At 45.6% G+C, this 144,179-nt stretch overlaps 1 protein-coding gene across 1 annotated transcript; it reads left to right on the forward strand.

Annotated features, from left to right (window-relative positions):
* Positions 1 to 23,303: 23,303 nt before the first annotated feature.
* Positions 23,304 to 109,374, forward strand: BRINP1 (BMP/retinoic acid inducible neural specific 1). Its single transcript, XM_020811503.3, has 8 exons — positions 23,304 to 24,040; positions 46,703 to 46,970; positions 75,750 to 75,940; positions 87,393 to 87,562; positions 90,956 to 91,061; positions 98,081 to 98,317; positions 99,015 to 99,237; positions 107,668 to 109,374. The coding sequence occupies exons 2-8, from the start codon at positions 46,753 to 46,755 to the stop codon at positions 108,806 to 108,808; spliced, it is 2,286 nt and encodes a 761-aa protein (XP_020667162.3). The 5' UTR covers positions 23,304 to 24,040; positions 46,703 to 46,752; the 3' UTR covers positions 108,809 to 109,374.
* The last annotated feature ends 34,805 nt before the right edge of the window (positions 109,375 to 144,179 follow it).

Genomic DNA, 144,179 nt, shown 5'->3' on the forward strand with positions numbered 1-144,179 from the left:
AGAGAGAGAGAGAGAGCGACACACACACACACAGACACACACAGACACACACAGACACACACAGACACACAGACACAGACACAGACACAGACACACACACACACACACACGACAACTAATCCAATAGCCCGGATCAGACGGGTTCTGCATTTTGGGGGGGAATATATATTCAGCTCCTTAGGTATTCTGGCCGACACTGACTTATTTAAAAATCTAATAATGCAATTTTTATGGGCAACGGGGAATGCGGTACGGCCCCCGATATCTGAACTTTCCAGATGGAGCAGAAGGAGCCGAGGTCATGCCTTCCCTTGGCATCGGAGGGTCTGAAAAAGTGCCAGGTTTAACAAGCGGTGACCCCCGAAGCAGATGTCTGCGGTGCTGTGACAGCAAACTTCCTCGACTGGTCCTGTGGAGTTTCGGCTTCCTTGAGTGGCCTCAGTTTTGGTGCCTCCCATTCTAGACCCCACCGCCGATAAGCCGTCAAACACCACTCTCTGCCTCTCTCCTAACCTGGTCAAAGAGGGACAAATATTGGGCATGGAACCAATGTTATGCCGATTGAGTAGAAGCACAGAGAAGCAAGCAGTGGGATAAAAGCCGACAAGGAGAATATGAAGGTTTCTGTCCTCCGCTGAACCTAGAATCATAGAATCATGGAGTTGGAAGGGGCCTACAAGGCCATCAAGTCCAACCCCCTGCTCAAGGCAGGAATCCAAATCAAAGCAGATCTGCTGGGTGATTATTTACCGTATTTTTCGCACCATAAGACACACTTTTTCCCCACAAAACAGGGGGGTGGAAAGTCTGTGCGTCTTATGGAGCGATGAAAACAGATTATATTTTCCTGTTTTCTTCTCCTAAAAAATTGGTGCGTCTTATGGAAAGGTGCGTCTTATGGAGCGAAAAATGTAAGTTTTCTTGGATGCCTCACCAACTAAGTTCACTGTTTCCACTGTTGTACTGCTCTAACAGTCAGGAAGTTTTTCCTGATTTTCAACCGAAATCTGGCTTCCCATAACTTGAGCCCATGGTTGCGTGTCCTGCACTCTGGGATGATCGAGAACGGATCCTGCCCCTCCTCTGGATGACAGCCTTTCAAGTATTTGAAAAGGGCTATCATATCTAGCTGGAGGTAGCCCTATAGACAACATGGTAAGCTGGTAAGAGAGAGATATCTCATCAAATGGGTCTCTTAAGCTATTCTCTTGATTTTCATGATGATTTGCTTTGATCATAGTGAATTTTCATGCTTTTATTGTTTGATCTTCTTTTCCTCCGCTCCTTAGCGCTTCGCACTTTCTTTCCAGCCTGTTTTGCTGAAATGTGTTAGACAACTTGAATTTTATTTTTAATAGAATAGTGAGACGATGATGATGATGTCATTGTTGTTGATGAAGATGATATTATGGCCAGACAGAATAACAGAGCTCAGCTTATAAAAGCAATGACTTCTTGTTCCACTTCTCCTCAGGTGTAAAGACAACTGGGAAACTGTTTTCGTGGACTATGAGTCCCATAATCCCCAACTGGCATGCCAACAGGCCATCTTTAATAGTTCTGGCGCCATTCTCCTTATGCTGAGATTGGCTGCCTACACTGAATCAGTCAAATACAAATCAATAGAAATGGATCCTCCCCTCCCTCCAATTCGTAATTTCGCCAGGAATCAATTTTTTCAAATAAAAATATTATGTTGGAGAAAGTGAAATGGACAGGTGCATAAACCCAAAACATTACGTTAGAGAAAGTGAAATGGACAGATCCATCACCTCTAATCCCTGTTTCTTTTATAGGGTTTTCTCTCTCTCTAAGTTCACTGTTTCCGATGGTCAGGTCAGCCTCAGTTGCATCAAAAGCTCTAGCAAAGTGTTACTGGTGAAGCTGCTCCTTAAAACCACCCAAGACTTCTCTCTCCCGGTCCTGATTAACCTGGGACTGTGGGACTGTCTGCGTACAAAGGGCCAGAGGACTCCCAGATCCCGCTGCTAACCAGATCATTAAAACAAACACAGCAATTACACAAACCTTTTGCATCCAAGAGACTGAGGTGGAGTTTTAATTAAGGTAATTATGCTCAGCAGGAAAGGCAATTTGTAGAGACATTTAATGGCTCAATGCTGACACGCTACCTTTTATGAAAGGTGAGCACCAACATAGCCTGTGAAGAGATACCCAGGATCGGAGAAGGTTTCCTGATTCCCTTAGTCTGAGGACCACGCCACATTTTAGAGATGCTGGTGGGCCTCCAGAAGGTCATCGTGGATATGAACCTATATACGATACAGTGGAGGAAAAAAATGTCATTCTGTTCTTGTTTTGTAGGAGCGGCTAGACAGATGGAAGCGTCTGAAGCTCCAGTAGTTGATGTTTGGGATGTTAGGAAAGGACAGGAAACGGTTAATGATCAAATTAGATGTCCATGATTGATATCTCAGCATTGAACAATGTAAAATGGTGGATGTATAAAAAATGTAGGTAAAATGAAAAAAAAATTGAAATGTGAAGATAACTAGAGGGTTTTTTATATATTAATTGGATGTGATTGTTTCTTTATCACCAGGAATAGGAAACAGATGATGTGGGGTTTTTACAGAGCTTGGGTGTTTTGAGCTGTTGCTCACGGCCAACATGGCCATTTGTTGCAATGGAATAAAATGAAAGGAAATTGAACGGCTGGGAGTTCGATTCCCCACTAGGCTTCATTGGCAGGGGCTGGTCTCAATGATCTACAGGGTCCCTTCTAGCTCTGCAGTTCTAAGATGATGATTTATTCCACCCCATGGATCTGTTCTCCAGAAACCTCTCTCTCTCTCTCTCTCTCTCTTATTAAGACATCCCAAGGCATTGAGTTATAGGGCTTCCCGAAGATGCAACTCTGACACCTCAGGGTGATGCTGCAACAGCTTGCTCCCTTTAGCAAATCGATGTGTCCAAGGACGGAGGGGCATGAGATGGAGGAGCATCAGGGAGCCGCAAACTCTGCAATCAGGGTTGGAAACAAGAGTGGGGAAGGCAAGGGGAGGGTCCCTTCCTGGGTTACCAGGAAGGCTCAAGTTACAGGAAGCCAGATTGTGGTTGAATAACAGAAAAAAACTTCCTAACTGTTAGAGGAGTACGACAACGGAACCCATGACATGGAGGGATGGGGAGGGTTCCAACACTGGAGGCCTTCAAGAGAAACTTAGACAGCCACCTGGCAGGTACCCTTCGATTTGTCTTCCTGCCTTGAGCAGGGGGTTGGACTCGATGGCCTTGTAGGCCCCTTCCAACTTCATGATTCTATGATTCTGTCACTCGCACTGTAAGGCCATGAATGGACTGCTGGGGAAACTCAGTGGTTGAGGTCTCTGGCTGTGGAGCCAGAGGTTGGGAGCTTGATCCCCCCCCCCGCCTCCTTGATATGGGCTGGACTTGATGACCTCTAGGGTCCCTACCAGCTCTCCACTTCTAAGGTTACTGTATTTTTCCATCTATAAGACTATATTTTTTGTCTAAAATCTTTAGACTAAAAATTGAGGGTCGTCTTATACATGGAAGTAAGCTGAGGAGACAGAAAAAATCAAGTGCAGGGGAAAGCTGGGATCAAAGTGATCCTGTAGGGCTTTGATCCCTTTCCCCCTACACTTGCTAAGCCCCACTTAGATTTTTGGGTTGGAAAAGTGGGGGTGGTGTCTTATACATGGGGGCGTCTTATACACAGAAAAATACAGTATATTACAAAATAAAATACAGATTCTAAAAAACCAACAACACGCTACCTAGTCATCTCACTCCCCAGCCCTTTGTGCATGTAGGCAATGGACTCAGCTGAGATTTTTCTCAGCACCACTACATGCTTCCAGGCAGCTGATCCTTTATCCCCACTGTTAATATTGCTTCTTCTTTATGATGGTTTTCTGATGATAGTTGCCTATTTACAGTTGTCACTAGTGGATGCTTTAATTGTGATTGGGTGGCTCTGGGCCCATCAGTCGCTTTCTTTAACCTCTTTTTTTTCCCCAGGCTCATGTTCTTATAAGTTACTCATGTACATGGAGAAGAAAAGACAGAGGGACTGTCATTTCCCCCCTCCTTGTTCACCCACATAAAAGACATCACGCCCCATACATTGATGGTTCCAAGAGCATTTGAGAGGGTCATAGGAGAGGGAGGACTGTGTGAAATTTAATTAGAAGGATACTAAAGAGGTTTTCTGAATTTTCCTACCAATTAGTGTTTCATTAAGGCGGTGAAATTGCGTTTACCAGAGTGCTGGGCACATCTTTCTCATAAGCGTCTTTATTTTGAGATCTTCTCTTGGCTACCATTGCATGAGCGCAGCTATCACATGTAAAATCATGGGATGAATGATTCATTTCTCCCTGGGGTTTGAGAAGCATGTTTGGTGGGACAAGACGCTCCTTCTCATAACAATAATCATAACAACAACAACGGGATTTCTATACACTCCATCTCATGATGGTTGGCGTGGGAATATGTGACTCTTCCCATTTCACTCCCACCACTGCTCAGCTGTTCTAAATTGCAGGGAGTTTTTTTTTTTAAATGCTTCCTTGAAACTAAAATTACAAATTTGATTATGTTCTAGCTGGCTGGATAGCTCAGCGGTTCAGATCTCTGGCTGTGGAGCCAGAGTGTGGGACTTGATTCCCCCCACAGGACCTCCTGGGAGAAGAGCCAGCCTGGGTGGCCTTGGGCCAGCTGGATTCAGCTATCTCCAGAAGAAGGGAATGGTCAACCACTTCTGAGTTCTCTCTACCGGGAAAACCCTTAAAAGGGGTCAACAGAAGTCAGAATTGACTTGAGGGCACAAAATGATTATTATTAGAAAAAAAAGCTGGAATGGAGCAGAACTGAATTAGCCAGAACAGGCTCGCGGTAATGAAAACTGGTGTCAAAACTAGTGGGACATGGCGGACAGCCATTGAAAGGGTATTTTAGAAATGAAACGGAGCACCCCACCATGCACCCCTTCGTCATGATATTCGGTATCCACAGGGACCACCAAATTGGTATGTTGGTTCAGAAAAAGCAAATTGCTTAAAACGTGGCCTGAAATGTCATATGATTCTTGATGAATGCAGCCATGTGAGCTGCCCATTGAAGTGAGAAAATAATCAGGAGCCCATCCTTAAAATATTTTTAAAATAAGGCTTTCAATTCCTCTTCCCCACCCCCCAGTTGCTTTTGTTCCCGGGACAAATGATGCTGGCAGCTATACATTTTTTTTTTTGGCTAGGGACATTTTTACCTAGGCTTTTTTACTTATGCATTTTTACCTATGCTTTTTCCCTTCCCTGATCGCCCATCATCATCATCATTATCATCACTGGACGGTTCCTTAGCAAAAATCAGAAGATTTTACAAGGATGTGCCGGCTTTCCACCCTGTTTTGCGTGCCTCTTCGGTTTGACATGAGCAAAACCGGGGAGGGAAATTACTAAATCTTCTTTCCCCCCAGCTTGATCCCCTCGTCGCTTCCTTGTTTTCAAGGTCATCATTGATCAGTTTTCCGAGAGAGCTTTACGGCAGCAGCCTTGGATGGGCAGAAAGGAAAATTGATTGCTTTCATTTTGCGAGCACATTGAACTGCATCGACTCTTCCTCTGTCCATGCAGAGTAGGTTGACTACCCTCTAATTATGGGGGCTACTCAGTCCTTTACTAAGTAAATCTAAGATGCAAGGCAGCCATTCAAGGAGCGCTTGTGGATGCTGCGGAGACTGGAAGATTTCATTGTATCCGTTATCCCCACAATACGCCAGCCTGGTACCGCAAAATTTGGGTGTTCTTCTGGACCCTTTTAAAAATCTGAGGCAGATGGCACACCTCCATCCCTTTCTCGACAGGAGATCCAAATAACTCTGGCTCATGCATTGATAATCTCAAGGATTGACTATTGCAATCCTCTCTACATGGGGCGGCCCTTGAAGGTGGTTCAGAAGCTGCAGCAAGTACAAAATGCAGCAGCCAGACTGTTCACGGGTACGTCTAAATGTGACCGTCTTTCACCTGTCCTGGCTCGCTTGCAGCGGCTGCCGGGATGCTTCTGGGCCAAATTCAAGGTATGGATGCTAAATTATATAGCCTTTTACAGTTTAGGACTTTGCTGCCTGTCAGAGCACCTCTCCCTCCGGTCCTCCTCCCATCCCACCCACCCCTTGTGGTCTTTAATGTCGCCACTCCAAAAGAGGCCCGGAAGGCATCATCCAGAAACCGCACCTTTTCAGGAGTGGCCGCTCTGCTCTGGAACTCTCTTCCTGTTGAGGTGCGACTGGCCCCCCACCCTACCCTCCTGAGCTTCCGCAAGCAAATTAAAACCTGGCTTTTTACACAGACCTTCCCAAAATTCACAAAATTATGCTGGCCTGTTGCCTGCCATCCGATGTCCCAGACGGGTGATTTTTTGGGTGGTGTAGAGTTTTGTTTGCTTTCTTTTAATGTTTTCTATGGTTTTAATATTTTCGGCTGTATGTTTTATAATATTTTGTAAGCCACCCAGAGTAGTGGCATGCTCACTAAATGGGTGGGGTATAGATAGATAGATAGATAGATAGATAGATAGATAGATAGATAGATAGATAGATAGATAGATAGATAGATAGATAGATAGATAGATAGATAGATAGATAGATAGATAGATAGATAGATAGATAGATAGATAGATAGATAGATAGATAGAGGAAGGAAGGAAGGAAGGAAGGAAGGAAGGAAGGAAGGAAGGAAGGAAGGAAGGAAGGAAGGAAGGAAGGAAGGAAGGAAGGAAGGAAGGAAGGAAGGAAGGAAGGAAGGAAGGAAGGGAGGGAGGGAGGGAGGCAGGCAGGCAGGCAGGCAGGCAGGCAGGCAGGCAGGCAGGCAGGCAGGCAGGCAGAGATAGATAGATAGATAGATAGATAGATAGATAGATAGATAGATAGATAGATAGATAGATAGATAGATAGATAGATAGATAGATAGATAGATAGATAGATAGATAGATAGATAGATGAAGGAAGGAAGGAAGGAAGGAAGGAAGGAAGGAAGGAAGGAAGGAAGGAAGGAAGGGAGGGAGGGAGGGAGGGAGGGAGGGAGGAAGGAAGGCAGGCAGGAAGAGATAGATAGATAGATAGATAGATAGATAGATAGATAGATAGATAGACAGACAGACAGACAGACAGACAGACAGACAGACAGACAGACAGACGCACGCACGCACGCACGTACGCACGCACGTACGCACGTACGTACGTACATACATACATACAGTATCAGATTAGGGCTCAGGAGACCTGGGTTCAAATCCCTGCTTGCCCGCAGAAATTCACCATGCCTTGAACATTTCACCAACCTCAAAAACGCCATTAGTGTTGCTGTAAGCCAGAAGGGACTTAACAGCTGAAATGAAATCTCAGCATTTTCTGGACTACAGATGCCATAATTCTCCATCTTGAAAGTTCTGCCTACATTTTAGAGACCCTGAATGTGGCCCATGTGAGAAAAAGGCCTAGCTGTGAGGCTGAGCTGGGCCTAGCACAGCCCGACTTCCTGTTCCTGCCCCAGTGCTACCTGGGAGCTTTCTTTCTAAACAGGAAGCTGGGGTGGAGCTCAGCCGAGCTGGGCCTCAGAGCCTTCCAGCTGAGGCCTGACACCTAGGCGAGCCACAGTTAAGTGTCACCCCCCAGAATGGAACCTGATGGTATTTGTAGTCCAGAAAAATCTGAAAATCTCACCCTTACCAAACAGTATTTAATAACAAGGTCACACACACATGTGAAAGTAAAAGCAGACAAACATACATCCATGCCTACGTTAAAAGGCAGGCAAGAGAGAGTGAAAGACAAAAAGAAATGTATTTATTCATTTAGAGGTTTCTGTGTTGCCCTTCAGCTGTATATGCCAAACTCAAAACCATCTGAGACCCCCAACAAGAGGCCCCAGAATGATGATAATCCTGTACAGTCTGGTATGGCAAAAACTGAACAAAGAAAACCAGCATGTTTTCTCCGGTGGGAGTGAAAGCTGGCTGCAAGCAGAAAATTAGTTCGATTTCTCTCTAAAGAATGAGCCACTGTAAGAACCATATCCCCTGCCCAGTGGCATGGTTTAGTTGGGGTGAGGGGTCTGAGGATGATGGGAATTGTAGTTAAATACAGCTGGGGAGGGCGCCCAATTGTGGAGAGTGATCTGGAACGTTCAAAGTGGATGAAAGCCTACGGTGAGTCATGACGTTAGTAGGAAGCTCCATCTTCATCTGAAAACGAGCTTCTGGGTGCGAAGGAGACCACCAATAGGCACGCTGGCGTCTCCTCCTGCTTGCCAGCTTCACAAAAACCAGGATGTACCTCAACTCCCATTGTCTTATTATCTTATTTGTTTTATTCAGCACGAGAGGAGAAGGTAACCCATCTGATGATATTAAGGAAGGTGAGACGCCTGCTGAGTTCTTCTGCTCTTCCCTTCGTTCCTCGCTATTAAAAATGGCATTCTTCCCGGGCTACATAAAGAGCTCCAGGCTGCTGGAGAACAGGTGCTCACTTGACCCCAGCATCACCTGCGTTTAATATATCACGTCAGCCCCGGAGGTTTTCAGAGGCAGCCAACGGGAGCTTTCTAACCCCTGTTAGAAGCAGCCGAACGAGAAGTTCCTGGCTCTCTGTGGAAACACATGAAACAACACAGCGGGCTTCGGTGCCTGGCAAGATCCTGTTTCATCATAGCAAGATTTTTCACCCTTTGCCCACCTGGTAGAGCCTCCAGCGATAGGATTTGCTACTGTTCAGCTGCTTTGGGAAAGCACAGTCTTCTTCTAGCATGAGCTGATATCAGAGATTTGTGGGGCTGAGCGTTCAATCTTCCAGCCCCCGTTCTCCAGGAAAATATTCACGCCCTGGGAATCCCATTCAGTTTGAACTTCCTTGAGATTGCCATCTCTGCAGGAACGTGGGGCACTGTATGCTGGAGAATCTGGTCTCCTTGTGAAAGATGAGCAACCATGTCATTGTGGAAGATGGACCTCCGTGGCGATCCCCAGGCATATCATGCAGAACCTCTGGGGGACCTCAGGGGGAAGGAAGAAAGCCTCTTGGAGGTACTCTCAGAGAAGCAGGATGGTGGAATGGAGCGAGTGATGGGCTAGGACACAGGAGTCCTGGGTTCGAATCTCCATTTTGCGATGGAAACCCATGGCAGGGATGACGGCCATGGGGAACCACCCCTTGAACTTCTTACATACCTTCACTTGACAGTGTACAACAACCACTACAGGGGTTGTGTCTGTGAAAGAGGGCAATAGGAACATCATTTGAAATAAAAAAAAAAATAAAATATAGTGGCTGTTATAGTTATAAATGGACGTTGCTGTTGTACACGGGGGGAAATATCCTTTTGTTATTGGCCGTGGTCATTCTCTATGCTGAGAGACTTTCCGCTGAGCAGAAATTCATAGTTGTTAATGTTGTTGTTTAATCAGCTCCTGTACCGTCTCCCGCATCTAACAATATCTCAATGCGATGGAGTGCTAACCATGGAGTCTGTGGACAGAAGGGAGCCCCTCAAAAATGGGCATGGCTGGGAGTATTCCACATTAAAACACTTTTTAGCGGGCATGATATGCTCCTACGGTTTGTGTGGAACCATACTGACTGAATAGCTCAGTGGTTTAAGTCTCTGGTGGTGGAGCCAGAGGTCGTGAGTTCAATTCCCCACTTGGGCTTCCGGGGAGAAGAGCCAGCCTGGGTGGCCTTGGGCAAGCTGTAAAGTCCCAGGGCTCCCCCTAGAGGATGAGAAGGGGAAACCCCTTTAGAGAACTTTCTACCCAGAGATCCTTAGAAAGGATCACCCACTTCGGAGTACTCACTATCTGGAAAACCAATAAAAAGCAGCATCAAAATCAGCATTGATTTGACAACATATTATTATTGTTGTTGTTATCATGAGATAAAGACAATTTCTATGACAAAGCTTTGTTTCTTTTCATTGTTGAGGGATCTCTGAAGCTTGAGGCCCTCCTCTGTCACAGTCCTGAGCTCCCCCTAATTGTGGTCCTTAGGCACTACCCTAACGTCTTATGAATGCTTTCTTCCTCGTGCTGTTGTAGCAGGGACCGAAGAAATGATAAATGTCTATATTATTTATTTCCCTAGCCAATTAAGTGCCAGTCAGCTCCATCTGTAAATAACAATTCTTGCAGATAGCATGGGGTAGGAAGCCAGCCACGAGGGGGTGGGGGAAGAAGACACACACCAATGGAGAGAAGAGGCTTTTGACTTATGCTTTGGGGGTGGGAGAAAGAAGAATGGGGTGAAGGTCAGTGGAGGCACATCACATTGTACTGATTAAAATGTTGACAGCCATTCATTTAGTTTTATGAAATCGTCGATTGATCCACAAATGCAGACTCTAATCAATGCCCTGAGAATAAATGACTCGGAAAATCAGACAGCCTTAGAAAACGCTAGGGAAAGATGAAGAAGACATCGGGGAAGCCATTCATCCCTCAATGGCAGTGGTTCCCAACCTTGGGCTATCAGACATTCCTGGACCACAACTCCCAGAAGCTTTATTCATGAGCTGTGCTGGCCAGGATTTCTGGGAGCCACAGCCCAAGAATATTTGGGGACCCAAGGTTGGGGACCACTGCTCTACGGTAAAGCAACAGCACCTTCTGTTGCACTCACTGGTGGCCCAACAGTAGATGCTTGGGAAGGCTTCTGTGTTGTCTAAAGTATGTCAGAAAAGATGCTTCATTTCCTGTTGTTTAACAATGAGCATGAAATGACCCTCGAAAAGGCCCTGATGTTGGGAAAGAGTGAAGGCAAGAGGAGAAGGGGATGACAGAGGATGAGATGGTTGGACAGTGTCATTGAAGCAACCAACATGAATTTGACCCAACTCCGGCAGTGAAGAGACAGGAGGACCTGGCGTGCTCTGGTCCATGGGGTCACGAAGAGTCGGACACGACTTAACGACTCAAAACAACAACAAATGACCTCCTAGAAAAGTAACAATGCAATATATATATATATATATATTGTTTTGAATGAACATGTTTTTAAATGAAGCCTACAAGATATCAACAAGCAGAAAGCCACTTTTGTTGACTCCCTATTTATTTATTTGTTCCATTTTTACCCAGTCCCTCTAGATCCGGGACATGGAGCCTCTTTATGGGGTCAAGAAACCTGATGTGGTGTGGATGGACTCCACCCATAGCAGAAGCTTTTATCTTCCAACAGCCCCTTGGTAACTCACACTCCCTTTCTTCTTGTACTTTCAAAGGGCTTCATTGAATGCCTTCTGTGCAGATCTTTGGCACCTGGTGAATCCCAATGTTCTAGCAAAAAAGAGAGAGAAAGAGTTCTTACAACTTCATGCTCTTCTCCTCTTCTTCATCTTGCCAGCAGAGGACAACCAGGATGATCAGGGGACTGGAAATCAAGCCAAAGGAGGAAAAACTGGAAGAACTGGGCATGTTTAGCCTTGAACAAAGAAGACGGAGGGGAGATAGGATAGGACTTTTCAAAGACTTGGAAGACAGTCCCAGAGAGGAGGGGGAGGATCTGTTCTCGATCACCCCAGAGTGCAGGGCATGCAACAATAGGCTCATGCTACAGAAAAACAGATTTAGGCTGAATATCAGGAAAAATATTTTAACTGTTAGAGCAGTATAGCAATGGAACTAATTACCTCAGGAGGTGGTGAGCGCTCTGACACTGGGGGCATTGAAGAGAAAATTGGACAACCATCTGTCAGATCTGCTTTGATCTGGATTCTTGCCTTGAGCAGGGGGTTGGACTCCATGCTCATATAGACCCCTTCTAACTCAAATATTCGAGCCCATGTGGACCAAACCAAAGGACACAATGGCCAACTGGTTGCATTGGGGCCAACCCAAAGCATTGTGTTGACACCTGGACCAATCACTTGCCTATGGGAAATCCCCCAGAATCACATGAGCGCAACTATACTCGTTGCTTTATGTTTCTGTTTGATCAATATGGAGAGAAACACCGTGTTTCTGATACAGAACGTTTCAACTAGGGATCTTGACCCACAACCACTGAAGGGCTCAATGCTTTGGGTTTTTTAAAGACCCTCTAGAAAGCTTTGGGTTGCTGACCGCCGAAGAATTGATGCTTTTGAATTGTGGTGCTGGAGGAGGCTCTTGAGAGTCCCCTGGACTGCAAGGAGAACAAACCTATCCAGTCTGAAGGAAATCAACCCGGAGTGCTCCCTGGAAGGACAGATTCTGAAGCTGAGGCTCCAATCCTTTGGCCATCTCATGAGAAGAGAAGACTCCCTGGAAAAGACCCTGATGTTGGGAAAGTGAGAAGGCAAGAGGAGAAGGGGACAACAGAGGATGAGAGGGTTGGACAGCGTCTGCGAAGCGACCAACATGAAATTGACAGAACTCCAGGAGGCAGTGGAAGACAGGAGGGCCTGGCATGCTCTGGTCCATGGGGTCACGAAGAGTCGGACACGACTAAATGACTAAACAACAAAAAACAATTGTGTTTTTTAGAGGTCCCATAGACCTGAAAAAGGCACGTGATTCAAAACAGTGACATTTGAGACAGGATTACAAAACACAAAGGACAAAGGGTCTTCCATGTGTTCACGCTTGTTCTCAGGGAGAAGGTTTTAGCCTGTCCTGACAATAGAGGGGAGAGATTTCGTTTTGGATCATTTTGAGAAGAAAGTTCCCAACTTTCTCCATGGCCAGGATGGAAAGATCATGCGATTCAAACAAACAAACAACCTTGAATGTGGGAGATCCTGTTACTTCTCTGAAGCAGAGAGTGAATGGCCGTTGAACCTCGGGGTCCGTTCCCAAGTGTACTATTTCTTGAATTTACCCCGAGATGCTCCCACAGATCCAAACCTCATCAGCTTTCATGCTACAAATTAAACACTGCTGGCTGGTCACCTCTGACTCCTTCGGTCCTCCTCCCCGCAGGCCTGTTTATAAAGGTTAATGGTCCTTAGAAGATAGATGAGTATGCATTCATACATTCCCCGAAGAGATAAGCAACTCTGGAAGAGCTGACATCATAAGAATGAAGAGACGGGGGCTGGTGTGTGAGGAACGCTGTCCTCAGTCGTTCAAAGCGCTGCTGCGGAGAGCCGGGGAGCGACCCCCACGAGGAGGGACTAAGCAGTCGTTTATCAAACGGCCCAACCCTCTCATTTTCAAGCGAGATCGGACAAGCTTGTTGTCCCCGCAGGGGATGATGTGGGCTTCCCTCTCTCTGTCTGCTCCTGAGCCAGCCAACACAGGGAACATGTGGAGGTGAGGGAAAGCCGAAGCCCTCCGGGTCCAACACCTGCAGCATGTTCTTCTCCACCTGGGACCCATCAGCCATCTGGAAAATAAACCACCACCATCAGCAGCAACAATCTGCCTCTCTCTCTCTCTCTCTCAAAAAATGGTTTCTTTCCAATGTGACTTCCATAATATTGGGCTAGGATTTCAGCCTGGCCTCCTGAAAAGAGTAAATCCTCGGATTGTGTCCTAGGATCACATCCTTTTGGTCCAGCTATCCAGAGAGTTTTCGTGGACACACGACATCAGTAGGTCACCAGATGTTCTCGGACTGCAACTCCCAGAAGCCTTCACCACTAGCTGTGCTGTGATTTCTGGGATTTGCAGTCCAAGAACAGACTGTTACAGATGTGGGATACCGCATTAGCTGGTAGGACTCCCATCGAATGACTGGGATTTTTTAGTTTCTCTGCCACATCAGGAGGATGCTTGTGCCCTCCTTCTGAACCCCAGCTCAGGATCCTTAAGGATCTCTCCAAACCACAGATCCAATCTGTATAATGGAGCCATGGCAGTTAAACAGGACGGATTATGCATGCTCTCCCATCTTCCTTAGAGCATTGGTCCCCAACCTTGGGCCTCCAATGTTCTTTGACTACAACTCCCAGAAGCCTTCACCACCATCTCTGATGGCCAAGATTTCTGGGAGTTGAAGTCCAAGAACATCTGGAGGCCCCAGGTTGGGGACCATTGCTTTAGAGGACAATTCTGGGATTTTTGGATGTACCTTTATTCAATCCGGAGTTGTCTCTGCCCCATTTAATTTGATTTCTGAAAAAAAGGAGAGGAGTTTAGCCTATAACTGAAATCTACGCAGCGAGAGCGATCCTGGTGGTTGGGTTGGCACAGAAAATTCAGGGCTGGTCAAATTGGAAGCCAAGCTAGAAAACCTGGTTCCATAATCATATTTATTTATATATTTAAAATATGTTGACCTTCTCCTTGTCTCTAAGGCGGCTTACAACACTGAAAGACAATATTTAGAGCTGGAAACAAAAAACAATATTTAAAGCTAAGAACAATGAGTATAAAGATGCAGTTTGCATCATTAAAAGGCAATAGCACACATGAACACTCAAAGACATACACACTTGGCAAAATTAGTGTGATTATTCTTTTATCCTTCTCTTCCCTCTGAGTGGAAGATAAAGTTGAATAGAGATCCTTTAGCATGCAGGTTTTCTACTTTCATAGCCGAAATGAATTCCGGGGTAAGAATAACACCCTCTCTACTTTATTCTTTCTTAAGAAAAAAAACAGTACAATTAGGTGTTCGCCTGCGCTATGGAGGTCTCTTTCCACCACTGAGAGAGGAATTTAAGCTTCCTTGAGGAAGGCAGAAGCTCATTAAAAGGAGTTATCACAAATCGGTTATCAGACGTTTAAAAGAATAACCTTTTTTCAAATAAACCTGTTAAATAAATCCACAGTAAAGATAATTAGGTCAGTATTACACTGGTACAACATGTGCTTATCCGTCCAGGAAGCTTTAATGGCGGAGTAAGCCTGTTAAAAACACAACAGGCAGCGTACACAGGAAGAAAGGGGCTTGTCATTTCCCCCCAAGTATGGCCAGACGGTGGCCATTTGAAGTGGGAGAGAGTCAATAGGTTTATATGGCTTTTCTGGGGTTGTCGTATATGGCTCACTTAATGTACTCTTCCCCAGCCATTAAAAGCCAGGTTTTCCTTATCCAAAGAGATGGGGTCTCCATGGCCATGGGTCTCTGGCAAAGGGTTCAGACAATGGGGTCCTTTCAATACTGGCTTGATGGACTCCATTGTCAAATGAAAAGGGAAATACAACCTAGAGAGAATGGCTCTCCATAGGGTACATTTGGCAGTTCAAGCACTCAACATGACAGGTCTCATAATTTGTAGTTGTTTAATCATTAAGTCACGTCCGACTCTTCGTGACCCCGTGGACCAGATCACGCCTCCTATCTTCCACTGCCTCCCGGAGTTGGGTCAAAGTCATGTTGGTCACTTCGATGACCCTGTCCAGCCTTCTCATCCTCTGTTGTCCCCCTTCTCCTCCTGCCTTCACACTTTCCCAACATCAGGGTCTTTTCCAAGGAGTCTTCTCTTCTCATGAGATGGACAAAGTATTGGAGGCTCAGCTTCAGGATCTGTCCTTCCAGTGAACACTCAGCGTTAATTTCCTTCAGAATGGATAGGTTTGTTCTCCTTGCAGTCCAGGGGACTCTCAAGAGCCTCCTCCAGCACCACAATTCAAAAGCATCAATTCTTCGGCGGTCAGCCTTCTTTATGGACCAGCTCTCACTTCCGTACATCGCTACTGGAGAAACTATAGCTTTGACTATGCGGACCTTTGTCGACAAGGTAATGTCTCTGCTTTTTAAGAGGCTGTCTAGGTTTGTCATCGCTTTCCTCCCAAGAAGAAGACGTCTTTTAATTTCGTGGTTGCTGTCACCATCTGCACTGATCATGGAGCCCAAGAAAGTAAAATCTGTCATTGCTTCTATATCTTCCCCTTCTATTTCCCAGGAGGTGATGGGACCAGTGGCCATGATCTTAGTTTTTTTGATGTTGACTTTCAGACCGTTTTTTGAGCTCTCCTCTTTCACCCTCATTAAGAGGCTCTTTAATTCCTCCTCACTTTCCGCCATCAGAGTGGTATCATCTGCATATCAGAGGTTGTTGATATTTCTTCTGGCATTCTTAATTCTGACTTGGGATTCCTCCAGTCCAGCCTTTTGCATGATGTATTCTGCACATAAGTTAAATAAACAGGGAGACGATATACAGCCTTGCCGTACTCCTTTCCCAATTTTGAACCAATCAGTTGTTCCTTATCCAATTCTAACTGTTGCTTCCTGTCCCACATATAGATTTCTCAGGAGATAGATAAGGTGGTCAGGCACTCCCATTTCTTTAAGGACATGCCATAGTTTGCTATGGTCCACATTGTCAAAGGCTTTTGCGTAGTCAATGAAGTAGATGTTTTTCTGGAACTTTCTGGCTTTCTCCATAATCCAGCGCATGTTAGCAATTTGGTCTCGAGTTCCTCTGCCCTTTCGGAATCCAGCTTGTAACTTCTGGGAGTTCTTGGTCCACATACTCCTGAAGCCTGCCTTGTATGATTTTGAGCATAACCTTGCTAGCGTGTGAATGCAATTGTACGGTAGCTGGAGCATTCTTTGGCACTGCCTTTCTTGGGGATTGGGATGTAGACTGATCTTTTCCAATCCTCTGGCTACTGCTGAGTTTTCCAAACTTGCTGGCATTTTGAATGTAGCACCTTAACAGCGTCATCTTTTAAGATTTTAAGTAGTTCCACTGGAATGCCATCACCTCCTCTGGCCTTGTTGTTAGCCAAGCTTTCTAAGGCCCACTTGACTTCACTCTCTAAGATGTCTGGCTCAAGGTCAGCAACCACACTATCTGGGTTAGTTCATAATTACTGCTCCTAAAAGGAGAGTCTAGAAATGCAAGGAGCTGGATGGATCTTTATCAACAAATGAGGAGCAGAGCAGGCCTTTTGTCAGGCTAATGGCTCCTCACTGCCAAGTCAAGACCAAACTGTTCTTAAGCATTTCATGTTACAGAAAAGTTTGCTTGTAATGGTAGCATGTCCCTGGGAATATCATAATCTCTGCCAGGTGCTCTGAGGATTGCATCTAAACTCAGAGGGAACCAATAATGCAAAAAATTGGCACAAATATTCTTAATTGAATGGGAGATACAGACATTTGGAAGGTCCAGATCCAAATTATATCCTGCTTTAATACGCCATGACCTGCACTTCGAATTGGGCCAGTTCTGCATCAGTATTTAGTGGAGCTGGACAGACTCCTTCCCATCGCGAAGTCATGGAGAAAATGAAACAAAGATTCTGAGACACAAACAAAATGAAAATACACAGTTTCTTACATCTCTAGCTTAACGTGGCACTGAGGGCAGACTTTGTGAACAATACCTCTTTTACATACAGTTTATTGCTGTTGATCTTTGCCATCAAGTGGCCTCCGACTCACAGCAACCCCCATGAATGAGCCACCTCCAAAAAGTCCCGTCTTCTGCCGCCCTGCTGAGCTCTTGTAAACTCAACCTTGTGGCTTCCTTGAGGGAGTCTGTCCATCTCACATCGGGTCTTCCTCTTTTCCTGCTGCCTCCAGCCTTTCCCTGCCTGATGGTCTTTTCCAGAGAATCCTGCCTTCTCAGGATGTGCCCAAAGCAGGACAGCCTCAGTTTCAACTTTTTTTGCCTCCAGAAAAATTTCAGGCTTGATTTGATCTAGGACCCATTTGTTTGTCTTTCTGGCAGTGCAAATTAGTGATTTCCCAAATGTCCTGTCCTCAAGAGGCCTTCTCAGGCCTTGGAGACTTGGAGTCAGCCCATCTCATATTTGGTCTTCCTGTTTTCTCACTGCTTTCCACATTTGCAAGCATTATTGTCTCCTGGGTATAAATCTCATTACATATACATAAGAGTATGCTGCGTAAGATTCCCATAGACTCTGAATATCAGTTTACTCACAAGTAACACTGGCACCCCCCTCCCCTTTTCACCTTGCCAGTCATTTTTTCCTCTGCTGTCCTCCGGCAGTAACTCACATCCGAGCCAAATATATCAAGGCTGCACAGAAAGCTGACACTGGCATAATAAACCCTGTATTGGGGCCAGATAAGGTCTCCTCATGACACTGTTTTTCTAAAACAAAAGTCGGGGAAGAAAATTACGAGAGGGCGCCTGCACCAGAATATCAATGTGGTATTTGAAAAAGCAGTTCAATCCATGTTTTTAAAAAAGCTTGCAATAAATGACAGACGCTTGAGATATTCCCCATTCCCCAAGAAAGAGGCCATGGGTGCACGCCCCCATATCCTAAGTTAAGGAAGTCTGTGGGATTCTGGAAAGGCTCTGCTTTCGTGACCCTTTCCAGCATATTAGAGGTTAAATGGAGCCAAAAGGGAATATTTGACTTCTAAAGCTGTGCTTTTGAACTCCTCTCTGGCAATAATGTCCTTCAGATCCAGGCCAGTCCCAAATCTAGACTGAACGGTGTTGGTTCAAAAGTGTACGGGATGATCCCAAACCACGTGGACTCCTTTCAAGATGGAGGAGACCTGGAATGTCAGCATTCCTTCAGGTCCATGACCAGTTTTGATTTGAAGGGACAGGGATGCAGGGACATCTAATGCACTGGTTCTTAACCTTGGGTTACTCAAGAGTTTTGGACTGCAACTCCCAGAAGCCTTCACCACCAGCTGTCCTGGCTGGGGTTTCTGGGAGTTGCAGTTCAAAAACATCCGAGTAACAAAGGTTAAGAACCACTGAAATGCATCAACTTAAGCATCTTAGACCTGGCAGGCTGGAAGGAACCCCATGGGTCATCGGGTCCAGCCCCTGTGAGGGAGGCAGAAGTGGGGAATCAAACTCCCAACTTCTGGATCTGTAGCCAGGGACTCTCAACCGCTGAGCTATCCAGCTCTTCTTCATAGTCAATGCAACAAGGCAGCAATTATCATAGCTTTGTGTGTGTATGCCCTTAGAACGATGGTCCTGAACCTTGAATCCCCCACTGTCCTTGGACTGCGACACCCAGAAATCCTGGCCAGCACAGCTAGTGGTGAAGGCTTCTGGGAGTTGTAGTCCAAGAACATCTGGGGGACCCAAGGTTGGGAACCACTAATTTGCAGCAAAAAGCAATTTTGTGAATGCAGCCATTCTGGGTCAGATGTGGGGAGGAAACACTATCTCCTCCTTAGAAAAAGAAGAGAAAGTTGCTTTCTCACTTAGCATCTGAGGCTGAACTAGGTCATGTTTTATAATCTTACCTGTTACCAGCTGGCTGCTGTATTTTCCTTGATGATGTGATTTTACATTGGTTTAAATAGGCCTTTAATTCTGTTTTAATCTTTGTGTTTTCTGGTTTTAATTGCACTGTTTAGTCAATATTACCATAACCCTCTTTGAACCCCAGTTGTGTGTTGTTGTATTTTTTTTTCAGAGGAAAGCAAGGCATAAATCCAACTGATGAATAAATAATACGAAGACACATTAGCAACGTGTACAGCAGATCTGTCTCTCGCTCTCAGGTGTGTATGCCTTTGTGTCTGTCTTTCTGTGAAGGCGGTGCAAAAATATCACATTGCAGGGGTGATCATTAATTAAATGTGTGCTTTAAAAAAAGAACACCTCTCAGCCTCTAAAGTCAAGGGGAAACATTTCCAGCACATCTTGAATTTTTGGTATCTCCCCCTCCCCACTTTGTCTTGTTATTTATCAATGAAGGATGCTGTTATACACTTTCTCAGTCGTACATCCAGGACATTTCATCAGCTGATGCTACCTAGAGCCTGTCGTTTTAACCAGAAGCAAGGGAATTTTGCTCACATTGGGGAAATATCAAGGAAACAAACTAGATGTGCTTCAGGTGCTTACGGCGGGCTAGATTTACTTTTTTTTTTTTTTGCACTGCTGCTCCAAATCAACTTTCCAGTTTTGGATTATTGATTGATAGATTCATTTTTTAACTTTACATAGCACCCTGGTTAGTGCCATATGTGACTCCGGGCTGTTTACAGCCGGCTAAAAACACAAGAAAGATAAGTCAAATAAAAACAACAGAAACAACACTCACCCAACAGCACCAAGAGGCAGAATCTGCAAAATAAAATGCAGTATGGGCCAATAAACAAGCACAGAACAGCTTAGATAGGATGGTCAAAAAGGTCTCTCTTTAAAACAGTGTTTAAGGTTGGTAGGGAGGGGGCCAGACACAGCTCCACCAACAGTGGGTTTCATAGTGTTGGTGTCACAGCAAAGAAGGCCCTGCTTCTAGTGGATAATTTCCTGGCCTCTTTTGGAGTGGCAACCTAGAGGATCGTGGCCTGGGAGGACTAAGGGGAGCAAGCAGATGGCCTTGGGAAAGGACACTCCGATAGGTAACATGGTCCCAAACCATGAAGGGCTTTATAGGTGATCATCAAAACCTTGAATCTGACTGTGGATGTGACAGGTAACCAGCATGGGTGAATCACGACTGGAGAAATATGAATAACTGGAATGTCAAGATGCCATGTGCATCATCCGTCAGATTCTGACAAGACAGCAGTGGTTGACTCAATGGTTGATAACACCACTGTTGGCTCATTAGGTAGAGACAGATAACAGCAATCAGACGGCAACATGCAAGTTCCGGTAAGTCTCCACCCCTAACCAGGCAGCTGTTTCTTACCAAGAGGCAGTGGTGCTGGAGGAGACTCTTGAGAGTCCCCTGGACTGCAAGAAGAACAAACCTATCCATTCTAAAGCTGGGAGCTTTCTTTCCAAAAATTTTTTTCAATAAAGGAATACAAGGAGACATTTTCTCCTAGGTAAGGCATATCCATTCTAAAGGAAATCAACCCTGAGTGCTCACTGGAAGGACAGATCCTGAAGCTGAGGCTCCAGTCCTTTGGCCATCTCATAAGAAGAGAAGACTCCCTGGAAAAGACCCTGATGTTGGGAAAGTGTGAAGGCAAGAGGAGAAGGGGACGATAGAGGACGAGATGGATGGACAGGGTCACCGAAGCTACCAACATGAATTTGACCCACCCCAGGAGGCAGTGGAAGACAGGAGGGCCTGCCGTGCTCTGGTCCATGGGGTCATGAAGAGTCGGACATGACTTAATGACTAAACAACAACAACATGAGGCAGGAATAAACTGGCCAAGAAGTGGTATCACCAGATACAGACAGGGAGTTGGGGAAAGGACAAGAGCGCCAGAGAAGCAGGGAGACACATTTCTTAAGTGGATATCCATCATGTTCAATTGGGGGAGTGGAGGACGTAAGGGAGACTTCCAGAAAGCCAGTTGTCCAAACTTCAAGAATGGAGAAGGTTTACTGTAACAGTGGTTCCCAACCATGGGTCCCCAGATGTTCCTGCAAAAAATCCTGGCCAGCACAACTGAAGGTGACGGCTTCTGGGAATTGCAGTCCAATAGGGATACCAAGGTTGGAAACCACTGTAAATTGCTTTCCTCTCATTCTGTCCCCTAGGCTAGCAAATATGGTCGAAGCCATAGTCTCAAGCCAGCCTTCTAGAGCTGTCCATAGTGCTGAAATGTGCCAACTTTATGTAGAGCTTCTTCCACCCACAGCTTTTATGGGAAAGATGGGTAAAAATCCTTCCCTGTGAGTCACATGGAGTTCTATTTAAGGGATGAGTACCTCCCATTGTGGCTAATCATGGCACAAAGGAAGCCACTGAAAAAGAATAAAGCAACAGCAGAACATTTGTGTAAGACAATAAGCAATAAACAACAAAGCTGTAAATAACAGAATGCCACCACAAGAGATAGCAGAACAAGCAGCAGAAATATGGAAATGAGTGGATTTCCCCCCATTCCATTCATTTATTTATTGCTCCCCTTGTTCTGTTGGTCTTGTGTTTGAGTCATTGTGAATGCTGGTTTTAGCAAAGGAAATGGCGAGCATTGATTCCTGCACTGGGCCATGTACAGTCAGAGCTTCTGATAGATCTCCCACCTACCTTTCACAAAACATTCTAGAACAGGAATGGGGAAATGTGCGGTTCTCCAAACATCTGGAATTCATCTCCTACCAGATGTAACTGGAACAGCCAACGGGGAGGATGTTTACCAACTCTGGAAGGCTACTCGGTCTTATTCTTCCTCTCGGAGGCCATCTTGATAGGCACCATCTGGATCCTCGTTGCCTCGTGTTCCTTCTGCACATGAGAATGTGAAACTGAGACCAGGCAGCTGTTTGTCCAATGGAGATTGTCTTTCGCCCCAGGCGTCTACCATGGAGCAGCGTGTTGTCCTAGACAGACTGCCAATATCCTCCCCGCTCTCATCATAAAATACTACCCTGGACAAAAAAGTGGGTCCTTGACCAGATCGAGCCTGAACTCTTTCAGGAGGCCAAAATGTTGACATTTCAGGCTGTCCTGCTTTGGGCACCTCCTGAGCAGGTAAGATTCTCTGGAGAAGACCCATCAGGCTGGGAAAGGCTGGAGGCAGCAGGAAAAGAGGAAGACCCGATGTGAGATGGACGGACTCCCTCAAAGGAGCCACAGCCATGAGTTTACAAGAGTTGGACTGTCGAGGACAGTATTTTGGAGACCACTGCTCCATGGGGTCACCGTAAGTTGGAGGCGACTTGGTAGCAGGAACCAAAGACAGCATGAGAATGGGAGGCGATATGACCATGCCCAACTTTCTTTATCTATTCATCTGAAATGGTAAATCCCATTCCTCTTGCTTTAGAATAGGTATAATTTTTTTTGGGTGGGGGAGGGTGGACTAAAAGAGACAGAGATGTGGGGGGGGGGAGAGAGAGATAGACCGAAGGAGCGAGCGAGCGAGGCTTGCTTTCAGCCAGCTGATGAGCTGCGTTCGTGGCCAGAAATGCGTCTAAAGGGCTGAACTTTCGGAAGGGAACATTTGGGGGGGGGGAAGCGTGCAGTGGAGAGAGAGAGAGAGAGCGAGAGAGCGAGAGAGCGAGAGAGCGAGAGAGCGAGAGAGAGCGAGAGCGAGAGAGAGAGAGAGACCACCTCTCAGCCACATGTCTTGTAGTGCTGCTATACCACCTCCCAGTTCCCTCCCCCTAAGTGGTTTTATTTCTGCCCCCCACCAAAATCAACCTGCCCCCTTCACAAATCCCCCCCCCAGGTATCCGAGCCCAAGCGCATCCTTCCCATGCCATCTTCCCGCAGCACTCCCTCCGTCCTTCAGCCTGGGCTCTCGCTTCTTTCCTTCTATACCACCCCCCCATCATCCTCCTGCTCCCCTCCCCTTCCGCCCCGCCCCCTTCCCCCCAAGCCCCGCCCCCGTTCTCTTCTCAGCCCCTCCCCTTGCTTGGGGACCCCCCCTCCCTTTCAGCCCTTCGCCCGGTCCGTTCCCATTCATTTTCTCCATCCCGGGTTTGACTCTCCCCCCCCTCCACTTTGGCTCCCCCCCCAGGGGCCCCGCCTCCAAGGCTCCCAAGCTCCTCCCAGGGGCGGGGCTTCTCCTCCAGCCTTCTCTCATTGCCGGTCCTGCCTCTCTCTCTCTGTATCTTTTCCCTCTTCTCTCTCTCTCTCTCGCCCCCCCCCACTGCGCTCTCTCTCTCTCTCTCTCTCTCTCTCTCTTCTTCTCTCTCTCTTTTCCCCCCCTTTTCTCCATCCTCTCTCCAGCTCCTGCCTAGGCGCTTCCTTGAGGCTCCGGAGAGAGAGAGAGAGGGACACATACACACACACACACATACAGGGGGAGCAGAGAAAAAGGAGCCCCCCCCGCGGACCCGGCTCCCATCGGCGGAGTCTGGAGGCCAGCCCCGCATCGCCCGGAGGGAAGGCAAGGCAGCGGGAGGCGAGCCCTCCGGAACGCCGGCCGAAGGAAGGAATAACCTCCGGATCGATCTCCCGCTTGCCTTTGATTTTGGGGTGCGGAGGGGGGAGGCCTTGAGGAGGAGGGGGCCCCCTGCGCTGCCCCGTGAAGGAACGCCTGCGAGCCGGATCGGGGCCAGGGATTTTCCAGCTGAGCATGAAAAAGACTGGTCCAGCCCCAGACGCTGCTTCCTCCGGCGCCTCCTCCTCCTCCTCCTCGTCTTCTTCTTCCTCCTCCTCCTCCTCCTCCTCCTCCCTGCGCCTGCAGCCGCCGCCGCCAAGCGCCCACTATGCGCCCGGGAGCCCGCGGAACCCCCCGCCCCGTTGCCTGCTGCCCAGCCGACTGAGAAGCGGCGCCCGCCGCCCGCTCGCCGCCCGAGAGGAGCGCTAACAGCCGGTAAGGAGAGAGGCATGCCCGCTTGGGAAGCCGTCCTTCCCCCCCTCCCCTGGTCTCTCTCTCTCTCTCTTTCCTTTCTCTCTCTCTCTCCGCCCTCGGACTCTGGCTTGCCCTCCCGGATCGTCCTCGGAACAGCCCGCGGGGATTGCGCCGCCGGCGACCTTCGTGGTCTCCTATTTGGGGCTAGCTTGGCCATCCGTGGGGTTGACCCAGAAGGGCTGGGCTGGCTGGTCTGCCTGCCTGCTGGTCTCTTCAAACCCCCCCGCCCCCCAGAAATCCCACCGCTTACTCCCCAAACCATCATCCCCTTGGGTGCCTGCTCAGATCCCTCTCCTCCGGTCTGTCTCTCCATGCCCATCTAGTCTGTGTCTTTCCCTGTCTCTCTCCTTCAATCGCTCTCTCTCTCTCTCTCTCTCTCTCTCTCTCACACACACACACACACACACACTTTTCCCTCTATCTAATCTTTAATCAAATATCATCTCTCTCTTTTTTTTTCTGGTGATTCAGCCCCCATCCACGTTGCTTTGCAGTCCGCCACCCCATTCCCTTCAGCAAGCAATGGGTTAAGTCCTAGGGGTGGGTTGTGTGTGTGTGTGTGTGTGTGTGAGAGAGAGAGAGAGAGAGAAAAAGAAAACACTATTTAGTGCTAATGCTTTAACTGCAGCACTGCTGAGCTTCTGGGGTCCTGGGGCTATGGGGGGGGGAAATGAAGGCTCTTCCACCCTGGAGGGACCGGTGTGTGCCATGCAGAGATGAGACACACACACACACACACACACACAGAGGCTGTGGAGGGGTGCTGTACGTGTGTGTGCCTTGCACACAAACTGTGTGGAACTGCAGCTCTCCCCCCCCCCACTAGCTCTCTGGCTGGCTGGACACACTGATGTATCAGCATGCAGAGTGGGTATGTGAGGATGCAGTGCAGACACACTCCGTGGCATGTGTGTGTGTGTGTGTAAGTTCCCCCCCCGCTTGTTTTCCGTGTCTCACGCATGCACAGGCATGCCCGACTTCCCTGCACACGCCTTGTGCGGTGAAGTCGGGCGGGGGGGTGGCGATCCCGACGTGCTCGGCTGGGGCCATGTTTGCAAAGGGTGTGTTTGATGGAGGGGAGGTGTGCGTGTGTGTGTGAACATGTGTGCATGGGGGTCGCGGAGCAGCGCTTCTGGTACAGCACCGTCAGGTGCCCACAGCAGAGCAAGAGGGCTGCAGTCTCTCCCCCCCTCCCTTGACCCAGACACAGAGCCCCCCCACCCCCTCGCCTGAGAGAGGATGCTTATGCCAGGCTGCCTATTGATCTGATAAGGTCCAGGCAGGGGGAGAGAGCAAACCCCGCTGAGATTTACTTAATGGACTGCCTGCTCTGTTTCTGGAGGGACAACCCAGAAGGATGTGACATATGATCCTCTCAGGCTTGGTGGGATCTCTCTTTCCTCCCCCACCCCCCACCGGAGGTGTGTGGGAAGATGGAGAGTATAGCTCTGGAAAGTCCTGTAGCTACCATGTTATTCCCCCCCTCAATCCATTTATCTATTTGGAGGCGACTTGGGGTTGAGTCAAGGCATCATCAGAGAAGAAGCCAGATCTGGAGTGAGCTTCAAGGAGGGTCGATGGGGCTTCCCTCCAGAGAGAGAGGGAGGAAGGAAAAACTTTATTTAGCACCTATTTTGGTGTCTTGCATGGACACAGAGAGGAGAGGCGCCCGTCTGTCATTTGCTGAAGGGACCAGATAAAAACCAGTGTGTAGGACAGGGTTCAGGGAATGAATGGGAATGATGATCTAGGACGATGGTGGAGGTGAATGCATGTTTGCGTGGAAGCCGGCTGGGCTTGGCGCTCCATCTCAGATACCTGCCCTGCTGGGTCAGGAAGGGGGTTGCTGTTTCAACACCTGGATGTCGGGACGTTTGGGTCCCTGGTTGGTAGCCAGAGGTGAGAAGGGCAGGCAAGGGTGTCCCATCTGGAGGAGCGGTTCTCTTTTGGTGTGAGAGTTAGGGAGGCGCACCGTGGGTGCAAAAGCAGAGGGGATAAGCATAAGCGTGGGCAAGAAGACAGTAGGCGGATAGAAGCCTCCAGTTTTTGATAATCCTGGTTCAGCAAGGGAAAGCATGGCCTCGTACACACCGAAATGCACACATCTGCAGCCGACACATTTGCCTTCCTCTCTCACACACATCTGTTTCTCTCCGATGCGCCTACACACACATGCATGCGCTCAAGCGGAGGTACCCACATCCCCACTGCTTTGCAAATTCACTCTGGCATTCCCCTATTGGAGACTACACACACACAAGCACACACACAGATCTTATTCACATAGTTCCTTCCTCTTCCAGTCTTGTACAATGTAGCGTTTGTCTCCGTCGTACAACATAGCGCTCCCTCACTCCCTCTCGCTCTGTCTCTCTCCGTGACTTCCAGGGACACACACACACACAGTTGCGACCGGACTCTGTTGTGCATGCGCCTACAGGCACCGCACACACATAAACCCTTGCTTGTTTCACTCTGACCCATGTGCTCCTTCACATTTTATTTGATAAGGTCTTTCATGCATTGGGCAATTCCTTCATGATAAGCAGCCTGGCGTCCTTGCTTATTCAGAAACAAGCTACGGTGTCTGGTAGTGTTTCAGTTGGAAAAAAAAAACTCACATCCTCTCTCTGTTTCCCAGTCACACATGCGATGCTACACTCCAACACACCACCCTCTGTTTTTAACAAGCCACTGTTGCTTGGGCACACCGCCAAACTCACATGGCTTCTTTCCACACACATACAAATACATGAGTTCGCCTGAGTTTTTCCTTGGCTTTCCTTGAAGGTTATACGACGGTTTTCTTCACCCTTCGTCTACGATTTTCCTCCCAGGTCTCTCTCCGTCTCAATTCCCCCTCCCTCCAGAAACACACACAACTGCCTCCATGCTTGTTGTTTTCTCTGTGCAACAACACACACCCTGACCTCCATCGCCCCCCCCATTGCAAGCCTTAGCATGCTAAACACAACAAAGTGGTTAAAACATATATAATTTCTTAATTTTTTAGGAGGGTAGGTACTCTGTGGATGTAATCCTTCTGCTAGTCTTGTTCAAACACATCCACTGCAGGTATTCGCCTATATACGTGCACACCGTGGGGACCAAATCATTCTGTATAAATGAGATCTTCAGATACTCCCAGGTTCACTTCCACCTTTCCTTGCATCTCAAACCCTGCATCCTTTAGGGTGTTTTTCTCTTGTCATTGATCTGGGGTGGGAGGTTTGTCGGCTTTCTGGAGATCTGTTCCACTCAGCAAAAAAATGCTCTCCACGCACCTCCCGCCTCTATTATCTCCCTTCTCCCCTTTTTACAGGTTTTTTTTTTTTGATCGATGGAATGGCAGAGTCTGGGATCAGCTGGAAAGAAGGGGGCAGGATAAATCAAAGTGTGGTGGGTCTACTGGGGGGGGGGGGAGAAGCCTGAGGTTTATTTTCAGGGGTAGAGAAAGACATGGAGGTATCCTTGGCTATATCTTGGGATTGTAGCATGTGCGAGAAAGTGTCTCTCATGGGAGCGAGAACTGGGTGGGTCTCTCTCTCTCGGCCGTGGGCTTCCGTGTCCATGCAGTGGACCCCAGTCGGTCCATCTGGGGCATCCACCTGTATTTCTCAGACACTGTGGCTCTTTCTCTTTTTGCTGGTCCCGTTGGATGTGTGGGAGCGAGGCGGTGTTTATCGTGAAAGGGACACAAGGAAACCTTCCGTGGGAGATCTGGAGGGGCCTGCTGAGGTGTTTCTGTGAGGAACACGACATCAGTACATCTAGAAGTGTGTTAGAGGCTGAGAAAAAACAGCAGCTGAAATGTTGAACGTCTGGCGCGTCTACGAAGGGAGTTCTGCTTTTTCTATGAGAGCCTCGGGGGAAAAGCGGATGAGGTGGTACATCCATGCGCTCGGACTTGGCTTGTGCATAGATGTGTGTGCATGAATCCCAATACTCAGTGAGCGTACCTACAACTCATCCAGAAACATCCACTGGTCTGTGTGGGGGGCTGTGATGGGCTCAGAACCGGAATACTCTGCCCCGGTCCATGCTCCTCGTGTTGCCTTCCCCTGGGCCCGGTGTGGAGACCACAGTCTCTCCTTAGGCAAGAATTTGGTGGAGCCAGATGGCAGCTCTGGTGAAATGTCTTCTTTGGAACAATAGCTGAAGGCAAGCAAGCTGGTCCCCCTAATCGAAGAGGGTGTAGGTGGCCGTTCTGTCCTTTTCTCCTACAGCCTTCTCGAGCGTTTAGTTTTCCCCTCCCATCTCTTCCCTGTTTCATACCATAGATGTGTGGGATCAGGAAAGGCAAGAACTAGGGTGTCTTTCTGGATGACCGTGGAGCACGTCTGCAGGCATCCAGAATCATCCTTCGGGGCTGAGTGGAGAAGCTGCAAAACCTTCCGCTTGGAATAAGGGAGATGTAGGTGAAGCACCGCCATCTGTGAGGACAGATTCTCTCTCTCTCTTTCTCTCTCTGTCTTTCTCTGTGTGTCTGTCCAGACTTTCACCCATAGCAGCTTGAAATATGTACTGCCTGCAGCCCGGATGGTTCAGCTACATCAGCGCTATTGCCAAGACATTGAGATCAAGGGAAGTAATATTGGGACATACAGATAGATGGAGAGCAAGGTCTTGCACAGATGTAGAATGGATGCAGTGAGCTTTCTTCTACTAGATGAGATCTTTGGCCCATCTAGACTAGCATTATCCACTCTTGACAGCTGTCCAAGGTTCTGAATCTATCTTGGTCCTATCTGGTGGTCTTCTCTATTCATTAGGCCTGAACTTGCTTTGTTTGCAAGCGGAATCAAACAATATCAGTGCATTCAGGTTGGTAGGATGGTCTAGAACATGGGTTCCCAACCTTGGGTCTCCAGATGTTCCTGGGCTAAAACTCCCAGAGGCCTTCACCATTAGTTGTACTGGCCAGGGCTTCTGGGAGTCGTAGTCCAAGGACAGCTTGGGGACCCAAGGTTGGGAAGGACTGGATGACTTCAAAAAAGGATGGAACACAGGGAGAGTTTGTGAAAAACAATGAGGGATGAAATTAGTATGAATTTTCAGTAGCTTTGGGGGGGTCCATGACACCCAATAGCTCCTGGTGGCTCTTTTCATCTCCCAATGAGCATATCCTAAGAAGTCACACGGACTCCCAGAAGGGGGAGCTCCGACTCTATTGTTGGCTTTGGAGAAAGATTTTTGCCAAGGTAAGCCAAAGCAATTGAAATTTGCATTTGGTTTCGACCTGCGCTTTTTGGGGTGGGTGGGGAGAAGGTTTTGTGGGCGACATGCTATCAGTTTCCTTAAACTGCCCTCCCTTTCAGAGGAGAAGGAGGATGACGCCATCAGCCTGGGCGAGAAAAATCAACAGAAATCAGCAAGGCACATATCAGCCAGTTGTAGCCAAGAGCTATTTATATTTCGTTGTCTCTCCTCCTGTCTCTCAGCCTTCCCTCTCTCCTGCAGGAACAAGGGTATAGGATAAAAGCAACTTTTTTTCCCTCGGAACTCTTTTTTTTTCTCAGCTGGAATGGAGATGATGGAGGTCAGGGCCGGCCCTGCTGTTGGGCAAGAGGAAGTAGCCTTTTGAACCCCTGCACTTGCAGAGCTTTAGATGGTTGTCCAGAGACCTCTATGGCCGAGGTGTTGTTCTTCCTGCCTGAACAGTAACCCTTCTTTGTCCTCACTACTATCATCCTATCTGTGGGATGGAATTACTTCCAACTTTACAGTTCTGTGATCTTTTACAGTGAAACCGTAGGCAAGTGGGCTAGAAGCTGAGTTAAACAGAGGTCAACATCTGAGGACCTTCTCTCTGATCTGTTTATGAGAGATCAGACAACTGCTGAGTGTCCTCAATGGTCAATAAGCCTAACCCTCTGCTCATGGAAGAATCCACAATTGAACACCCCCTCCCCAAGATGGCTATCCAGCTTCTATTTACAACCCTCCATAGAAGATGTACGAGAGTCCACCAGGGTCTGAGGTTGTATGTTCCTCTGTCAGCTCTTATTGTCAGGAAGTTCTTAATAATGTTGGGTTGCAAGATGCCTTCTTGTCATTTGAAGATGTGGGTTCTAATTCTGCCTTCTGGAGCTACAGGGATGAAGCTCATTTCCCTCTTCCACATGGCAGCCATTCTGATCTCTGAAGGTACTGTAGTCTTCTCCAAAGGACAACACATACCCCCAGATCTTTCCATGATTCCTCGTCATGTTCTTTGTCTTCTTGGCCTGTTTTCTCCATAGATGTTCCAGCTACCAGTCTGGATGCTGGATTGTTGGATATTAACGAGAAGATCATTTTTTTAGTGGTGGCTCCACACGGGTGGAATTTGCACCCCTAACCCACAGAGCTTTTTACAGCGGCATCGTCATAAATTACTTCTACTTCCTTTTCAAAATTTCCATTTGCTCTTATCAAGTGCTTCCCTGTGGATTTTTTTTGGAAGCGTTTGGGTTTTTAGACCAGCGATTGCTGTATTATTACAATTTATTTTTTGCTTATGCAGACCTGCGGGGACAGTGTGAAATCCACAGAAGTGACAGATGTATGCATATTGATATCAGGATCCCCAGTGTGGCGTGGTGGATAGTGTGATGGACTAAGATTCAGGAGGCCTGGGTTCAAATCCCCATTCAACTATATAAGCTGATTGGTGGTCCTAAAACTGCTCCTTAAATATCTCATGTACCTTGACAGCCATATTAGGATCTCTGTATGTCAGTTACAACTTAACAGCACATAGCAATACTTATGTATGTACATCCATAGGTCAACTGAACCAGCCTTTGCTGGGGAGACTAAATCAGGGGTAGGAGAAAATATCGTTGGCTTTTTTAAAATGATTTTAAAAAAAAATAAGGGATTCTTAGTATAGGTAATTCCTTTCTAAATTTAAACACCTTTCAGATTAAAGAGGGGGAAATAGGTGTGGAAGAGAGCAAAGTGGACAGATCTTCCCACCGATAGCTTTGACTGCTTAGCTAATCTAGCTTTGAATCCCTCTGTGGCGTATGCATGTCTAGTCTCCCCTTGCTTCCTCTTTACAACAACTTTGTGAAGTAGGTCAGAGAGAGAAAGAGATTGAGACAGAGAGAGAGAGAGAGAGAGAGACTGACCTAAATTTACTTTGTGAGTTTTATGGTTTAGTGAGACTTGAGGGGGAATTTGTCAGGGCATAACTGTGTTTCCCAAACTTGGGTGCCCGGATGTTCTTAGACTGCAATTCCCAGAAATCCAAGCTAGCACAGCTGGCAAGTGAGGGCCTCTGGGCATTTTAGTCCAAGAACATCTGGCATATAATAACCACTCCACCACATTGTTTGTCTGTCCCTAGCTAAGGTCCAGGGTGTTAGGAGCGCTTCTCGATCTAAGGCCTCCTGCCTGGCGATTCCATTCAGTGTCTCCTCAGCACTTCTTCCATGATGGGAATGCAATCTAAAGAGAAACGGTGACTGCAAGACGGTTCTGTTCTTCTAGAATCAATCTCATTCCAGTTGACTAGAGTCAACCTCGCACTGATCCCTCCTCCCAGCTCTTGAAGGTCAACCAAATCAATTTGCCCGTGCAGTGGGGGATGGGCATGTGTTTGGGGAGAAGGAGGCGGTAACAGCTGTTCAACAGCATCTGGAACCCAGGAGTGAAGTTGAGTTTGATCCCAGAGTCACACCGTCTTGGTGGGAAATGGAGAGAATGGAAGGAGGAGCGTTATCAGCACATTAGGACATTATTTGTGCCTCTCATAAAACTAAGGTACCGGGATGGGACTTCTCGGTCCCTGAAATCCTATTTTGTTGTAGTGACTCCAAATCACCAGAGGCATATTTAGGAAACCGCGCTGTCTATATGTTCTTTAAAAATCCACATCTGGGCTGTGCAGGAAGGCCTCTGCATCAAATTGTGTCTGGGCCTAATGAGAAAGCATTTGTTTCCACAGTGGAGCCAACTTCTGAGATAACCAGAGACTGGAAATATGAAGTTTTGGGATTGTGACTTTCCAAATAACCACTGGCTATGCTGGCTAGGGTGTTTTGGTGTGTTGCGGTCCAAAAATTAATGGCTTCCATCTGTGTTTCTCAAACAGATGGCTTCGTAGCCTCTAGTTGAGGACACCAGGGTTGGAGAGCCAACCAGCCCAATAAGATCTGTTAATGTCATTGATGGAGTCCTGCTGTTTCCCATAAAGATGTGTCTACTTGTCCTGGAACAGAATGTACCGTCCTGTTAATCACTCTCAGGTAAAGTTCAGTAGACATCTTCCAGAAGCTAGGGAGCTTTCCTGGGGGGTCTCTCCAAACTCATGAAAGTGTCTACCCAGGGAGGACTTTGAAGACCAGGCCTTCATGTGGGTTTGGGTCCCAGAATAAAGCCTGAAACCAATTGTAGATGAAGGTCTGGATCTAGAATAAGATCTAAATGTAACTAAATGCTAATTTGCCTGCCAGTAGACCTGTTGAAACAGTGGTAATCAATCCTTTGAATCAATGGCGATAGATCTATTCAATCATTGTAAAATTGGTTCAACACATAGGTAGATCGCATTGATTTACTTATTATCTACTGAATTTGGGTACCGTAATGAGATTTAGATACCCAGCGTGGTGTAATGGACAAAGTGGTGGGCAAAGACTCAGGAAATGTGGGTTCAAATCCCTGCTCAGTCAGGGAAGCTCACTGGGTTGGTTGAATCTGGTAAAAACCACTCTTTAAACATCTCATTTACTTTGAAAGCTCCGTTAGGATTGTTATAAGTCCATTCCAACCTAATGATCGCAAGAACAACAAGGTTTCGGCTTACGTCTTCATGCTTCCAAGAAGCTTTGGGGCTAAGCTGAAAATGTGGATTTTTCAATCAGATGTTGTTTTCTGACTTCACTATTGGGTGTTTTGAATAGCTGCTCCGGTTTTTATGAGTTGTGCATTTCTCGTTGCTTTCCCTTGATCCTTTATATTTGCTTTTCTAGGGTTTTTTTGGGGGAAGGTAGGTGACTTTCTCAAGCAGAGAATTTGAGATTTTCAGAGTTTTTTAGACCAAAATCAAGAACCAGGAGATGATTCCTTGTGGTGTCGCAGGGGCTGGATGTTGTGTTGTCACTGAATGAGTCCCAGCAGTGTAATGGCATGTTTGGAAGCATAAGTGTGTATCAATAGGGTTTTCACAACCAGTTACCCCCAAATGAAAAGAGATGATCCATATCATTGAATGAGGAACAGGTCTTTTGTTAAGTTAATGGCTCTTAATTGCCCGTTCAATACTAAACTACTTTCGAATACTATTATCACAAGGGTTGGTTGCAACCATTTACTGTTCCTGGGAGAACTTGTTTCTCTCTTAGCTACTATGGAGATGGCAGCTAAGCTTGAAAGGAAGTCGGAAACCTAGGAGGCAATGTGGGTGGGGTCACCATCCCTGTTACTCAGAAAGTCCCTGGTCTTTGATCCTGCAAGCCCTAGTTCTACTGCACCGTTGCAAGAAATCTGAAAATCCAGCCCCTAGTACCTTCCCTTCTAGTTTCTTCATGCCCAACATACAAACTCCTTCATGCCCAACATCAGTGAGGAATGGCTACAGATGGATTCCCCAGCTTTAAAGCTCCAAACACACCGGAATTTAACTTTCCTCTTCTTCCACCTTACTCGTCCTGAGATAGGTTTCTTTTTCTGAGGCTCCAGTCAGCGTCTGGAGGCCTGGCACGCATACAGTTGCCAAAAAATCTGTGTATGCCACACAGCATGCTCTATTCCCCCCCCCCGACATGCTAGCTTGCTGCCGTTGGGTGCAGCTGTAGTGGTCGCAACTCAATGGGCTTTTGTGCATGAGATGGAAGCTTCGGTGCCATTTTGTTTTTCACCTCAAGCAGTGCAGGGTCTTGGGGTGAGACTCTTGTCTGTCTTGATTAACTTGCAACTGAGGTCGAGCTGGCTGGATAGCTCAGTAGCTTAGGTATCTGGCTGTAGGTGGGGAGTTCAATTCTCCACTGGGTCTCCTGGGAGAACAGTCAGCCTGGGTAGCCTGGGTAAGCTGCGTGGTCCCAGGACACCCTCAGAAGAAGGGAAGGGTCAACTGCTTCTGATTATTCCCTACCTGAAAGGTTTTACACAGTCAGAATTGGTTTGATGCCATGCCATTATTTATTAAAGGTGGCCAGATTAGTTGCTGGGAGCATGTATTTATTTATTTTTTTTAAAGAAGAGCTAAAGGAAAGACATCATAATTACATTCTAATCATGTCCTGCCGAGTGGCTCGCTGAGCAGAAATTAAAGAAGTTTGAAATAAGGAAAGAACGGGAAGGAGACGATGTGCCTTTTTGCCTAGAGGGTTTGGCGGTGGGGAGGGGGGGGCGAGAGATGAGAAGAGGGATGATTTTGATGAGAGCGGCAGAAATCTTTGAGGGCAAGATGGAAAGACACCAAGCGCATTCAAAATGGAACTCCAAAAAGCTCTTTAAAGGGAAGCTGGAAAGGAGCCGAATTCCCAGCCCTGGGAGGTCATAAAAGCACCATGAGAGTGAAGCCCATCAAGGTGCCGAGACTCCGTGTCACTTATTTCTGCTTGCTGCTCCATAATTAAGGAGAACGGTTGTTCGTGCCTGATGCCGGAGAGCAGAAGTGGCTTCCTTTCTGGGAGCGACTGGGGAAGGGGGCGCTTAGCGATGGAACGTAGAAAAAAAGTTGGCTCGGTTTTTCTCGCTGATGTTCTCGTTTTTCGAATGGGCATGGGGGAAGGAAGGTTGACGTCGGCTTCCGCCGATGGAGCCGGCTCTGCTGTCAGGCAGAGTGAAGAAGATGCTCCAGGCAGGAGATACTGGAAGGTGGTATTCGAGGGCTGGAGGAGAGAGGCTTCTGTTGTCCTGTTATGGAGGACATGATCCTATCTGCAATGTTGCCAAAAAAAAAAAAAAAATCCCGAGGTCATTACAGCTGCCTTTTGCAGACAAGATGGGAAGCAATGGCGTCTTATAGGTAGAGGCACTCAAGCCGGGGGGGGGGGCAGGTCATACCTAAACTGAAGTTTCAGGGAAAGAGAGAAATGAAGAGCAGGAGGAAAGATTGCTAAACTTAGTTACAGAAGCCCCTCATGCTGGCTTTTCTACAGGTAGGAAAGACAGGGTAAGCTGAAAGCCATTACAGAGAAGAACTCAAGTGCCATGGAGTCTGGTAGATCTGAGGGTGCCGGAGCAATAAATCTGGATTTTGAGCTCGACTTTACAAGGACCAGGCTGCTGGTTTATCTTCTTAAGGTCTTTCACCTTTCCTGTGAGCTTATACCAGACTGCCCTACCCTTTAAAGAGCTTAGGGATGTTACCTTTTTCACTACAGGTCCCAGAATCCTCCACTCCTGCCCTTGCTCTCTGGGGCACCTTGTGGGTAGCTGTCCAAGAAATTCTGGAGCAGGGAGAGATTGTGGTGGCCTCTGAAGATGACCTAACTGTGAACTTCGGCCAGTCCTAATCAGCATAGCCGGTGTTAATGGATTCTGGCAGATGTGCTTGGACTACAATTCCCAGAAGCCATCACCACTCACTGTGCTGGCCGGGATTTCTGGACTTGGAGCCTGAGAACATCTGGGAACCACTGGATTGTGGGAACTGTGATGCAAAAACGGGACTTCCCGAGTCTTTAAATAGAAGATTGTTCCTGCAAAGTAGGACAGCGTGGCAGTCCTAGAGAAATCAGCCACTGCAGCAAACGTGCTGAAGCTAAGAAGGTTTCTGGCTGGTCAGTTCCTGACTGGGAAATGCCCTATTTTCTTTTCTGGTCCTGCTACATAACACAGCGCCCCTCCTTTCCCTAGAGAAGGGAAAAGATTAGCAAAAGACAAAAAGATATTTTGCTTCGCAGGATGGGGATGTGCCAATGAGCTCCAGGACATGAGTCATGTTGGTCCTGCCTCGTTTTAGGTCCAGATAACGACAGGGCGTCTGCTTCAGTTTGCAAAATTAGCCAAAGGCGGTATCGTGGGCCGGACATAGCGAGGATCAAAGCTAAGGGGTCAACCAGTGTTGTGTTTGGAGAAGATGAGCAGGACAGGGAACTGATGAGGAGCAGACGGTCGCTGATGGAGGAATAATCAGACAGTAGGAGAAGCAAGAGTGGGGCGGAGAGGAAGCAAAAGGAGGCACTGTCAGGTAGGAATGCCACGAGACAGGTGTACATGCAGAGATAAGGTGTCGTTGGAGAAGGAGCCACCCCCTAGCTTACAGGTCAAGGGAGGGATGTGATGGGCAGGTGAGAGCTTGTGATAAGGGACAATACAGGTGGGACTTGCCAGTCCTTTAGAGGATCAGACAGCGGAGCGATCCCTAGGGGGGAAATGCTACCGTTCCATATCTGTAATTTAGCCACAGAGTGGAACTGACAAGGAAGCACGGAGAGAACGGGGAGAATCCGATGCATCCTGGATGCACAGAGGTATCAACAAGGGGATTTGAAGAACAGTTGCTTCGGTTTTACACATTGCTCATGGGTTGAAGGGGAACGTAGGGATCTGCTGCACACATGGGGACCCTCTGGGCAGGGTTAGAGACGCCAGTCAACTTCAGCTCAAAGGTCTTCCTGCAAGTCGCTACTCCAGACTACTTTAGAATCTAGGAGGGGAGGAAGGGAGGTTGGGAAGTCTTCGAATGGTGTGACCATGGGGCTGGAAGCGTGGTTGCCTGGCCAGCCCCAGAGGGCTCTTCAAGAGGGATCTATCTGGGCTACTTCAGCTGCTGATTTGCTCCTTCAGCATGGGCTGGGACGCAATGCCCCATTCGGGTTGACCACGGTATGATTTCGTGGCTGATAACTCATATGTAGCACTGGACCATCGGATCCTTCACAAAGTGCAGGAATCCCAAACAGAAGAAGAGATTGGAGCCAGAGGTGTGAAATATAGGGGTTTGGGGGCTGGCCAACCTATAAAGTCCTAAACAGTTGGGGTCCTTGGTATAGGAAGGAACATCTTTTTCTGAGACCAGTAGCCCATCCTTCCCATTCATTTCCAACCAGGCAGTTGAGGGTGCTTACCTGGAGGAAAAGAGTAAAGAAGGACCCCTGTCTTCTCAGTGGTAGCCCCATTGCTTTGGAATGAACGCCCATTTGTCTTGTTCCCTCCCCGGGGACCTTTAGGACATCTTTAAAATCTTTTCTTTTCCAACAGGCTTTTAAAATAATATCTCACCTTTAAATGCTCTACTTTTGAGCTCAACATCAGCAGCCATCAGATCAGCTTTAATTTTAGTCCATAGAATATATTGTACGCTATGTTTTTAGCGGGTGTGCGATGTCGGTTTATTGTCTTAGTCTTGTACACTGTCTGGAGTGACTGTTTGGTCAGAGGAGAGGTATAGAACTGTACAAACACACACACACACACACACACAAAACCAACATGGTTGCTACCCTACCAGTTGTGGGCATCTGGGGACTGTCATGGGAGCATTGTGTCTCACCTTTTGGGTCCTCCGCCACGTTGCACATCTGGGTAATGGGTGCGGATTAGACGTTGCAGGCTGTAAAGGAAGACACCGTCGATGTCACAGCAAGAACGGACCCATTAGCTTCCAGGGAACTGCAGCTCCTTCTTCCGTGGACTGGAAGATGAACGGAGCTGATGTTTCTTGACAATTTCTTGTCAGGGATCTTGCTGCCGTACAAGCCTAAATTGTCTGGGGGTTTTCATTCATCTGGATAGGTTTCCGCATTAGGACATCTCCCGTACAATCAGACGCTGTTATGAATATTCAACAAGACAGGGGTTTCAGGTGCTCACAGCAAAAAAAGCGCTCACATGTTAGTGGGGAATGCTCTGTACCATCTGGCTGGTTGCACAGGGTACTTCGGAGAATTAGTACTTGAGTCCAAGATGCCACTGGACGTCCCCGTCCAAGAAAAGATGTAACTTGGGCCAAAGCTGCCTGAGACTATTCTCACATCAAGGTTTGCCATATCAGGCTCTGCCCACCTTCACTGCTGGGCATCTGCAGTGCCACCCACCTCAGTACCACTGGATATAATCCCACAGGTCTGCTGGCTGGTTCCGGGTTCCTCATTCCTGTTCTAGATGATCCTTAAGTAAATCAGAGATGGGGGAGAGTTCCAAGGTCATGCAGAATCATAGAAGAGCTGAGTTGGAAGTGGTCCGTAAGGCCATTGGGTCCAACCCCTTGCTCAAGGCAGGAATACAAATTAAAGGATATCTGCCAGGTGCTTGGCTAAATGTGTCTTGAATGCCTCCAGCGTTGGAGCAATCTCCACCTCCCAAGGTCATTGGTTCCCTTGTTGTACTGCTCTAACAGTTAGGAAGTTCCTCCTGATAATAAGGCTTCCTATAGCTTGAGCCCATTATTACATGCCCTGTACTCTGGGATGATTGAGAACAGATCCTGCTCCTCCTCTATATGGCAGTCCTTCAAGTATTTGAAAATCGCTATCCTATCTTCCCTCCGTTGTCTTTTCTCAAGGCTAAATATGTCCCGTTCTTTCAGCCTTTCCTCCCAGGGCTTGGTTTCCAGTTTCCATACAAACGTGACCTTAGAAGGCTCTCTTGTCATCCTAAAGCAGGGGTGAAACACTGTTGGCCTTTGTGATGTCTTGACCTGCCACTCCCATTAGCCTCGCCTGGCGTGGTCAGTGGAAAAGGGTAATGGGGAATATAGTCAAGTCATCGGAAGCAGCGGTGGTCCCTGCTACGTCTCCTTCTCTTTCATGCAATCCTGTGCATGCCTACTCTGAAGTAAGACCCATCCAATATGGTGGTTTCTTCACTGCATTGTGCACGTGGGTGTAGATGGTGGCCCCAGGCTACCTTTCCACCTGTGCTGAACATCTAAAAACAGTGTGTTGTGGTTGTCTAGTGTGAGTTAATCAGACCCATTTTGCCCAGCCCGACAACAACGAAGCCAATATTATCAAACCCGTTGTGTTTCATTGACTGTGTCCCCACCCCCACCCTTTCTGGACGGTGTACATTGTGCAACAGACTTTAATTTAAAGCAGGCTTCTGCCTCCCTGCGATTTTGAGCTGTGCTTGCAGTTTCCAGCAGGGGTAAGGAACATTGATTGCTGCTGAGTTGACCCTAACACCCTCAATCTTTCACTGAATGGGAAAGGACCTGTCCTGGCTCTTGGAGGGTTGCATTTGCTGGTGAAGGCTGCAAATCGATACGGCTTGTATCTTTTCCACCTTTGCAGTCTTATTCCTGTTCCATTTCACACAGGCCAAAGGGGGAGACGCCATGTTTTTTTTTTTCGCTTGTCATGGAGAGAGAAAGAACACAGTGACATCTAAATTAAACCAGGAGAAAGAGAAAAATAAGTTTGATTGATGAGAAAGACTTGGTCCTGTCTTAAGGATTCATTGCGTTTTCACAATCTAGGTAGAAATCTGCTGCAGCAGAGTCTGAAGCCCGATTTCTCCCTTCTGGATTTCACAATGCATATTTTAAGGAGTGCTTATGTTCTTTAAGAGCCAGCGTGATGTAGTAGCTAAGAGTGTTGCACTAAGATTTAGGAGATCTGGATTCAAAAGGTCCACCCAAAGAGCGTGGAAGCTCAAGGTGGTGGCCAAGGTAAATCACTCTTCCAACATTTCCCATGCCTTGAACACCCTGGTGAGGTTGCCATAATTCAGAAACAATGATAGCACATAATAACAAAGTCTGTTCCCCCCATCAGATAACATTTCTTCAAACAGATATATGACTTTTCTATGTACAATATGTTGCTTAACTAATCCTAGAATGTAAAAGCGGAGAACATCTCATGGTAACTTTGTAGAGCCGTGGTTCCCAACCATGGGTCCCCAGATGTTCTTGGACTGCAGCTTCTAGAAATCCTGGCTAGCACAGCTAGAGGCGAAGGCTTCTGGGAGTTGTAGTCCAAGAACCTCAGTGGTTTCAGTCTCTGTCGGAGGGTCCAGAGGTTGGGCGTTTGATTCCCCACTGTGCCTCCTTGATGGGCTGGGCTCTATCATCAATAGGGTCCCTTCCAGCTCTGCAGCTCTAAAATGATGATGATAATGAGCATCTGGGGGCCAAGGTTGGGAACCACCATTATAGAGGACAATGTGCATTTCTTCTAGAGTCTTCAAGTCTTAGACCACTGTTGAATTTCTCAAGAATGTCTTATTTCTAGAGAATTGATCAGGCTACTGTAGAGATTGCCACATGTCCAGAGTTCCATAGGTCTCAAGGGAAGCTGTACTAGATGAGAAGCCAAATTGATCTTGTTGGGTTTTGAGTCTTTAATAACTGGGCGTCCATTTCTTCTCTGCTCCTAACCAACATCCATGCTCACCAGCTCAGCATCAGGACATTCGACTCCCTGTCACACTCATAGGGCAGCAACCCATTATTAGTCTGAACTAGAGTAGAACCACTGGTTCATTGGAACTTATATTGACTTACCATTCAGTAGGTGATTCAGTGGATCTACTGTCTTCTTGGGACTTGCAATATGATGCTGTCCATGATCTTCAGTTCTTTGGTAGTGGACTATCCAACTGATTGCCTACACAAAATGGTCGGCAGTTGTTCCTCAAGGTTCCACTTCCCTTGACATCATAAGGTCTCCCTCCCTGGTTTTGCCCTCAAAGATCGAAGAAATGGGGACCTATTGCCCTGGTCACCCTGATTAGCTGCTTTGAAACATGATAATCAAGATATTCTGCATGGGGTAGGGTAGGGTGTCTCCTCTACTGCAGAGAGATTGAGACACATCAGAGCCTAGTAGCTTCAGTGTTGGGCCAGGGCAGCTAATCTGCTGCATGCTTTTTGCCCAAGGAACTATCCAAGGTGCTGGAGGTGTTTCTGGGGTGGCAAGAGGGTGCAGTTCTGAGGAAGTGCCTGCTGGAATTCACCTCAGTGATGCTAGCCCCCACTTCCCAAGGTCCTCTCTTATGGATCCCAGTTCTGCAAGCAGGAATTTAAGAAGGCTTGATGTCATAGAATCCTGGAATCATGCAGTTAGAAAGGACCTTGTAAGGCCATCAAGTCCAATCCCCTGCTCAAGGGAGGAATCCAAATCAAAGCAGATCAGACAGAGGGTGGTTGTCCAATTGCTTCTTAAATGCCTCCAAGATTGGCATTCTTCTCCTTTCAGACCACCTCATGTTTTCCAAATGCCAATACTTCAATTGATCCATCAATTTCTTTACCCTTCAGAATACTTTGCACTCTCTCTGGAAGCAAGTTGTACAGATTTAGCAAAGTGGTGCAACAACAGCAATGGCTGTTCAAAAATGGTATTTTCAGTCTTGGAAATGAAATATGGGGCCTGGAAATGGTCATGATGAAACACACCAATTGATTGAGTGGGAACATCACATACAGGTCATTTCATTATCAAGTTGAATGATTCCTATTTTCCCCTGTAATCTTCACAAGAACATGTTGCTTGAAGTCAAGAAAACAGGAGAACGTTGTTTTTAGATGGGGACAGACATTGGGCCATTGTGTATTAGAAGGAAATGGGGAGATGTTGGAATGGTGGATGAGATCTTTGTAAGAGCCTTGAAGGAAGACAGATTTGTTTAGGGGTGCATGGTGCATTAAAGGTAGGATTATGCACCATCAAGCTGCAGTTGATTTATTGAGACCTTAAGAGGGCTTTCAAGGTAACAGAGATATTTAAGCAGTGGTTTTACCATTGCTATTCCCTGGTCAATTTCCATGGTGAGGCAGGGATCCCAACTCAAGTCTTCTGAATCCTAGTTTATTACTTTGTCCACTAAACCACAGTGGGTACCCCTTGGCAGCTTAATGTTAGAGGAATACAAGGAACACCTTGGTGGAGAAGACCACAAACTCATGTCTATAGAATCCTTCTTCCTGCAAGAAGTAGCATTTGACGCATCCTTCCTATAAACATGAGGTTGTCTGTGTTTGTCTTTGATAAAAGGTAGATTGGGTGTAAAGCCTTAGGAATAGGTTTCAAGCCTTAGGAACAGCAGTGGCCTAAATCCATTTTCTTCTTCCATCAAATCAGTGGCTGAATAGACTCATTGAATCAATGGAATTTGCACACTTGTCAAAATGTCCCTAAATTCTATTGATTCAGTGGTTCTAGTCTTGGTGGGACCAGCGGGTGAATTTAGTTCCAAATTAGTTCCAAATTGGAAATATCTCCATCATATTTCTACTTCTACCCCTAGGTAAGATAGGGTATGCGTATGTGATCTGGCTAATCATAGAATCATACTCATAGAATCATTGAGTTGGAAGGGGGCTAGAAGACCATTGAACACAACTCCCTACTCAGTGCAGAATCCTAATCAAAGCAGATGTGATAGACTGTTGTCCAGCTTTTTCTTGAACATCTCCAGCAGTGGAACACTCACAACTTCCCAAGATCAAGGGTTCTGTTGTCCTACTGCTCTAACAGTTAAGAGGTTTCTCCTGATATTCAGTTTAAATCTGCCTTCCTGTAGCTTGAGCCCATTAACCCTTTCTCCCATGCCTTTTTTGCAATAAAGAGGAATAAACAGAAACAACCAGAACCTCTTGCTATTGCCAAAGATGCTATTCATCCTATAAGGATATAACAAACATACATGTGCATGTATGCTTGTATATAGCGCCTTCTATGTGCCCTGTTTGCATGGCTGCTGAACGGTTAATTGACTGAGAGCGTACAGAAAAATCTGATAATTGTTACGTTCCTTGCTCAAGGTCCTCACCAAATCTGACAATGGAACCTCTGACATCAAAAACTTGTGCACAACATTTAACACACAACACAGCCAGTATTCTACTGAGTTGCCATCCTTGGTGCATTCTGTACGACGGTTCTTTTATGACAACATCCATTTCTGTGGTTGATACAACCCGCAAATCACATGCTTAATTACTTGACGTGTTTACCTAATCATTTCTGACGATGCTTAATTGCCTTTTGTCTCTTAATTGCCTAACGTGGGGCTAGCTTACAGTTAGCTTGTGGACTTGCCTTGCAGAATCAATTGAAGTCCCTTACCAGCTCCAGCTGTAAGATGTGAGATTCACAATTTGGATTCCGCTCCTCGTGTGCTTGTCGGTTCTTATATGGCTTCGGTTGTGTTCATTTTGGGTGTCCTGGTTTTGATTCCTCAAGCTATGTTTTCTTAAAGGTTGAATGCTTCACCACAGATCTAAGTGCACTTCCATGTTCTGATCAAAACTTCAAGATGGGACTCTGGGACTCATAGTAAAGGCATAATGGCCTCCACAATGAGGCATTAATAGACAAGTAAACAAAGCACCAGAGTTCCTGAAAAGATACAGCCTAGGCTGCTGGATGTTAGGAACTTTAGAAGCTACCTTGTTAGTCTCTTTCCCGAAAACATCCGCCTGTGCCACCCATTCCTCTCAGGCCTGTTCCTCATGGTTGCCATACCAAGGGAGGCCAGGAGGTCATCAGTCAGAAACAGGGCCTTCTTGATTGTGACTACTTCTTTTTGGGATGTGCTCCTGACGGAGCTACGCCTGGCCTCCTCCCTCACAGCCTTCAAGAGGATGCTCAAAACAAGTCTGTTGAAGGACGCCTTTGAGAGCATCCTCTCCTAATGTGGCATGATTGCTCATCTTTAGATTGCAATAATATTAATTGTGTGCTGACATTGTTTCAGTTTGATTGGTTGATTTGATAGTTAGTCTTGACTATATATAGTGTTTCCTTTTATTGAATTTTATTTGTTTAATTTGATGATTGTCTCACTCTGGGTGTCAACCATGCAGAGTAAAGCAAAGTGTGCTTTTTATATATGACCCCACAGTGTTTAAAGCACTCGCTGGGTGCTTTACAAATTAATCATGCAGGCCACACATTCCCCTCCCCATTTCCAGCAATTTAGGTACTCATTTTGCCGACCTCGGAAGGAGAGAAGGCTGAGTCAACCTTGAGCCGGCTACCTGGGATTGAACCCTGGGTCATGAGCACAGTTTTGGCAGCAGTACAGCAGAATAGTATTTATCACTAATCAGTAGGGTATGCAACAAACATAAATCAATCAGCCAATCAACCAACCAACCAAACAGCCAGCCAGCCAGCCAGCCAGCCAGCCAGCCAGCCAGCCAGCCAACCAACCAACCAACCAACCAACCAACCAACCAACCAACCAACCAACCAACCAACCAACCAACCAACCAACCAACCAACCAACCTACTTAGACCCATAGTCCACCTTGCTCAGTTTTGCTAAAACTAGAGATGGAAGGCTGATAGCCATCCAGATGTCACAGTTCACCTCCTGTTGTTCCTAGGACATCTCGTCCTGCCCTTTCTGGGTGGATGATATTTTCCACCTCTCTAGTCATCAATTGCTTATGGATGCTGTTGTTGACCTACGGAAGCCCTTGATGAGTTAGAATCTTGGTGTCTACCTACTTATTTTTTTGCCATCAAGTGTTGACATGAAATAAGGATACCTTCTTGGATTACCCAAACTTAGGAATGTTCTCTGTCAAGAAGTGTGCCCAATTCTATTGCACCAAATTTAGCATCTATTGGCACCATTGTTGACAGGTTGGATAAAATGAGTCGGATTAGTGCCATCTATTTATCTAGGCATTTATGAATGCCTACCTGCAGTTTTGTTATTTTGCTTTAATACTGTTGCTATCCATCCAAGGGTTTAATAATCCCCCTCTCCTTTCCCTCCCTCCCTCCCTCTCTCTGTATTTCTGTGGGTGTTTTTAATCTACCCTATATTTACAACTCTCAGTAATAGTAATAATTGTGTGTTGTCAATCATTCTCTTCTCCTAAGGGCATCTCAGGAATGTGCAGCTTGCCCAAGGCTACATAGGTTGGTTCTATTAACAGGATGCACAGTGGCCCTGCAGCCAGATATACCACTCGCTAAGCTTTCCAGCCAGCTGACAGATCTCAGGGAGGGTTTAAAAAAAACAAATCTAGAACTATGTAAATCATTTTAGACATTCGAATTTAAGACAATTCATCAATCTGAGCAAAATGGGACCCAGCGAACTGAAGGATAGGAAAGCAAGCCAAATTGGGTGAAGAGCCAGATTTTACCGCGGCGTGAAAATAAAGGAAATGTCAGTGCCAGTTGAGTTTTCAAGAGAAGCTATAAATCAATAAACGGAATGGAATGAAGAATAAATAGTCATAAGTAAATAGAAATGAATGAAGAAGTGAGTAGATCAATAAAGGCCACTGTTGTCTGTCTTGTTCAAGGTGGATGACTCCAATATTTTGAGCGGGGGTAAATCCACTCCAGGTGTTATCAGACCTGCCTGAGAGTCTTCATCCTACCCACAAAATAGGTTCAGCAGTCTAGGTAGCTCCTGTACCTCTTAGAGTAAAACCTGGAGTGCATTCACTGCCCCCATGGAACTGGTTGAACTGATGCTGGCTCTATTAATGCTGAACAATCTACAACCAGTCTAGGAGGCTTCTATAGATGGACAACGCCATCTTGCCCTTCACGTCAGGCATCAAAATGCCTTTGGCCATCCCTGTCTCATGCTCACATGATTTGTCTTCTTCCCAGATACTTGTGTAGCTGTCCCAGAGGTTTTGATTGTGTTGTTGTAGCCCCTCTTTCCTTAATTTTGTCCTTATTTTCCTCTGTGTCTCCCTATTGAACTTTCTGTCTCTTCTCATGACCTACCAGCCTTTCAAATGGCCATTTCATTTTCATTTCATTAAACCTCGTGCCCATTTCGATCAACCCAAACATACCATTTCCTTCCACCTGAGTCGCCACGAGTGATTACATTTTTCACTCTTGATGGGCTTTCTGGCTGTCAAGCTGGGATGTTGAACTTTACGGAGAGGTCAGCTTGGGCTGTACTGAAAATGTAACATGTTGTCGCTATATCTCCACTGCAGGTTTAGCACATTAAATGTAGCTCTTGCAGGGCTGTATTTTGGAGAGGAGAGAAATGTGAAGGAAACAACTGACTGCAAATGGAAAAACCTTGTAGGCTTGGACCTCTTAGGCTAAAACCCAGCATGGATTCATTGCCTCCCTGGAACTGGCTTAACTGACTTCCATTAAGGTTGGGCTAAATCTCTACTGTCAACCCAGGAGGCTTCTGATACATGCAGAACACCATCAGAGGAAATAGCCTTTGCCCTCCAGATATTTTGGGACTATGACTTCCCAAATATTCCAGTATAATTGGACATGTTGTGGGCATTGATGGAATTTGTAGGCCATGATGTGTGTATGGGGAGAGGCAAAGGCTCCCCACCTCGAACATGGTAGAAGTATAGGCTTTAGTTGCTTTAGCTTACTAAGGAAAGTCTCTGTTTGTCCATTTCTCAAGGTTAACCAGAATGAATTATTGTTTTGGGGGGCTCCCTCCTGAGTTAAATGATCAGCTACTTTGAAATCGACTTCCACGAAGTCTCTGAATGGGGGGGGCATCTTTTGTAAGTTTGATCCCAATTGAGTGGGGTACCAACCAACAGAACTGTCACTTGGGCCAACTTGTGAATGCCTAAGGCAAGCTGATCTAGGTAACTCTTCTTGGCACTTTTGATTGCAGCCAGAAGTTTTGTCTTCAGTTTTAACCCTTGAAATCTTTCTCTTTTCCTTCCTTCCTTCCTTCCTTCCTTCCTTCCTTCCTTCCTTCCTTCCTTCCTTCCTTCCTTCCTTCCTTCCTTCCTTCCTTCCTTCCTTCCTTCCTCCCACACAGGACTCCACAGAATGGAGCAAGAATGAGAGGAAAAAGGCAGACAGAAAAGCATGAACTGGAGGCTTGTTGAGTTCCTCTACTTCCTCTTTATATGGGACCATATAACAGTACGGCCTTCCCAACAAGAACCCGCTGCGACCAACCAACATGTCTCCAAGGAATTTGATTGGCTTATTTCAGACAGGGGGCCTTTCCACCACTCGAGGAGCTACTTATCCTTTGTGGAAAGACATCGTCAAGGATTTACAACCCGATATAAAATATACAGGTAGGATGAGCCATTTTTGCTTCTTCCTTGTTTCGTTGCCCGATGCCTAACTCATCTCTCGTAGCATGGAAAAGATTAGACCTTGATGATCTGTAGAATGCAGATACTTGGCTGAGCCGTTGTCCGCGCATCTCGAGATTTGCAGTTGACCATAAACTGAGCATGAATCAGTGACTGGAGGACAACTGGAAGATCCATGTAGACCTGGATTGTCTTAAAATATGATTAATGAGATACAAAAATAATTTAAGAGATGCCCCAGTTCTCTGTTACTTTGAGCCCAGAAGGGTGTGCATTTCTGGTAGGATTTTAGGAAGATCTTTAACTATCCTCCATCATGTGTTGAACTGATTTGCCCAAGGACACTGCTACAGTCCATGGAATCTTGGGAATGGTTATTTGACCTAGAACGGTGCTGTAAAGTTCTCTGGTAGGGAAGTCCCAAATTCTCACCAAACCACCTCTCTCCTGATTCTGGGCAGTGGAACAGTGGTAGTTTAGATCGGTGGTGGAAGACAGCTTCTACCACCAAAAAGATGCTGCTTAGCAGCCAATCAGCCAACAGTTTGTGAGAGCATTAGGTAGAGGCCTTCTAAAACCATCTAAGTAGGTCTACCAAGAAAGGAACTATCAAGTGTGAAACATTCCTCCAGTCCTGACACTGGCTTGGAGATCCACCTGGAACCCACCCACTTTTTTTTTGAAGGCCTTCCAAAGTTGCCCTTTTGATGAGAGAAGAGTAGCAGAGAGCCTTTCCTGTTCTGAAGACAAAGACTCTCTGGGATGATCTTGGAGTGGCCATCCAAAAGAGGACCTTTGCTCCCTCTCATGTAACAGATGCCCCCCCTTGACAATTTTTGTCCAGTCGTGTTCGACTCTAGGGGGGGTGCTCATCCCTGTTTCCAAGCCATAGAGCCAGCGTTTTGTCCGAAGACAATCTTCCGTGGTCACATGGCCAGTGCAACTTAGACACGGAACGCTGTTACCTTCCCACCGAGGTGGTCCCTATTTATCTACTTGCATTTGCATGCTTTCGAACCGCTAGGTTGGTGGGAGCTGGGACAAGTGACGGGCGCTCACTCTGTTGCGTGGATTCGATCTTACGACTGCTTGGTCTTCTGACCCTGCAGCACAGGCCCCAAAGCAGTTTATTTACCCAGCCAGCCAGCAACCTCAGTTTTTCTACCACAGGTAGTATTCTAGCCAGCTGGGCAAAAGACAGATGAACAAGCATATTTTCTGATGGTATCTATTCCTCTTGCTGATGAAGATTTGGGTTTTTTTATATACTATTTTACGACTACATTTTATTTTTGTTTTTACTGCTGTTTATGCTTCCTGCTGTTTCATCCTCAGGATTGCTTTTAATTTTGTAGGGAGAGAACATTATATGCATATATAAATGCGGAGATGGGCAATGAATATCGGTGTATGTATTTATTTTGAAGCCACCCTGAGATGGCTAGAGACAAAATGAGCTGTCCGTTCCACCAGGAGAGTGGAAAAGTTTCTTTTCTGCAGAGTAACGGCCAAGCTAACCCTGCTAGCGTAGCAAATTACAGGCCCCAAAGGTAGCTTTTTACCAATAACTGTTTATAGTATTAGCAAATTTCTTTTCCATGCGGGACTTTGTTCTGTCCTGTTTCTGCACCAAACTGATAGATTTTTTAAAACCTCAGACCCCCAATTTTTGCTTTTGCATCTGTGCTTTGCGTATAGAAAGATTCGTATCCATTTTCACATATTGTTTCACATATTGGTGAGCTTTTTGCTTTTTAAAGCATAAGTTCTTTTTTTAAAAAAAGACTTGAGAAATCATAGTGTTTCAAAAATGGCTCAACGCAAAATAGGGTGGTGTTCTGGTGGTATATTCGTTCAGGAGTTGTGATTTAGCCCAAATTGAGTTGAAATGTGAAACTAATTTCTCCCTTGTGACTTGAGTGTCAACCAATGCATGTCCGAGTCTCTTAGTTAAGCAACTCCTTGGCTTTAACTCAAATGACAGATATCCTCTAACTGGACATTGTGGATGGATAAAACAATGTAGGGTATACCTCACCTCAATGTGGTGTCTTAAGAGGAGCAATATTGGAATGGGAACTCTGGGCTGTGATGTGACAGTGTTATGGACTGTCTTCAAAATACATGGAAGTTCTTAAGTGCTGGGTGTTTCTTCTTTTGATAGCAGAATGTGTTTTGTGTCAACTAAAATGCTGAGCTCCGAATTGTTAAGCCTCTGCCTTCCTTTACAAAGAGGATGCCGTGAGCTCCTTAATGGTCGGCCAAAGAGATATCTGATGGATTAGCCATGGTTGAAGTCTTTATACCAGATAATCATCTTGATTCTGCTTAGCTGAGACTATCTGAGCTGTAAACTACAGACGTTTAAGTCAGAACTGAGCGTTTGCCCTAATTAGAGTGCATCCACTCGATCAATGGGACTTAGGTTATTGTTGACTTACCACGTTTCATTGATCCCAAGTCTACTGTACTTGGGAGTAGCTACTTGGATTTCCCTGAAGGCATTCGGTGGCATAGACAAGCTCTGGTATGACTGGAGACAATCTGGGGAGGTCACCCATTGCTCCTCCCTGTTCTGTATGGTGGTTCCAGTAATCTTACTCATTCCTCTCTTACTGCTTGAAGTGACACGCCTTGAAAATGAAAAGTCCAAAGAATGATTTACACATGGGATCAATAGAGGGCTCTGTTTTCAACTCCAAAGCTCATCAGCTTAAACTAACCTGACTGACCGTTCCCGATGAGTGGATCATTGGCCTAGAATAGTGGTTCCCAAACTTGGGTCTCCAGATGTTCTTGGCCTACAACTCCCAGAAACCCTGGCCAGCACAGCTAAGGGTGAAGGTGTCTGGGAGTTTTAGTCCAAGAAGATTTGGAGATCCAAGTTTGGGAACCACTGGACTAAGGATCAAGATGGCAAAAATTGATTAGTTATTCCAGTTAGAGCAGTGGATCCCAACATTGGGTCCCAAACCAAGAGACTGCAACTCCCAGAAATCCTGGCCAGCACAGTTAAGGGTGAAGGCTTCTGGGAGATTTAGTCCAGGAACATCTGGGGACCTTAGGTTGGGAACCAATTGTTTAGAACACTGGTTCTTAACCTTGGGTTACTCAGGAGTTTTGGACTGCAACTCCCAGAAGCCTTCACCACCAACTGTGCTGGCTGGGGTTTCTGGGAGTTGCAGTTCAAAAACATCCAAGTAACAAAGGTTAAGAACCACTGGTTTAGAATGTCTGGAGGACTGTGGGTAGCTAGACTAAGATGTTTCTGTGTCTTCTCCAGTACTGGGAGACCATGCCATATTAATGAACATCTGTCTTGGAGAACAAGTTGCTGGACATACAGTTATTTGAAATAAACAGAACAGCAAATATGATATTTGCTTGTTTTTTTTAAAAATGAAATAACAATGTGCAGTGAAGCTACAAAACTCTAAATACAGATTCTCTTCCTTCCAACCCTGGCTATAATGAGCTAGCAAAATAACCGTTCAGTGATCGGGCTGATTTAATTATAATTATAACAAGGGGGAAAATATAAAAGGGAAATCTCAGTTTTCTCCCCCCTTCACGGTGTAAAACTGATTATTTCACAGGGTTATTATATATATATAATTTTTATATATATATGAAAAAAAAACCCAGCAGTATCAGGGCACATTGATGAAAGAAAAAAAGTTATTTATGTTTTGTGTATAAACAGGGAACATTTATTAATATCAGAAAATAGGCCTGCCATTTTGAGGCCTATATCTTCCTGTATTTATATGGTAAGTTGGCACAGAAATTATGAATAGGACAAGAATGAATGCTCAAGCCAAGATCCGAGGGTCATATAAATACTACTGGTTCATTATTTTTCATTTCTTCACTCTGTAATGGAGCATAATTTAATCTTTCCTCAAGGATGATAAGCCCTCCTGTTTCTCAGGGTTCCCCATTTTGTTTTTCAAACTAGTTAAAAAATACAGCTCCATCCTCCCATTTTTCTTCCAAAGGCCCCATCAAAATAAATTTAGTCGTGGGAACCAATTAGTTTAAACTAATTAAAACCAGTGGCATTTACCTCAGTAAATCACTGATCCCATGGATCTACTCTAGCTCGGGAAAATAATTGGACTTTGTCCCAAATGTTAAAATAAAAAAAGGGAAATGTTACTCATTACTTTTTTTAAAAAATTGGGACACTAATTTCATTATTGTTGAAAAGTAGTGACACTGGCAGAATTAAAAAAGAATAATGAGCAATATAGGTTGGTTGGTTGGTTGGTTGGTTGGTTGGTTGGTTGGTTGGTTGGTTGGTTGGTTGGTTGGTTGGTTGGTTGGTTGGTTGGTTGGTTGGTTGGTTGGTTGGTTGGTTGGTTGACTGATTACATTTATATGCTGAACCATTAGTGCATAGCAAATTAAGGAAAGAGGTTAACAGCATAATAATAAAATATATAGAACAGAAATTAACATTAAACTCAACTCATGAATCAAATAAAAACAAGTACCACTGATAATAGAAGAGGCGTAATATTGTTATTTCTACCCCATTATTTCCAAGCCCAGCATTTCTAGCCTTGACTGCTGTTCTGAATGAGAACATTCCATTCAGGTAATATACGTGGCTCATAATAATGATATTCCCAATGGAATTTGACAGGTTGAATTTTAAGTGTTGCTAAAATTACACACCTTAAGACTCCTTGGGTTACATCTGGTTATTCGTTCCAGATAGAGTAGAACGAATAAATGGGACACAGTGAGCCAGTGCTTGTGTATGTTGACAAATGTGCAAATCTACTGATTCAGTGGGTCTACTCTACCTGGGACTCACCATTTGGTTGAGCCCCCTGCTAGTTAAAAAAAAAAGAGAGAAACCCAAATGTATTAAAAACAGAGCAGAGAACAACAAACAGCCTATGAGAGCTGCGTAGCATACATAGATACAGCAAATTATTTGAACGCATATGTAGATGCAGCAAATAAACTATTTGAACGCTTATGTAGATGCAGCAAATAAACTGTTTGAAATGCGTCACCCCTGGTTCATCAAGCAAAATCTGTTTGGCAGGCTTTGTGATCTCCCTTCATACTTCCTCACACAGTTTCACAGAAACAGAGAATCAATACAGATATGGCACATTTTCTGATCTATTTTACTCCCATCGGCTGTGCTTCTAAATCTGCCCATGTTGTCTCCATGGTTTACATTCTGCCTCCCTTGCTCTCTCATTTCTGTTCTCTGTGTTGGTTTGAAACCAAGCAGTCTCCAAATTCGCACACTGTCCCTCTGGATCTGGTAACTAATTGCCGTCCCATACCTTGTTTAGTGGTGATTTCCCTTGAGCATCTTGTGAAGGAACATGGACACAGCGCATTAGAAAAGTGTCCTGTACACTAGAAACCCTCCGAGATCAATGTCATTGTTGTGATTACGTGACAAACATAAAGCAGGCGAGCCGCGTTGCAATGCTTTAGCGGTCTCCTTTGCAAAACGAGGAGGTAGTTTCTTTAGAATTGGCAGTTGTATCTAAAATAGATTTGCAAGAGGATTCTTAGAAGCTACAGAGGGCCTGATATTCCTTTTCTCCAAATTATCACAGAATCATAGACTAATGGCGTTGCAGAGCGTCCTACAAGACCATCAAGTCCAACCCCCTGATTGAGGCAGGAGGCCAAGTCAAAGGAGATCTGGTTGATGATTGTCCACTTTTCCCTTGAACGCTTCCAGCATTGGAGCGCTCACCACCTCCCGAGGTCATAGGTTCCATTGTTGTACTGCTTTAACAGTTAAGAAGTATTTTCCTGATATTCAACCAAAATCTGGCTTCCTGTAACTTGAGCCCGTTCTTACGTATCCTGTACTCTGTGATGATCAAGCACAGGTCCTGCCCCTCCTCTGGATGACGGTCTTTCAAGTATTAGAATTATTCCAGAGGTGGAACTGAAGCATTTGGAATTATTCTGTTTTAAAAATCTATATTTTGCACAGAGCACTGCACATGGACTATATCCTACCGCTTCTTCTATTTCTTCAAATGTTGAGCTATCGTGGTTGACATCCTCCATTCCTGGTTAGTTTGGACTGCTTCTCGCAATACAGCCTCCTCTTCAAGAAAGTCCCTGAGCCAGGAGTTGGGAAGATGTGGCTGGATAACAACTCCCATCACCCTTCTTCATAGGGTTGTTGGGAATTGGAACCCAATAACATCTGGGAAAATCAAGGTTCCCCATAACTGGCTTCTACCATGGTTTGATCAAGTTGAGAAGGGTGTGCCTAATAAGGAAAGGGTAGACACGGATTCACAAAGATTTTCACGGCCAGGATCTAGTGGTTGTTGTGGGTTTTTCGAGCCCGAAAAACCCACAACAACTGGTAGAGACGGACATCAGGAGAAGGAATTATGTGTTTGGCTCAAAAGGGAATGAGAACTGAGCTATGAATCAGGACCAGGAAAGAAGCCAAGGGTCAGAATCAAAGCCAAAAATTCGGGAACAAAGGAAGCACATGCTATAGGTCAAGATGACCTTAGTGTTCAAGGTGTTTCAGGAGACAAGAGGCCCTCTTTTCCTTTCTTGGAGTAAGAAAAAACAGTTCAAATCAATTCAAGAAGGAAACGTCTTACTCATCATTATGAATACATCTAAAGCCATTGCTCTGCCTTTTTCTTTTTCTTTTAAATGAAACTTGCCAAGACCTAGTTCTGTTTTTCTTTCCTTTGTTTATTTTCTGGAAGGTTTCTGTCTTTAGGTTTTGTGTTGACTGTTGCCAAAAAAGCCCACATTCTGGGACTGAACGCACGCCAGCATACTAAATCATGTAGCCACAGATTCTGTTCCTTCTGATGTTCAGGGAGCGACCTCGTTGGGTGCCCTGCATAATACATCAATAGGCATAGGGGATGTTCTTTCATGTATGTGCATCTCAAGAACAAAGGGGGACGACAGGTGGGAAAGCGTGACTGAAGTAGGACAGTTGGAAATGGTGGTGGTTTGGGCAACAGGGGCTGCAGGTTGCCAACCATAATTTTCCAGACCTCTTCAAGAGGTTGAGCTTCTCATTCATCAAGTCAAAAGAGAGAAGGCAACCACTGGCAGAAGTTCTCCAAAGGAATGGGGTTATCAAACAATGTTCTGCTTTCCTTCATTCTCTCTTTCTCGGTTCTACTCTACAATGTGGACGTTAACACAGACTACTAGAAAATATACAAGCATTTGAAAATGTGGATTTATGGCAGGCTGCTAGGAATGTTTATCTAGACCAATGGTTCCCAAACATGGGTCTCCAGATGTTCTTGGACTACAACTCCCGGAAATCCTGAACGACACAGCTAGTATGAAGGGATGGCTGAAAGAGAAGAGAGAAGAAGGTAGAAGAGATGGGAGAGAGAGGGGGTGGAGGATGAAAGATAGCAATGGAGTGATTCACCTATTCTTTAGCTTGGATCCCATCTACCATTGACTTCAGCCCATCAGTAACCAAGAGCTAATGTCCTCCCATGTCACTAGCCCCACTGCTGCCACCGTCCTCTGTAATAGAAAGGTCACCCACCTAGATTTGACCCGACGTCATCTGTAAGGGGGCAGAAAAGGCTCTTCCCCCTCTTTTGCACTTCTCTCCTTTTCAGTGGGGGGACGTTGAAGTCTTAGCTTGCCTGCTTTGACATTCAAAGCATGCACTTTGTGCCTGAGCTATGGCCTCTTCTTGATAGAAGAATGATTTGTCCTAGGGGCTGCTTAAATGCCTTGACTGATGATGATACCGAGGTTAATGGCTCTTTAGTCTGAATGAGCTGTTTTGCAGAATGAAATTGGATGAGCAGCTTTTGTGGCAGGTAGAAACTCAACCGATGCATCAGCCTTCTCTCGCAGCTCTTAAATGGGGGAAGGAAGCATCATGTATTCAACACTGATTTTTATATATTACTTATCAAATCTTTCCTCTGAAGGCTTCAGAATACCCTTTTCTCTCTTGGAAAACAATGCATAATGGAATAAAGGTAACGGGTTCCCCTTGACATTTAGTCCAGTCGTGTCTGACTCTAGGGCACAGTGCTCATCCCCGTTTCCAAGCCATAGAGCCAGAGTTTGTCTGAAGACAGTTTCCATGGTCATGTGGCCAGCGCAACTAGACACTGAACACCATTACCTTCCTACCGTGGTGGTACCTATTTATCTACTCACATTTTTACATGCTTTCAATCTGCTAGGTTGGCAGGAGCTGGGACAAGCAATGGGAGCTCCCTCCACCGCATGGATTAGATCTTACGATGGCTGGTCTTCCGACCTTGCAGCACAGAAGCTTCTGCGGTTTAACCCGCATCACCACCACATACCACAGAGATCCCAGGATAGGTCAGGCTAAAATGAGGTCCTATGCATAATGGAATTGGAAGACATTATCATGGGGCCATAGTCAATCTGGCAAGCACTGCCAGGATTAGAATCTGTGTCATACAACTTTTAAAGTGTTTTGGAGCTGTTGAAAATACAGGAGTCTCTTTCGAGGTTTGGGGAAGGTGTCTCCTAGCTTTATGAGGTTAGCAATTCTATTCCAAATTTTAACCTGAACCTTAAAGGACCTAATCCAGATGACTAATCTATGTTGTCTGAATCTTAAATGTGCTATACAAGGTGATGAATTTGAAGGCGGAGCCCAGGTTACTGAATGTCCTTGAAGGAGCTATCCGGAGTGCTGAACCTCCTTGAAGGAGCTGTTTAAGGTGATGAACACAGTGAGGACAGTTCAGAACCTTTGTTAACTTTTATAACTGGCAAACTAACACGTGAAGCACATTTATCACCCCACTGATGTTGGAGCTACTGGCCTTCACTACCTCCTGGAGGATTCCATAATTGCTCTGTGTATTGAGTTGGATCAAGACAACTGGTCACTTGCATTTTTGATAGCCCTTGGCCTTGTGAGTAGGACTGTCTTGATGACCACCCAGATTTCATCTCCCAAATTCCGATGGCCCATGCACAGAATCTCATTTCAGTGGTCCCCAACCTTGGCCCTCCAGATGTTCTTGGACTTCAACTCCCAGAAATCCTGGCCAGCAGAGGTGGTGGTGAAGGCTTCTGGGAGCTGTAGTCTAAGAACATCTGGAGGGCCAAGGTTGGACACCACTCTAAACAGTGGAGTGCCAAGAACATAGCACTTGAAAATGCTACAGCAAATCAAGCTGAACAAGCTTGTAGAAGACATTCCCTGGAGGTGGCAGTGTTGGTGGCCGCAGCATGGGAGCAGATCCTCTCCTGGGTGCTGGGTGCTAATGATAAGTAAAGTAGAAGTCAAGGGTGGACGGGATTCAGCCTGAACTCTCTCTGGAGGCAAAAATGATGGAGCTGAATCTGCCCCACTTTGGGCACGTTATGAAAAGGCAAGATTCCCCGGAGGAGGAAAAAAAAGGACAATATTGCTGGGAAAGGTTGATGGCAGCAGGAAAAGCAGAAGATGACATGCAAGATGGACTGACTTCTTAAAGGAAGCCACAGGCTTGAGGGTACGAGAACCGAGCGGGGCAGGTGAGGATAGGACTTACTGCTTGGAGATCACTTATTATTCAGAGTGACTTCACGGCACGGAACAGCAATAGCAAGTGGAAAGAGCTAGGCAAATTAACATGGTATATTAAGACTTCCGAGCAAAGGGGAAGATCTGCTTCGTGTAACTTTCTCCATGCGGCAGACGTGAAAGTCTGCGGGGGGGGGCGAAAGATAGCAATCGTTTATTTCCTTTCCCCCACGCTGGTGTTTTTCTGTGCATCTCCACCTCCGGTTCAGCTTCTCCAGCCTCTCCCAGGTGGGCCTCGCTGGTGCTTGAGGCAGGAACTTCTCTTTGGAAACCATTTTGAACTCGCTGTCTCATAAATCTGTTAGCTCACTCTCGGAAGCAGGGCGGCTCTGGGGAGCATATTTTAAGGTTCTAACAAGCCAAGCAGAAGCCATTACTCAGTTTTAATTTCAGCCCCTAGTCACCGAAAGGGGGAAGCTGACGGCTTTCTGCCGAAGGAGTTATGTAAAGACCAGGAGTCATTGTGTTATGATGTTAGGAATTAACTTTCGTTCAGGCATGAGAAGTTCTGGTTCTACCCTATTTAAGTGTTTTCTATTTCTGGTTCCTGTGCATTTTGCTCCTTCTCCCTCCCTCCTGCCCTTGTTCTTTTGCTATTTCTGAAGACCGAGAACCACCTACTTGCATCTCTTTGAAAAGTTCTTACTTTCTTACAAGAATCTAACATGGGCCACTTCTGGATGTTCGCAAGAATGTTAGAACATAGAAAGCTGTGTTTTACTGGAGCCAGATTCTTGATCTAATATTTTCAGCTCTGGCGGGCAGTACTGTTTCCCCAGGCCAGATTCTCTCCTAACTTTATCTGGAGAGTCCACATATTCTCCAACTGTCTCCCATCCAAGTCCTGCCCTGCTTTTATTAGATCAATAAAATGTTCCTTTAAAAAATCAGAAATGCAAAGATGCCATTTAATGTAATGGGTTGACGTATTTGTTGACTGGCTTTACCTACGAACTTTATAGGAACTTTGCTAGGACATCGATATATATTTATATATATGCTTTTTTTTGAAAAAAAGAAAGAAAAATGCTGATTCCTCCTCTCCCATACAGAGATTCTGGAGGTGGCTAAGAAATTTTCAAGCTGGCTAACAAAACATAAAAGCTAGGGATGGAATTTTCAGATTTTCTCGACCACAAATGCTGTAATTCTCCATTCTCAGAGTTCTGCCTAACTTACAGGCACCTTACAAATACAGTGGTGCCTCGCTTAACAAGCGCACCGTATAACGACGAATCCACATAGCGATCCCTTTTTCAGGATTGCTAATGTGGAGGCATACCGATCGTTCCAATAGGCAAAACTCGCATAGCGACAATCGGTGTTTCGCTTACCGATCCTCGCTTTGCAATGCCCGTGGATCAGCTGTTCGGCGCGGTTCTAAAATGGCCGCCGGATGCCCAAAATGGCCGCGCACAGCGTTTTTGTGCCCTCCCCTCACTTACTGAGGGCGCGAAAATGGCTGCCGTTATGGAGGAAACTTCACTGAACAGTAAGTTTAGGGCCCATTGGAACGCATTAAACGATGTTTAATGCGTTCCAATGGGTTTTTACGTTCCGTTTAGCGATGTTTTCACATAGCAAGGGTTAATCCGGAACGGATTAACCTCACTATGCGAGGCACCACTGTATTTAAATGTGGCTCCCCTGGAAGAAAGTCCTAAATCAGAAGACTAGGCCTAGCTCCACCCAAGCTTCCTTCTGAGAAAGAAAGCTCCCAGCTAGCACTAGGGCAGGAACAGGAAGTTTGGGCCGAGCTAGGCCTAGCTGATTCTCAAAACCTTCCATTTATTTAGGCATTTCTCCAAGGGGCATCACATTCATGTCTGTAAGGGAGGCAGAACTCCCAGAATGGAGAATTATGGTATTTGTGAATGCAGAAAAAATTGAAAATTCCATCCCTAGATTTTACCTTTCGTGAGCCAGCTTGAAGATTTCTTAGTCACCTCCAGAATCTCTGTGTGGGAGAGAAGGAATCAGTATTTTTCTTTCATTTTTTAAAAAAAGCATAAATAAAAATCGAAGTCCCAGCAAACCAAGACAAACAGTGTTAGATGCTCCTGGAGAAAGTTATTCATCAGCATGTTTAGGCTTTTAAGCTATGCATCATTGTGGGGGGTTTCCCCCCCTCCTGCATGGTGCTCCAAGAGGATTTCACATATATCTCGCTTCACGGAGCTTTGCTCTGACACAGCCATTTGCAATAAAATATAGACAGAAAGCTGCAGCGAGGCCAACTGTGTAAGGGAGTCATTCGTGCTGCTTGGCTGAATCCCTCCAGGATCAGAAGCTGCAAAGTAGGGAGAGATGGGGGTGGGTGGGAGATCGGAACACATTTGCATTCCGGGAGCCTGACCATGATGGATAATGCATCAGACAGGGAAGGAACTGTGAACCCTCCGACAAAGATTGAGTGGCTGTGATGGCATGGAATGTCTGTGAACATTCCAACTTCTCAAAGAAACAAGGTGTTGGGAGCGAATGTAGCCCAGCTTCTGGGAGGGAAAGGAAGGCTATCAGTTTGGCTGGACTGAAGCCCTGTCAAGACATGTTTTGGGAGTTGGGTGCATGGGCTGTACAGATCAAGAAGTAAGGAGCCAAAGAAATATAATGGAGTGAGAGGCAGAGAAGGTGGTTGAAGAAAGAGTGTAAGGTAGACAATAAATGAGGGAGGGGCGGGAAATTAACCTTGGACAGTTTGGAGAAGAGGTGGACTTCACGGGGAAGAATGGGATTGTATGTGAGGATGAGGGGAAGATGGAAGTGCTGGGGAAGGTGGCCAGGAGACACTGATCCACAAAAGATAGCTTTATTGAAAGCATGAAAGATGCTGTAGCCCAGGTGTTCTTGGACTGCAACTCCCAGAAGCCTTCACCCCTAGATGTTCTGGCTGGGATTTCTGGGAGTTGCAGTCCAAGAACATCTGGGGACCCAAAGTTGGGAAGCACTGCTCTAACCTCTTGCTTATCAGGTAAGGATGGAACTGTTGATTCGGGTGCTGTAGGTCTTGGATTCATTTCCCATACAATCTTGGAATTGTCATAGATCACAAGCTGAATATGAGCCAACTGTGTGATGTGACTACAAAAAAGGCAAATGCTATTTTAGGCTACATTAATAGAAGTATAGTCTCCAAATCCCGCGAGGTGCTAGTCCCCCTCTATTCAGCACTGGTGAGGCCTGACCTTGAGTATTGTATCCGGTTCTGGACACCCCACTTCAAGAAGGATGCTAACAAATTGGAACGAGTTCAGAGGAGATTAACAAGGAGGATCAGGGGGTTGGAAACCAAGCCTTATGAGGAAAGGCTGAAAGAACTGGGCGTGTTTAGTCTGGAGAAAAGAAGACAGAGGGGTGATATGATATCTCCTTTCAAACACTTGAAAGGCTCTCATTCAGAGAAGGGACAGGATCTGTTCTCCGTCATCCCAGAGTGCAGGATGTGCAACAATGGGCTCAAATTAAAGGAAGTCAGATTTTGGTTGAATATCAGGAAAAACTTCCTAACTGTTAGAGCAATAAGACAGTGGAACCAGTTACCTCGGGAGTTGGTGAGTGTTCCAGCACTGGAGGCATTCAAGAAAAACTTAGATGATCACCCGGCAGATCTGCTTTGATTGCATTCCTGCATTGAGCAAGGGGCTGGACTTGATGGCCTTTTAGGTCCCTTCCAGCTTCACTTCTATGATACTATTATTCTAAGTGGAGCTGCAGGCACAAAACAATTTCTTTATCCCTCTATATTCATCTGGTGTTCAAAGGCAATACTACCCAGGAGTGGCAGAATGAGGCCACTGCCGCAGTTGGCCAGTGCTTGGGAGTGAAGGGGGCAGCTGTGTTGGAAGATGGGGGTGTAGGTGCCACCTAGCCTGCCTCACACCCTGTAAGCTACTCGATTGCATTCAAATTCAGGGGACAGCATGATGGCATGGAAGTGACACCATCTTCTCCTTCATCTCAATCACTGGGAGCTTCCACCTAGATGTCATTAAACCAGTGGCTCCCAACGTTGGGCCCCTAGATGTTCTTGGACTGCAACTTCCAGATATCCTGGCAGCACAGCTAGTGGTGAAGGCTTCCGGGAGTTATAGCTCAAGAACATCTGGAGATCCAAGGTTGGGAACTACTGCATGAAACACTCATGATGAACCTCTTTGTGTCCAACACCCTTTTGAAGCCATCTAACCTAGGTGGTGGCCATGGCTACTTCTTGTGGTTTGAAATCCCATCAAAGTCCTTATTGCCCTTCATACTCGGGAAGTGTTTTCTCTAATTTGTCCATCAAAATCCCATCTGTTCTTCATCCTGGAACCCAGAATAGCATGTGAAGATAAGTTTGCCGTGTAATGTATTGCAGGAATGGAGAGAAGATAAAAGGTTATACTTCTTGAAAAAAAAATACATGCAAATTTTAATTTATATTTATTGATGCAGATTTGTAAATAATTGCTGTGATTTCGGTGGAAATGCTAAACATTCTCTCTCTCTCTCTCTCTCTCTTTCACTCTCTCGTGGGGAAGACTATGCTAAGATTTGTTATGAGCCTGCTCTGTGTAGGTGGTACTACCTGTGGATAGATTATTTATTTATTTATTTATTTATTTATTTATTTATTTATTTATTTGATTTTTACCCCGCCCCTCTAGACTATGTCTACTTGGGCGGCTTACATAGGTTAACACACATTAAAATAAACATATATAATACAATTATTACAATTAATTCTAACCAGCACGTTTCCAAGATGGGAAAACTCAAAAAGAAGAAAAAGGAAAAAAATCACTTAATGGACGGGGGGGAGGCCTGTTTAAATAACCACGTTTTTAATTGGCTTTTGAAAAGGAGCCTGGCACCTTTTCTGCATGGGTTCTTCGTCTTTATATTAGACTCAGAATGCACAGCCTATAAAACACATAGTCCTCTTCAATCTGAGATTTAAGGTCCTTAATTTATGGCACGTGCTTAATCTGACACCAAACTGGTGGAATTGGCCGGTCTCTAATGTAGTGACCAAACCAAGTGGGTTTATTCGATGGCTGAGAATTTGAACTCAGGCCTTCTCCATCTGAGCCTGACATTCTAAGCGCTCCTACAAACTGTCTGGGGAAGCTTTGGGCCTCCCAATATTTTGGAGCCCCGTCCATCTTGGCCAGTCCTGGCCATCTTGGCGAATGGTCTGAGATTTAAAAATCGGGAGGGCCAAATATTCTTTTACCTTGTGCTAAAGAGATTGGACACATCAGATATATATATATATATTTTAAAAAATAATCCTTTAGATTAAGTGGTTTGATATACAGTGGTGCTTCGCATAGTGAGGTTAATCTGTTCTGGATTAACCCTCGCTATGTGAAAACATCACTAAACAGAATGTAAAAACCCATTGGAACACATTAAACATCGTTTAATGCGTTACAATGGGCCCTAAACGTACCGTTCAGCAAAGTTTCCTCCGTAGCGGCAGCCATTTTCGTGCCCTCGGTAAGCGAGGGGAGGGTACGAAAATGCTGCGTGCGGCCATTTCGGGGCTTCCAGCGGCCATTTTGGAACCGCCTAACAGCTGATCCGCAGACATCGCAAAGCGAAGATCGGTAAGCGAAACGCTTACCGATCGTCGCTATGAAAGTTTTGTCCATTGCTATGCAAGTTTTGCCCATTGCGACCGAAAAAGGGATCGCTATGCGGATTCATCGTTATACGCTGTGCTCGTTAAGTGAGGCACCACTGTAGTTCTTTAGCTGTAGGACTCTGGGATCAACATTTTATTGGAGGGAAAAAAGTTAAAAAAAAGGGAAGCAATGTGTGCCCTCTGGCATGAAGGTGTCTGTTGCAGAACTGGTCATGCGCTCAATGCAAGATCAGTCACACGACCAGTCATGCAACGGGCACTGCACCAAAAAGTACAAACTACTCATACTGTTGAGACTTCTTCATCATTTTAGAACTGCAGAGCTGGAAGGGACCCTATAGATCATCGAGTCCAGGCCCGGTCCAGGAGGCCCAGTGGGGGAATTTGAACTCCCGACCTCTGGCTCTATAGTCAGATAAATAAACCACAGAGCTATCTAGCACTTCCTATGATTACTGGTGCTTTTGTTTTTTCCAGCAGGTTTCTGGCATATATATGCCAGTTTTGTTCCCAAAGTACAGGGAGGGACCGGGGAATGAAGGATGAAGTTGCATGTCTGTCATCCGACTGCCGCTGGCTCCCTCGGGCGCCGGACGGGATATCCTTCTCTGCGTGTGACATCTTTTATTTGATTTTAAAGAGCTCCACATTTTTCAGTTAAGAAGGAATGCTGGAGCCACTTTCAAGCAGCCATCAATCTGGGGTTTTTTTGTCATAAAGAAGAAAGCGAGATATATTTTTAAAAATATAATAAAATAAGGAAGCTGTCTTTGGCTTAGTGGGACTATATGGTTCCCCAGAGACCTGGAAACGTGTTTTCTGTCCCATGTGAAGAGAGAGATGGAAATCTAGAACGTAGGTCTGAGTGGTCATAACTACAATGGCCCTATCAGTTTCAGGTTTATCCACAGTAAATACAGTATCAACTGCATTAAAACAATTTATCCAAGACCTGTTTTCCATGATCATTTGAGAAGGAAGGAAGGAAGGAAGGAAGGAAGGAAGGGAGGAAGGAAGGAAGGAAGGAAGGAAGGAAGGAAGGAAGGAAGGAAGGAAGGAAGGAAGGAAGGAAGGAAGGAAGGAAGGAAGGAAGGACGGACATCTGGAAGGGTTATTTTATTTTATTTTATTTCATTTTATTGCTGGATGTGGAGAAAATCTGGAGATGAATAACAGCTCTGCCTGGTCTCTGTCCCTTTGCACCGTTCTTAAATATCACAGCAACGTGGCTGAATGCACAGAGATTCAAACCCTGTGTTATAACAGTTCAGCTAGCAAAGTTCGGAGCCTGCATGGTGAAATGTAATTTCTGGCTTCTGAATTTCTACTTTTAAAAAAAAATCTCATATTCTACAAGATTTTGCATTACAAAAAGCAAACATTAGTTCCCACGTTTCATTTATTTAAAAAGCTCGCCTGCTTTCCCTCCCAGCTACGGAGAAGCTGGCCAAGTTTGCAGCATTTTTTATCCAAGAGGAGCGGAGATGAAATCCTTCAGCCTGGATACCAAAGTCGCACATAGATATCTTTAGGAGCTAAATCCCATGGTAGATTCCCAGCAAAAGTAGTCCATTAATTCAATGGGACGTCCATATATATTGATTCAAAGATTTTCTTTCCGTGATCCTACTCTAGTTGGAATTACAAGTGGATTTAGTCTTTTCTTTAAAGCAGGGCTTCTCAACCTTGGGTCCCCAGATGTTCTTGGACTACAACTCCCATAAATCCTGGCCAGCTCAGCTTGTGGAGAAGACCAAGAACATCTGGGGACCCAAGGTTGGAAACCATTGGTCTACCATAGGTGGGGATTAGCAGCTGGGGTTTGTCCTTTCTCTAAAGCAGTGGTTCTCAACCTCAGGTCCCCAGATGTTCTTGGACTACAACTCCCATAAATCCTAGCCCACGTGGCTAGTGATGAAGACTTCTGGGAGTTTTCGTCCAAGAACATCTGGGGACCCACAGTTGGCAGCCATTGCTCTAAAGTACGTGGCAAACAGGCTAAGCTCTTTGCCAATAAAGCGGAGTTACCAACATCTGCTCAACAGCATCATTTAAAACATCTATATCCTAGTTCCTTCTCAAAGATCTTTATTGGTGTCAAACCTCATCTTCTCCCTTCACAGCTTTTAAAAAAATTATTATTATTAGAAAAGGCACTGCCGAATTACCCAGCACCTTCCTCACTCAATGAAAAATGTTTATAACCTCGTAAATTCCTGCATATCAGCAGCTTGTTACGGAGAGAAAAAGGTCAATGGAAGAGACAGGGAGGGGGAGGGGAAGACATGTCATTATGTCAGAAATTCTGGCACGACTACTGTGCAGAGAGAGTCGCTTGGATGGGAAATATCTTTGGGAAAGATCTGTTGATAAAAGCTCATAATGGGGAAAATGTGCCAGCAATTCTGAGCTTGTTTCTTCACGATAAATATTTAATATAGATTGCTAGAGATGGAGCTCAAGGAAAGAAAATAAGGTGGTCCCGGCTTGACACGGAAGGGTAGGACCTGTCATTCTGAGGTTTTTTTATTAAATGTTTGAAGGAGAGAATTACTGGAGAAAGTGTGGCAGATCACTGCAGTCCAGGAGTGTGAAGGATTCCTGAAAACACCCATTCGTTGTTGATGTGACAGGGCACCCTCACGAGGCTCCTCGCCCCCAGTGAGAGAATGGGCTCGCAACGATTTTGTGCAAATGGCTGAAATTCCTGCATTCTGCACAAAATGCCTCCCAAAACGAGGGTCTTTTTGCTTGGTGATCAAAAGGATAATGATTGATTGATTGAGTGACTGGTTGGTTGGTTTGTTGGTTGGTTGGTTGGTTGGTTGGTTGGTTGGTTGGTTGGTTGGTTGGTTGGTTAGTCTCAGCTATTAGAGCAACCCATCCGATGCTTCTGCTTTTTTTTAGAAGTCCATGGCGCAAGGCAGCAGCAATCCTTGTTTTGCAAAATCTCTGCAATCTGGCTTTCTGGCAAGTAAGATGCTGGAACAAAATACTGGTCACCCATTTAACTAGATGGAAAGGTCTATTAATGGCTATCTGTGACCTTCAGTATCTAGGGTAACGTAACATTTGATACCAGTTTCTGGAGCACAGTCTTTAAGAGAGCTGAAAACCAAATTCTGTAAAGAAGATGCACCATCCCTGCAAAATTGGTGTCATTGCCTACCCCTCTTTTAGGACAAGGATGGTGAAAATGGAGGTGGGTCTTAAAAAGTCAGCCCTTCTCTGCATTGGTGTAAAGGCAGCATCCTTTCGGGACATCAACCACAAATGAGGAGCCTGGGGACGTAAGCCAGGGGGGCAGCTCTCCATCCTAAGTGAAATCCACAAGTCTCAGTATACCAAGCCTGGCCCCACTGTTAGGCAAGTGGGTCAGAGAGCCATGAAAACTGAGAAGTTGAAAGGATTTCTCTCTGTTGTTCTGAAAATGGTTTGCAGTGAGAGCAGCCGTTCAGGAATTAAGTCTGTTGCTCAAGGGCAAGATACTATATTCCAAATTACTACCTTAAACTACCAGCGATGGAGGACAGTAGATTACAAAAATGGTCTTTGCCAGCCCAGTCAGCTATAAGATATAGCTCATTTAAAGGCTCCTGTTTGTAATAAAGTGTGCTCTTCATTAGGGGTGTGCAGGGTTAAGCAAACAAACAGCCCTTATTTAATTTTCCTGTATTTTATTTTTATGCTACTTTCCGGTGTCATGATGCTGCCACTCCTTATCTGCCAAAGAAAGGCAATCTGCACAAACATATTGGGTTTTTTTACGTCCATCTCCACCGTGCATTGGGAAGTGCTTTCTAATGTTGATGAGGCTGAGGTTTGAAATTCCTGAACGGATTATCCGTGTTAGCACTAGGTCGGTGGTATTGCTTCATTGGAGACTGGAACTGTTCTTGGTTCAGTGGCAGAAGATTAGGGTGATCTCATGAAGAATATAAGGCTGAACATCTTCTGCTTCTTAACCCCATTGGGGCTTGTGTTTGGCGGGTGAAAAATCTCATAGGGTATTGCACCAGTTCTTCGACAGTTGTCGAGCTTGTTTGAGGTGTTTTGAGGCTTTCTAATCCAGTGGATCTGAGGCCTTTCCTGATCCTTCTCCAACATACTGCCCTTTTCCTCCTTCCAGAACTATCAAAGAGGTCTACTTATGATTATTTCTCTCTATTGTCCATTAATGGTTCTCATACTATGGCCGCTTGGCAAGTATTCACAGAATACATTTAGTTAGCTAAACTTGAGTCCACATTCAACTCCATGATTTGCACCATCAACATGAAGAAAAGCTAAAGGTTTGAGACTTACCCCCTTACTTCTCCACCTCCTCCTCACTTCGTTTCTCTTCCTCCTCCTTCTCCCTCTCAACGACAAGAGAAGGAATAACTAAGATCTATACGACTAGGTCAAGCATGGAGAAAGTGAAATATTCATTGCTTTCTTATGATTCGAGAATGTGGGTTCAACCAATCGCATTGACCATCCATTTTACAATAGAGATCATGGATTAAGTTGTCCTTCATCACCTACATGATCAGATTGCGCCCAAAACAGGTGGGCAACCTGTCCACTGCAAGGGTCCTGCTCTGGAAGGGGCCAACAGTACTTACAACAGCACCAAAACATATGGTAATGACACAGCTACTAGATGGAGTTTTCTACCCATCTCTCCTTTTGCCCTTGATACCACAGCAAAGGTGCCTTGCCTTGCAGCCGTGATGATTCATGACTGCTTGGGTGCTGTTTCTGCTCCCCTTGCTGCTGTTGTGATTTTCTCATTATTTGTGACTTTATTGGCTTCTATTTATTTATTTTTATACGAGTCGCTGTATTGCCGATGGATTGCGTTTTAAAATTGTTTTATATTGATGCTAGCCACCTTGTTGGACCTTTGTGGGAGAAGAGGGAAGGTATAAATGATTTAACAATAAAGTAAATAATAAATAAATTGGATCCGGTGGTCAGGTGATCGTGGCTGTTAAGACGCAAAACCAGGCTCATTTTGAACACTACTCTGGCTGCGTGTTGGTCTTTACAGTGTGTTGACCACATTTGCTGGATGTGCTTCAGTAAGCACAAAGCCTAACCTAAATTTAGTGAATCTCTCCATGGCCCAAATGAAAGAATCATTATGTTCAAATGCACCTCAAAAGTCAATGATTTAAGGTCTTGTCAATGCATAAAAAAGACCATTTGTTGTTGTTTAGTTGTTAAGTCGTGTCTGACTCTTTGTGACCCCATGGAGCAGAGCATGCCAGGCCCTCCTGTCTTCCACTGCCTCCCAGAGTTTGGTCAAATTCATGTTGGTCACTTCAATGACCCTGTCCAACCTTCTCATCTTGTGTCATCCCCTTCTCCTCTTGCCTTCGCACTTCTCCAGCATCAGGGTCTTTTCCAAGGTGTCTTCTCTTCTCATGAGATGGCCAAAGGATTGGAGCCTCAGCTCCAGGATCTGTCCTTCCACTGAACACTCAGGGTTGATTTCCTTCAGAACGGATAGGTTTGTTCTCTTTGCAGTCCAGGGGACTCTCAAGAGTCTCCTCCAGCACCACAATTCAAAAGCATCACTTCTTCAGTGGTCAGTCTTCTTTATGGTCCAGCTCTCACTTCCATACATCACTACTGGAAAAAACAAAGCTTTGACGATGCAGACCTTTGTCGGCAAGGTGATGTCTCTGCTTTTTAAGATGCTGTCAAGGTTTGTCATCGCTTTCCTCCCAAGAAGCAGGTGTCTTTTAATTTTGTGGCTGCTGTCACCATCTGCACTGATCATGGAGCCCAAGAAAGTAAAATCTGTCACTGCCTCCATATCTTCCCCCTCTATTCGCCAGGAGGTGATGGGACCAGTGGCCATGATCTTAGTTTTTTTGATGTTGTGCTTCAGACCATTTTTTGAGCTCTCCTCTTTCAACCTCATTAAGAGGTTCCTTAATTCCTCCTCCCTTTCTGCCATCAGAGTGGTATCATGTCCATATCTTGAATGAATTCCCAAGTCAGAATTAAGAATGCCAGAAGAAATATCAATTCTGACTTGGGAATTCATCCAGTCCTGCCTTTTGCATGATGTATACTGTATATGTTGAATAAGCAGGGGGACAATATAGAGCCTTGTTGTACTCCTTTCCCAATTTTGAACCAATCAGTTGTTCCATCTCCAGTTCTAACTGTTGCTTCCTGTCCCACATATAGATTTCTCAGGAGGTAGATAAGGTGGTCAGGCACTCCCATTTCTTTAAGGACTTGCCATAGTTTGCTGTGGTCCACACAGTCAAAGGCTTTTGCGTAGTCAAAAGGAAAAAAAGACCATTTCAACATCCTTAATACATGGCAGTGAAGTGCCCACCACACTTGTAGGTCATCTGTTCCACTGCTGAACAGCTCATGCAATCTAGAACAGTGGTTCCTAACACTGGGGCCCCAGATATTCTTGACTAAAACTCCCAAAAGCCTTCATCCTGAGCTGTACTGGCCAGGATTTGTAGAAACTGCAGTCTCAGAACATTGGGGCACCCAACGTAGGGATCCAGTGATCTAGGAAGATCTGGCCGTTGTTTGGAGGAGGAGGGCTTAAATCCAGCACAACGCTGGAATACTCACAATCCTGGATTGCATGACTATTTTGTCCAAGCGCTTGCCCAATAAAACTGTACTGAAGATGTACTGTAGACAGTGCTCGTAGGCACTCACTGATTAGAAGCCCAGAGCAGTTCTTGCTGGAAATGAATCTGGGTTTTTAATAGCCTTATGGGCGTTCTGCTCTTCCAGCTGGAGTATGTACTACTTAGCCTTCGAGATATCCTAAGCACGGCTTGTGATATTTTGAGAGGCACTCCTGCTCGGTCTACTGAACAGAGCCCTCCACGGCGGATGCCAGGATCCGCCATAGCATCTCCGCCCTGCCCCATGGAGCGGAGTGTAACGCAAAGAGATTGTCTGAACATGTAACTTCCAGCAGTTGACTCCATTCCGGCCCTAGGCCATCTCCTTCGCAGGTAATCCCTTCCTGTGGTACACGACTTGCCCAATGCAATCATCCTCAGCGGCAAATAATTAGGTCTGACTCCAAAAAGGAGGCCAGGCTGTCTGAGGAGAAAACACTGGAGTCAATGTCATGCTTGTTTCATTATTTTTCATCCCTTCCCCTCTCTCTCCTTCCCTCCCTCCCCGGCTTTCCCTTTTATTCAGACAATGCCGGAACAATCCACTTAAGAAGAGCACGCTGAAGGTCACATCAAATCAGTCTCCTCTGAGGAGCCATTAATTCTGTATCAGCGTTTCCAAAACTTTGACTGTTTTGAACGGTTCCCTTGGCCTTCTCTTTGAACCATCCCCTCATCCCCCTCATCATCACCTTAGGCACCGTCAAAACTATAACCGAATGTTGCAGTTCTGAGTGGTCCACCCATCCATGTCTTTTCCTGAGGTACTCCATTCAAGTTCCAACCCTATCTAGCTTTTGGTTGCCTCACTTTCTCATTAGCCAGCCAACTTTCTCTGCCTACTAAGCATGCTCAGATGGCGCCCCAGGTTGTTTTGGGCTCCTTGGCCTCTTCTAGCCTCATGACACGGTGGTTAAAGTGCAGTACTACAGCCAAAATCCTGCTCATGACGTGGGTTTAATCCCAAGTACAGTGGTGCCTCGCTTAACGATTGCCTCGTTAAACGACAAAACCGCTTGACGATGAAGTTTTTGTGATCACTTTTGCGGTCGCAAAACAATGTTTTAATGGGAGAAAATTGCTTAACGATGATCGGTTCCCTGCTTCGGGAACTGATTTTGAGCTAAACGACGATTTAGCTGATCGGCGGTTCTAAAATGGCTGCCCGCTAAGCAGCCATTTTCGCTTTACAGGCAGCGAAAATGGCCACCCCTATGGAGGATCTTCACTGGATGGTAAGTTTTCAGCCCATTGGAATGCATTGAACCAGTGTCAATGCATTTCAGTGAGCTTTTTCATTTCACAAAGCGATGTTTTCATAAGACAGCGATTTTCGCGGAATGAATTAACATCATCTTGCGAGGCACGACTGTAGCTGGATCAAGGTTCATTCATCCTTCCATCCTTCCAAAGTTGGTAAATTGAGTACCCAGCTTGCTGGTGGGTGAGAGCAATGTGTAGCCTGTAATAGCACCTAGAATATGTAAGCAGCACATTGTCTAGTTTCGACAACAACAACAATGACAACAAACACCATAAGGCCGTTTTTTTGTTTGTTTTGGCATGGAAGGAAAGCTCACCTCACAATGTTCCTAAAAGAAACAGAGGCAGTAAGAAAGTGCTGGTGTGTGCAAATAGACAGGTGTGCACAGATCACAACAGAGTGGTATATTGTTTGTTTTATTATTTTAGAACTTATCTGTGGGCTGCTTTTTTTTTTTTTTTGTAAGCTCCGGATTTCTCTGAGGAACGTGGTGGCTTCTCACCAATATCAGGAATCCAGCATTTCTGCCGGATGCTTTGAAAAGCGACGTCCTCTGTTTATCTTCCTCTTTTGTTTGGTTCGTTTGCTGTCAGAGAGACTTTAGCAGACAAATATAAGTAACCGGTGCTTAAGGCAATGGAGGGAAATTTGCACAGTAGAATTTCTTTTATGGTTGCCGCTGATCAGCCAGCCATGCCCTTCTCCAGAATGTTCCATTCCATTCACCGTTCCCCTTCTTGAGGTGCAGAATTGTTTCCTAGCTCTGCCTGGAGATGTTGGGAATTCAACATGCGATCTTCTCGGGCTTGTGCCCTCCTAGAGAGCAGAGTTGTATAATCTTGAGGTGCGTTGTTTTGTAGATGCCAGTTTGGGAATTAATTGCTATTGTGCCTCTCGCCATAAAGAGGGACGTGGTGGCGCTGCGGGCTAAACCGCAGAAGCCTTTGTGTGCTGCAGGGTCAGAAGACCAGCTGTCGTAAGATCGAATCCACGCGACGGAGTGAGCGCCCATCGCTTGTCCCAGCTCCCGCCATCCTAATGGTTCAAAAGCATGCAAATGCAAGTAGATAAATAGGGACCACCTCGGTGGGAAGGTAACAGGGTTCCGTGTCTAAGTCGCACTGGCCATGTGACCACGGAAGATTGTCTTCGGACAAAAACGCTGGCTCTATGGCTTGGAAATGGGGATGAGCACCGCCCCCTAGAGTCGAACACGACTGGACAAAAATTGTCAAGGGGAACCTTTACCTTTACCTTTACCCTCTCGCCATAAGGAGGAAGATCATGAACTGGGGGACTTCTGAATGTGTTGCTTAGCCTGCCATCCAGGTATTGACAGCTGTGGATAATGCGGAAGCTCAGTCCTCCATCTTGAGGTCCTTTGTATTTCTTCTCGTTTCCCAACCCGAAAGAGGAGCAACAATGAAAAGTCCCCAGCCACGGCAGTGTTAAATGCAGCCGATCACGCAAATCGGAGGCTGACCCACTAGCAAAAGAAGCGAGGCTAGGAATAGAAAAACATTGACGTGGGCATGTGTAGAAAAAGCCACCGGCTGACAGATCAAGCTGTGGGTGGCACAGAGCAGATGGTACCTCTTGGGGCATGCTGGAAAAGTAGAATAATAAGCCGGAAGAGGTAGCAAGGGCAACCTGAGACAGTGGTCATCATCCCGCTCTGCCCATCCTACTCGACTCAGCTTGAGAGCAGAAGAAGCCTCCTTGGGTCACACAGAAGACCCCAGGGCCAAAACAACACCTGGCAAAACTCTCCTTTCCCTGGTGTTTCTGTACTCTCGGCAGAAGCACCAGCTTGCAGTATTTCCCCTCATGTCCTTTTTCTATTTCGCCAGTCGCTGTTTCTCTCCCTCGTTCTTGTTGGTATTAAACAACAGCCCTGGAGGTTCTACACTCGAGTCACTTCTTTGCCCTCTGGCCTCCTTAGTGGTTTGAAGATGGTGTATTTAATTTGCACCAGCGGCCTCTCCTTCCTAGACTTCACACTCCTGTCCTGGGCATGCCTGCCCTTGGTGTCTCTCCTGTTCTCCGGAGGGCGACATCTTTTGCCTCAGCTTTTGAACCTTATCTTTCCTCCTCAGCATTTTCTCCTCTGTGTCCCCAGCCCCTCGAGGAAACAGAGTGCTAACAAGCTTCCGAACAGTCCCTGGTGGTGACGCCTGCCACTTTTTAAAAAGTAAACTGTGGAGCTGTTATGGTGTGCTCATTAGTCAAGTCACGCCTGGGGGCAAAATAAACAGTGCCTTTTCCAACCCTAAGTAGAAAGCTGCAGTCTTGCAACTTTCCTCTTCCTTAAGCGATCAGAGGGCCCCTTGCAATTCCAGACATCCGTGCGTTTCCTTCTGAGGCTGTCACCGAGTTAAAGCCGACAGAAATGAAACACTAAGCACAAACTCTCAGAGATGATGGGCCCCATTGCCTGCTCTTCAGAGCCAAGGGGGCATAATGTGGGCTAAGGAACTCTACAGTGGTGCCTCGCTAGATGGTGATAATCCATTCCACTGAAATCGCTGTTTAGCGAAATCATTGTCTAGCGAAAAACATTTCCCCATTGGAATGCATTGAACCCTGTTTAATGCATTCCAACAGGGAAGAATCGTCATGTAGTGAAGATCGGGTATAGAAAACCCTCTTTGCGAACCGCCGATCAGCTGTTTAAATCACTGTCTTCCGAAGCTTAGGTCCCGAAAACACCTGTTTTGTGAGCGCGGAGAGAGCTGTCAAAATCGTCGTCTAGCAAAAATCGGTTTGTGAAGCAGGGACCAAACATTGTCCAGCGAAATTCCCCCATAGGAATCACTGTTTTGCGAATCGCTATAGCGATCACAAAACATCAATGTCTAGCGAAAAAACTGTCATGTGGGGTAATTTTCTAGCGAGGCACCACTGTAGAAGGAGTATTTCAGCACCATGGACAGCTCTGCAGCTCTCAACCCAGGACAGTGTAGACTTCATGACCACGGAGAGCAGGGAAACAAGATACACCCAACTGGGGTTGTCTTTTTTGAATCTCCATCTTTCCTGTCCCATATCTGTCAAGGACGGCCTTTCTGTGCAGGAGCTGGTAGATTCTGTTCAACAGACTCTGGGCCATTATCCTGGGCCATGATGTTTGGGGACCTGAGGAGGCAACTGAGGGTCGCTCCTCAGATGATATCTGTTACATCTGTTTCTCCCAGCCTATTGTAGAATCATGAAGCTAGAATACAAGGTTAGAAACAATGGGCCCTAATTTGGAGTGTGCTACCTCCTTAAAGATGCTCCCGCTGGGCACTTCATGACTGTCAAGGGCACGTCACTTCTTTGCATGTTGTTAACCCATTATCAGGAGAGCTCATTTTTCTAGCTCTTTTGAGGTGGCCAGGTAGCTTCTCTACTGCCTCACCATCGGTACCCTTGTCACCCTATGAACATTTCCCTCAACCTTCAGAACACCTGATCCACAAAGTGACAATAGTGTTGGGAACAAGGCATCCACTCATGATGGATTTTAATTTTGCCCTCCAACCTTCACTTTCCATTTTGCAGGGAAGCCTGCAGTGGCCAGAAGCCAGCACACAGATCCATGACCTCTCTGTCTTGGCATTTTTGGAGAAGCGTACCGTTTAACTGGGAAAGGGCAGAGGTTGGCATCTGAATATGACCATCCCAAGCCCTTCCCTTCTCTAGACCCTTGCTCATTTCTTGGTTTCATCTCTGGCCATGCTGACAATGTAGAATGAAACGGCAGCCATTATGCTTGAGCCGACTAGAGTGGAACCAACCACTGACTGCAAATGAAGACTTATGCAAGTTGAATTTGATTTAGTGAGGATACTCTAGTGGCAAGTGAATGGAGGTTCATTATAATTTCAATGTTTTAGCCAAAAACCAGCCACCTTTCTACTCTTTCTCATGGTTAACAAATATAAACCTGAAAGAAGAGGCTCTAGTAAAGATGAAGCGCTTGAGGACTTCCCTGAGTTTTGAGGTGAAGCCCCCATGCCTAGCCACATTGCCTGAGACTTATGGGAGCTGCTAATCATTCTGGTTAGCAGTAGCTTCCATCTCTGGGGCATTTGTATCTCTCTGTATAGCCGGCTGGATAGCTCGGTGAGTTAGGCATCTAGCTGTGGATGGAGTCAGAGCATGGGATTTTAATTTCCTATGGAGAAGAGCCAACCTATGTGGTCTTGGGGCAAGCTGTACAGTCTTAGAATGCCCCCAGAAGAAGGGAATGGGAAACCCCAACCGTTTTCAGGTCAAATCCTTTTCACAGAGATCAGAACGAAAAAGAAACGACGACATACTCCGCATTAAATAGTTCATGTCTGTTTGAGGGGCGGTGTGTGTTTGAGATGGGATCACCTCCCTCCGTAAAAGAGGTCTCTTTGATCTTGGCATAATTAAACTTGCTTAGGGTTGCAGGTACATTTTTAATTTCAGTCTTAATGGCCTGGCTATAATTTGCACGTTTTCGCACATGTTTTCCCTTCACTTTCAAAGTGGCCTTGTTTGTTTGGAGGTTTCTGTTCTTTTATTCCTTCTAGAGTCTTGTTTCCACATGACACCCCTACCCATCCTTGCAAAAATTTTATTTTACAGATTTTTAAATGCCTGCACTGCAGGATACACTTTTTAAAAATGTGGGCCTTTCCCCATAGGATTTGTGCTGCCAAACAAAAATATTTTTTTTCCACAATTTGTGTTTTTGCATCCATGGTTTCAAATCTATGCATTTTGGGGGATCCTTGGTTTTTTCAAAGGCTTGCAATTTCCAAGCTATTCCCAGACTGTGGAACTCCCTCCCACTGGAGGCCCGGATGGCCTTCTGTCTTTGCTGTCCTTCTGCAGGCAGGCAAAGACCTTTCTCTTCAGTAACTGACTACCGGAGGGTGACTTTCAGATTGGTTGTTATGCAGTACTGCTTTAGATTTTCATTTTGCTTTTACTTACTATTTCTTACAGTGGTATTTGCTTGATCATTTTTTTTTATTATTTGTATACATAGCTTCTAATATTGTCTTTTAATGATGTTAAATCACCTTGGGTCCTTTTTAAGGAGCAAAGTGGGGCAAAAATATTTGAAACAAAATAAATCAAATAAATTTCCCAGGCAAGTTTCTTACTGAATCAAGTGTACGGGACCTTTTTAAGCACCTTTTCCCTGCCCACTGTTTCAAACGTTTGCCATTCAGGCTGATACCTCCCATCGTTTGGAAAAGCTTGCCTTGTGCATAGCTAAATCGACCCCTGTTTAAGTGTGAATTTTGTCATGGGATCAACACCTTCTCTTTCTGCTTTGGATGAAAATGAGAGAGAAAAATAACCACCCTCATTGGTTGAGTGAATACGGTCTTGAGGTCATTAGTTCCGTCCGAATCCACATTACATTTGATTGCTGCGGCTTGAATCAATATTTGCTGAAATAATAGCTTTCCTTCTCCTCTTCTTTCCTTCCCCTGGTCCCTCCCCTCCCCTTCCAAACCTCTTAGGTTTAGCCTTCGACACGTGTCTGTGTATCTCTCTGTGGGGGTGATGCTCCCCATTCCCCTCTGTTCTCCTCCACTAGCCCCTTTTCCCCGGTGTTCTGCCTTCCCTGCCTGAACTCAGCACCTCACCTGCGTTGTGTTCCTGTGTTGTCGCTTAGGGAGTTTGCCCGTTGGAAGGTGAGGAACACAGCTATCGAGCGGAGGGACCTAGCCCGCAACCCTGTCCCCCTGATGCCGGAGTTCCAGAAGAGTGTCCGCCTGCTGGGCAGGAGGCCCTCGACGCAGCAGTTCATAGAGACCATCATCAAAAAGTACGGCACCCACATACTCATCTCTGCCACTTTGGGAGGTAGGTGGCAGCTGGGCTTGTTCCTTTCATTGAAAGATATTGGAGTTTTTTTGGGTGTGTGTGTGAGGTTTTGGGGGAGAACAACATGATCTTACTCCATCTTTGATGCTTGGGATATACGGTGAAAATTCCTATAGGAATCGGCTCCCATTAGAAATGGTTCCTATGGTCCATGTTTCTCATGCAAGTGGTTGAACTGTTTGGAGGTCATGGAATGTTCATAAATATTCCAACAGCTCAAGAGGAGTGCGTGGTGAGGGGCCCCTAGATTATTCCAGGTTCTTCACACTGTTGTTCCGGTCTCTTTACATACTGTTGCTATGTGCTGTAGAAGTCAATTAAAATGACCTTTACAGACTTGACGATCTTGGCAGTCTATTAAAATCGCTACCTCCTGTAATGTCCCAGCATGTCTCCTTGCTTTTGGCTACTCTGATCCGAGGTCACCCACCGCCTCGCCACTTGGAGAAATTGGTAAGAATTAGACTTGTGGCTCCCGAGGAGATGGCTGGTTGGCTCTAGAAACTGGAGGCTACAGAGGCTTATGTGAAGGAAATGAGTTCGAAAGAAATGAAATGAAGGGTATAGAAGCAGAGATTTTGAGAGTTGTGGAACAGCTTTAAAATAGAAGAGGAAGGAGAAGGGGAAAGGAGGAAAGGAGCTTGGAAGGAAGAAGAGGGAAGGTGTAGAAAGGAAAAGGAGACGGGAATTGCAGACAGATCAAGAAGAGGAGACAATTTGTAACCAGGAAGAAAGTTTTTATGGACCTAAGGGTTAAAGAGGAGTCAACGTTGTCTGAGACAAAAGAGGAGAAGGTCAAAACTGAGAGACAAGAGATGCCAGAGGGACGCAGAGCCAATGCAGAAATAGGTTGACCTCCATCACCGCTTCTTTTCTTCACAATGTGTCACTGGGTGAAACACTCACTTCTGCTCCTGGGCTCCTAACATGAAGTGACAGAAGGTCTGTAGGGTCATGTTTGCTCAACACATCGAATCTGCTTTCAATGGTCTTTAAGGGCTGTCGGGTCTTGCACACAACACTGGGGAAAGTGAGGCGGGCGAAGCAACTGGAAATTCAGGTCAGGCAAGCACCGTTCCCATGTTGCTTTGATGTTCTTTCGGGTTGGAGCCATGATACATCACTGGTGGCAGTCGCTGAGGGATGTGAAGGGTATCTACACTACACAGTTCTGGCAGTGTGATCCCAGCTCCACCTTTCAGGATTCTCAGATTGTCTTTGGGTGTGGAATGCTCAGAGGCTGTTCTGGGGGAGGTTGCCAGCATAAGCCTGAGATGTTCTTGGACTTGGTTCCCCTTGACATTTAGTCCAGTCGTGTCCGACTCTAGGGGCATGGTGCTCGTCCCTGTTTCCAAGCCGTAGAGCCAGCGTTTGTCCAAAGACAGTTTCCGTGGTCACGTGGCCAGCGCGACTAGACACAGAACAGCATTACCTTCCCACTGTGGTGGTACCTATTTATCTACTTGCATTTGCATGCTTTTGAACTGCTAGGTTGGCAGGAGCTACGATGAGAGACGGAAGCTCCCTCCGTTGTGTGGATTTGATCTTATGACGGCTGGTCTTCTGACCCTGCAGCACAGAGGCTTCTGTGGTTTAACCTGCAGCGCCACCACGTCCCTTGTTCTTGGAGTACCACTCCCATAAATCCTGGCCAGCACAGCTAATGATGAAGGCTTCTGGGAGTTTCACTGTAAGGACATCTGGGGACCTAAGGGTAGGAACCACTGCCCTGGACCGAATGATTGGTGGCCAAAGCAGAAGCTGACTGCAAATTGCAGAAAAATGATCGGATGTTGAGTGGTCACCGATCAATGATGGTTCAGTTATAGAGCTCCACCACTGATGGGATTTGGACCCACTGGGGCTCTTGACAGTGCTGCTGTCCTGTGGCTACATCATTCTGACACTGCTGAACTGTGACACACATGTATGTCTATAGCTGTGATAAACCACACACACTAGAATGCTGTTCGTTATCTAAGGCCTGCAACGAAAGTTTGCAGTATTTTCTCATTTCCAGCTTGGACTTTACTGTGGCCACTGAAAATGGCTAGTCCTTCCTGAATGGATTTCTTCCCCCCCCCCTTACTGTGCTGGCCAGTTTTACAGTATTATTTCTTATGATTGTCTTATAGTTTTGATAGCTTCAGAGTCATGGAATGAACTGATGCTCTTCCTTTCAAATCAAAAAGGGAAAGAGGAACCTGTCAAATAAATTAAGCACATTGTCCTTCTTCTCTGTGTGCAGGTGGATGGGAGATCAGAAGGCCTCTGTGCATGGGCAGAGTGTCATACTGCTTTTAGACAACCCCTGTCTCGTGACTTACTGCATGCAAGGAGGGGGATTTCTTTCAAGCTAAGGAGGCATAATTCCTAGATCAGATTGTTTTCCATAGTAAAACTGTAATCCATTACCCAGAAGAAAGATCCACTGGGTAGCTCAGGGGGTTAGGTCTCTAGCTGTAGATCCAGAGGTTGGGAGTTCAATTCACCTATGGGGCCTCCTTGATAGGGGCTGGACTGGATGATCGTATAGGGTCCCTTCCAGCTCTGCAGTTCTAAGATGGTGATGATGATATTATTATAACAATGTGCAATTTATTTTTGAGAACACAGGTGTAGGATCAGGTTGTCTACATTTGTTAATTGAGGACAAAGTTGCAGGTATTATGCTTCTATAATAATCAAGTACCATCAAGTCAATTGTGAGTTATGACAACCCTTTCCAAGGTTTTACAGGTAGAGATCACTCAGACGTGCTTTACCCTTCCCTTCCTCTAGGGGGCAACCTTGGGACTGTGCAGCTTGCCCAAGGCCACCCAGGCTGGCTCTTCTCCCGGGATCTACAGCGGGGAGGGGGATTCAAATTCCCAACCTATAACTTCACAGACAGATACTTCTCCATTATCATCATTGTAGAACTGCAGAGCTGGAAGAGGGACCCTCGGGATCATCCAGTCCAGCCCCTGCCAAGGAGGCCCCATGGGGGAATCGAACTCCCAACTTCTGGCTCTGAAGCCTGATACCTAAAACCACTGAGCTTTCCAGCCAACATTATAATTCTATAACATTAAAAAAATAAACACCTTGCATTGGCCGATTTTGGGCTTCTCACGTTGCTCTTTGAAAACACGGCTCTGCCAGGAAGAAGAAAAAATGGTGACCCTAATCTTAAACTCATCTCAGGTTGGAGCGGAGTGAGAGAAAGGTACAAATAACGGCAGTGTTGAAGCGTTCAAGGTTTTCATCTCACCTCCCACCACCTGGCTCTTTTCTCCCTCATTTCCCTAGAAATCCCAGATAACGCAGACCTTTTGACGATGAAATATATTTTTAATTTTGCCCGGGCACGCCGGTGAATTATTCACCATGGCTTGGTCGTGCTCCTGTTTTTACGACGCAACACTTTAAAATATGCACAGGCTTGTAACGCGAGCTGGCGGTGGGCAGCGGCGCTAAGCGTTCCATCAGTCCCCGGTGCCGAGGATCGGGGGAAGGAACGCCGCCAAGGGAACCGTATGGGGATTTTGGAAGATCCGTCTTGACGGCAGTAAAGAGGAAGAGGATGCAAATTGAGCCCTCTTGGGAACATGCATTGTTCATGAGCAGACATATTCTCCCTGTTTAGAAATGGAAGAGTCCCCCCTATTCCGATCCACCCAGAATATACGACCAATCGGGCCTTGACAGACCATCGTTTCTCCATTTCATTAGAATAAAGCAAAACAAAAATCCCCTAAAGAGCTCTGAAATTGTAGCACTGTTAAGGACATCAGTGGCCATTTTTTGTGCTGATTGAAACATCTAAATCCTTCAGTGGAGGCTGCATGCTATGCTCCTCATGAACACGGGATGCAACCTTGTACTCTACCAGATTTTTGGTACAAGAGCCTTTGGTCTAAAGCAGTGGTCCTCAACCTTGGGCCTCCAGATGTTCTTGGACTTCAACTCCCAGAAATCCTGGCCAGCAGTGGTGGTGGTGAAGGTTTCTGGGAGTTGTAGTCCAAGAACATCTGGAGGCCCAAGGTTGGGGACCACTGGTCTAAAGCAACTGTGGTGGAGCCACATGCCTTGGCCACAGTGGCATAGATCATAGAATCATGAAGTTGGAAGGGACCTACGAGGCCTTCAAGTCCAACCCCCTGCTTGATGCAGGAAATACAGATCAAAGGATATCTGCCAGGTGATTGTCTAAGTTTTACTTGAATGCCTCCAGTGTTGGAGCGCTCACCATTTCACAACGTAATTGGTTCTATTGTCATACTGCTCTAACAGGAAGTTTTTTCTTGATATTCAACCAAATTCTGGCTTCCGGTTGAATATCAGGAAAAACTTCCTGAACACTGGCATCTTGTGTCCCCAGATGTTCATTGAGAATGGGCGTCCTTGCTTTCAGTTCATACATGCCGCTATAACAGTGGTTCCCAAGCTTGGGTAACCCAGATGTTCTTGGGCAGCAACTCCCCAAAATCCTGGCAGCGCAGCTGGTGGTGAAGGCTTCTGGGAGTTATAGTCCAAGAACATCTGGGGACCCAAGGAGCCACTGAGCTACGAGAAAGTCTGTTGCCTGCCCCATCTCTGTGACATCACACTCCTGGGACATCATGAAGTCTCACTTCTTGGTCTCAGGTTTGAATGGAAAGCTGGTAACCTGCCCGTGGGTGAGGCTGATGCTTGAGAGCTTGGTTGCTGTCATCGACATACCAGCCTCAAAATGGTATGCCTTAAGAATGGAAGGCACCATAAGCAGCTTATATGGGGTTAACATCTAGACATGGAGTTTTCAGAATTTGTGGACTGCAAACACCCAAATGTTGCAGGAATCCCCCCCAAGTGGATTTCTGGGGGGGGGGGTGTTCATCAAGAAAGGAAAGTACTGATATATGTTTTCAAGTTCTTCAGCGAATGAATGGATCAGGGGGTTGGACTTGATGGCCTTATAGGCGCCACTAAATTCATTATTCTATGATTCTATGAATCCTGATTCTAGCATTCTTTCTTTGTCCTGTTGAGAAGATTGGGTGAGGAGAAATGGGTGGGTGGGGCTAAGCTCCATGGGAGGAGCTAAAAGTCCACCTATTCTGAAAATCCCCTGCCCAGTTATGGGATGGAGAGATAATGCACGGGGAGGAAAACAATATGCTATCTGTCTTTGGTCATACCTTTACAGCTATGCCATGGGAACCAGAAAACCATTGGCTTTATATGCATAGATACATGAAGTTGTGTCAATCGCTGTGAATTAATGAGGTGTTGGTTGCATCTTGGTTGCAACAAGAGGCATGTGAGCAGGAACAAAACAGGCAGCTTGTGAATTCCAACCTCAACACTGCTTGCCTGCATAATCCCATAGCTCATTGGTTTGTCTCCAGTTGTTGATGGGTAGAAGGTGTGGTTGCCCCATCCTGTTTGTTGCACCTCATCATCATCATCATCATCATCATCATCATCATCATCATCATCATCATCATCATCATCATCATCATCATCATCATCATCATCATCATCATCATCACGGGTTTATTGGCGTGCTACTTCTCCATGGTCGAACGGTACTCTAAGTCGGTTACGGGAACATTCCGCGCCTGCTTGATATGACATAAATAAAACATTTCCGCATAATTCGTGAAGAATTGCAAATGAAGATTTACATAATTGTACAAATAAGCTAAGCATCACACAATGCTGAATGGATGCTAAATTTAAACAATCCCCGAATAATTTTGCCTAAGCCCCAAAGAATGAGAACTACCAGAAGAAAGCAAGCCATTTGCTCATGAAAAAAAGATTGAAGCCATTTCTGTTTGGGTTTTTTGTTGTTGTTGTTTTGCTACAATATCTTTCTCAGTGGCTGAAATTCAGTAGTTCAGTTGCAACTAGAGTAGACCCATTGAATCAATGGGGATTTGGTGAGTCAACACTTCCATAAGTTCCATTAATTTAATGGGCCTCCACCAATTGTGATGTATCATTGGATTTCCACCACTGTAGTTCATTCATTTTGTGTAGGAGCATCTCATCATCTGAATTGTACCCTAAACTATACCCTGCTGAACCTCTGTCCAAATCTGGCATGGGAACTAGTGGTGATCTTCATGGGTAGCTCTGGAAACAGACCTGATGGACATGCATGAAAGAGAAGAACAGGTACTAGGTCTTTGAGGGGGTTACACCTAGATGGTATCTCTAAATTAAGGTTGGCCATGTTGACCACAAGAATGTGTTGATCCATTGGTTTGATCAGTTTGATCAGAAGATATTCTCTCCTTGAAAGGTCTATCTGGCCAAGTCCAGTTTAAAGACAAAGATACAGACAGACTGGAACATGTCTGGAAGAGGTTGACAGAGACATCAGGAAGGCTGGAGACCAAGTCCTATGAGGATTGAAGGAACTGAGTATGGTTAGCCCAGAGAAGAGATTTCTATTGAAGTTCCTGGCAGGGACATGGTGGCGCTGTGGGCTAAACCGCAGAAGCCTGTACTGCAGGGTCAGAAGACCAAGCAGTCGTAAGATCGAATCCACGCGACGGAGTGAGCGCCCGTCACTTTGTCCCAGCTCCCGTCAACCTAGCGGTTCGAAAGCATGCAAATGCAAGTAGATAAATAGGGACCACCTCAGTGGGAAGGTAACAGCGTTCCATGTCTAAGTCGCACTGGCCATGTGACCACGGAAGATTGCCTTCGGACAAAACGCTGGCTCTATGGCTTGGAAACGGGGATGAGCACTGCCCCCTAGAGTTGAACACGACTGGACAAAAATTGTCAAGGGGAACCTTTACCTTTACCTTTTACCTCCTGGCATTTGCTCAAAAGCTCTGTTGAGCTTCCTGTAATTTGCTCAAAATATCTATTGAGGCTCCTGCCGTTTGCTCAGAACTTCTTTTCCCCGTTGTGAATCAAAAGGCGCATACATCAAGCAAGCCCAGGGGTCCCTGCAATGATGCAGAAGCTATCGCAGTGGTGTACAGTTTGTAGAAACGGCACCACTTGCCGATGCGAGAGCAGTTACCCAGTAGAATATATATATAGCTGCCTTAGAGGGAAGAAACAGGTTTTGCCATTTCTTAGTCTCATGTTCCAACAGCAGACATGTGAGGTCTCAAATCCTTAATCAGCGTGCAAACATTATTAAATGGGTGGCCTTTTTTTGCCATTTTTCTACTGATTCTTTCACTCTCCTTTTGAGGATAAGCCATCATTGGTGATTCGGGGCATGAGGGTGACCGGTATCGCCTTTTTACAACCAGCATTTGTTAACCCAACATACAGTCTCCAAACTCTAAGGAATCAATTGGGTGAATGTAGCTGACTAGTCCTTTTGACCGGATCTTTGACTTTTTAATTTTGTTAGATGTCATTCTCTCCAAAAGGCTGAGGAGATACCATTAAAATGGAGAGCTGGTTAGACCTCCTCTAGAATCTTGTGTCCAGTTCTGGACATTGCACTTTTAAAAGGATGCCTACAAACTGGAGCAAGTTGAGAGGAGGGCAACAGGGATGATCAGGAACTGGAAACTAAGCCCTAGGAGGAAAGACTGAAAAAAACTGGTGAGTGCTCCAACATTGGAGGCATTCAAGAGAAAACTGGACAACCCTCTATCAGATCTGCTTTGCTCTGGATTCCTACATTGAGCAGAAGGTTAGACTCAATGGTCCCTTCCAACTCAATGCGTCTATGATTCTATGATTCCAGTTCTACCCCTGATGGTTTCTGGGAGCCCAGATCTGTATTTGGGAGCGTTTTCCCCCCAATCATTAAGGAGGTCTTGAAAGGGGGAGGGGGATCTTGACAATACCCCCCAGTTCCAAACCCTGGCACTGAAGCTTCAGTGTCATACAATGTCATCAGTCTCTCTTTCCTGAGGATCTGGCCCTCCTGACTTCCTCCTGACCCACATACGGATCCCCTTCCACTGCATCCCAAGAAAGGACCTGTTCTTCTCCGCGCCGGAATTTCGGACGCAAGGGACAACGCTGGGCGATTTGCGGGAAAGGCGGAGTGGGCAGAGCTGAGAGCTAATTTATAGGGAATGCCCTGAAGGGGAGATGACTTTGAAGACGGCGCCCACTTAATAAATGAGAAATTAGGACTTAATAATGCAGCAAAAATCCATTAACCCTTCTTGATTGCTGTTGCCGGCTTCTGCTAGGCGATGATTTTTTCTCTCCCTTCCCCCTCGTCTGTAACCACCAGTGTTTTCACCAATACAAATGGAATCACACTTAGAGAACACCCTGATTCCCAACACATACACATGCGCGTGCGTGCGCGCACACACAGACCTATATGATGCTGAAAGTTCTAGGCCATCCATTTTTCGCTGTGCCCCTTCCTGGAGCAATTTTTGATTATTCAATTTCCTGGTCCTTACGATCTCTAGAGGAGAGTCTTCTCTCAGTCTCCTTCCCATCGTAGGGACGTTTGATGGGGACATGAGACAGGGCCTTCTCTGTGGCTGCTCCCAGGTTGTAGAATGCTCTCCTTTGGGAAGTTAGGTTAGCTCCCTTTCTGTTATCCTTCCACCAACACTTGATTTTTTAGTAACCATGATTGAGTTCCTTTTGCTTTTCTAAGTGTGAGTTCAAAGTTTTTAGTTACTTTATGATCATGACTACTTTATTGTCGTTTAGTTGCTTTTGTAATCTGTAATGTCTTGTGTTTTTCACATTGTTTCAAGATTGTGAGCTGTCTTGGGTCCCCTCACTGGGAAAAAAGTGGCCTACAAATGGGACAAAAATAAATAAGCAAAATAAGCAAACACATAAATGTAACACATGAGGAAGATGTAATCATAAATGCTACAGTTCCTCTGAGTGTTTGTGCGCATGCATTCCTAGAGATGCGCATGAAATGTAAGGCGCATCTCTACCCTGCTCATCCACATCCAACTCATACATGCTACTTCTGTAGGTCTTGGGAAAAGGTTTAAAAGACTACACTTGTCCTTTGGAACATGCTGCCACTTGATCCCCATGTGTTCATTTTTACCACTGCTGTGGGTTGGATGTTGAAGTGGAACATTATTGCCTATCATCCTGCTGCTACAAGGACTTGAGTGTTGGATTCTCTGCTGGTACCAGGTTATGGGAACTGTTCGACAGAATAAGCATATTATAATTTCTTTATTTGATTAACAACCAGCCTCTTGTACAGGAAGTGAGCCTCCTTAGCTTCAGCATTGGCCCCGAGAATACTTTCATGAAATGTTCTTATATGACATCCTGTTCATCATTTAGAATATATTGAGGAGCCACTGTACTGGAACTATGATTTTAAGAGCTGTTTTAAGTTCTCTACTAAGGTAGAAAAAAATCCCCTCCAATATCTGAACACAGCAGATGGTGGCAGGTTCTCAAGCTCCCAAGAAAATGCTCATCTCCAGTTCAAGAGTGAGACAAGAAGCACTTTTCCCCCTAGCGTGCAATGTGCTGAAAATACCACCAGAATGTCTCTTCCCTTCCTGGAGCTCAGCAGAGATTTAGATGAAACATTAAGGGAAATTCCGATTGATTGAAGAGATGGAAAATGCCCATCTACTGCTTTTAGCTGGCAATCACCCATACAAAAGTATATATATAGAGAGAAATGGGCAAAAACTCTCAATCTCCGGTTCTGCAGCTGGATAGCTAAGCCACAGAGCTGTCCAGAATTCTTAATAATTGTAGCACTTCCAAGATGAGACTTGTTCTAATGTTGGAGCAGCCAGAGACCTAAACTACTGAGCTGTTCGCTGACTCATAGGTTGAATTGTCTGACTCATAACAACTCAGAAATCAGAGAGTATGTTTTAGATGACTTATTGTTAAAATTTGGAGGAGGCAAAAAAAACAACCACCACCCTTTAGATGCTGAAAAGGGAGAATCATTTACAAATTATTATCTTTCTCAACCCCTCAGTTAGGATGAGATGGCTGGACAGTGTCTGCGAAGCAACCAACATGAACCTGACACAACTCCGGGAGGCAGTAGAAGACAGGAGGGCCTGGCGTGCTCTGGTCCATGGGGTCACGAAGAGTCGGACACGACTAAACGACTAAACACACACACACACTTCCCTTTTGAGAGTATACTGTGAGAAACCTATTTCCATGAAGTAAATGTGAACTATCTTGGATGATGGGGTGTAATGGGTTCATTCCCGGATAGTTCAGTGGTTTAGATCTTTGTCTAGAAAACCATCATTTGGGAGTTTGACTCCCCAGTGTGCCAAATTAACAGAGTCTGGACTCCATGATCAATAGGGTCCCTTCCAGGTCTGCAAGTCTAAGATGATGATTCCAAGTCTGATCCACATGGGCATAGACCTTAAGGAGGCCCAGGGTGTCAAGAGACAGATTCTCTTCTATTTTTAATTTCTTATATATAGTATATTAAACAGCAGTTGTGGATGGTAGCTTTGATGTCAGTAGGGGTGATGAATCTGCACTGGGCTTTCCTCTGAACTTTAAAGAATCTATTCCAAATATCAAGCCTATTTGGGGCATAGAATTCAGCACCTTGGATAGTTCTTGCAATGTTTGACACAACTCTTGGTGTTTTGCTTTTACATTGAATCAAAGAAACAAAACCTTCCTTAGCTTTTAAATCCATGGAAAGCAAGTGAAGTGGCCTGGGGTCCTTTTTCATGATGTTGACACGAGTTAAACCAAGGTGTCTACTGTAGCTGGCAAATGTGTTGTCATCTGCTCTGTGTTGTCTCGGCTAGCTTACTATTTGTTGTTGTTTATTTGTTAAGTCGAGTCCGACTCTTCGTGACCACATGGACCAGAGCACGTCAGGCCCTCCTGTCTTCCACTGCCTCCCGGAGTTTAGTCAAATTCATGTTGGTAGCTTCAATGACACTGTCCTTCCATCTCATCGTCTGTCATCCCCTTCTCCTCTTGCCTTCACTCTTTCTTCACACTTTGTAGCTTACTATAGAATATGAATTTATTTGATTTTTTACACCTAAGATCTGCATAGTGGCAGTAGATAAGTAGGATGAATGTGACGGAAGGCGATCAGGAAGTGTGGGGTGGTGGCGAGGGATGGGAGCGGGAAAATGTCAAGACAAAGCCCCTAACCTTCATCCCGTGGATTATTTCACTGGCATGGCATTAATGTTGTCAAACATGTACAAGGGTGAGAAGCTTTTCTTCTTAAATGCATGCAGGTTTATTCAGAACTCTGCTACATTTGTTAGGCTTTTCAAAATCTTGTCCATCAACCCTGATCCCCCCCGGGTCCAGGAAGCGATGCTTTTGTTGAGATACCATCATCGGCATCAGCTGCTAGGATGTTAAGTGGTCCATTTGCATCGAGACTCAAACCTTTTTGCTTCCCGTCATTTCGTTTCTCTCCGTTGGTAATTTGCTTTCTTCTAACTCTAGATGTTCAGGCTGGTAACATTCTTTGTCCTCTTTCCCCTCCTCGTCTTCTCTCCCCTTCCAGGAGAGGAAGCATTGACCATGTACATGGACAAAAGCCGACTCGACCGGAAGTCGGGGAATGCCACTCAAAGTGTCGAGTCCCTTCACCAGCTCGCTTCCTCCTATTTCGTGGACCGGGATGGGACTATGAAACGTCTCCATGAGATCCAGATCTCTACGGGAGCGATCAAGGTACGCCTGGCATGGCGTGCGTTCCTCGGGGCTTACAAGACAGCTTTGAAACGAGTGCCTTTTCTCCTTCTTTTAAAAACCCTTAGCCTACTTCTGGCTACTTTTCAGGAACTGGAATGTGTTTCCATACCTGTCATCATCCTCCATGAAATTATGGCTTATAGAGGAAAGGCCACATGTGGCGGACCCTTTCTCCCTCCCTCCCTCCCTCCCTCTTCCTATGTATATAATAAATATGTATGTACACATATACATCTGATTTTTCTTAAAACGAAGAAAGAAAATCTAAGAGATTTGCCCATCTAAGCTTAGATACATTAACTTTTAACAGGCGGACTTTGAATCCCCTTGTGTTGAACCACACCTGTGCTGCTGAATTAAAATTTCTAGATCTCCTCCACCCTCCACCAACTACACTTCTAACCTTTAATGACAGCATAGCAGTTGGGTACAGTGTGATCTGCTAGCCGTTGTGAATCTCCGTACTTCTCTAATTGGGTCATTACAAATGGTGGAAGATGTCATTAAAATCCTCTTTAATGAGAGCGATCTAGAAAGTGCTAACATTCTCATGAATGTAAAGGAAGGAACGAGAGGAGTGCTCTTTTTATAATTTTTATGAAACCTTGCTTGTGAGAGGAAGAGAAAAGGAGGAGCTGATTCATCCTGGACTTCCATCAAGCCTATTGCAGTGGACTGGCTTGATAGTTATAGAGCAGTGGTTCCCAAGCTTGGGTCCCCCGCTATTCTTGGATTAAAACTTCCAAAATCCTTCATCACCAGCTGTGCTGGCCAGGATTTCTAGCCATTGTAGTCCAAGAACATCTGGGGACCCAAGATTGGGAACCACTGCTCTAGACCATGGTTTGTTTTGTTTGGATGATCTTCCAAACCAGGTTTGGAGGGTCACCTGAACCATCCCGAGGATGCTGTCTCATGGTGTAAAGCAGTGGTTCCCCACCTTGGGTCCCCAGATGTTCTTGGATTAAAACTCCCATAAGCCTTCACCACAAGCTGTGCTGGCCAGGATTTCTGAGAGTGGTAGTTCAAGATGTTCTGGAGACCAAAGGTTGGGAACCACTGCTGTGGAGGCATGTATGGGACAGTTAATGGACTGAAAGCGAGTGTGTCCATTCTCATCAGACAGATGTTGGAGAACGAGGAACAAATCTCCACTCTGGGTTGAACACTTGGGAGACGCAAGTGGAGCAGAAAGCCATGAAGAGAAGTCAAGACAATTGTCTGTACCAAGAAAAGGCGTGGCGGTTGTTCTTGTAGAATGGGATCAGTGGCTCCCATTGAGCCTTTTGTGCGACACGCTTTATTTGGAAGTCTTTTCACTCACTCTTTCCAGCGTGCAAGCAACAAGAACTGACAATGTGACCGGACAAAAGGCTTTCAGAATTGAAGTGGTCAGGGAGAATGCGCGAGGCGCGGGGGAGAGCTACAGGGGGCAGACAAAGGAAGAGAAAATGGACCTTCTGACAAAAAAAGGAGCCTTTTCCATCCTTGAAAAGCAATCTTCTGGTGTTGGATGTGAAAGGGGGAAAGAGAGGGAGAGAGGCTCAGCCCCCTGCAATTGACTGATGGAGCTATCACACGGATGGCAATTTACAGAATGGTTTGTCCTCCGTAGTCACGTTGGATGTCAACAGGCCAGGACGGCTTTCTCGGCACTCCAAAGGCTCTGAAGATGAGAAGCGCCTCGGTAAATAATCGGAAACCTTCCGACATTCACCCCAAGGAAAAATAAGTGTGCTTCAGCAGGGCTGCGGCACGAGGACTTGATAGCTGGAGAGCGAGGCAGTCATTACAGCTGATGGATTGGCGTCTTGCCTAACCAAAGAAAACGGGGATCTGTTGCAACAAAATACACATTTCTTGGCAACTGAAGTCCTACCCAAGTGTTTGCATATTAGGAAGGCCAGAGTAGGGCCTTAGTTCTTGGGCCTCGTTCAGCTTCCGGAAGATTCCTGTTTGGCTTGCAGTGCTGTCTCTGGGCAGATAAAATGAAGCTGTTTTGCTAGGAATGTCACTGAATTAAGGAACAGCAAAAACCAAAAAGCACATTCATAGGGGACTTTTTCTCCTGGGAAGGGGCTTGAGAAAGACCTCACAGGATCTATAGGGCCTGTATGTAACCCACAGGCCAGTTTCCCCACCCATATTGTCATCCAATACTCTTGTTGTTGCTGTTGCCTTGTTGTCTTTCTTTGTAGTTAAATCTTGTAATTTTTTTGTTGCTCAGCTGAAGGCGATTCCCTGGGCCATGGGCAGAATCTAGCGTATTTTTCTGTGTATAAGACTATACTTTTGTCTAAAATCTTTAGACTAAAAATTGAGGTTCGTCTTATACACGGAAGTAAGCTGAAGAGAGAACAAAAACAAGTGGAGGGGGAAGCAGGGATCAAAGCGATTCTTCAGCACATTTATCCCTTTCCCCCTACACTTGCTAAGCCCCACTTAGATTTCTTAATTTTGGATTAAAAAAGTGGGGGTGTCTTATACATGGGGGCGTCTTATACATGGAAAATATGGTATTTCTCTCTGCTTGTGCAGAAAAATTGGTGGGACAATTTCCAAGCTGGCATAAGGAGAAATCCAGTAATCTTTCCTTACACAAGCTCAGAGACGGGCCATTTCCCCCATTTATTTCCAGTCCCCATTTATTTGACCTTTCCCTGTTTACTTTCCTTTGAATGATCAGGTGTAACAATCTGGGTTTTTCATTCCTCATTACATCACTGAACTATGCTGTCTTTCTGAATTTCCTCAGTGGAATCCTATTCCTTTCTCCTGTTTACCCCCAGAGTCTACTGAGTGACCAGCTGGACAGCTTCCAAACTTGTTTAGCGATGTAACTCTTTCCCCCCCCCCCAAATTTGGGAGATGTTTATCTACCTTCACAAGGAACTGTTGGGTGAACAAAACAAACAAACAAACAAAAATCATGATTCTTCTGCATAAGTTTTGTAATACTGAATATTTTGCTCATGTTTTTTTGTGTGTGTGTGCTTTAGCTTTATGTCTGATCACACACAACTTTTTCTGGGTTGCATCATTATTAATATATTACAAGCATGTATCTTGGTGGAATACAATAATTTTTGCATATTCTAAGTCTTACGCAACAGTGAATGCTAACAAGATTTCTATTTTCGGACCTTACCACTGTTGTCCTATTTATGTCTTGGTATCTTTAATTCCTCATGTCACTTGCTTGTTGAAGCACATGTTCTTCTATATGATGGAATGCAAGGTTGCCATGGGTTGGCCTTCCTCGGATCATCTCCACCCCACTTTCCATGAATTGGGCACAGTTCTCTTGTTTCTCGGTTCTTGCTGAAAATCAAGGAATGATTATTGTTTTTCTTGGATCCTCACCACCTCTAGGTCACGGAAACGCGGACCGGCCCATTGGGCTGTAACAGTTATGACAATCTGGACTCTGTGAGTTCTGTCCTTCTGCAAAGCACTGAGAGCAAACTTCACCTTCAAGGTAAGGAAAAAGGGGCTGGTGCACATCCATTAAGAAGGTGGCCAAGGGTTGTCTGGACTGATGTTGCCTGATGTTCCTGATCCATCTCTCTTGCGACATCTCCATCACTTCCATATCATTAGTTATATCCATATCCCATTTTTCCTCGCTTGCTAATCAGAAGAGGGGCAGGATCTGTTCTTGACCATCCCAACTTCTTAACTGTTAGAACAGTACAACAATGGAGCCCATGACCTCAGGAAGTGATGAGCGCTTCATTGCTGGGGGCCTTCAAGAGAACATTGGACTACCATCTGTCAGATCTGCTCTGATGTGGATTCCTGCTGTGAGCAGGGGGTTGGACTAGATGACCTTATAGGTCCCTTCTAACACCATTATTCTTTAATTTGTCAAATAGACTCCAGTTGGCCTCCATGTCTCGTCTCTTTCCCTGTTATCCTCATCACAGCAACCCTGTGAGATCCTTCAAGCTTCAAGGATGTGACTGGATTGAGGTCAACCAGTGAGCTTCAGGGCCAAATCAGGATTTGAACCTGGATCTCCAGAGTCATGGTCCAGTACATTAACCACTACACTACAGTGACTCTGTTACTGAAAAATAAGAGGTCCTCACCTACAAAAGGGCTGTACTTGGGAGGAGTCTAGTGTCCTCACTGGAATCTTTCACAACCTTTCCCCATAATATTTCATAGCAGTAAATATGAGAGCAACTTCTTGGCCATAGTACAGTGGTGCCTCGCAAGACGATTGCCTCGGGAGACGAAAAACCCACAAGACCACTGTAATGCGCTCTACGTGGAGCTGCCTTTGAGGCTGCTGCGGAAACTACAGGTGGTGCAGAATGCGGTGGCCAGACTCCTCAGTGGTGTGAAAAGATACCAACACATTTCGCCCACTCTGGCCACATTGCATTGGCTGCCCATCCATTTCCGCATCGACTTCAAAGTGTTGACGCTTACTTATAAAGCCCTAAACGGCTTAGGGCCTCGATACTTAGCGGAACGCCTATTTCCACCAAGTTCTACCCGTGTCACTCGCGCGAGTCAGGAGGTGAGGCTGAGGAGCCTAACGCCGAGGGAGGCCCGGAAAGAAAATACAAGAAATCGGGCCTTCTCGGCGGTGGCTCCTCGCCTCTGGAATAACCTTCCCCCTGACATTCGCGCGACTCCCTCACTGGGTACTTTTCAAAAACAACTAAAAACTTTGATGTACCGGCAGGCCTTCCCGTTTATCAACTCCTGATCCCCCTTCCTTCTTCTTCCTTAGTTCTGTCCCATCTTGTCGTAACCTTTCCTTTGTATAATTATTTTAACTGTATTGTTCTTGTTTTATTGTTGTAAGCCGCCTAGAGTAATCTTAATTGATTAGATAGGCGGGATATAAATAAAATAAATAAATAATAAGACGATTGGTTTTAGCGATCCCTATGGTGCTTCGCAAGACGATTTTTTCTATGACCATGCTTTGTGAGACTTTTTTTTGAGGCCTAAGCTTCGCAAGACGAATAAATTTGTCTGATTTTTTTCGCAAGACAGCGATTTTCGTGGAACGAATTGAAATCGTCTTGCGAGGCACCACTGTACTGAAAAATACTGCAATCTAAATGTGTAACAAAATGGGATGACTGTCCAGAGTCCATGAGGTAGAAGCAGCATCATACGAAGAGATGAAACTTCCTTTCCATATAGCAGTGTCAGGATACCATTAAAATAGGTTGACCTTCAAGGCCAGCCCTACTGTTAGGCAGAAGAAGGCAACTGCCTCCTGTGAGTTGCGCACAGGGAAGCTATGCTGGTTTGCCTCCTGCATGCTCTTACCAATTTGAAGTGAGACTTTATTGCCATATTTATTGCTTTCCAATACATGGAATGCAAGAGAACCCATCCCATGTTCGAGCCCCAGGATGTCCATGTCGGAGGTCATCTTAGGGAAACCTCTACTTGAAGGACCTCTACTTAGAAGGACCTCTACTTGAAGCTGGTCAGATGAAAGAAGACCCAGCTACACGAACCTGTGGGGTGTCCTTCCAACAGTGATGGCCACCATCACCACCACCTCCTCCTCCTTCTGGCTCCATTTCTTTCAGGCTTTTGCCACTGAGGACAATGGAGGCTGATGAGGACGGAGCCTTGAAGACGTTGCTCTTTTCCCCAAACTGGCCTCCGAGTCACAGCGAGCAGCCATTTCCTGCCAGGGCTAGCTCATCAGATCAGAGGAGACAAAGAAGTCACGATCCATTACCTGCGGCCCTGTGAACAGTCCTTAATGAGGCCTTGCGAAGCAGCTGGGGAGGCAAAGACTTGAGCTAATTATTCTGAGATCTGTCTTCTAGGATGCAGAGAAGGGAGAGAAAAGACCGGGGTGTTGCTTTAAAGGTCACACGTCCATTATAAGAAGGCCTGTTTACTTCCCCAGATGAGTAACCTTCACTGCTCTTGAACACATCAGACAGTCCTGGTGAGACCACTGGTCTATCCTGCTTGCGAGAGGCAATCGGAACACTTTATGTCTTTCCTAGACCTGCTCCCTGAGATCTTGTAACCTGGGATGGGAATAAGGTGGCTTTTCTTTCATCCCATTATCACTCCAGAAGTGGCCACGCTGGCTAGGCACGTAAGAGTTCAACAGCCACTGGCTTCCCATAATGAGTTCTTAGATCTTGGACTAAGATCCATATTGTCTTATTCTTTGACACTGAGGTTTCTCTGAGATCCCAGACAATGGCCTTTCCTAACTCTACAGCCAAAATCTGTTGAAGAGATATGTTCGTCTTCTTAGAGAACAGAGATGGGACTGGAGGAAATTTCCTTGCTTCTAGAAAGCTAGTGTGTCCAGGTTAAGGACTCCCATCTGGCCTCTCCATGAAACCTCAGGAAGGTACCATATTTTTCCATGTACAAGACTATACTTTTGTCTAAAATCTTTAGACTAAAAATTGAAGGTCGTCTTATACACGGAAGTAAGGTGAGGAGTGAACAAAAAAGAAGTGGAGGGGAAAGCAGGGATCAAAGCGATCCTGCAGCTCTTTGATCCCTTTCCCCCTACACTAGCTAAGCCCCACTTATTTTTCTTAATTTTGGATTAGAAAAGTGTGTGTGTGGGTGTCTTATACATGGGGGCGTCTTATGCACGGAAAAATATGGTATATTTGAAGGGAGTAACTTGTTTTGGGCTCTTCATTAGAACACTGAGCTCATTCCCCACTAAAAGATGGTCTGTGTGCCTGTGTTGCCTGTGCACATGTATGTGTGAGAGAGAATCTGCTAAGAATATAGAGACATAGGGGGCTTTGTTACACTGAATCAGATTGCTGGTCTACCTACCCTGGCATTGTTGACACTGCTGGTAGTGGCCCTCCAGGAGAATCAGGATCTTTTCTTGACCTACCTGGAGATCTCCGGTGGTCTCCCATCCAAGTTCTAACCAGGCCTGACCCTCCTTAGCTTCTGAAATACGAAGAGAACTTTGTGTTCAGGATGACTTGATTAAAGAGCTAGGACGCTTACCTGATTGGAGTGGAAGCTGCCGGTGCCATTCCTTGAGTGACAGAAGAAAAAGACCATGGCCACCACCCTCCCTCCCTTCTCTGTCCCCCTGGCTTAGTCTTATTGATGGGATCTTTAGAGTTTATTCTTCCTGACAGCTCCATGGCTCCCCCATTGCTTAAGAATTAGGCCAGAGAAAAACTAGGTGATTCATAGCCATTGGGAAGGAAATTCTAATCTGGACTGGCAGCCAAGAAGGAAGTAGCCCCATGGGATTTATGTGTGCATTTCCAAGACACCGTTAACAATATTAAGATGGGAATGGTAACCATGTATTATGGCTTGTTCTCCACGTCTCAACCTCCTATTCAGAAGACCAGCCAGCTTCTAGTCTTCTAACTGGCTGGTTATACCCTTCTCTGATATGATTCAATCCTTCATCATGGTCAAAAAATTAGTTGCAGACATAAACATGGGCTGCGTCAGTTTGCCTCCCTAGCACAGTGGTGCCCAGCCTTGAGTCCCAAGGTCTTCTTGGACTAAGATTCCCAGAAGCCTTCACCAGTAGCTGTGCTGGCTAGGATTTCTGGGAGTTGTAGTCCCAACATCTGGGAAGCACTGCCTTAACAGAGAGGCTGGTGCCTTCTTGGTACCTTTACAGAGCGAGACTGATGAGATGGCAATGCTTTGTGTCATCTTCTTGGAGAAAAGGACAAAAGGTGGAGGAAGTGGGTGAATGGATATCACCTTGGGTGAATGACAGTGCTCACCCTTCACTGCTTTTCCTGGTCCTCCAAGAAACAGTTGAAAAGGATGAACTTCACAGCTTACAACATGATGATGGCATTGAGGAAGACCCTTTGGGGTCAGCTGTAGGGACAGGAAATCTTCCGTGATTCCCAACCTTGGGTCCCCAGATGTTCTTGGGCTACAACTCCCAGAAGCCTTCACCACTAGCTGCGCTGGCCAAGATTTCTGGGAGTTGTAGTCCAAGAACATCTGGGTTCCCCAAGGTTGGGAAACTCTGTATTCTAGCATGAACATGGGTCAGGGCCAGCTCTGCCATTAAAGAGAGTGAGACAAGTAGTGGCAGGTGATGCCCGATAGCAGAGCAGCCTGCAGCTGAAGGCCATGTGTCCCAAGGCTGGATCTATTCTCTTTTGGACTCTTAAGTAGGGTGAAAGGTCTACCACATGTCCAATTCTCAAGCAGAGATCAACACAAGTCAAGTTAGTTTCTGTAAATGGAAGGGATGGAAGGAGGGGACCTCAAGCAGCAGCTTGTCTTGGCCTGGCCCATGTGTGACCCCAGTTCCCCGTGAGCGACAAGATCTGAACTTCAGGAGGAGATCACAGCTGTCTTCTTCTCTCTGCCTGCCTCACCAGTCCCCACTCCCTGTGGATCCTTCCCCTTCCACCCCAATGAGCTGTCAACATCAGCTTAGCCCCGTCCCGAACTGTGATGCTAGAAACAGATGGGAGAGCAACCCACCCTCTTCCCCCCACGCTGCGTTTTGATGGAAGCGCCGAAGCTTTTGACTCTTCGTCTCTGAGTATCTGAAACCCCAGAACTCCGACGGCAAGGCCAGGCAAAACAGAAAGTAGGCTGAGGGTGGGGGGGTGGGGGGTGCGAGGACTTCCTCCTGAAGGATTCGCTTTCCGTGCTCCTCATGTGTGCTGAAAACCTGACCGACTCTGACAAGCAGAATGGATCAGGTACGAAGCAGCAGCTGTGAATTCCCCATGGGGCCGCAGGCGGTGTGATAGAAAGCTGCAGAGTTGAGTAGAAGCAAGGGATTACAGAAATATACTGAAGTGTGTGTGTGTGTGTGTGTGTGTGTGTATGTGTGAGGCTTGCCCACTGGAAGAAAAGAGATGGAGTCTCCTCTCGCTGACCTTGAAGAATACCGCTTTCTTGCTTCCTGCTCCTTGACCTATGATGTAAACAAAAGTGACAAAACTAGAGAAGATTTGTTCATTTCAGCATGTTGGTATCTATGCAAGCTAGAGAAGTCACTTTCTTGTTGATGTTCACCTTACAGTGCTGCAGAACGTGAGTTTATATGTTATTTAGTTGGCTCCTTTCGCTTCTCTCCACGGTATATGTTTCTTAACTGTACCCTATTTTGCATTTTGTCTCAAAACAAGCCCATGGAGTTCTTCTTAAGAGATAATCCTATCCCAATGAGCAAGAAGGTTGTTCAGATCAGTAATGTCCCATTCCATGAAATTACAGGGCCAAAAATACCCTCCTCCCAGGGGGCGGGGCCTTGTGAAGTCACAGGGGGTGGGTCACTCCATCACGGTTTTGAAACCATCCAACTAGCAGTTTTGAAGTAGTTGCTACGTAGCAGTTTTGGAACCATCTGGGGCCCTGTGAGCGCAGGACATACAGTGGTGCCTCACTTGACAATAATTCGTTCCATTGAAATCACTTCCTCGTCAAGCAAAACGAAAAAGCCCATTGAAACACATTGAAAACCCTTCAATGCGTTCCAATGGGCTAAATACCTCAGCGTCCAACAAAGATCCTTCGTAGGGGCAGCCATTTTTGGTGCCTGTAAAGTGAAGATTCCGACCTAAATCACAGCAGGGAGCCATTTTGCACAGCGGGCAGCCATTTTAGAGCCGCCGATCAGCTGTTTTAAAATCGTCGTCTAGCGAAAAATCAGTTCCCGAAGCAGGGAACCGATCATCGTTAAGTGATTTTTCCCTATTAGAACATTGTTTTGCAATCGCAAAAGCGATCGCAAAAACTTCATCGTCAAGCGGTTTCATCATTTAACGAGGTCATCATTAAGCGAGGCACCACTGTAATGAGAATTCTGCACCACCTTAAAACAAATATTATGTGTTCAATACATCTAGGAAGAACTTCACACTCAGCCCTAGGCACACCTCAGAATGGTCAGAGATGCTCCTCAGGTTTCAAAGCTCCCTCACAAAAATAAAACCAGACATTCTCCTACTCCAGTGGGAGACTAATCATGGGATTAGTTTCCAAGATAGGAGATCTGGAGAAGCAGAGCATTTCCCAAAGACGCTGGCTGCCTCCCTGAAGTTTAGCAGTCCTCATGAGTTCCTCAATGAGTTTCATGGATAGTCTGGCTACTACCTTTCTCCTTACTCATATTTCAGCACTCTGGGCCAATGGTTTCCACCCTAGATCTTCTGGTGGACTCTAATTCTCATCAGACTTGGCCTCTCTAGTGTGTGGTTCTGCATGAACAGTAGCTTCCGAACTGGAGACTCATGAACGGCACCCCCTGTTCTAGACTGTTCTTCAATCCTATGTCCTCCAGATGTTTTGGATTCTATATGACATCCAGAACTTCAGGCCAGCGATGAAGCCTTCAACAGCTCATAAAAAATATCCTGGAGAACGTGGAGAGGAAGTTAAGGTTGATAGGAAAGGGTTTATCTCCTTGCACTATCCAGAAATAGATATATCTTAGAGTGAACGGGAGGACACCAGTTCTTCACAGGTTCTGCTTGGGCTTTTTTGACCTTCCCCATCTCCTTCTCTTTCCTCCAGGTCTCCAAGCCATCTTCCCCCAGTACTTGCGAGAGAAGTTCGTGCAGTCGGCCCTGAGTTACATCATGTGCAATGGCGAGGGGGAATACATCTGCCGAGACAGTCAGTGCGGTTGCCAATGTGCCGAAGAATTCCCACAATGCAATTGTCCCATCACCGACATTCAGATCATGGAGTACACCTTGGCCAACATGGCCAAGTCTTGGACAGAGGCCTACAAAGATCTGGAGAACTCAGGTGATAGAAGGAGAACAGGAGTGTCTGTTTTCATAGAAAACCCATAGAGAGGTTCTTCATATCGCGCCAGCCATATCAGCTAACTTGTGATAGATGCCCCCATCTGTCCAATGATAGGGCTGTTCCTAGCTATGGTGCTTCTCAGTGCATCCAAATAATTGAGAAATACAGTGGTGCCTCGCTTAACGACAATAATCCATTCCAGGAAAATCGCCGTTAAGCGAAAACATTGTAAAGCAGAAAAAAACAACAATTGAAACACATTGAAACCCCTTAAATGCATTCCAATGGGGTCAAAACTCACAGTCCAGCAAAGATCCTCCATACAGCAGCCATTTTCGCTGCCTGTCTTGTGAGGAATCCGTCCCAGAAAACAGCGGGGAGCCATTTTAGTTACCCGGCGGCCATTTTGAAACCGCCTATCAGCTGTTTTAAAATCGTCGTTTTTGCGAAGAATCAGTTCCCGAAGCAGGGAACCGATCATCGCAAAGCGAAAAAAAACCCATTTAGACCTTCGCAATTGCGATCGCAAAAAGATTGTCGTTATGCGGTTTCGTCGTAATGCGGGGCAATCATAAAGCGAGGCACGACTGTAATTGAAAAGGGTTGGGTGCCTTGTCTACCTCCTGCCCTGCTCCCCTCACCCCAAAGTAAGTTTTATATGGCTTTAAGAGATGGTTATTTCTGTGTTTCTCAGATGAATTCAAATCTTTCATGAAGAGGCTGCCTAACAACCATTTCCTGACCATCGGGAGCATCCATCAACATTGGGGGAATGACTGGGATCTCCAGAACCGGTACAAGCTCTTGCAGAGCTCCATGGAGGCCCAGCGCCAGAAGATCCAGCGCACGGCCCGCAAGCTTTTCGGCCTCAGCATACGATGTCGGCACAATCCCAACCACCAGCTGCCTAGAGAAAGGTACTGGCCGTCTTTCTTCCGGCTTCTGTGTTTCATGCCTGAACGCTGGGCCAGCTCAGTGGGTTGGAGAACCTGGCAGCATAGTCAAAAAAACCAGGAATTCCAATACCCACTGTGCCTCCTCCAAGACACAGACTGGCCAAGCTCACCCATCGCCTGCGTGGCTGATGGGGCGAGACTTGGTCAAGGCACACTGGAGTCCCAGAGCGCCCCCTGAAGTTGAAATCGGTCACCCACTTTTCAGGATTTTTATGGCTAGAAAACCCTGGGATGGGTGACCAGAAGTTGGAGTCAACTGGATGACACACCGTTCTTAATTCTAAGTGTCTTGGTGGTGATCATGGGCGTTAAGGCATTTCGTCATTTGTTAATTTGATACACGTTATCTAGCCTAGATGGCTGCAGTTTCTGGCTCGTTAGTCAGTGGTCGTTCCCGGTACTTAATGAGGTGGTGGGGGTTGGACACGAGAACGTAATGCAAGCTTGGGGAAGTGACTCTTTTTTTGAAGTATCACTTACAGTATTTTCTAGGCACCGTGGCTAGTGGACATGATTTTTTTCATGGATTATTTTTAAAATAAAAAATGCAGCAAAATGCACATGGAGGAACTCATGCAATCTCACCTAGTGTTAGCAAACGTTTGCCATTTTTTTCATTCTTTCCTGTGAAGATAAAATAAGTGAACCCACTCATTTCCCTTTAGTCCCGGATTGTGGCTCTAATCCTCCCACTAGTTCTGTAGGTGAGGTTGGATACCCCTATCAGCAATATATTGGTATGAGCTTCTTGCTGTTGCGATGTACCATCTTTGCGAGGGGCTTGGTCTTGAATTAGTCTGGAATTGGCAAGACCCCTTAGCTTTACAAAAGACCTGCTCTGGAAATAGAGGAAGATTATTAAAACTGGTTTGTTAACTTCAGTTAACCCAGTTGCTTGGCATTTTTGCATGCTCTTGGGTAGTTTAGCTGTCACATCGATTGCCGGACGTCAGAATTGACCACTCCATCCAATACACAAATTAGTCTCATCTGAGTCTTTTCCAGTTCATTTGATGCACAAAAGAATTTTCTGAAAGACCCTAATGCTATGATTGAGTTTATTTTTTCCCCAAGTACTTGAGTGTTCAGCTGTTGAGGATTTAGAATGTGGATTTTTGAAGGGGGGGGGGGAAATGAAATTATTGCATTTCAAGGCGATTTATTTTTATTCTTCCTTTTGAAAATTCTGGTGCTTGCTTTCCGAGGTGTGCTCTGTTTGAGACGTGATTAAGTCGCTCTAAACGTGTTTGCAGCCAAAACGGAAAGAATATGAGATGCTGCTGAGAAGTGGTTAGCAGTAAAAATCAAGACAGCATTATTTTCGATTCATCTGGGGTGGAAAAAAAGCAGTAGAAGAGGTACCTACCTTTCTCTCCAGCCAAGCGTGACCCCTTTCGAAAGCTTTTAGATAAATATGCCTTTAACATTTCATTTCTATTTGGGGAAGGGGGAGAAGAGGAGTGGGGTAGGGGAAAAAAAATAAACCCAGCCAATGAGGCAAAAAGGGCGTTTCCAACGAGTGCTATCAAATCTGGAGAAGATGGGACAAAATGTAGGGTGGCAGCTGAGTTTTTAAATGAGTGATGTGCCTGATCTGTTTAAGTCAACACCACCAGGCGTATTAGCATTTCCCCCTCCTGCTTGTCATTCTGCATTTTTCACAAAGCCGGTGGAGGAGGGGATTGGCTGGGGAAAGAGAGAGAGAGAGAGAGAGAGAGAGATGTTACTTTGACCTATAAAAGCTGTATTGACTGCAATTCTGCAGTTTTCAGAGAAAGACCCTCTTGGAGGGGAGCATGAACAAGACCAGAGGCTGGCTGAATATCTCAGGGAGCTAGGCATCCAGATGAAGTGTCTGGATGGGGGTTCGATTCCCCTCTATGCCTCCAGGAAGAAGAACCAACCTCTCCCCCCTCAATAATTAAGATGTGCCTGCATTGTATCGGAAGCTGATTTCAACCAAGTTGGACCCGTGGTGTATCTAACCAGTTTGCATGATTGTGTTGTAAACTGCCCAGAGAGTTATCTAGCACAAAGGGGTGGTATATAAGTCAAAAGAATGAAAACATCATCCTTATCATCGTCATCGTCATCTTAGAACTGCAGAGCTGGAATCATTGAGTCCAGAAGCTGTCAAGGAGGCCCTGGGGGGAATCAAACTCCGAACCTCTGGCTCTACAGCCAGAGACCTCAGCCTCTGAATGATCAAGGTTCAGCACCATGGACAGGTCCTTTAAACTTCATGCTAAAATCTGTAATGGATTCACCACTCCCTGTCAGACTGGTGGCACCAGACGGCAACTGGGTCAGTCCTTTGGAGCATTCTGAACTTCTTAACAAATTGTAACTAAAAGCATCTCTTTTAGCTACTTTTGAATAATTACCAAATAAAGAGTTACTTTTCAATCATGGCTGAAACCCAGTATCAAATGGTATGTAGGTTAGATCCATTGAATCACTGGCGCTCTGCGGAGTCAGCTTAGTTTCTGGTGAGTGGGACTTCTCTAGTGGTGACTTACTCCTGGATTTCAGTCTCCGGATATGCTGTAACTAAAAGGGTACATTTCTTCTTTATTTGGCCCTTCCAACTGTAACTGCCGTGAACTACTCTTTACTTGTGACTTCCTACACTCTGGAAATAAGTTCTAACAGACAGCCACAGATCCACCATGATCTTCCCTACTGGAACACCCACCCTCTGTGCCCTCACAAAAACCCACACACGCACCCATGCACAAAACAAGACCTCTAAGTTGGAGCCTGACTGGGACAATCTGTTCTGTATGAAAGCCCCGACCGAGACAGTAGCATTTAATATGTGCCAACGGCTTTGAAAACGATGGAGTGGTTCTTATTAACAGCAGGGGACTTTCTGTCCCATTCACCAAGGTGTAATAGAAATAGCATGTTCTATATTCAATTATAGCCAAAAGGAACAGGGCTGACACTCGGCTGCCCTTCCGGAAATGAATCAGAATATGACCAAATGCCTAAAGCTGCATTCAAGCAATGTGAAAAGCTCAAGAAGGTCCAGCTCCTTCCTTCCTTTCTTTTTTTTTAAGGCTCTTTTTTCCCCCCTCAATTTCTCTCTTGCTCCCTGTCTCTTGGCCAATCGCACAGAAGCACACCCCCCACACCCTTCTCGGTATCTTTTGCTTTTGCATTTAATTATAAAGTAAAATAAAAGGTGACTCAAACATTAATGGGAAGCCAAAAGTTAGGTTCCCCGCCCCCACTGAACTGTTTCTCGAAATTCTGAATGGTGAGTGCTGTATTGTTGGCTGGAGGGCCAACATGGATTTTAAGGCTACAATTTGTAGGATGCAACCATGGTTGGAGTTTTGTTGTGGTTTGTTTGTTTTTAAATGTGAGAAGGCAAAGGTGGCCAATACAAATGGATGTGATGCCGGCACAACCTGTTGACCGAGCAAATTTTCACAATGATTGGAAAGGAAATCTTTTGCTGAAATAGCATTGTATTGTATATTAAATAGAAGAATAATCATGTGCAGTCATGTGCAGGGTTTTCCAGGTAGAGAGAGAGAGAGAGAGAGAGAGAGAGAGAGAGAGAGAGAGAGAACATGGAAAAAGGGGGAGGGGAACAAAAAATTTTTTTGCATGCATTACCATAACTGGTCACTAGATGGCACAAGAGATCATGTTATGATCCTACTGTGATCACTCATAACATGGTCTCTGACGCACTCTAATGGCTGGTTCTAGTACTACACGTGAAATTAATTTTTTGGATTTTTTTCTTTTAATACTTTTAATATTCTCAGACTGTGGATAAGTGAAACTGTAAGGACTAATCCTGCATATATGGGGACTTTACTGTATTCAGAAATGATTTCCTATTACATTCTTCTGTGGGCTCCCTGGGGTCACTGTACAGCTTGCCCAAGGCTACACAGGCTGGCTCTTCTCCCAGGAGGCCCAGTGGGGGAATCGAACACCCAGCCTCTGGCTCTGCAGCCAGAGACCTAACTCACTGAGCTATCCAGCCAGCTATGTTAAATATAGCCATGTACTTATACCTGCACAACATTCTTCACCCTGTTTGTGGGCAGATCATTTCACTGAAGTTCTCCAGGAGATGGAGAAGCTGTTCACAGTTAGCAGAAGTTTTAGCACTGCCTCCTTCCTTTATTCTCAGGGTTTAGATTTTTTTTTTAAATCTATGCTGCTACCTCAAATGGTAGGGATATGCCATTCAAAATTTTTAACTACAAATCCCATAATTTTCCATCTTGGGGGGTTTTCCTACAAACACTTAAATGTGGCTCACCTGGAGAAAAGGCCTAAGGTGAAAGGCTTTGTGGCCTAGCCTAGGCCGAGCTCCACCCAAGCTTCCTGTCTAGAAAGGAAGTTGCCCCAGTGCTCGCTGGAAGATTCCTTTTTGTGTGTGTGTGAAATGGTTCTCTTTGCCTTCTTCAAAGTATGCAGTGATAAAACTCTCCTTGGCAAAGACTGGAATGTATTGGTTGTTGTGGGTTTTTGGGCTCTTTGGCCGTGTTCTGAAGGTTGCTCTTCCTGACGTTTCGCCAGTCTCTGTGGCCATGGGCATCTTCAGAGGACAGCACTCTGTGCTCTGGTGTAGTTGGCTTGGGAGTGGAGTATTTAATGTATTCTTTTTTTATACTGCTTTGCTGCTGAGCTAGTTTTCTTGCAGATGGTGGTTTCTGCTTCCTTGTCCCACCTGCATTCTTTTCACCCTTCCCAAGTTCCTTGGTTTCTTTCTGAGTCACAGGAGAGGAAGAGAATGATGAGAGACAACCCATTTCCAAACAAGTGAGACATGCGCTAAGTAGCTCTTTCTCATTCCCAGAACTCCTCCAAGCACTTAACTGCAGCTTTGTTTCACTTTTTACACCTATTTTCACATTGCTGATCCCTTCCTTCTTTCCTCCCTCCCTCATCAGCTCCTCCCTCCCTCCCTCCCTCCCTCCCTTCCATCCATCATCTGCTCCTTCCTTCCTTCCTTCCTTCCTTCCTTCCTTCCTTCCTTCCTTCCTTCCTTCCTTCCTTCCTTCCTTCCTTCCTTCCTTCCTTCCTTCCTTCCTTCCTTCCTTCCTTCCTTCCTTCCTTCCTTCCTTCCTTCCATCCATCCATCCATCCATCCATCCATCCATCCATCCATCATCAGCTCCTTCCTTCCTTCCTTCCTTCCTTCCTTCCTTCCTTCCTTCCTTCCTTCCTTCCTTCCTTCCTTCCTTCCTTCCTTCCTTCCTTCCTTCCTTCCTTCCTTCCTTCCTTCCTTCCTTCCTTCCTTCCTTCCTTCCTTCCTTCCTCCCTCCCTCCTTCCTTCCTTCCTTCCTTCCTCCCTCCCTCCCTCCCTCCCTCCCTCCCTCCCTCCCTCCCTCCCTCCCTTCCTTCCTTCCTTCCTTCCATCCATCCATCCATCCATCCATCCATCCATCATCAGCTCCTTCCTTCCTTCCTTCCTTCCTTCCTTCCTTCCTTCCTTCCTTCCTTCCTTCCTTCCTTCCTTCCTTCCTTCCTTCCTTCCTTCCTTCCTTCCATCCATCCATCCATCCATCCATCCATCCATCCATCCATCCATCCATCCATCCATCCATCCATCATCAGCTCCTTCCTTCCTTCCTTCCTTCCTTCCTTCCTTCCTTCCTTCCTTCCTTCCTTCCTTCCTTCCTTCCTTCCTTCCTTCCTTCCTTCCTTCCTTCCTTCCTTCCTTCCTTCCATCCATCCATCCATCCATCCATCCATCCATCCATCCATCCATCCATCCATCCATCCATCCATCCATCCATCCATCCATCCATCCATCCATCCATCCATCATCAGCTCCTTCCTTCCTTCCTTCCTTCCTTCCTTCCTTCCTTCCTTCCTTCCTTCCTTCCTTCCTTCCTTCCTTCCTTCCTTCCTTCCTTCCTTCCTTCCTTCCATCCATCCATCCATCCATCCATCCATCATCAGCTCCTTCCTTCCTTCCTTCCTTCCTTCCTTCCTTCCTTCCTTCCTTCCTTCCTTCCTTCCTTCCTTCCTTCCTTCCTTCCTTCCTTCCATCCATCCATCCATCCATCCATCATCAGCTCCTTCCTTCCTTCCTTCCTTCCTTCCTTCCTTCCTTCCTTCCTTCCTTCCTTCCTTCCTTCCTTCCTTCCTTCCTTCCTTCCTTCCTTCCTTCCTTCCTTCCTTCCTTCCTTCCTTCCTCCCTTCCTTCCCAGCTCTAGTTCCTCCCTGCCCCCTTCCATTTTTCCATCAGCGACTTTGTCCATTACAGAGGACCAGCTTTCCTCCACTTCTGTTTTCTAGATTTCTTTATTAACCCCATTTACATTTTGACATGTCCCCCGTCTCCCCCATCCCTCCATCTTCCCGTCTCTCTCCCTGCCGCCTTCCTCTCTGCCTCTCTTCCTTCACCTTGTTCCTTCATGCTATTGTGTCATTTTTAATTCTGCCTTTGATCCAGCGCACAACCTAATGATTATTCTGAGGTCAAGCCAGACAGGTGCCGTGCATTTCACTAATCCGGCTCCGGGAGCCTCTTGTCTGCAATCCATCCTCCCGTCTACGGGAACAGCATCCTAATGTCTCATTAGCAGCCACCATCGCTGCAGAGACGCTGAGTGTTATCTTCTTGTGGGAAACAGCTATGGCGTTCCTGCATGAAGGGGAAGACAGAGCTTTGGGAAGTTTCAATGGAAGCAAGATACATCAAAGAGTTCCTGGAATGCTGTTGATGCGCCATAAGGGGATTCTAGGTCTTGATTGGTTTCTTTTGCAATGATGTTAACTGCATCCTGGTTAACGAAGTGTGAATTAGGCGCATTAGCATTAAAAAGTGAACCCGGGAGAATGTCAGGGGACTCTTTTAATCCTCATCGACCAAGATTTTTTAAAAAAGCTACCTTTTGGAGTGAATTGTGGGGCATTATCTGAGAATCCCAATGCACGGAGAGTTTGCAGTAGAGTTGAGTCAAGGATTTGAGAAGGTGACCTGAGAAGAACTTGTAAAAACCAAGAATAATGTGAAGCTTATACAATCTAGAATGCTTTGGTTGTTGTTGTTTAGTTGTTAAGTCGTGTCCGACTCTTCGTGACCCCATGGAACAGAGCACGCCAGGCCCTCCTGTCTTCCACTGCCTCCCGGAGTTGGGTCACCAGAAAGAAAAAGCACAGGTTGTGACAGCTGATCATTTGAGGAGAAAGGAATAGTTGCTATTGGCTGAAGAGCCATCATGACTTGATTAGGTGGAGGTGCTGCATCCAACTTCTGATAGAAGAAGAACAAGAATGGGTGGGCTTAGAGGATAGCTCGGCATCTGGCTACAGAGCCAGAGGTTGGGTGCCCGATTCCCCACTGGTGCCTCCTGGACAGGGGCTGGACTCCATGATCTGTAGGGTCCCTTGCAGCTGTGCAGTGCTGAGATGAGGATGAGGATGAAGTGCATTTAGAGTTGGGGATCCCGTTATGCTTAGCATGTTTGATGTCCATTTCTCATATTTCCTGAATCCTCAGAGAATTGGATTGTCCCTCTCTTCCTGAAATCTGAACCACCTAGAGATAACCATACTTCTGCATCTCAGCATCTTTGGTTGCTCAAAAATGGGCAGGAGACATTTGGGTCCCCATAATGCTATTTGAACCTAACAAGAACGATAAGTAAGTACGCCAGGGGTAGAAAGAAATCCCAGCTAATTTTTTAGTTGACTCTGTCAAAGAAACGATGGCCTTGTGTTTGCAAGGCTTGGGCAGGACTGTGGATGACAGGAGCTTGGAAGGGGTCCGTAAGGCCATCAAGTCCAACCCCCTGCTCGACGCAGGAATCCGAATCAAAGCAGGTCTGGCAGAGAGTGGTTCAATTTTCTCTTGAGTGCCTCCAGCATTGGAGCGCTCACCATCTCCTCCTGAGGTCATTAGTTCCATTGTTGAACTATTCTAACAGTTAGGAAGTGTTTTTTTCCTGATATTCGACCAAAATCTGGCTTCCTATAACTTGAGCCCATCATTGCCCGTCCTTTCATAGGGTTGCTGTGACTCGGGGATCGACTTGATGGCACACGATGTAAGACTTTTATTTGGCTATAAAGGGCAAGTGGGGGCTGGAATCATTCTTCATGAGATTCCAGGGAACTGCTTCATACCACTTCCCAATCTGAAGTCCTGTTTTGTTTCTCCTGCAACAGAAAGGGGATTCTGAGGACTCAGGAGGTCCCTTCTTGGCATGTGAAAGAGCGATTTGGATTGGTTTGGCCATCAAGCTGAACATCAGGGATGATAAATAGGTCAATCCATTTCTGAGCTCTTAAAATAGGAGTCAAAGAAGGTCTTATACCTCACCTTACTTCCCATGTGGTCTTCGCCAGTGATCTACTCTGTAGTCATTTCCTGATCAGATCTGATGATTTCTGCTCTCTTGTTTTCAGGACAATACAGCAATGGCTGTCCCGAGTCCAGTCTCTCCTCTACTGCAACGAAAATGGGTTCTGGGGCACCTTTCTGGAAAGCCAGCGGAGCTGCGTCTGCCACGGAAGCACCAGCCTATGCCAGCGTCCCATCCCCTGTATCATCGGCGGCAACAACAGTTGTGCCATGTGCAGCTTGGCCAACATCTCCCTCTGCGGCTCCTGCAACAAGGGCTATCGCCTCTCGCGGGGCCGCTGCGAGCCACAGAATGTGGACTCAGAGCGCAGCGAGCAGTTCATCAGCTTCGAGACCGATCTGGACTTCCAGGACCTGGAGCTGAAGTACCTCCTACAGAAGATGGATTCCCGGCTGTACGTGCACACTACGTTCATCAGCAACGAGATCCGCCTGGACACCTTCTTTGACCCCAGGTGGCGCAAGCGCATGTCCCTCACCTTGAAGAGCAACAAGAACCGGATGGACTTCATCCACATGGTGATCGGCATCTCCATGCGCATCTGCCAGATGCGCAACAGCAGCCTGGATCCCATGTTCTTTGTCTACGTCAACCCTTTCAGCGGGAGCCATTCGGAGGGATGGAACATGCCTTTCGGAGAGTACGGCTACCCCCGCTGGGAGAAAATCCGCCTGCAGAACAGTCAGTGTTATAACTGGACCCTCCTGCTAGGGAACCGGTGGAAAACTTTTTTTGAGACCGTCCATATCTACCTACGCAGCCGGACTCGGCTCCCTTCCTTGATGCGCAACGAGACCGGTCAAGGGCCTGTGGATCTGTCCGACCCCAACAAACGGCAGTTCTACATCAAGATCTCAGACATTCAGGTGTTTGGCTACAGCTTGCGCTTCAATGCTGACCTGCTGCGCAGTGCGGTGCAGCAGGTCAACCAGTCTTACACGCAAGGCGGTCAGTTTTACTCTTCCTCCTCCGTAATGTTGCTGTTGCTGGATATACGGGATCGGATCAACAGACTGGCGCCGCCAGTTGCCCCGGGAAAGCCCCAGCTCGATCTGTTCTCTTGTATGCTGAAGCACCGCCTGAAACTGACCAACAGCGAAATTATCCGCGTCAATCACGCGCTCGATCTGTATAACACCGAAATCCTCAAACAATCTGATCAGATGACAGCCAAACTCTGCTAACCCAGACTTTGCATACTGATGTACTACTAGACTCACCTTTGTGCTGTAAAAAACAAAACAAAAATAAACCCACACAGACACAAACACGCAGACACAACATTACAAAAAAAGGAAGATGGAAGAAAGAGATTTTTAAAAAATGAACAAAAGATTTGTAAAATGTAATTAATATACAAAGGAGAGGGAGGGGGAGAGAGGAGGGCCTTTGTTGGTTGGGAAATGCAAAGAAAATCCGTTGAGCCACCATGTGAAACCGCTGGGCAAGTTGTGTTGTTCCTAGAACTGTAAAATGGGAGCAAAGTTTTGGGACATCGCTTCATAGGATCCAGAGACAGCAAAGATGGGTGGGGATGGGGTAATAAGAAAGATGCCGAAATGGGTTTTTTTGAGATTTCCTGTATTTAATTATAAAGATTTCAGCTATGCAGGTGCCAAAAAAAGAGAAGAAGTAAAAGAGAGAGGAAGGAATTGAGTGAGAAAGAGAGAATTCCGTGTACAGGTACAAAGTGTTGCCATTTCTCCACGTGGGAGCTAATGGCCAAAGATAAAAGATATTTCTTTTGTGAGGTGTCGAGCAGCTTTATTCTGAGTCCGTCCACACACTTTGGGATGAATTGTGGTCATCAAGATGAATGTTCTTAGCATTCAAGGTGCCCAATCTCTTAATGATCCGCCATAGAGTATGGATTCACTTGGCTCATAATGGAGTACAGTGGTGCCTCACTTAACGATTGCCTTGCTTAACGAGGAAATCACTTGACAATTAGGTTTTTTGTGATCACAAAAGCGATCGCAAAACGATGGTTTAAATGGGAAAAATCTGCTTCACAATGATTGGTTCCCTGCCTCAGGAACCGATTTTTGCATTACGACGATCTAAAAACAGCAGATTGTCGGGTTTCAAAATGGCTGCCGGGTGTACAAGATGCCCCCCTGCTGTTTTCTAGGACAGATTCCTCAATTTACAAGCACCGAAAATGGCCGCCCCTATGGAGGATCTTCGCTGGATGGTGAGTTTTCAGCCCATTGGAACGCATTGAATGGGTTTCACTTTATGATGTTTTCACTCTACAATGATTTCACTGGAACGAATTAACATCGTCAAGTGAGGCACCACTGTATCATTTTCTGAAGCTATTCTTCTGCAACAAGGGTGAAGGCCCCCTTTCATCCCAAGTTCCATTTGCAAGAGGTTCTTGGGGGAGCCCTTTCAAGTTTTGAGTAGCCTTTCCAGTATGCAATGGATGGAGGCTGCATAGAATGTGTCGGAGAAAGAGCTGTGTGAATCTGGGCAAAGTGGTGTCAAACTAGAACAGAAACATCCATGGTGCTAAGTGGAAGTTATGGCCATTCACCAGCGATCCCAGCAGAGGAAGCCCAAAACTTCTGGAGGGCAAAGAATGGGAGCAGGTGAGTTAGAGTGGATTGGACCAAAATTTTTGATCACTTTACAGTGGTGCCTCGCTTAACGAGCGCACCATTTAACGACGAATCCGCATAGCGACATTGCAATTGTGATCGCAAAAGCGATCGCATTGCGATGTTTAGATAGGGAAAAATTGCTTTGCAACGATCGGTAAGCGTTTCACTTACCGATTTTCGCATAGCGATTTTTTAAAAACAGCTGATCGGCGGTTCCAAAATGGCCGCCGGACGCCCAAATGGCTGCGCGCAGTGTTTTTGTGCCCTGCCCTCGCTTACCGAGGGCGCGAAAATGGTGGCGCTATGGGGAAACTTCGCACAACGGTGAGTTTAGGAGCCATAGGAACACATTAAACTAAGTTTAATGCGTTTCTATGGCATTTTCGGTTCCATATAGCAATGTTTCCCCATAGCTATGGTTAATCCAGAACGGATTAACCTCGCTATGCAGGGCACCACTGTATTTCTAGTTAGTATGCTTTCTGTTCCATTCTCACATGAATCTTCAGAAAGAGTAAATCTTAAAAGATTCCGTTCTTTTGCTGGTGGACATGAGTTCTTTAAGGCAGATAAATGACAGGATCCAGAATACTGGTCTCCATAGCTGTGTCTCCAGATCTTCTGGAGCCCCAGTTATTATAGCCAGTGGCCAAATACTTGGAGATGTGTACAACACATGGAGATCTAAGATTGTGAACCACTGATCTAGAATTTACTAGCTGTTCAGCCCCAGCTACCACTAGATGTCTGTTACATAATATAAGACCCAGGATGTTCCACAACACAGTTGACCTTGTGAGTGAGAAACAATGGTCAAGACAAAACAGTAGGGCACCAGGAACACAATACATGGTGATTTAATAGTAACTGTGGGGGGTCATAAAAGTTCTTTAAGAGGTGGTTAAGAAAGGAGATTGAGGAGCAACTGGGGAAAGTCATGGTGGTGACCTAAACAGCCATGCCTGCAACTGTGTAAGCCACTGTTTTCCCAACCGTGTGTCCTTAGATGTTCGTGGACTACAACTACCAGAAATCCTGGTGAGCACAGCTAGTGGTGAAGGCAAGCTTTCTGGGAGTTATTGTCCAAGAACATTGGGGGACCCAAGGTTGGGAAACACTGGTGTAGCCAGAGTCTGTGCCAGGAAATCTGTGATAATCCAGATGTTGATAGACCATGTTTTCCTTCATGAACAATGGCCAGACAGTCAAGAGCTGATGAAAACTGGAGTCCAACAACATTACAAATGCTTTAAGTTCCTTAGATCTGGCCTACATGCTTTTGGAGCTCACCTGAAAATGCTCTGCTAAGGTCCATCAGATTTCTACACCAGTTACATTTAAGCCATCTCCTGAACACCCCCTAGTTCTGGCAGAACCTACCACCATTGAGGGCTGGCCAGTGCTGAGTGTGATTTTTATATCCCCCAACATTGTCTTGGATCATTTGTACTGGAAGTTTTGGGAAAATGTTTAATGACAGCATGTGGATGGAGCTTGGCAAAGGGCACTTAGCTGAAGGTCCTGGGCCTGGACGTTGCCCTGATTCCTGTCGGAAAGAGATCCGTGAGGAATTACAAGGTGGTCAACTCTGTTGAGGAGGCAGAGGCCACATGACTGGCCGTTAAGCTAGGATTATGCCTCCTGAGATGATGGTGGAAGGGGGACAGTCTGGACATTAAGTCATGTCATTCAGTGATTCTCAACCTTGGTTCCCTAGATGTTGTTATGGTTCCATGTCCCAGAAGGGCCAGCCATTGTAGCTCATGGTAGGCATTTCTGACTATTATCTGCGATCCAAAGCTGGGAAACTCTGAAGTTGCTGAATATTTTTATGGAATGAGCCAAGAGAATCTTAACATCTAAGATCAAGGACAGAAGATCAGATGGTCTTCCAGGTATGATTTGGCTGCATCCCCATCAGCATCACTGGCTACGCTGAATCGGGCTGATGGACGTTGGCATCCAATGCCATCTTGAAGGCCACATATCTTCCCATCCTCATCTTGCAGAAAAACACAAATATGCCTTTCGTCCATGAATTAGCAAGGGATGGTCCTTCAGATCTTTTTGGATTGCATCTCCCCCCATGGGCTATGCTGGATAGGATGTTGATTCTCACAGACCAACTAGAAGGCTCCTTTTTGCCATCCTTGTTTTACTTATCAACAGCTATCAGCATGAGACAACCCCTTCCTCTCCCCATATTCCCTCTTGGTCTCTTTCCCTATTTAACCAGAAACTACCATAAATATCTGCAGAGCAAAAGGAATTGACAAGATCCAGTTTCTCTCCAGCTTCAGGCAATAGGAGGATGAAGGTGGGGAACACATTCCCCCAGCTTTAACAGAGGAACAAGTCATGTCTAGAGATTTCTTTAAATCATCTCTCCTCTTCTCTGCCATATTCTTAATTCAATTACTTCCTTCCCAGGCTCAGGTGGGAGCAAGTGTCTTGCGTCAGCTTGTCTTATGAATAATATGTTGATGCTCAAGTTGGGAAAAACGGTAGAAGGCTCACTTGGAGAGGTCTAAGAGCAAAGCCTGAGGTTGCCATGGAAACAAAGCAAGGCAATTAATTAGCCATTAGGTGAAAACCTTAGGAAGAATCAAGGCCTCTTGGCATCTCTGCCCTCTGAAGGGACATGATGACGGTAACCGTAACCATAATCTTCCTGATCTTTGTTGACAACCACCACCAAAAATGTCTAGATCTGAACTTAAGGATTGTCTTTTCAACGGTGGACACATGGGCAGTGGGCTTTGATCACGACACTTTAGGTCCTCCATGGAGCCCTCCATAAGACCTTCAGACTATCACTTGCTGTCTATGGATTCATGCAAAGAAGAGTCCCATCATCTACTACATGACCCTTTTAATGCCTTGGCCTAAAACCAACTGCTCGTTCCAACAGGAATGACCCATTGAATCTATGGGATGTAGATAAGTAGATTCAATGGGTCAACCCATACATACATTTCCTGATGTTCACCCAGTCATGATCAACAACAGCATGTTGAGGGCTGGAGGTCAATATTAGGCTTCCATTCATTTCCCTGACATTCCACCTTAGGAGTTAATATTTCACTCCTTAAGCAGTGGTTCCCAACCTTGGGTTCCCAGATGTTCTAGGACTACCACTCCCAGAAATCTTGGGCAGCACAGCTAGTGATGAAGGCTTCTGGGTGTTTTAGTCCAAGGCTACATACTCACACACATGGAAACAGCTTTTGTATTTCACTGTTTGACTCCCAGATTGCCTGGGTCAGCATAAGTCGACCGAGGTGATGGGAAGGTCCCATTTTTACCTGAGATGCCTGAGATGCTCGGGGGTTGAACCTGGGACCTTCTATGCAAAAAACATGAGCTCCACTGTTGAGCTACAACCTGAACCTCCCAAAAGAGATGGAAAGAACTGAGATCGTGGAGTTGAGAAGAAACAGCCAGCACATGTTTTGAGGCGAGAAGCTGACCTAAAAGAAACACGATGAGTCTTTTCTCAAAAGCCGTCCTCCAGTGGTTTTAAGTTCTTTCGTTCTCCAGAGGCAACAAAACACTGTTTAGCTAGACTCTGCTTGATTTTAATTTTTAAGAAAGGATGCCGTGTCCTCAGGCAAGTGTTAGAAATTACAACTGAAGCGTCTAACATTAATTACAATTCTGTATGTATATGATTTTTTCCCCATTGCCTTCTCTTCTCATGATGTACTTCTATCTCTCACTCCCAACTGAAATAACACCTTCTTGAACCATTGGTAATGTCAGCTCGAGCTGGGAGATTCACAAAGCATCTGGATGGCACAAGAATGTAAATGGACAATCTACATTATCCCCCCCCAAACTTCTATTCCTAGACATGTTCACTTCCTTGATAGACTCCATAGCCCTTCCAAAAGGCCTCAATGTAGTTAATAGTCATAAAATTTTGAAGTTCTGTATAAAACCTCTGAACTAAGTTAAATAAGCCAATGATTGGATTTCAGGTAAGACAGCTTTCCATGTTCCTCTAAATCATAAGTGGGCAACGGTGAACGTCTAGATATATTTTCAGTTGACACCCCCCATCTCTCCTTGCCATCATAGCTAATGATGAGTTCTTATGGGATTGGTCCAACAATGTCTGGACGGATATGAATTACCCACCTCTGATCCAAAACAGGAGTGGGAGCCTATGGACATTCAAATACTGTCTGTCCTCAATAAGGCCATCAAGTCCAACACCCTGTCCAATGTAGGAATCCAAATCAAAGCAGATCTGACAGATGGTCATCCAATTGTCTCTTGAATGCCTCCAGTGCTGGAGCACTCACCACCTCCCGAGGTTATTGGTTCCATTGCCGTGCTGCTCTTAACAGTCCAGAAGCTTTTTCCTGGTAGTCACGCAATCATGATCAACAACAGCATGTTGAGGGCTGGAGGTCAACATTAGGCTTCCATTCTCAACCTTGGGTTCTTAGATGTTCTAGGACTACCACTCCCAGAAATCTTGGCCAGCGCAGCTAGTGGTGAAGGCTTCTGGGTGTTTTAGTCCAAGAACATCTGGGGGACCCAATCTTGGGAATCACTGCGCTAAAGCATTAGGCTAACTACAGCCCTGCTGTCAAGAAATCCTGAAACTTGTTTTGGTGCCTGCCTCAACCAAAGAAAAACAGGAAGAGCTGTACTGGCACAAAGCAGGTTCCAAAATCCATAATCTCTCGTGTAAGCCGCCCCGAGTAGACTTTGTCTAGAGGGGTGGGGTATAAGCCCAAATAAAGTAGAGTAAAGTAATGGGGTTACACTTTTTTTTTAGGCCAACAAAAATGAAAAGCACAAAACAGGCAAGGCTGCAAAAGTATTTGTACCTTCCGTCAGTCAAGACATTATGAAAATAGCTAGGAAAGTGTGGAAGGCGGGACGGAAGACTTGTTCTTATTTCCTTGTAGAGGAGACCAGTAACTCCAGTTTTGGGAAATCAAGGAACGTTCATCCAGGAGGAGCGGCACAGAAGCTAGCCACATCACCTGGACCGCATCGCCCAAATCGGTCCAGCGATTTGGATAGCTCTTGTACATTTTGGATTAAAACCCAAAACAGATCACCTCCAATAAAAAACATAGAAATCATCCCCCCCCTCACTGTCTTGTAGTCCCTGTGGCATCTTGAGAAGTAACAGAGGAGGGACAATGTGCAGATACAGTGGTGCCTCGCTAGACGATGATAATCCGTTCCACTGAAATCGCTATTTTGCAAAATCATCATCTAGCGAAAAGCATTTCCCCACTGGAATGCATTGAAACCTGTTTAATGCGTTCCAATGGGGAAGAATCGTCATTGTCTAGCAAAGATCAGCCATAGGAAAGCCGCTTTGCGAACCGCCGATCAGCTGTTTAAATCGCTGTCTTGAGAAGCTTAGGTCCCCAAAACACCCATTTTGCGAGCGCGGAGGGAGCTGTCAAAATCGTCATCTAGTGAAAATGAGTTTGCAAAGTAGGGACCAAATGTTGTCCAGCGAAATTCCCCCATAGGAATCACTGTTTTGCGAATCACTATAGTGATTGCAAAAAGTCAATGTCTAGCCAAAAAACTGTCATGCGGGGTAACTGTCTAGCGAGGCACCACTGTAATCATTTAGGGTTTATCAGGTGACGTGGCACCCACAGTACTCCATGGCTCATATCCTAAGAGCAGAAATGCCTGGTCTTCTGTCTTGAACCATACAAACCCAGAGTAAACTCTGAGCTGTTTCCTTCTTGTCTGAGACTACAAGCTTCTTAGTGGGTGAAGAGCTCCTGAGATAAGGTGTTGATGACCCCAACCTGGTCATCTATTCTTTCTGCAAGGTTCCTGGGTATTCTTACGCAAATTAGAAGTCAATTTCCCTTGCCTTTTGTGCCCCATGCATCAATCTGCCTACCCCATTAGTGCCCCTGACCTGAATCTGTCAGGATGGAATAAATTTGTTCTAACACGCAGGGTTTTACTGCAAGATAACTGCTTTATTATACCGGGGGAAGCGCATAATAAGCTGCTTATGTAACATACATGAAAACTTTATGTACTCTTTTGACATCAGATAAGTGGGGGCAGGGGGGAGAAATGGGAACATCAAGCAAAGCGCTTGTCGAAACAGAGCTGACCTCTGAGAAAAATGACAAGAGCCTTGGTTCTCTGTTTTTTTCTTCCTCTCTTGAGTTGAATGAAGCTAACCCTTCGCAACTGAAGGCCAGCTTAAACCTCTTGCCCATCAGCAGCCACACAAAAGGCTTTTCGAAGAGATGCCTCACTTATTTGCTAAGTCCACATCGAATGTTTAATATTTGAAAGGCAATCTATTATGAATTGAAGTAGCCCCAGGATGTATCATCTACCCAGCGCTACTCCAAGGCTATATTCATATTTACCAGTTGACGGCATAATATGAGTCTCTGCTAGTGGTTCTCAGCCTTGGGTCCCCAGATGTTCCTGGAGAAAAATTCCCAGAAGCCTTCACCACTAGCTGTGCTGGCCAGGACTTCTGGGAGTTGTAGGCCAAGAACATCTGGAGACCCAAGGTTGGGAACCACCGGTCTATGTCTTGAGCCAAACAAATGGAAGCAATCAAAGAAATAGCTCCATTGGAATGCTTGTTCTTGACAAAAACTGGCCTGGGATTGATGCTATCTGACCACAGATCCCATGATCTGATGATTGGGCATGTTGACTAGGAGTCTAGCAACATCTGGAGACCTGCACATCCACACATCCACAGCTCTCTTGTCAACACACAGCCACAACGGATGTTCCTCAAATGTTCCTTAACAGTGTGACTGATAGACCTGGGCTTCTTCTTGCAACCATGAATGAAATGGAGAGCCTGGGATGTGTCCCTAGATCATGGTTCATCTAGCCTCACGTCCCTTATACTGTTGAAATAAATACTTGGTCTCCATGCTTGTATCATCCATTATTTCTTAACCTTCTGCCTCCTTTTAATGACTAGCAAGCACATATGTCAAAAGTTACTTTTTTAAAATGACAGCTACTAACAATCCCATAGCTAGCATGGATACTTGCCGTGTTGGCTAAAGGATCCTAGAAATCGTAATCCAAGGTCATGTTCCCTGTTTCTTTTAAGAAGACACGTTTAGGGGGTATCAACCTAACATCTATCTATAGTGCATTTCCTCGTTATGGTGCACAAACTCAATTTTTGGGAACATCTCCCAGATAGAATATCCAAAGGAGAAAAAAAAGTTATTTGGAAGTGCTCTACCCACACAGAGGAGAAGATATGAGGCTATTAGCATGGATATTATTTTAAAATGTGTGTCCAGAGCACATCACTGTTTGGAAACAGAGTAAAATAACTTCTTGGAAGGTCCCTGGCCTTTTTGTTTCCAAAAGATGGGGGGGGGGGACATTTATTTAAAAAGTGCTCTGAATCTGCCTTTCCTTGGGAGACCTCCAATTAACGAGAGCGATTGGAGGTGAATGTTATCAGCGGAAAGAGGAATCGTGCCCCAGAGGGGGGAAGCCCAGAAAAAGAAGCTGTTAAAAAAATAAAGAAAGTTTCCTCGGATCAATTACTTTAAGGGGGAGTGTAATTTATTTTCCAAAAGCTGCAAAGTGAGCACATGATTCGTGTGATTTCCCTCAGGTCCGCCTACTGATTCTATCGCCTCGTGAAACCTACACTGCTGCAGGGCTATTTCTGTGCATTATATTTGCTGTTGATATTGTAGATGTGGGGCCACTAACGTCTTGAGGGTGTCACTCCCCCGCTGCTGTTTTTGGATCCTTGTGGGCTAAGATGAAGTGAAATAGTATCTGGTTTGGTTTCTTAAATCACTTTCTTGGCATCTTCATAAGCTTTCCCCCAAAAAATCTCTGATGTTGAGCAAGGATCCCTGATTAGCTGGACTTTACATCTAAATCGACAAGGATGATTGGATACAATTTACTTTATAAAGAGAAGTTCTAAAGGAAGATGTATGTCTATTTCCCCTTCACATCAAAGAAAATTCACCAAGAGTGTGGAGTGAGTCCTCGATATTATTATTGCACCACGATGCCAAGCTGCTGCTTTCTTGTACAAACGTTTCTAAGAATTACAAGCACCGAATGGGTTTTTTGCATCCTTCTTCACCGACAGTCAGTTGTCCTGTCTTTGTAGTGCCTGAATATCTGCTTCTCCAGGAAAATGGCTTTTGTTTCCTGGTTTGCACTAATTATGGTGACCTTCAGAAGAAGAAGAAAAAATCAGGGTCCATTGTTCAGCTCTTGCGTGGAGGTGAGGAATCCTGGTGGCTCAAAAAAAAAATCCTCTCATCTCATTAAACTGAGGCAGCATAAATCAATGGAAACAAAGAATTTGGCAAAGATTAGGTATGTCTCGTGCTGGAGTGGGGTGCCATTTCTCTAAATTTTATTTGTTTAAAATATTTTACTCCACTTTTCTCCTTAAAAAAAAGGATCCAATCTAGTGAAGTGAGGAACTCCAAAGATTTGAGTTAGCCATGGTCTATGGCAGTGCTTCCCAAGGTTGGGAACGATAAGTCTGGATCAGTGCTTCCCAGTCTTGGACCCCCAGATGTTCTTGGATTGCCGCTTCCAGAAATCCTGGCCAGCACAGCTAGTGGTGAAGGCTTCTGGGAGTTTTAGTCCAAAAAGATCTGAGAACACAAAGTTAGGAAACACTGTTTGGGAAGACAATCTCCATGAGATGCATCACAGGCAAACACATCTCTTAAAACAGGAAGTCAGCCTTCTGTTAACATCCTAAGGAGCAAGGTATAATCAAGTCCAGCTCCTGTCAAGAAGGCCCAGTCGGGAATTGAACTCCCAACTTCTGGCTCCACAGCCAGAGACCTAAGCCACTGAGCTATCCAGCAGTTGCACCATTGTGACGTCATGTTACCTTGATGGCTGTGGCTTCTATGCTAAAGCAATGAATCGATAGTAATGGGAGATGGAAGAGAGAGAGAGAGGAAGAAGGAGAGGCTGAAATTTGCACATGATAGCATGTGGTTGACAACTTTTGATGACTTTACGAACCAATGACCTCCAAGTAGTCCTGTTGTTAGCATCCTTTTCTTAGGACTTGCAAACTGAAGGCTGTGGCTTCCTTTATTGAGTCATCCCACATCACATTTGGCATCCTTCTTCTCCTTCTACCTAGCACCTTCTCGGGTATGATTTGTTTTTGAGAAATCTTGTCTTCTCTTGATGGAATATACTGGCAGCTTCTTGCAATGTATCATAGTTTTTAAATCTTCCTTCAAGCACTTAAAGCAAAATACAAAATGAACCCCAAGCACAGGGAACCCCAAGCAAGTGTAAAATATTATCAAAAATACTAAAATTCACATTTGGAAATGGCAACAAGAATACAACAGTAGGTGAGAAACTCTTCCCTCCCTCCCTCCTCCTCTTTCTCCCCCCGGTTATTCCCTTTTCTCTCTCCAGCCTCTGTTTCTTGCTCTCTGCTTTTTTTGAATTATATCATATGTCATAAAACTTCCCCCGGCCAAAAAAACAGCCATCACCCTAAACAACCTCCAACGCATTGAATATTTGACTTCTAGCTTCTCTCTTTCCCCCCCAATGCATTTCCATATCTCTTCCAGCGCTGATGGTGATCACAGGGAAAATTCCCCCTGGGGTTGTTAAGTTGGGAAATAAAATTATATCAAGAACTCTACTTTTAGATGGTTTGTTTCCTGTGATATACTGGAAGTGTGCATGAAAGAAAGAGAGATTCTTATTGGATCCAAGTAGCATTTTCACACCTCCTAAGAGTTGTAAGGAAAAGAAGCACTCCTCAAGAGCCCAGATATTTGCAAATAAAGTGCGCACCCAACAAAGCGTGCTTCGAGAAGTGAAGATGGCTAGAAAGAGCATAATTGGAAACACGCAGGCAAACTTGTCAGTCAACGGGGAAGCAATGTGTGTCTGAGAACAAAATGTGCAAGTGATGTTGTACTTGAGAGGTTGTGCGCACAAATGGACACAGAGTTCACTCCAGAATGGATTTTTAAAAGGGTTCATGCAGCCTGATGCAAGCTAGAACGGGAGGAAAAAGCAAGAATATTTTGGAGGAATGCCTAAGGCTGGAGAAGGCGCTACTTAAGCAGGAGCAGGAAGCTTGAAAGCATGTAGGGCTGTAATAGTGAAGCAGGAGAGCATACACTCAGAACTCCTGGTTCCACATCCTCACCCCATCTGAAAGTCAGGTGGACCTTTGCATGTTCATGTCAAAGGTCTAATCATAGAATAATTGAAATGGAAGTGGCCCATAAGGCCATCTGAGCCACCAGCTCCTGAAGAATCATCCCCAGGTATGGTGGCCATCCAAGCCATTGTTGTACTACTTTAACAGTTGCATTGCCATACTGCTCTAACAGTGAAGAAGTTTTTCCTGATATTCAGTCTAAGTCTGTCTTTGTGTAGCTTGAGTCTATTGTTGCATGTCCTGCACTCTGGGATGACTGAGATCAGATCCTGCTCCTCCTCTGTAGGATTTTGAAAAGTGTCATCCTATCTCCCCTCTGTCTTATTTTCTCAAGGCTAAGCATGCCCAGTTCTTTCTGTCTTTCCTCCCAGGGCTTGGTTTCCAGTCCCCTGATTCTCTTTGTTACCCTCCTCTGCACTTTCTCCAGTTTGTTGACATCTTCCTTGAAGTGCGGTGTCCAGAACTGGACACAGGATTCTAGATGAGATCTAACCAGTGTTGAATAGAAGGGGAACAGTACTTTACCACAGAGGCTTTCATCCCCTCCAAGTCATTTCTGGGATGTCTTCCCATTAGCAGAGGAGAGGAAGGAAAGGGGGAGTAGAAGGAAAGTTGAAGAACATGGGGTGGCCACAGAAAAACTCAGAGACAACAGGAGAAGAGGATGACTGAGATTGAAGACTGTTTTCAGAAGTGAAGGAAGGAGAATGGCATGGAGCAATTAAGGAGCGAAAGAGTGAACAGGAGGGAATGGAAGAAGAGTCCAAGACACTGTTGGTTTGTACTTTTGCATTGCTTCTATTTAGCGCTTAATATATTACCCCTAGGGAAATACGGACTGAGAAATCGTCAATATTCTATATTCTGTCTTTCTGGTGTAGACGATTCAGCAGAAATGGGAGTGAATCAAGTCATAAGTTATCACTGGGTGACCACTCATCACCCTCTCAGAGTAATGGCCACACAGTGTTGTTGTGGGCATGAGACCCATTGAAGGGCACAGAATACCCCCTTGATTCCCTTGGGGAAGCAATAAAGATGCAATTGGCAGCTCTCAAGCCAAGCTTTTCGACGAGCCAAGTCTTGCCAATCTACGGGAAAATCTCAAATGAAAAATAATGCATCGGGTTTGGAATAAAAGCATACAAATGGATCCCATTTACGGTGCAGAAATGGATTTCCCCTCTGTGCACTTTTAGAACACTTTTAGCAATTTTCTTGAAGGCAGACTTTTGAGAAGAAAGATTTATTTTAAGAGTTCGGGAATACGCCTCCGCCCCCCAAGGCATCTCATGATTTTTGATCAGCTTTCCTCAACCAGGAACTCTCCAGATCTCTTGGCTTTGCAGTTAAAAGGTATTGGGAGTCATATCTCAAAGCATCTGGGGAAACACCAGCTTTGGGAGGTTTATATGTGATGGTTGCAGACAAAAGCCACAGTGCTCAGCAGGCTGGTGCTCTCCATGGTCCTGAATGTTGGACTGCTCGATTAGGCATCCTTCAGTTTTGAGAGACTATGGTAATGTGCTCTGTATGGAGGACTTAGAACAGCATCTCGTGTGGCTGAGAAGGCCAATTCAGGGACGACTATCCCTTCCACACTAAAGACAAATACAATCTGTCCCCTGTCCAGCTCCCTGATTTGGCTCATTTCAGGATGGCCTCTTGGCCTCGGCCTGCTGGACAAGGGTCTCTTCAAATTGGGAGAGGCCGTGATGCACCGCCTGCCTCCAGGCTGAACTCTCAGATGTCAGGGCTTCCCATCTCTTGAGGTCCATTCCTAAGGCCTTAAGATCCTGCTTGCAGATCTCCTTGTATCGCAGCTGTGGTCTCCCTCTGGGGCGATTTCCCTGCACTAATTCTCCATACAGGAGATCTTTTGGAATCCAACCATCAGCCATTCTCGCAACATGCCCAAGCCAATGTAGACATCACTGTTTCAGTGATGCATACATGCTAAAAATTCCAGCTCATTCTAGGACTACTCTGTTTGGAACTTTGTCCTGCCAGGTGATACCAAGAATGCGTTGGAGACAACGCATATGGATCGTGTTCAGCTTCCTCTCCTGCTGTGCACAAAGGGTCCAGGACTCATTGCAGTACAGGAGTGTGCTCAGGACACAGGCTCTATAGACCTGAATCTTGGTCTATGCCATCAGCTTCTAATTGAGCCATACTCTCTTTGTGAGTCTTGGACTGCTCAGTCATCCAATAACTACACAGCTCTTGGTTACTCGTTAGCTGGCTGGATAGCTCAGTAGTTTAGGAGAGGTCTGAAGTTTGATTTCTCACCATGCCTTCTTGGAAAAGAGCCAGCCTGTGTGGCCCTGGGCAAGCTTCACAGTCCCAGCATGCCCCAAAAGAAGGGAATGGGAATAAATGCTTCTGAGTATTTATTTATTTATATTCTGTTCCCATTGGCACCAAGCCACTGCTCTGGGCAGTTACAACCCATATAAAGCGGATAAGAAAGAAAGGTAAAAAGAGTAAAAACGGATACCCATAAAAGCAGATGGCGCAGAACAGTTACGTAGAGATTAAAGTGGATGGAAGGAAAAAAGGAAAAGGTGATCAGCCAGGGGTCGGCATAATACGTACCTTCTTGTGAAGCCAGGTCTTTAGTTGCCTTTGAAATGTCAACAAGAAGGGGGCCAGGTGGAGCTCTGAAAGGGGTTGCCATCAGTCAGAACCGATGCAAAGGGTGCTCAGTTATTATTTATTTGTTACATTTTTATTCCTGCTTTCTCTGGAGAGCTCAAGGCAACAACCATTTCCTCCCACAATGACGCCATGAGGTAGGTCAGACTAAGAGGTTATGGTGCGGTGAGCACCCAGTGAGCATCAAGTGGGAAATTTATTTTATTTATGTATTTAAAATATGTTTACCCCGCCCTTCTCGTTAAGAAGGACCCAAGGTGGCTTACGTCATTAAAAGACGATATTAAAAACGAAAAACAGTAAGTTTACAAATAGTGGAAGGGATCAAACGCCCCATTACAACCTGGTAAACGTAAGCAAAGGGACGTGGTGGCACTGTGGGCTAAACCGCAGAAGCCTTTGTGTGCTGCAGGGTCAGAAGACCAGCTGTCGCAAGATCGAATCCACGCAACGGAGGGAGCTCCCGTCGCTTTGTCCCAGCTCCTCGCCAACCTAGCAGTTCGAAAACATGTAAATGCGAGTAGATAAATCACGCTGGCCACGTGGCAACAGAAACTGTCTTTGGACAAGTGCTGGCTCTATGGCTTGAAAAGCAGGATGAGCGCTGCCCCCTAGAGTCGGGCACAACTGGACTAAAAATGTCAAGGGGAACCTTTACCTTTAAACATAAGCAACACCAAAACAGATTCAAAACATTAAGGTACAACCGTTCAATTCGAAGAACCCCACTCACGCAACCCGTCACTGAGCGAAAGCTTGACTGAAGAGAAAGCTCTTTGTCTGCTTTCAGAAGGACAGCAAAGATGGGGCCAGCTTCACTTCCAGTGGGAGGGAGTTCCACAGTCTGGGAGCAGCCACATAGAAGGCCCTCTCCCAGGTTCCCACAGAACACACCTGGAAAGGTGGTGGGACTTAGAGAAAGGCCTCCCCGGGTGATCTTAACACCCAGGCACGTTGAGAAAGGGAGTTGGGGTCCTTGAGATCGCTTGGTCCCAAGCTACAGAGTGCTTTATAGGTGAAAACCAATACAGTGGTGTCTCGCTTAACGATTACCTTGTTAAATGACGAAACTGCTTGATGATGAGTTTTTTGCGATCACTGTTGCGATTGCAAAACGATGTTCTAATAGGAAAAATTCACTTCACGATGATCGGTTCCCTGCTTCGGGAACTGATTTTTCATTAGATGATGATTTTCAAACAGCTGATTGGCGGCTCTAAAATGGCCGCCCACTGTGCTTTAGGACAGATTCCTCGCTATACAGGCACCGGAAAATGGTCACCCTATGGAGGATCTTCACTTTCTGATTAGGTATTTAGCCCATTGGAATGCATTGAAGGGTTTTCAATGCGTTTCAATGGGTTTTAAAAATTCCCTTGACAACGATTTCGTTTAACAACAATTTTGCTGGAACGGATTAACGTCGTCAAGCGAGGCACCACTGTACTTTGATTTTTTTTTTCTGGAGAAAACTGAATCAAGTCTGCTTTAAAACATGGTCTAACATTCTAACCATTAGAATGCGTCTTTGCAATTAAAAATCCACGTCCCCACTCCCTGTCTCTCTTATACATACACACAGAGAGAGGACAGCAACAGAGGGAGAGACTCTTTCAGGCTGAATGGTTTTATTCACTCTTGGGAGAAAGAGAGAGAGAGAGAGAGAGAACCCAGAACTGAAGAAGACAAGGAGAGTACAAGTTTTCTTTGCCTCCCGCTTGTTATCCTGGGAGGCAAGGTTCCCATTTCCAGCCATATGACACAGCGAGATAAGCAGCAACAATGAAGCACCAAACAATGCGCCTCGTGCCGCCGGGCGCCGGGAAGTCATGATCCCAATGTAGTCACACTTTCCTGCCAACTTTGGGGAGGAAAAAACCTGCATCGCCTCTTCCCCGAGGCCCCAAAAAATGGAAAAAGAAAGGATATGTTTTTAAAGGCACAAAACTTACAAACATTTCCTGTCTTTCCCTGCTCTGGGAAGAACCGGCTTGGAGCTGAAAAAGAGGATGGCCTTCCTGGAAGAAATGATGATGATGAGGAGATCACAAGCTTCCTCTTGGCCTTTGGGGTCCTGATGGGGCGGCCTCCGCCCAGAATCTCAATGAAGCTGGCTACGCTTTCCATTCTTCCTCCTTCTAAAAACAAAGCGGGCTGGATAAACGCATGTGGAAGGGGACAACACTAACCATGTTCCCGCCATCATTATTCCTAGCACCTTCTACACAGAGAGCAAAAGAGATGGACAAACTCCTCCTTGGATAGTGAAGTCTTCAGATTCCATGTGTGTACATATTATTATTTATTAGTCACATTGATATCCCTTCTCCCACCATCGTCTTAGAATTGCAGACTCTATGGGACTCATCCAGCCCCTGTCAAGAAGGCCCAGTGGGGAACTGAACTACCAACTTCTGGCTCTACGGCCAGAATACCTAAACCACCAAGCTATCTTCCAATGAAGTCATTACAGTGAAGCATCATCACTCTCTTTCTTCTCAACCCTAGAAGGTAGGTCGAATGTAGGAATGATTGGAACAAAGTCATCCAGTGGCTCAGCAAGGGGCCAGGTGGTTGGAGAGGGCAGAGAACCTGTTCTGGGTTTTAGCCAGCACTTTAGTGGAGCCATCCATGCTACAGAACCCTCGTCTCCAAAGCCGTGCCCCATGGATTGCTCTTTTCAAGTTCAGACTAAAACCGTTCACGGATTTGAGGTCTCCAGCCTTGGGAAGGGTGTTGGACTAGAAGACTTCCAAGGTCCTTTCCAATCCTACGACAATTCTATGATCCTAGGATGTATCACTTCACTGACCTCAGACTGCCCGAACCAACAGGGGCGTTTTGACATGGGTTGAGAAAATAGGGCCGATAGTTCTAGACAGGAACCATCAGACCATCTCAGCAGGATCTGCTCCAAACAGAATTGCTGGATAGCTCAGTGGTTTAGGCATCTGGCTGTGGACCCAGGGGCTGGGAGTTTGGTTCTCTACTGAGCTTTCTTGACAAAGGCTGAACTTCATGATCAAAGGGTCCCTTCCAGCTCCACAGTTCTAAGATCACCATTATTTTGTTGCTTAAAACAATGAAAATAAAGACTTGATGCCCATTCTGGTCAGCTTAGCCCTGAATCTTCAGCACTTCCTAGTTCGAGGCAACACTGTGTGCTATATAACACATGCTGCTTGGTCCTCCAGCTGCCTCAGTCGGCCTCATGATAGGACCAGCCCTTCTAAGAGTTAAGGCATGGGACAGGAGCTTGTTGCCTAAGAATACAAAGAAATGAGCTACAACAGATCCCTAAACAATAGATTTTGCATCACTGCTGGTAGTCGTTGAATAGTAGAGTCTGGATGTCAGAGAGAGAGGTGATGGAATCTGTTCAGCTTTCTTGTTCAGATGGATTGCCTTATTAATCCCTATGCTCTCTCTCTCTCCTTCATCACAAGAATGAGCAGGTGAAAGCTCTCCCTTTCTGCAAAGATTTCCTCAACCTTTGCATTTTACCCTCAATGAATTAAAGGACATGTGACAAGCGAGCACAGAAGGATCCGCTTATTGCTCAGAAGGACACAATCAACCCATCCAAGGCTTCTGAACAACCCTACCACCAGGTGGCAGCTATGGTCAGTGTGCACAGCTGTGCCATCTGGATGTGGGTCTTTCATTCATCCCAGCAGGAGTTGCCCCATCTCGCTAGTGAGGAAATGAATTTCCAAAATGCTCTTTGTCGTGCACAGAAAGGCAAAAAAAAGTAGGGAAGTCTGTCCGGAAGAAATAAGGGTTTTAAAAACATAAAGAGTTAACAGGGAAAGAATGAACCTATTCCTCTTTCTCTGCCATTTTCATCATCAAGAGGGTGGGGTGGGGGGCTCTTTTTGACATTCAAAAAGCCGCGAAAATAGCTTTTTCTTCTGATATTACCTTGACACTCTATTAGCAAATATGAGACTCCCAGAAATGATTTGTCCCCCCCCTGCTTCTTTCTCCCTCCTATGCATGCCCTTAGAGTGTGCAATTAAGATAACACATGATAAAAATCAACCGTGCATTTGGGAGAGAAAAGGAAAAGAGAGAGGATGATGACTGATGCTTTCGTGAAAGGGAAGAAAAAAAAACACCTTGTGGAGATTGTGCCTTTGAGGTCAGGGCACGGCCGCACTGGGGGACGAAATGAAATGCTAGGCTGATAAGGCTCGAATAATGAGACAAACCATGGGTTATATCCAGAAGTCTGAGAATAGAACAGAAGGATACAGGAAGCAGAGAGGGACGAAGACCCAATACAAATGGCTGCAAAGCCTTGTGGGAAATTGCGGAAGAACAATGATCTGCCTTAGATCTTTAAATAAGCCAGAACAAATCAGAATGTATACCCCTTTTCCCTCTTGTGTTCTTATTTTCTCCAATTTTCTGCCTTTTATGGCTCATACCACCTGGATTTATTTTGCTAAAATCCATTGTTTGCTTCCTGAGCTTCGTCGGAGGTGTTCCTTGGTCTGTGTCTCTGCTGGTGATAATTCGGCGCAGAAGCAGGTTAATAGGCTGATAGCACATTATAGCCCGATTTCCCCCCCCCCAATGAATTGAAAGCAGTACGGATGGGTCTCCTCTCCAGCGTCACCTTCACCATCAGCCTGTGCTGTTAGGTCATTTCTGATGGACGGCAGTCCAACGGAGGAGAGCATTCTAGAAGGTCCTACCACCAACAACCTTGGATGATGTTCTAATAGGAAAAATTCACTTCATGGAGTCAATCACTCTCATGTTGGGACTTTCATCTTCCTTCCTTCCACGTCTTTCATCTTCACTGTTGTTTTCACGCAAGTCTTGTCTGGTCATGAAGTGCCTTGAGCGTGACATCCTCAGGCTAGACATTTTTTGTTTCTTAAGACAGTTCAGGTATTGTCTACCTGGAAAATCCTGTAAAGGTTCACTGTAAGCCAGAAATGACTTGACAGCATGTGATGATGATGATGATGATGATGATGATGATGATGATGATGATGATGATGATGATGATGATGAAATAGATCAGATCTACAATGATGATGTTAATTTCTCATGCATCTCAGCAGCATCTATAGCCTCTCTTATTTCTTACTTATACTGCTTAATTTTTATGGGAACAAAAGCCCCTTCTTCAAGGCCCTTTTTAATGGCTGTAGGTTTCCTTCACCTTTGTTCGGTGTTTCATCGACACAAATATTTATTATCCGGCTCATATATTGTCATCCTGTCCAATTTATGTTTTTTAAAAGCCAAGGACAGCATACAGCAAGGGGGAAAAAAAGAGTCTCCACCGAATCCTCTTTTCAATCTTTCTCCTCATTTTTCTGAAAAATCCCAGTGACATGATTTCATAAGGGGGTGGAAGAACTTATTCTGCTGATAACATTAGTAGGAACATCTGTATGGCAAACATTGTTAGCTGTCTGCTCTATCATCCTCTTCACCCAGTGGTTATCCAGTTGCTTCTACAAAGTCCAGAAACAGGACATAAAAGTCTCATGGTAGGGATGCTTGGAAACTGGTGTCTGTCATCACAGGGGATATTAGAAAGGATAAATAGTCCGGGGTGGGGTGAGAAAGGTCCCCCTGTACCCTGTGTCTTGTGTGACTTATGGAGGCATCTAATTGGCCGGTATGGAGAAATCACAACGGTGCAATGCTTGTTATTGTTGGTTGCTGTTATGGGCAGATGCCACCTTCAAGATTTCCTTGAAATGGAAGGTGAACTAACTTCTGGGAGGTGGAAGTCAACAATATATTGGGATCTGAGTTTGGGATCACTGCCTTAAATGGCATGGTAAGGTAGGTCAACAGTTTGCCCCTTCTTGTTGCTGTTGTTCTCCAGTGGTTCCCAACCTTGGGTCCCCAGATGTTCTTGGGTGACAACTCACAGAAATCCCAGCCAGCACATCTGGTGGCAAAGGCTTCTGGGAGTTGCAGTTCAGGAACATCTGGAGACCTGAGGCTGGGAACCACTGTTCTATGCCATCAAGTTAACTTCTGATGTATGGCAATCCCTGATAGGATTTTTAACATATACAGTGGTGCCTCACTTAACGACGTTAATTCATTCCAGCAAAATTGCTGTAGAGTGAAAACGTCGTAAAGCGAAATTAAAAAACCCATTGAAACGCATTGAAAACCATTCAGTGTGTTCCAATGGGCTAAAAACTCACTGTCCAGCGAAAATCCTCCATACGACGGCCATTCTCGGTGCCTGTATAGTGAGGAATCCATCCCTAAGCACAGCGGGGAGCCATTTAATGCACCCGGAGGCCATTTTGAAAACCCGAAGACCAGCTGTTTTGATCGTTGTAATGTGAAGAATCGGTAACTCGAAGCAGGGAACCAATCTTCACAAAGTGAAAAAACCCTATTTAAAACATAAAACCCTACAAAAACATCATCGTGAAGTGGATTCGTCATAATGCGGGGTAATCGTTCATTGTATAAGAGATGTTTGAGGAGTAGCATACTATAGTCACACACACGCCCGTGAGTTATCATGGCAAAGTGAGGATTTGAACACAGGTCTTCTTAACCTTACACTCTAGGCATCACATCACACTGGCTGGCTTCCTGATCTTATCTTCTTAAGAACAGATCATAGATAGGGAAGCTCCAGACAATCCAGATGCTGTTGGGCGAGACCAACCACCCCTGCATTGAGATACGTTCGTTGGTGGGGAGAATAGGAACCTTGAACAATTTGATCAGATAGTTCTTAAGGTGAGTGGTCACCTGGATTTCATAACACAAACCATTCTTGGCATTGAAGAAACAATGTTTTTTTTCCCCATGGGGACATTTTTGAGCAAGGTCATCCATCTGTCTTGGACATCTGTGGAATGGCATTGAAAACGGTGAGCTGAGCTGACCTGGTGAGATACTGAAGGATGCCATTTCCCTTATAAATTGCGGCCTTCACACCGTCTAAGCTTCTGGCTGACACCTCACGGCCTGAAAGTACCCTCTCTGATAGATTTTGTCCCCTTTTCTTCAGGAAGAACGGGTTAAGTCAGTTATCAGCACGAGAAACCATATACACCCAGCCTTCTTTCCCTCCGCCCTGAAAATTCATTATCCACAATTTTTCAAGACATCGCAAGAAAGCACCTTCCCGGCAATTTATCATGTTTCTGCTCATTTGTTTTCCTTCAGAGCATCTTTGAGACACTCTCCTTCACGACCTCTGGCAACGGGAAGGGAGAACGGCTCAGTTGGAGTCTGGCATTGTGCACTATCAGTGACAAATTTGTTTACTTTTTGGGGGGGCTGAAGGGTTGAGAATCAGGAAAGGACCAGCCTTGGTTCAAAGTTTTTGTCCTCTTGAGTTTTGAATCTATTTTTAAATCATAAGAAATGTGGAAGTTCAGTGGGCCTGATGGTTGTACAGTGGTGCCTCGCTTGACGAGGATAATTCGTTCCATTCAAATCGCTGTTAAGCGAAATCCTCATCAAGCGAAATGAAAAAGCCCATTGAAATGCATTGAAAACCGGTTCAATGTGTTCCAATGGGTGAAATACCTCATCGTAAAGTGAAGATCCTCCATAGGGTGGCCATTTTCCTGTGCCTGTATAGCGAGGAATCCATCCTAAAGCACAGTGGGAAGCCATTTTGCACAGCGGGTGGCCATTTTAGAGCCAGTGATCAGCTGTTTTAAAATCGTCATGTAGCAAAAAATCGTCATGATCATCGTGAAGTGAATTTTTCCTATTAGAACATCGTTTTGCGATCGCAAAAGTGATCGCAAAAACCTCATAGTCAAGCAGTTTCGTCGTTTAACGAGGTAATCGTTAAGTGAGGCACCACTGTACTTCTGTAACCTGGAATCTCGGTTCTATTATCTCTGAAACACAGGGAGTGGGGGCGGGAAGCCCTCTGCCCCTTCCCAGAGGCAGATGCTCTCATTCAGTTGTTACGAAGGGCTTCAGCTATTCCAGGTCGAGTTGCACAAGTGAAGAAAAATCAAGAAATCTGGATTTAGCCCTGAAATCGATTTACGACAGCCATTTTGAAGAAACGACTAACATGTCCCCTTGATTCTAGATTGTCTTGAAATCCACCCAGCGTTGGCCGACTCAAACTAACGCGATGCTGAGGGAAAGCAAAATGAAAGCAGTTTTGTTCCGTGTGGGCCCAGTACCATAGATAAAATTGCAACACCTTATTATTTGCGACATAGACCTCTGTTTTAAGACAATGCCCTTACCTTTCTTTGCTGAGGCATTTCCCAGAGATCTCCTGCTGAGCCACTCAGTCACGGGGAGCATCTGTCCTCATCTTGGCACGTATCTCTAGGTGGCACAGCCTGGTAGTTGTTCTCACATCTTTTCAGTTGCTTGGTTACCAGGTTAGTCCTGATGATAAACTCTTGATGACAGGCCAGCTGTTTTGCTCAGCTTCCCATAAGTTACATTTTTTTCTTCCCTTCCCGTGTTTTTCTTCTTTTTAGCCTCTCCCTCCCTCTCTTCCTCTTTCTTTCTCTGTCTGTGTGCTCTTCCCTTCCATTTTTTTAAATTTTTCCTCATTCAGCTGCTCAAAGTTCCCATGCTGTGCCCCCTACCTATGTTTATCCCAGTGCCTAGCCTGGAAAATCAGGCTTGTTAACCAGAATAAATGATGTAATTGTGTTTACCAGAGAAGGAGATAAAAACAAGGGGTGTAGGTTTCCTATAAGCAATCAGGGTCTGACATCAGCACACATCAGTCGGCCATTTTAGGGCCAAACAAAGGATTTAGCAAATTGGTCTTTCCACCCCTACAGGCCAGTTTTCATCTGTGTTTCTCCTCCACTGTTCTGGATTTGAATTCCCAGACACCTCAAGCACCATGGCATTCCTGGGCGTTGAAGTCCAAAATATTTTTAAGGGCAGAGATTGAGGTCACTGATGTTTTGCTACCGGCAGAAACATCTGGACACCCTGAGACATTTGAAAATTTGATTTTCCTCCCAAATCCATCGATCCAAGGGATGGGGGCTTGAGTTGCAGGACTTGGGTGTCAAGTCAGATTTATGTCCCACCAGTGACTCAACTCAGATTTTTTAAAAAATGACTCAGACTCAATGTGTGACTTGGAACCCACCCATCTCTTCTTTTTTGTGGGGGGGGAATCTTGTTTTTAATAGAGACTCAAATTTGGGACTTGGGACTCGGGACTTGGCACCAAAGTCTAGGACTTGGGACTTGGTTCAAAAGACTTGGGACTTGGGACTTGGCACCAAAGTCTCAGACTTGCAACTTGGTTCAAAAGACTTGGGACTTGGGACTTGGCACCAAAGTCTCAGACTTGCGACTTGGTTCAAAAGACTTGGGACTTGGGACTCGGGACTTGGCACCAAAGTCTCAGACTTGGGACTCGGTTCAAAAGACCTAGGACTTGGGACTTGGCACCAAAGTCTCAGACTTGCGACTTGGTTCAAAAGACTTGGGACTTGGGACTTGGCACCAAAGTCTCAGACTTGGGACTCGGTTCAAAAGACCTAGGACTTGGGACTTGGCACCAAAGTCTCAGACTTGCGACTTGGTTCAAAAGACTTGGGACTTGGGACTCGGGACATGGCACCAAAGTCTCAGACTTGGGACTTGGTTCAAAAGACTTGGGACTTGGGACTCGGGACTTGGCACCAAAGTCTCAGACTTGGGACTTGGTTCAAAAGACTTGGGACTTGGCACTTGTCACCAAAGTCTCAGACTTGGGACTTGGTTCAAAAGACTTGGGACTTGGGACTTGGCACCAAAGTCTCAGACTCGGGACTTGGTTCAAAAGACTTGGGACTTAGTACTCAGGCCCAAAGCCGTGCCAACATCCCTGCTCTTTCCTAAGGGAATTAGTTTGAACCATTCTTGAGGAGATAGCAGGAAGTGCCACCAAGGCCATAAACCACCATCATGGGCAGCTTGAGGAGAAATCGACGAGAACATATTTCATCCCCTTGTTCCTGGATCCCGAAGCAGCCCCGTGAATATGTGCTTAACTATTTATAATTGACCTTTTGCACAAAAGGACATGAAATTTTTATCGCCCAAAGCTTCATTTATTAACTTTACTGGAGTGTAAAGTATTGCTGTTTGCTATAAATTTAGAGCTGGACAAACAATATATATGCTAATTAGCGGCGTCACCGCCATTCAGCTGGCCATCTTCGGCAAGTTTTTAAAGAGAAAAAGAAAAAAAGGGAGGAGAAGGGGAAAAAAGCACAAGGAAGGAGAAAAAAAAGCAAAATGACAATTGGGTCGTTTGATACTCTGTGTTCAAACAGGGAAGACTGGAGTGGTGAATTAATGGTGTTCATTATACGAAGTCCATTTCCTTTTCATTTCCTTTATAAATTAAGCCCAGGTAACATGCTGAGTCCTCGAGAGAGTGGCTCCGAGGCAGCCTGCTGAGGTACACCTGCAAAATGCTGAGATAGTTCTCACACACACACACACACACACACACACACACACACACACACAGAGAGAGAGAGAGAGAGAGAGAGAGAGAGAGAGAGAGAGAGAGAGAGAGAGAGAGAGAGAGAGAGTCTTTAGACTGCTTTTGCATTCTCTTCTCATCCTCATCCTCCTAGAATATATTTTCCTCGGTTCCCAGCCTTCTCAGATCTCAAGCTCAGAAGGAACAGAAATGCTGTGGTGTTCCAACTCTGGCCAGGAGAAACAGATCATCATCACCCTGATCTACTTCCCTACGGAGATGAGTTCTCCATTGATACCACCTGTGGGATGGGACTTCCCAGCAACCAAGATGGCCAGAGGAGACTGTGGGGATGCATGCACCCCAGTTTTTGGGGGAGGGCAATCGGCACTCTTTAATTCCACCCCCCTATGAGAATAAATGTTTCGCTGATGTGGAAACCAAGGGAATTCTCTAGTGAGGATAAGGTAGAGCAGGTGGGTGAAGATCTTCTGAATTTTGTCAATGGAGGACGTTCTGGGGTCCAAAAGCCACACCTTCTGAGGGGTGAAGCCCAATCTCTGGATCAGATGAAGATCTCAGATCTCCTCCGTACCCAGAAAAGCAGGAATGCATAAAATAAATAAGATATCTTCAGATGGAGCATCCAATATAAGATGGGTCTCCTCATCAGTAGGGCCCCCTTGGGAGCAAGACTCTGTCCATAAAGAGACTAGCTGTCTAGATGCGGTTGGAGCAAAGCCATCGTTGCCTCCCGACCTTGCATGGAATGATAGTGACGGAATGGATGGCTCTCTTGATGTTCAGGTTTCTGACCTAATCCTAACATGGGTTTTCATCACATGGCCAGACCGCTCCCTGACTTTAGAGACCGCAGCCTGTGTCGCTGAGCTGTACAGTTTCAAGTTGGGTAGGGACTGGACTGAAGCCTTCTCCAGGTATCCAAGATGCCCATGATGGACATGTAGAGGAGGGTGACAAGGAGGATCAGGGGGCTGGAAACCAAGCCCTGGGAGGAAAGACTAAAAGAACTGGGCTTGTTTAGCCTTGAGAAAAGAAAACAGAGGGGAGATAGGATGACACTATCCAAAGACTTGGAAGACAGTCTTACAGAGGAGGGACAGGATCTGATCTTGATCATCCCAGAGTACAAGACACATAATAAGTGGCCTAAGCTACAGGAATGCAAATTTTGGCTGAATATCAGGGGAAAAACTTCTTAACTGTTAGAGCAGTACAACAACGGGACCCCATGACCTCGGACAGAGATGGTGAATGCTCCAATGCTGGAGACCTTCAAAAGAAATCGAGACTACCAGCTGTCTTCCTTTAGTCCATCTTGTATTTGGCCTTTCTCATGTCCTGCTGGCTTCCACCTTCCCCAGACTGATGGTCTTTTTCAGAGACTCCCATGATCTAGGACAACCATCTCTCAGATCTTTTCGATTTGGAGTCCTGTACTGGTGAGGGGGGTCAGACTTGATGGCCTCAGAGGCCCCTTCCAACTCTGTGATTCTAGAATTCTATTAATTCCAGTAAGAAGGACTGTCCATCTTTAACAGCACCAGTCTGCCCATATATTGAGTTCTGAGGCCCTTTTCAGAAGAATCAGATGTATGAGCAGAAGCACATCGGTGAGGCAGTGTGTGACTGTGGCGGGCCGAAAGTGAGGAGAAGCCTAATGGTGAGGGATGATGGTAACTGCTCTTTGACAACGTCCAGGGGGTCACAAATGGCCCACCAATTTCTGAAGCATTTCACAAGTCTGCCTGACAGAACATCCTTTACTGCCTGATTGATTCTGATGTTTGCATTTGATTGGGTGTTAATCCTCCTGTTTGGGCTTCTCGCAATTATTAATCTGTTAAGTGGGGTTTGATTGTTCATTATTGTGCTATGAAAGCTGCTAGCTGCCTCGAGAGGGATCTTTTGTCTGCGGATGATCTACAAAAGTAGAAAATGCTTCAATCGGGCAAGCCGGAGCTCCCTGGGCTTCTGATTTTTTCCGGCGTCAAACTCATTTGGATCTGGATCTAGAACTGAATCAGGAGCCTCTCCACACAACACACCACATGGAAATCTGTGCACATTTCCATGTGCATTTTCTAAAAACGGGTGGCTTTGTGTCTTTTTCTAAAGCCCCTTTTATTGTATTCACTTTCCATTCGGCTGAAATATTTGGATGTAAGTTCCAGATGTACAGAGTTGTGGTTTCTTTCTTGCTTGCTTTCTCTTGTTCTCATCCACATTTGTGGATGTTGGTGGTCTCTTTGTTCCACAAACCGCCGTCTCGAGCTACGGAAAGTAGGGGCTTCCAGTTGAAAAGTGTGTTCTGGGCCCTCCTTGGGTTTGGAAAAGTGAGAACTGGACAGGTTGTGAAGGTCAATGCGAGTGTGTATGTACATTTGCAACCAGAATTCTTTATGCTAAGAAATGGAAGAAATTGGAGATACTGAAATTGGAGATTTGGGAAGCAACAGAGATGGATATACTATTGGAAGTGTTGAAAGACTGTCCAATAGAAAAGGCAACGAGTCAGTAGACAGAGCTTGATCATTGTAGGCATCCTTTAGTCTTGAGAGACTATGGTAGCGTGCTCTGTATGGAGGATTTGGAACAGCGTCTAGTGTTTTGACGCTGTACGCAAAGCTGGAGTGTCCTCTCCAGAGCACGAAGCCTGGCTAAAATAATATGGAGGATAGGCTGTTACCCAACAAGCAAATCCCCCCTCTCCACGTCACAGAAATAGTCCAATGGAAAGGCAAGAGCCAATACAACTGGTTTCAGCAATGTCGCAGGAGTTGAAAGAATGACACCAGAGTTTGATCAACATAGAATTAAACTAAGAGCTGACTGCAAGTAGAAATCTGGAAGGGCAATCAAACTGTAGAAAGGCGAAAAGTGGACTTGATATTGGAACATGAATAACAGGATTTGATGACAGTACAGTGGTGCCCCGCATCCAGGTTCATTGCTATGTGGGGTGGGGGACCCCATAGGAACGCATTAAACTCCGTTTAATGCATTCCTATTGGGGAAAAACTCACCGCTATGCGGGGAATCCTCCATCCGGCCACCATTTTCGCTGCCCGGTAAGCGAGGGCAGGGCGCGAAAATGCTGCAGGTGGCCATTTTGTTGACCCGGCGGTCATTTTGGAACAGCTCATCAGCTGTTCCCAAAACATCGCAATGTGATGTTTTGCCTATTAAAACATCACAAAAAATGTGTCGCTATGCGGATTCGTCGTTAAATGGTGCACTTGTTAAGCGAGGCACCACTGTATATTTTATGTTCTCCTTCTCTTTAACTTCTGTACCCCTTACCCTATCCCTAGTTAAGTAGTAGTAGTAGTAATAGTAATAGTAGTAGTAGTAGTAGTAGTAGTAATAATAATAATAATAATAATAATAATAATAATAATAATAATAATAATAATAATAATAATAATAATAATAATAATAATAATAATAATAATAATAATAATAATAATAATAATAATAATAATAATAATAATAATAATAATAATAATAATAATAATAAACATAAAATGATATTTTCATTGAATTTCCACACCCCCAGTGGACAACGCGTACCTTCTAAATGTACAACTTCCTAGAGATATGTTGTGTCAGTGCCATTTTGTGTCATTGTTGATATATTGTGACGACCTATGGTTTTAAGCAGCAAAACTTGTTCTGTTCTGACTTCCTGGGTTAGCCAGGAGCTAGTCTAAATCATCTCCGGAGACTCTTCCAACTTTCTAGTTTTGCGATTTGATATTCTTGAAGTAGATTGAGCACCACCCTCTTCTATCTCTACCAGAGGCCTGAGGAACCTGTGACCTTCCTGAAGCAGAAGAACCTCCTTCCACCATCACACGTCAACTATTGGCCCTGAAGCCAAAGGACGATGGGAAAGAGAGTCCGCCGACAGCTGGCGGCACGGATCTTCCTAAGACTTTCGGATCTCCCTACAACTTTCTCGCTGGGGTAAAGCTAGGTGAAAATGGCTTAGCCCCAAATCCTCCACTTCCATTGCCCCAGACAATTCGACATGAATGGTTAACATCTTCCCTTTTCAATGCTCATCCAGAGGAGCACTGTGTCAAGCAATGAAATGGTTGTTAGATGCCTCTTATAAATGCACCTTCCCACTCTCCCCACCCCCAGTTATTCTCTTGCAAATGTTAAATGCATTTTGCTTTCTTAAAAAAACCCTCTCTCTTGCTCCATTCCAGCCCCCCAGAGGATAATACTTACCCCTGCTGTGAGGCAGGCCTGGTATATTTCAAATAGAAATAAAAACAATTAACAAAACAGTTAATTGCACTGAGAAAAAGAGCAGGGGGAGAAAGAGGAAGAGAAAAAGCACCGTGAACCCATCAATCTACTCAACTGTGTACAGCCTACCGCACCCCCCTCCCACTCCAACAACAACAAGCAACGGCTTGACTTTAATGATTTTTCTGTCTGTTTGTTTCCATTAATTTTAATCAATCTTAAAAAGAACACAAATAATATAGCCGAGCGGTCCTGCAGCACTTTCCAATTTTCTAAAATGTTGCCGTTGAAGGGAAAAAAGGCAATTTCAGCGGCAGGCCCCGAGAAAATGGAATGAGAAAGCGGGTGTTGATCATGGGATGTGTGCGTGTGTAGCGGAAGATGTTCTGTTGAAGGAAGATTGGACTGCAAATAACACAAAGTGTTGTACATGCAATTGTGGAGCACATCACACGGAGGGCAGGGTTTTGCCAAATACAGCTATTTGGCTGGACACCTCCTTCTTGGCGGATCACATCAAAACAACCCTGGTAGCCTATTCTAAAACATACTGGCCAGAATCCTATGACTTAAACCCAGTAAGTGCAACAGTGTGAATCACAGTGGCCCTGTTGCCTCTAATTAAAGAGTCGATGCTCAGATTCGTCACTGCTCATCAAGTCGTGCAACTGACGTGCAATGAGAGATGCAAGCATTGAGCCAAAGCAGTAGCAACTTGCCACTGTTTGATTAATGCTAGCATACAAAACAACAGGATTCTGGCCAGATGAAACAAGAGTCTTAGTGGATTTGTCAGGAATGGCCATGATCATGGATATGTGGTTTAAAGCATGTGATGTAGATGGTTTGTGTAGTCATGAGACAATGTAAAATGGATTCAGAAGGGTTCTGTGTGAAGCTAACTTTGAACGGTGGGAAGATTCTCAGAAGAGACGGTGAGAAACATTTCTTCTGCCCAGCACAGCAAGGACCAGATAAAGAGTGAAGTCAAAACATTCCATCCTAATTGGGACCAAGATTAGAGGAAGAAAACAACATCTGGACACCCTTGCATTCCCATGAGAATGGAGGGCGGAATGAGGATGGACAGCCCTAAATCATCCATGGTCAACTCCTTGAAGGATGAAGAAGAAGGGTGGTGCTTAGAGAGTAGAAAAATGGAGGTTTTGCTATGTGAAATGTCCCTTGGTCTTTAGAGAGGCTTGGGAGCCATTCAAAATTAGCTTCACATAGAACCATTCTGAATCCATTTTACATTGTCTCATGACTACACAAGCCATCTACAGTACATGCTTTAAACCAGTGGTCCCCAACCTTGGGCCCCCAGATGTTCTTACACTACAACTCCCAGAAGCCTTCACCATCGCCTCTGCTGGCCAGGATTTCTGGGAGTTGAAGTCCAAGAACATCTGGAGGCCCAAGGTTGGGGACCACTGCTTTAAAGCACATATCCATGATCATGACAAGGACCACTTGAACAAGTGAGGCTGTTAAGAAAGCTAACAGGGGGGAAATGGTTCCATTAAAATGGGGTCGGGGGGTCGGGAGAGCTTTGCTGGTGCCCTGGACTGCCAGAAAGATGAACCAGTCGGTCATAGGGAAAATCAAACCTGAACTATCTCTAGAGGCAAAAATGTTGAAACGGAGGCTATCCTACTTTCAGTACATCATAGAATCATGGAGCTGGAAGGGGTTTATAAGGCCATCCAGTCCAACCCCCTGCTCAGTGCAGGAATCCAAATGGAAGCAGATCTGACAGACGGATGTCCTACATCACGAGAAGAGAGGATTCTCTGGAAAAGACCACCAGGCTGGAAAAGGTGGAAGGCAGCAGGAGAAGAGAAAGGTCAAACACAAGATGGATGGACTTCCTAAAGGAAATCACAGGTTTGAGTTTAAAAGAGCTGAGCAGGGCTTTTGAGGACAGGAAATTTTGGAGGTCATTCATTCATGGGTTGCCATAGATCGGGGGCAACTTGATCACACATAACAACAACAAACCCAAACAGTAGTAACTTTGTGGATTTTCTCTCCCCCCCCCCCAATTCATGGATTCAAGTTCTGCCATCTTTATCTTCTTTTTAGGTTTTGTGTGTTGTTTGACATTGTTTGGGAGACATGCATTCGGCTTCCATTTTGTTATCTTTGAATGTCTAGGCCGGTTTATTTTAAGTATTAACAATCTCCTCCTCTATGAAGGTTTTTAGCCTGATGATTTAATTTGAAGGAAAATTGAACCTTGCTTAAATTGGATGAGGAAACGGAGAGCGGCGTTTGGTGGTGTTACAATTGGGTTACGCTTGTAAAAGTGACGAAGACCCGTTTTGACACCCAAGGAGCTGACGGGCGTCCAAAGCGGATTGAAATAACTGATGGAGGTGCGTTGGGGCTGACAGGCTCCCTTGAGAGGAGCGAATACAGGAGGAAGCAAATGGAGAGAAGGAAAAAGCCGGCAAGAAAGATGATGATAGCGCACAAAATATAATGACACCCCCAGCCCACTGCACTAGCGAGCGCTCCGAAAGATGTTCAAAATGTTGTGTTCTGACATTTCAGGAGACTTCACATTTCTCAGAAACATAATTAGCATTTTGGAAATGAAACCACACACAGCACCTCTCTAAACTGACATGTTTAAAATGTTAACATTTTGAACCCCCCCCCACTTCTCACACACTGCCTACATGAAATGAGTCATCCTCTTCTTACCCATAATATTCCACACCCCCAATCTCCCACTTACTTGGGTCTATATCCTGGTAAATCGAAGTTGCGGGTAAAGAACATGCGTCTTCCAAGTAAGAGTTGCTCAGGAGAAAACAGCCGAAATATTGTCAGGTTTGAGAAGAAGGAAAGCTTGAATAACAAACTTGAATCAACACATGGAGAGAGAGAGAGAGAGAGAGAGAGAGAGAGAGAGAGCAGTCTTCTTGGATCAAGGCAATGTTTTTTGAAAAAGCGACCCAACACCTTAACATGATGGTTTGTTGGAAAGCTTCAAAGAAAGGGTGGATAGCAGTATCTCTAGAATGTCTGAGCTTTGGATTTCCTACATCTTAGACGAGATGACCATGCACTCATTCTTATACTTCAAAAAGACATGAAGTTCTAATTAACAGATTATTTTTTTACAGTTTTAAAAGTTTCCTTAGAACTTTAGACTAGAATCTTCAGGTCTGGCTGGCAGCCATGGTTTTCTAGGTTTTTAACCAAAATACTTTCCTGAACATAGCAGGGGTTGAATATGCACAACCCTCATCTTTGGTGATGTTATAGCCCTTCCTGTCTTTACCTTTGAGTTGAGAAATGGGTTTATCATCAAGCATCTCCCTGCCTCATGTTTCCGCTGATTGTCTTTAAGTATGAAGAAGCATCTTATTCAGAGATACGTCTCTTAGTCATCAGACTCTCAAGAACATAAGTGTTTACCTCCCAACAGTCAATAACAAAATGACACATACTAAATGCAAAATGCATAAGTGAAGACAATGATGTGCTAAATAGACCTCTTTCATCTCCCGAGTGAGCACCATTTCAAATTACGTTCTAAGCGTATCATCCAGCTCAAACATATCTCAGATAGCTGAAAGTTGTCACATTGTGCATCTCTAGGCTGAACTTTTCTCTGAGATAAAGAAAAACTGTCTGTTCATTCTACAACTGTATCACAGTCAAAGCTCCACTTCATTGCCTCAGTTTACCCAGTTCCTCTCATAAGAAAAGCTGCCTTGTTTAGTTCCATAAAATTAGATCCTCGAAGAATATAAAGCTTCATACCTTTGAAGGTTTCTTGTAAACCTCCGGAACACACCTCATCAGCCTCCTAATCTTCCTTTACTTAAAACAGTGTGTGGGTTTATTGATGAAATAACCTCCAGGTTAATTTTGCATGAATTGGTGAAGAGACCCAGAAGCTGTGTTTTTTTTTTCTCCTTGAAAGAGGGGGTCGGCCAGGAGGTGATCAGAACAATCATAAAACTCAGTGAGATAATAAAGCATTTCCCATCACATCAGTATTCATTTCTACAAACAGAGCCCCGATGCCATTTTGCAATATTAACACTTGTTACAAAATGTCATTGATCTATTAAGACTTTTCAGAGCATTCAACACCCAATGTGCCGAAAGGAGGAGCGGAGGGAAAATATGACTAACTCGACAAGATTAGAGGCGATGTTTTCTTGTGAAATTAAATCAGGTTCTAATGTTTGCGAACACACCGAGGGGATTAGATGCAGGTTCTGAAGAGCTGCTTTATACTGATTTACTGGCATTGCGTTTTTGTATTTTTTTTTTACTACCAATCCCATCATTCTACATTCTGGGGCTTCTACCAGACAGACGAACGCTGGGCCTCAAATGAAAGGCCTAGTTCCACCCGACACTTCCTCTTCCTGCCCCAGTGCTAGATGGGAAATGTCTTTCTCAACAGGAAGCTTAGGCTGAGCTAGGCTGAGCGAACTCCCAAGGCGTGTCCAATCTAAGCGTTTCTCCCAGGTGCATCAAATTCAGGAGTCTGTAAAGTAGATACAACTCAAAGAATGCAGAATTATGGTGTTTGTAGTCCAAAAAATGCAAAGAAACCCCACAAAAACCCACCTCTTTTGATTTACACCCAGCACTTTGTGAAAAGAAGAACAGCAAAGTCAGCTGTCCAAGTGTGTTCCATAAACCATGGAAGGACACGCAGATCCCTGGAGCACGTCAAGGTAGCTAGCTCCATCAGGCATCTCTCTCCACTGTCACCACTGGCAGCTGTTCAAGCAGGCTGCGCCAGCTGCAGATGAAGTAGGAAGATGGGCTGTTGCACTTTTCCAGTTGAAAGATTGCTTCTTCTCCATATTTTCTGGCTTATCCCTCTTCCCTTCCCATGTCCTTCTAGATTGTAAGCCTACAGTCAACAGCTGTCTTCTGTTATTGACCGGAGGTTGACTTTTTCATGGCCCATCTTGGCTGAGGAGGAGGAGAGAATTGCTTTCAAGGAGAGGTGTGAAGATGGTGGAAGAGGAGGAAGAGAAGCAGAAGGAGAAGGGGCAGTTGGTGGAGAAATAGATGGAAGGAAAGGATAAGAAGGGAAAGGAGCAAGAGAATGATAATGAAAGCAAGAAGATGCTTCCATCTTCCCATGCTGCTCCTCCTCTGGAGAAGCTAGGAGACAACAGCTGAGAATCAAACCAGCCCAATGCGCTTGAGAGATGCTTTGCGGGCAAAGTGCCATCCTTAGCAATGCCAGCTGCTTTTTTTGTTTTTTGCTCATGAGTAATACAGTTGCAGGAGCCCTCCAGGATGTAGCAGGAGGATGGTCTGTGCTGGCAAATCTTATTGGTGTCACATCAGGATCCCTTCTCTTGGGAACCCCAATTACAGCTGGCACTCAGAAGTGTAAATAGATATTTTCAAACTCTGCTCATCTCTGCAAAGAAACTCACTGGAGCCTTGGGAGAATGTTCCCCTCCCCACCCCCTAAAAAAGTAAGAAAGTGCAGGAATTGTAATGGAAACGAAGACCCCCGGGGAGCGCAAAACAATAAACTTGGTGAGCAAGCCAATAAAAGCGCTCTCCCTCTGTACTGACCCTCTTCTCTTATGGTAATAATAAGAGAGAATATTTATGTCTTGGAATAACAGGAAAATATAGAAACGGGGTCTGTGTGGAAGGCACAGGACGGGGAGACAAGAGAGGGTTGCGTAAAGGAAGTGAAGTGGAATAATGAGATCACTACCACGGGAGGTGTAGTTGGATCTGGGTAGCACGTTTGTCATAGATTTATCAGGTGTGAGCTAGACAAAGTCACAGGATAGTCCCCTCCATGTTGTTTCTGTAGCCCTACATTGAGTATCCAATTCGCAGTCAGTAGAAATTAAGATAACTTTAAACAAAGTATGATAAACGGCCCATTTTTGGCAATGAGGGACTCAGTCTGTTTCCAGCCTATACAGGAGTGAGTGCAGTGCGGTAGTGGACTCTGCACAGGACTGAAGCTTGGGTTCTTTCATTAGTTTTGATTCATTCGATTCTTTCAAGTCTTGAGAGCAGCTGCAGCTCCTTAGTGAGGTATCTCATCCTGTGCTGAGTGAGCAACCAAGCACCGGATCAACCTGCAACCAGCACCTTGCAGGATGTCAGCCAAGGTTTGCTGAACAGGCTAAATCAGTGGTCCCCAACCTTGAGCCTCCAGATGTTCTTGGACTACAGCCCCCAGAAGCCTTCACCACCACCTCTGCTGGCCAGGATTTCTGGGAGCTGAAGTCCAAAAACATCTGGAGGCCCAAGGTTGAGGACCTCTGGGCTAAATCATGCAACATCAATGTGTTGGTTGTTCTTGGCCCTGTTTTTCCTTTAAAAGTTACAGATGTGGACCAGGAATCCGTCTGTACCCCCAAGGGTAGTTG

This window comes from Pogona vitticeps, chromosome ZW-PAR (genome assembly GCF_051106095.1).
Source record: "Pogona vitticeps strain Pit_001003342236 chromosome ZW-PAR, PviZW2.1, whole genome shotgun sequence".
Taxonomy (NCBI): domain Eukaryota; kingdom Metazoa; phylum Chordata; class Lepidosauria; order Squamata; family Agamidae; genus Pogona; species Pogona vitticeps.

Coding starts and splice junctions, on each gene's coding strand:
- BRINP1 (XM_020811503.3), top strand. CDS start 46,753: ATGAACTGGAGGCTTGTTGAGTTCCTCTACTTCCTCTTTATATGGGAC. Junction 46,971..75,749: donor ACCCGATATAAAATATACAG/GTAGGATGAGCC, acceptor GTTGTCGCTTAG/GGAGTTTGCCCGTTGGAAGG. Junction 75,941..87,392: donor CATCTCTGCCACTTTGGGAG/GTAGGTGGCAGC, acceptor CTCCCCTTCCAG/GAGAGGAAGCATTGACCATG.